This window comes from Watersipora subatra, chromosome 5, assembly GCF_963576615.1.
Source record: "Watersipora subatra chromosome 5, tzWatSuba1.1, whole genome shotgun sequence".
Lineage (NCBI taxonomy): Eukaryota > Metazoa > Bryozoa > Gymnolaemata > Cheilostomatida > Watersiporidae > Watersipora > Watersipora subatra.
The window spans coordinates 36983421-37127599 of record NC_088712.1 but is presented as its reverse complement, the minus strand read 5'-3'; the positions used below and the strand labels follow the sequence as shown (position 1 = coordinate 37127599).

General features: G+C 34.9%; 3 protein-coding genes across 3 annotated transcripts; 1 reads left to right on the top strand and 2 right to left on the bottom strand.

The window, feature by feature from the left end:
• Nucleotides 1-88161: 88161 nt before the first annotated feature.
• Nucleotides 88162-88548, bottom strand: LOC137397332 (uncharacterized). Its single transcript, XM_068083623.1, has one exon. The coding sequence runs from the start codon at nucleotides 88546-88548 to the stop codon at nucleotides 88162-88164; it is 387 nt and encodes a 128-aa protein (XP_067939724.1).
• A 6243-nt stretch (nucleotides 88549-94791) lies between these two features.
• LOC137397331 (protein mono-ADP-ribosyltransferase PARP12-like) lies at nucleotides 94792-111702 on the top strand. The gene is made up of 6 exons (XM_068083622.1): nucleotides 94792-94867; nucleotides 99771-99931; nucleotides 101315-101332; nucleotides 102367-102471; nucleotides 107696-107891; nucleotides 111428-111702. Exons 1-6 carry the CDS (start codon nucleotides 94792-94794, stop codon nucleotides 111700-111702), a joined length of 831 nt encoding a protein of 276 aa, XP_067939723.1.
• A 14154-nt stretch (nucleotides 111703-125856) lies between these two features.
• Nucleotides 125857-126399, bottom strand: LOC137397330 (piggyBac transposable element-derived protein 2-like). Its single transcript, XM_068083621.1, has one exon. The coding sequence runs from the start codon at nucleotides 126397-126399 to the stop codon at nucleotides 125857-125859; it is 543 nt and encodes a 180-aa protein (XP_067939722.1).
• Nucleotides 126400-144179: the final 17780 nt, after the last annotated feature.

Here is a 144179-nt window from a genome sequence, read left to right as displayed (position 1 = left end):
CATCTATATATAAGTCGTTTTCAGTGCTAACAATTTTATCTGATGAATATCGCATGGCAATATGAAACTATTAGTAATAAAGTTGTTTTAAACTTAACTTTAACTTTCATTTTTACCCAATTTTATATTATATATTTATATATATATAATATATATTAGGAACTGAAAACTTTTAAAACATTTTACTGCTTAAAGTTTCATGGTTCTTACCATTCATCAAGTAAAAGTAAAATGATCTAAAGCTTCATAAGCAGTCATATGAGTTTCAGATCGTTTTAATTTTACCTGATGAACGGTAAAAACCATGAAACTTTAAGTAGTAAAATGTTTTAAAAGTTTTCAGTTCTTAATATATATTATATATATATATACATATATATATATATATATATATATATATATATATAGATTTATATAGATTTATATATAGATTTATATATATATATATATATATATACATATATATATATTTATATATATATATATATGTAAATGCCAAATGGTACCATCAAAGATATAGAAGAAGGTTACAAGTACTTGGGGATTATGCAAAGCAACAGCAACCACGAAGCCAAGGTACGTTACAAAGCCATTACCGAATACAAACAACGCCTTTGGCAGGTACTCTGGAGCCAGCTCAATGCCAAGAACCGAGTCATGGCAATAAATACCTTCGCACTACCAGTAATAAGATATTCAGCAGGCATAATAAAGTGAACTGAGGAAGCCATCAAGGAAGCAGATATAGCAACTCGTAAACTGCTGACCATGCATGGAGCACTCAACCCAAAATATGATACTACTAGATTGTATCTAGATAGGAAAGATGGCTGTAGGGGACTCAAAAGTGTAAAGCAGACAGTGAAAGAGGAGGAGCAAAACATCAAACCATATGCAGCCTCCATGGCCACTTCAGATAAGTTGCTAGCTGAATTTCAATCGACTGCTCTTACAACGGACCTACGCCCTTATGATGAGAAAGATGACTGGCACACAAAACCTCTTCATGGTGCTTACCACCGACAAATATCTAAGGTTGGTGATCTTCACCAGACATATATGTGGCTGAACAAAGGAAACCTAACGGCCAATACAGAGTCGCTAATCATGGCAGCCCAGAAGCAAGTGCTCCTATCAAGGCAAATCCAAACAAAAATCTATCACACCATAGACGATCTTAGATGCAGACTGTGCTAAGATGCACCTGAGACTATCCAACACATCATCAGTGGATGCAAGCAGCTAGCAGGAAACACATACACTGAGCGGCATAATCATGTCGCAGATGTTGTGTATAGAAGTCTATGTGATGAGTATGGCCTTAATAAACCACAACACTGGTGAGAAGCTCCTGGTGAAGTCAATTAAACTGACCGCCCTAAGATCCTCTGGAATTTCTACATCCCGACTGGCAAGCATGTTCTAGCAAACCAACCAGATATAGTCTTGGTGGACAAGGAGAACAAGAGAGCTACTATAATAAAAGACATAGCAGTACCCACTGACTACAATATAGCCAGCAAAGAAAAAGAAAAGGTAGAGAAATATCTCCCTCTTGGAGAAGAAATTGAAAAATGCTGGAATGTAAGAACAACTGTAATCCCAGTAGTCATTGGGCACTGGGCGCAATAACATCGGCGCTTAAAATGTGGCTTGCCCAAATACCAACAGCAGTCAACTCAGGTGAGTCGCAGAAAAATGCGCTGTTGGAAACAGCTAAGATCTTGAGGCGAGTGCTCAAACTCCCAGGTCTCTGGTAGGAGACCTGAGTTACAGCAGAAATTACTACCCATACGGGGTATCCGGGGTAAGGAAACATTTTTATATGTATATATATATAACCTCTGCATTTGTTGCTTGTGTGTGTAGTTATCACAATAATGTTTCAGGAGCAAAACATGCAGTTTGCACTGGATGCCGACTCGGAGCCTTTAGACCCACGGGCGGACATTCTATCAATTAGAAAAAGACTTCAGCTAGCAATGCTATGGGATAGTTGTGCTCATACTTACGCATTTGCCTAAGTTTATTGTCAACTATTTAAAAAAGTATATTTTCAGTTTCAGCCAGTGCACTTTGAGATTATGACTCTTTTTTGCTGATGTTACCTTCACAGAGAGGAACACTGATCTTGTTACAGTGAATATTTATACGAACTCAAGTTAATCCAGATTGTTGGGTAAAAAACTTAACTACTTGAAAATAAATTTTGAATGCAAAGGGTTGTTTGTTACTTGAGCAGTGTTGAGCTTTCATTTAAAAAACGAACATATATAATAAGTAAAAACAGGAGGGGAAGAATGTAAAAAACTCTAAACTAAAAGTCTAAAAGATAGTTATTGGAGTAAAAAATAATAAAAAAATGTAATACGAACAAATTCAATTATCAGTAAAACAGTCTCAATTCTGTTTCATAGAATGCACTCCTCAGGCCTGTCTTGTTTAAAATGAAAATCTCTACCGAATTGCCAGAAAGTGGTTCGGTGTTTTAATCATGTGATTCAGTGCTGAGTGTAACTGAGAAAATAACTCCTAGCCCGTTTGCAGTTAGAAGACAACTCATTCCTTTAATTCAATGAGCTCATGTGTGGTTCACATACTATCAAGCATTTTTCTAGTAAATATAGTTTGCATCGTATAGCTAAACCCAAATCAGCACCCAAATGGAATATATGGACTCAAAACAACTGCAAGGCTCTACAAAGCAACTGCCGCCATTCAAAAAAGAATTGCCAGATTTTGAATAAAGATAACCGAAATGATCCAAAATATCAAATTGTAGCCATACAACAATGAGCTTCAACAAAAAATTATTTGAACGTATTAATACATTACAAGCAAGCAATTACAAAAAAAAAACAATTTGTACAAACTTAAAAGGAGTTAACACAGAAAAATGTTGCAAAGTGACGTGACTAAAACATACAAAAAGCTGACAAAACAGCAGTCAACCAAAGTACATCAAAATACAAAGAAATAGCACACAATTTAGGATTTGAGAAAATAATTGAGACACTAGCAGAGAAACAGCCATTCGTAACATTAAAATACCACAAAGATAACTAAACAAACCACCCAACATTTTGACTAATCAATCCAACAAAATCTGAAATAAGGAAAGCTAGCAAAACCTTACTCACAAATATCAACAACAAACTAACAAGAGAAACTAATGTAAAATTATGGCAGATTACGGGTGATGTACTGAAATGGTTTAGAGTAACAAAGGAACAACAACAGCAAGAATTTATTACTTTTTACATTTGCAAAGTTTACCCTTCACTAACAGAAACATTATTAAAAAGCATTAGACTTTGCAAGCAACATAACAAAAGTCATAGATTACAAAAAGGCAATCATACTACATACAGAGAAATTGCTCGTATTCCATAATGGCACAGTTAGGTGCAAGAAAGACTCCGACAGATTGTTTTGCACGCCGATGGGTAGCTATGACGAAGCTGAGCCTTGTGAATTAGTAAGGATTTACTTACTGATTCAAATACCCAAAGACCTTGCAGCATTGGATTATACAGATAGACAGACTTGCGGTTGGCAAGGAGACACCACAAGCTATATAATAGTTAAGATGTAATAGCTATATAATAAAAATTATTGGAAGGGAGTTTTGTCTAAAGCCATACTTCAGGAGGGTTGCTTTTCTGACAAAAAACTCTCTCTCAGCAGTGCTACCAATCAGCTTGCCAGAAATGACCTTGATTAGGGAAAAGGAACCATCTAAGTTAGTAAAGATTTTGGTGGGGAAGTTAGCCAGGAGAAACAACATAAAGTTTTTTTTGGGCTATATTGCCTTTTTATTCTCCAAACCATCAATGTTGGTCAAGAGAATAGGTAAGTTGCATCTTTGTTGTTATGATCGGCAACTGAAAGCTGTTATAACATAATTGGCCTAATCACTCCTTTGGATGGATTACAGCTCAGATGTTTTGTCGGGCAGCCGATTTTTTATCAGACTCAACTTGCTCTGCAGACGCTGGAAGGGGACCCTGAATGAAAAAATTTTGAGACAGATTGTTTCCTTTAGTTGCTATGGTCTATGAAGAAAGCAAGTGCGAGTGTCTGGGCTAACTTTTGTATTGGCTAAGTTCGGCAAAACTTGAAAGGATTCTATAAAAAATTTGCAATAGCGCATTCTCCTAAAACATCTAGAAGTTACCATTTTTTATTGTACTAAACCCTGAAATTTATCTACTGATTCATTAGGAATTTCTTCAAAAAGTATTCAAAAGGTTATAGCACTGAAACCAAATCGATCCAGATGCGAGTTTCTCTAACCCAATGTTTGGAATCTTTTTTTAATTTGTCAGTAGAATGGGGTGCAGACTGACATAAGTAAAGTACATGTTGAGAAACAGTGGCTGGGGACCCCGGTAATCAAAAACTACAAAAATTATGAAGCATTATTGGTTACTGTTGGCAACAAAACTCAAATGTGCTTCACTGACTAGACTGGTACACAAATTACTGACAAAAAGAAGAGTCATGCTGATGGGTCCAAAAAAAACCACAAGGCTTTAGGCATCTTAAAAGTAACACATCCATCTCACCAGTCCAACGTACAGAGATGTTCAGGTTCAGTGCCTTTTTTACACCTACATGTATGTGAGCAAATATGTCTTGAGGTTATAGTGTTCTAAAAAAATAAAGAAAATTAAGTGACCGCATACTCCTGCAAGACCCGTGCACATCTCCAGTACATCTACTGCATCACCAAAAATGAGTTATCAGTAGCAATTAAAGTCATAACGCAACTCAGGTAAATTTTGAAAAGCAATGAGCTTCATGGAAAAAAACATTTACATATGTCATTCGATGGTGGTAAATGGGGTAAAATTCCATTACGCTAGGTCAGCCAGAAACATTGAAACACAAAATTTCAGTCTCACATATACATTAAAAACTGTACAAAAGTGTATGAAAGTGAAAACTAATCAAACTGAAGAACAGAAAACCCACATGGAGGTAGTTACCAGAAGGCAACTAGGCAGTACCAAACCGCATGGACTTAGATACCCTATTAGTGGGCATCTGCCTAGAAGTGTCCAGCACTTTAAAAGTAGCAGAATTGGTTTCAGGTTTTGGTTAGGTGCTCAGTCGTGTCTTCTCTTTAGAAATAGTTATACTAATGCTGGACACTCTAAAAAGTAACTAAATCCAGTTTTTGGTGGTTCTTGCTAAGACACACACATGCAAACCAGGTTATGATCAAAATCCCCAGCCAAAATAGAAAAGTGGCATAGCCACGTATCTCAAACTGGAAGATCTTTAAAACCTATGTATCAAGTCATATACAATTGTAAAAAAGCAACTTGTAAAACCAAACAAATAGATCCAATCGCAAGGAGCTAAAAGTTTACCAGAACATGGAAGTCCCTTGTTAATTCAGCCAGATGGGCTACAAGTAGAACTGGTCGCCATTCAAAGCCATTTTAGGTTGTGTATATATGGACAATAGGCCTACAAGACCTTATGGTATGGCAAATACTGGCCTTTTTCTAGGTTTTAGGTGAGAAAATGACAAACCGTCTCGAGTTAATTTGAAATTTAACCAGCCTAACAGCAACCATCAAAGGGCTAGTAAAAAGTTACGAAATGCACAGTGCTTTGAAGCGCAGCAGAGCTAAGATGGCTAGCAAAAAATAAAGACCATGGTTATGTATTCTGATCACTTCTGGCAAAAATTCGCTAAGGGTTTAGTCAATCTGGGCTTCACCAGCACAAGCATTACTTGACTGAACTGGTCTTTACCAGCCCAACAGACAATAAACAGGTAGGTACTCACCAACCAGTTTACACGGTAGCATGATGATTTGAACTGGTGATATTTCGTTGGTGGTTTATTTGAAGCTTTTTACTTGAGTTTTTTTAATCAGCTATTCTAGTGATAGCTGTTTGATTACTAATAAACTAAGCAGCTACAACAGCCCATGTTTGATAAACAAAAAAAATATATATAAAATAGAAAAATTCCATTCAAAAACCAAACCTACTATCGGTTGCACAGAACATTTCCAACATTGTTTGTTGCTGCAGCACTAATTGTGGCTAAGACATTTGAAAAAAATAATACTTTGTTAGTCAGAACTGCTTAAATAGCTGGTAACTGATCAAATCTAGCTAATTACCAGACTCTGCTTGCACTGAGATATAAAAGTGATATCTACTAAACCAAATCAACCAAAAGTTACTAGGATGGTTGAACAAAAGCATCAGTGACTGGGAGATCTGCTTCGGGTGCTATTGCAACGCTAGAAAGGAGATGACGAGTCGTTCTGACTTACCTAACTATTAAGAGCAGTGGTTTCCAACCTGGGGGAATTCCCCCAGGGGAAAATTTGGCATTTTTAAGGGGGAATTTTAGTTTTTATAATTTCACATTTTTGAACGCGCTTTTAAACCTTAATAAAATCCTAGATGTGTTTTCTGTTCTCATTCTTTTTGTATTACATGTATATTCTGGCTGGAGTAGTAGACCAAGTACCGTTTACTTTACATTCATTGTAATACAGTCTGCATGTACTGTAAATGTAATAATCTTTGCCAACAATTCGGAAAAATTCCAATAAGCCAGCTTGACCTTAATTAATGACCTTAGTAACTAAGGTCAAACTAAGGCTTAAATTGAAATTGTGCTGCTCACAGTACACATGTACTTGACACAAGGACACACTCACATGTCAATTACTGCATCACATGTAGAAGAATAAAATCTGTAAGATTCTTTCAGAGCTGTCAACTCTCTCGGATTTTGCAGGACCCTCCCGGAATTGAGATTACCCACCAGCAAAAATACCACCTCCCGATAACCTCCCGGATTTATGTTTTGTGCTCTAGAACACAGGTGTCAATCATATGGCTTGCCGACCAGATGTGGCCCACACGTCATTCTTTTGTGGCCGGTGAGAGCTCAACTCATTCGCACCCGACGGAGTAAAGTCCCGTATTTATAACGTTGCTAGGCACCAAACGTGAGTTATCTTGCAATTGAATTTTATCTATTCCTCGTATCGTTATTTTTAAATTACAGAAGAATATTTTTTCATTAGTTAGAAAAAAGATTTCTTGCTAATCAAACAAACGTACAAATATGCGTCAATAATGTCTATGACAGAAGTTATAACTAAAATACTACACCTTTTTTGACATCTAGTTAAACCGGAAATAATCGCGGTCATTTGAAACTTTATCGTTTGCGATCAATTTTTTCAACTCCAGATGTAGCTATGCAGATTCAGAAAAGGTAAGACAGTGAAAACTGCATAAATCAAAACATTATTTTTAATGTTTTAAAGTTCATATTAACTTTTAATTCTGTCAATTTGAATTGTTATGCTCAAAAGAACATGCACTTTTTAGGCTGTCAGCCGTAGTCAGACTAAAGCTGTCATTCAATTTCGATAGTATCATTTTGATTTTTAGAGCTGCCTATGAAGTCTGGAAAGTCAAGAACAGAGTTACTGAACATATTTTTATTATTTGAAACATGTTTATGACAGTTTATTTGAGTGATATTGGCATGTAGATTTGATATGCTTTGGTGTGAAGATAATTTCATAGGAGACTACTCGTCTCTTACACCATTCAGCATTGTACCTGGTGATAATTTTACTTTATGCTAGCTGTGGCCAACCCCTTTAGCAGCCTTCATTCACATAATATTTTAATAAGCGCTGTTAAAGACAATCTTAATAAACAGTTTTATATTTAGAAAACTAGTTTATAATGTCAAAATTGCTGTTACAACATGGGCCTCATCGGGAGCCAAGTGGGCTAGATTTGCACCATTTTGACTAGTTATACTATAAAATTTCTCGGGAGAGAACCCTCCAGACCACCCCATCCCCCCACCGAGAGAGCGCTCGGCGCCCTTCTCGGACTCACCCCGCTGTACCATTTTCAAACAGGTAGATACAGCCCTGCCTTCATTGCATCAAGCACTAAGGGTAGTTTGGATGTGAGTTAAACATAATTTTAGATCTGAAATCCAATTAATAATCCTGCTTAAGTCCCCATTTAACAACTTGTCCGCTGGTGCGAGGCTTTAGACCCTAATTTCTTCCTCATTTGCATAGCACCAGGCTGACAGGTCTGGATTCTTTGTATAATTATAATTACATATATGCTCACATTATTGTTTCCTATTCTCACTCATGTTGTCTTACTTGCTTTTCTGCCAATAAGTCACATAATCATGTATCTATTATAGTAGTAGATTAAATAAAAAATATTAATACAGTCCAGATGATTATTATTGTACAAACAGATACTAGATCGTTTATAGTAATTTTTAGCCGCTGCTTTATTTTTACAACTACTAATTAGTGCAAAATATCAAAGGCAAAGAAACGAACCTACACTGAAAGTTACTTAGATTATGGGTTTTCGTATCTTATGAAAAACGGTCGTCCGCTTCCACAATGTGTGATATGCTTGAAAACTTTTTCAAATGACTCCATGAAACTCTTTCAGTTGAAGCAAAACTCGCAAAAAATTTACCCACACTAGCTGAGAACGACCGGAATTACTTTTAGTCCAAAAAGCAGCAAAAAAAGAGAAGTCGACTTGATGCAAGTGGAGATCTCTATGCTCATAGTAATGCACTTATTACAGATTCATACGCTGTTTCCTACCGTATTGCTCAGTGTAAAGTAGCACATACAATAGGAGAGACCTTGATCAAGCCATGCATGTTAGACTGAGCATCAATAGTACTTTGAAAACTAGCTGGGCAAAAATTTCAAGACATCCTACCATCCAACAACACTGTGAAGCGATGCATTGATGATATTGCACCAAGTATTGAAGAGAAATTAGTTGCTAAGATTAAAGCATCCCTCTTTTGAGCCATACAACTTGATAAGTCATCTGATGTTGCCAGTCTTTCCCAGCTAATGGTGGATGGTAGATATGTGCTTGACACATCCATTGAAGAGGAGTTTCTGTTTTGTCAGCCCTTGCCTCAAACAACTTCACCAAGAGATGTGTTAAAAATAGTTGAAAATTTTCTTGAAAAGGCCAAGTTTGGTTGGGAGAAGTTAATAAGTGTATGCACTGATGAAGCACGTGCTATGTTAGGATATAGATCAGGCTTTGTAAAACAGATCAAGCAGAAGAACCCGGATATAAAATGATTGCATTGCTTCATTCACCGTGAAGCATTGGCATCAAAAACTCTTCCACAAGCGTTGAAATCAAACTTGGATGTGAACATAACAGTTGTGAATTACATCAAAGCATCAGCACTAAATACCAGATTGTTCTCAGCACTATGTTCTGAAAGTTATGTCGTGTTTACAACTTTGTTATTTCATACTGAAGTGAGGTGGTTGTCCAAGAGAAACATGTTAGCCAGGCTCTTTGAGCTACATAGGTCTAAGGTTAAGAAATTTCTTCAAAGTAAAAGCCAGCATGAACTTTTAGCAGCCATGAAAGCTGATAACTATGCATTTGAGACTGCATACCTGGTTGATACATTTGCCTAGCTAAACAAGTTGAACTTGAAGTTACAAGGGAGCAATCATCATTTCTTTGCCTTTCATGACAGCATTGATGCTTTCAAAGCAAACTTGCACTAGGAACACGGTATCCTTTCCCACACCCACTGAATTATTGGAGCACAAAACCTGCTCTTGGTAGACTAGTGGCAACCATTACTGAACACCTGTTCAATCTCATAACAGAATTCGGATGCTACTTCCTGAGCAGCTCAGGTAAGTAGCATCCCTGAACTTGCAAAACAATTCAGTCAAAAGGTTAATTGCTTCCAACTCATTTGATAAAGTATTTGCTTGAACGATGTTTCTCAGCGGTAAATCTCAAGAATGCAACAAATGAAGTTCTATAAAACTTGCTTTCAATACTGTCAACTGCACCACGACATTAACCCTCATTACACCCGAGCTCATCAAATATCAGGGGTCGTAAAGGAATTGGTCAGCGATGAACTTTATTGTGAACTAATGTTTCTTTAGTGATTTGAGCTAGCTTATATAAATTACGTTAACTGACAAAACTCTTAAAATACCATTTTTCCATTTAGATATTACTAATATCAGTATAGATTATCCGTTTTACAGGAACTGCTTTGGAGAAAGGACCTACTTCACTAGTATGGGTGGTATTGCTAACCGTTTTGGAGAAAGGTCTAGCAGATCTACCATTATACTAGCAAAAGTGCTGACTGACAAGATGTTTCCTTGTTATATCTGCTACCTTCAGAAAAAAAGAAGATGCTCAACATCACACGAAATCCATTTCAACGCACTGTTGAAGAAATTCTAGAGGAGCTACAATAGGAGTTTGTTGAGTTGGTTAACATTTCTGCACTGAAAGATGATCTCAGATCAATGTTTATTAACCAGTTTTGGCTCTCAGCGAGAAAAAATTCTCTACTCATTGCTAAAAAGGCAATAATGATTCCGATGCCATTTAGCTGCACGTAAAAATTCTTCAGCATTGATGAAAATTCTACTCGTACTAGGATATTCATCAATGCTGCACCTTAAAAATAAGAAAAGAAATCCACTTGACCTTGAGAGCGACTTGAGATGCGCATTATAGAAACAAAGCCTGATTTGTGAAAACTTGCTCAGAGGCATCAGCAGGAGCAGTCTCGTTAAAACTCATAATCTCACCCCACACCCGTTGAGTGTACCGGAATAACAATAAGGTTGATGTGATTTATTACTATATATGCTACTCAGTTATTTAACAAATAAATACTGTATATGTATATATGCTGCTGACCTACACATATGTACCTGTGTAGCCCTTTCAGTGAATACAATATATAGTAGGCCTATAGGTTCACACTTTACTTTTTCCAGGGAAAGAAATTTGTATTTGAAAATTTTGCAAAGGGGTAAAAGCAAAAAAGGTTGGGAACCACTGATTTAGAGCATACTAAGGGTCATCAAACTCAATAAATAGAAAAGCAACAAATGGGCTTATGTTACGCAAAAGCTTTTGCTACAGGACTAGTTACCAGGTTGCTTCTTTGCCAAGGTCTTATTGATCCGATGACACTTTTTTGGCTGCAAAAAAACTGCAGCAGCGTTTAACAATCACACTGTACTCCCTTTGACATGTGCTAAAGTTCGGCACAAAATAAATAGAGTTACCGTATACGCCTCTGGCAATTGGTTTGGCTGTTCAACAAGTTTTGAAAAAGGAGTACTACCTAAAACTAAAAACAATGATAACATTTACATACATGTACTTGCACAAGCAGCAAAGCCAGTTCTTGATCTAAAATGAAAGCCAGAAGAAAAACTACCATACACATCCAAAAAGGTTACGCTCGGTACCTAGTACTATAAAGCCTAGAAGAGAACCCAACATGGTGGCTTGTTTATCTCATCTGGAAAAAAACAGCAAGGAAAACGGAAAAAAGCATGAATGATTACTCAGGCGATTGTACTCTCGAAACTGGCTGACGAAGTTCAAAATGAAGGAAAACTAGTCTATAGTGTGTCACTCTGCCAAATTATGGCAGAGTGACCCACTATAGACTAGAAAAAAACATAGATTTAACCAACCCGTTCTACAAACACTGAGCAATTTTTTGTGAACCTGCAGTTATACAAGTTTTGATAACAGATATCTGGAACTTCTGCAGCTTAGGTTTATTTAAAAGTTTACTCGCTAGTTATGTGTCAATAGGAGCTTCCTCCATCAATCTTTGCAGTCTCAACAAAAGTATCCAAACTAAAGGGTTGCTAAAGTCAACTAATCTCATCATTAGAGATGACCACAAAATTCGAAGGCGACTCGATGCTACTTAGCAAAGAAATTAGGAAAAAGCTCCCCCACACCCCAAGAAACAACAATATAGCTATTTTCATGTTTCCACAAGCAACAAAAAATCAGTCAACATTTGAAACTGCTTTATGCTTTGTTTGTTTTTTGTGTAGATGGCAGAATCTCACCGAACATAAGATACGATGACATAAGGGCAAGTACTAAGCTGAAAAATATGAGCCAACTGACTACCTGTCTGACAGTTCTGGGTTAGACCAGTTTTCAGCAAAACAATGTTGGGACACCCACACTGAATTAATTTTGCCAACTTTACATCTGATGAAAAATAATCTACTCAGAGCAAACAACAGTATAAAGTATAAGCAAGAGTTGGCTTAAACAAGAAATACTTTGAAAATTAGACAACTCCTGCTAACTCCAGACGACAGACTGATTTGGCCAAAAAGCCAGGCAGCTTAACCAAAAAAGCTAAATAGTCTAGTTTTGCTACCTTGTTCAAATTCTGAGAAATTTCTAAAGACTAGTCAGGCCCTAAAAAGCTGGTCAATTTGGTCGGGTCTGGTTTCTCAGCTAGTCCCCAGAAGAACAACATCAAAGGAAGGCCAGGCATTTAATTCAGTATTCAAGAAATGAAAGAACACTGGATAGATTGTACACAAACAGGCTGTTCAGGATTCACTTGACATTGCCGAACAATATGTGCGCTACAAGAAGTCTACCTGTTTTCAGAATAGAACTAGGGTGCACAAGGTCTGGTTCCATCTGGATACACAACTGAAGTTCTGGTTAGAGAATTATGTTCTCAGAAGGTAACAGTGTGTGTTAAAAATTGGCTTGCTATGAGTCTGGGTCATTTCTCGGGCAAGCTCGGCTTGACTTGACAAAAAAAAAACGACCAAATAACACAAGTAGTTTCAAAGCAAAAAAAATGACAAAAAGAGTGCAAATGAAACAATACACAGGAATATAATTTGTGCTTCGCTCATGTTTGTAGTTCTAAAATTCATTTAATCAAAATATGTATATGTTGACTTTAAACACTTTTGTTGTAGATCAAGATCAATATTGTTGTGATCAAGCTTTGACTAGTAATGAAAGCTTTTTTAGAGACAAACAAAAATAAATAGGAGTAAAACAAATATAATGTTTTTATAATATTTTTTTATAATGTTAATTTATACTAGTAAGATCTCTCTACACACATTGTGATGGCAGTTCTGACAGTTAACTGTTTTACTTTTCATGATTTTTAAAGAATAAAAATTCATAATTGTACCAAATTTCATCATGCATCTGAAATGCTTTCAAACTCCTAATTTGGTTAAAGAGCCTGTAAACAGTGAAACTTATGATTGATAAAAAATTTACATTATTTAATATGAGTTTACTTGTATCCATTTATATTACTTGTATCCATTTTGTTCTATTTATAACTATTTTAAACATTTCAACGAACATAATTATTATGAATAAAATAAATCCTATAAGACAAACTAGACAAGTAAATTATTTTATTTAAATTAAAAGTAAACTATTAAAGTAAATCAGGTAGACTTTCTATTTTTGACAGCTATATTTTCCCTTCATATTTACGCTTTTGTTTACAATTAGGAAAATGCTTTCTAGATAGTCAGAGTCCAAAACAGGCTTTTATGGCTACGGTATGTTTCTCAGAGAAGAAAGGTAAAAAGAGATTGTCAAGCCATTGTAGGAGGAGATGGTGGAGAATAAGAAAAAACATTATATCATGGATGTTCAGCAAATGTATCTAGCCAGATTTGTGCTACTAGATTTAATCGCTCGTTAGCCGGCAGTAAAAATAGTAAGATTATAAGTTTTCCGTTATATTTCATCAATAAACTACTAGAAATGATGTTGGTAATTAAACTAGCAAATCAAACCACACAAGAACTTTGAGTTTTATGGAAATATAGTACAGTATAATTTGTGATTTGCATTTAAATAGCCCTATTATAGTGCTATTCAATTACACATCACAAATTATATTTTACTATATTTCCATATCATTCAAGAGTTGTGGTATATCGAAGCTGGCGAACTAGGCTTTACGCATCACTTAGCTCCGTAATCAAAGAACATGGTCATTAAATTTATGCTTGCAAGAGGTTTTTCAGAATGAATGTTCTTTTTTATTCTGTCAGATAATTTTTACTTGCCAATCACATTGCAAAGTAACCAGCAAAACTTTAAAATATATTTGGTAGCCATGCTAACAATTGTGGTAGGATCTTTTAGATAGTGATTTAAAATACTGAGATTGCCTTTTTCGATGTTTAATTGTTTTCTCAATCATAAACAAAAACCTAGTTAAACCATAAGTGTCTTGTATAACTTTTATAGTATTTTCTAGGTAAATCAGACATGCTGATTCTGATTTTGCACTCACAATAAAAATTGTTCCACTAACCTTCAAAGTCATCAAGACTGTTTTAAAGCATTATAATATCTGTCTTGAAAACAACACAATCTGCATACCAAGCTCAGCCCATAAATATGTGACAAAACCTTGCTTTTTTAGGAACGGAAGTTAGGGATGTTCAGTCCAATTTAGAATATTAGAGATGGTTGTCTTAAAACCCATTATTATCAAAATCCAGCCAGTAAAATATTCTCAGTCTTTTATGAAAGGTATCTAAACGATTTAAAATTGCTTATAGCTTGTTACAGGATGTTTAAATAGGCTGAACGCCAAGAAAATTGAGCACAAAAAGTGCGATAATATCCCAGGCTAGCGTTGTTATCCCGCTTTTTTGAGCTCATTTTTAAATATGCAAGGTTAAATAGCTTATCTACTTTTCAAAAAAGACTGAAATTATATATAAGGCTGAACTTAGATAATAATGGATTTTAAAACACCCTTCTTTATTATTCTAAATCGGTCTAAACATCCCTAACTTCTGTTCCTGAAAAGCTAAGTTACATCATATATTTATGGGTGGAGCTTGTTGTGCCAATCATCTATATATGGTACCAAAAATCTAGAGTTATATGGAAATATAGTAAAACATAATTTGTGCTTTGTAATTTAATAGCACCATAATAGAAGCTGGCAAACCAAGCTTTACACATCACCTATTCCCATCATCAAAAGACGTGGTCATTAAATTTATGCTTGCAAGAGGTTTTTCGGAAAGAATGTTCTTTTTTATTTTTTTAGGTAATTTTTACTTGCCAATCACATTGCAAAGTAATCAGCAAAACGTTAAAAAATATATTTTGTAGCCCATGCTAAAAATTGTGGTGAGATATTTTACATAATCATTTCAAATACTGAGATTGCTTTTCACGATGTTTAATTGTTTTCTTGGTTATAAAAAACCCGAGTAAAACCATCACTGTCATGTATAACTTTTATCATATTTTCTAGGTAAAGCACACAAGCTGATTCTAATTTTGCACTTAAAAACAAAGATTTTTTACTAACCTTCAAAGTAATTAAGGCTTTTTTAAAGCATTTCAATATCCGCCTCGAAAACATCACAATTGGCATAACAAGCTCCGCCCATAAAAATGTGACGAAACATAACTTTTTCAGGAACGGAAGTTAGGGATGTTCAGTCCGATTTAGAAAAACTGATATGAGTGTCTTAAAACCCACTATTATCTAAATCCAGCCTGTAAAGTAATCTCATTCTTTTATGAAAATGATATAAACTATTTAAATTTGCTTGTAACTTGTTTCATAATGTTTAAATAGGTTGAACGCCGAGAAAAATGAGCTCAAAAAGCGCGATTATATCACAAGCTAGCGTTGTTATCGCGCTGTTTTCAGCTCATTTTTAAATATGCAATGCTAAACAGCTTATCTACCTTTCAGAAAAGACTGAGATTATTTTAAAGGCTGAATTTAGATGATAATGGATTTTAAAACACCCACCTCTATTATTCTAAATCAGTCTAAACATCCCTACGTAACTTCTGTTCCTAAAAAAGCTAGGTTACGTCACAGATTTATGTGTGGAGCTTGTTGCGCCAATGATATTGTTTTCGAGATCGATATTAAAACGCTGTGAAAATCCTTCATTAATCTGAAAGTTAGTGAACCAATCTTTATTTTGAGTACAAACTCGGAATCAGCGTGTTGGATTTACCTAGATAATACAATAAAAGTTGTATGTAAGTTTTGGTTTAAGGCCTTATTTCTCAACCTGTTTATGTTTGTCGACGCTTTGAATGTTTTAAAAATTGTTTCTGACCGTGAAAATACATTGAAACTTAAACAAGTTATAAGCAGCTTAACATTTTGTTTCAAAGAAAGACTTTTTAGTTAATGTCGTAGATGACATATGGTGTTTAGCCATCAATTATTGCATATGCTGTATCTTTAGTAAATGAGTAGGCTTTAACAGAGTTTATATGTCTAAGGATAAAGCTTTCAAGCATGTTGATATTTAGAAAGGATCTATCGTAAACCCATAACTGCTCCTTAATCAAAAAAACCCTTCCACAAATGGAAATTAATTGCATGTGCATATAAATGAACTAGATATAAGCAAATGAATACAATATGTACAATACATATAGCACATACTATACATATGATACATCTGATACATCCGATACATATGTTTTCTTTTCTTCAGATTGTTTAGCTTTTTTTTCAGAAATGCAACATCAAGGTTTTAGCCAGTCTTGGTTGAGGCATTTTTTCCTCAATTGGCCAACTATTTGGGCATGTCAATTATTGCTGGTCTTGGGCTCATCTGGCAACACCTACCACAGTCTTTTCTTTTTAACAAGAAGATAAGTTTATTTGATTTAGCCGAGAGAATTGCCGAGCTGGGCAAAAAGCTGGCGCTGGTTGCAAATTTAAATCCTGAAGAGCCGACGTTAGTTGTAGCCCTGATGAGGTTGTTTCCCCTACTGCAGCTGAGTAGGCTTGTACAAGAGATGTGTTGACTTTTTATTTGCTCATGGACCTGTGAGGCACTACTTCTGGCTCCCATATACATGAGCTTGTCTCCGTCATTGCAGAAAGCTGTACTGGTGGATCTTTTTAGATCTTGCTAGCCGTGGTCATAAAATGGGGCGCATTGAATTATGGAAAGGCTCCTTTGACAGCTGTGAATCTTTAAAAATTACCCCATCGAAATGGTCTACATTGTAGATTATGATTACGCATTGGCCATCTTGCAGCTCCTCTTGTGCATTATAACCTGGTTTTCTAAAACACGTGGTCACATGCAGATAATGTATACATCAAAAAAGTACATAGGTTTATGGAGAGAATTCGTAGCCAGCTGTAAATCTTTAAAAACTATGCCCAATCGTAATGGTCAACATTCTAGATTATGGCTACTGATTGCCCGATTTGCGGCACCCATTGCGCATTATAACCTGATTTTCTAGAACCTGCCGTCACATGCAGGCATACACAAAAGTATTGAAATGTTGAATAGTATGTTTTTAGCCTTTCTTGACGCTGTTCACACAGACACAGAGTTTACGCGAGTTTTTTCTTTTTTCAGTTTATCAGTTCTTTTCTCTTCTTTATTTTATTTTCAGTTCATCTACTACTTTGCTCCACGAAGCTTGTTAAATGAAATACTCTATTATCAACACTGTATTTTACCAGGTGAGTCATCTACCAGGAGAAGTTGAAGTAACAATGATTTGATATCAGCTTACCATTCAGTAATATCTGGCTTTGTATTTTGGTCTTCTCCCAGACAGGAGAGTCATGAGAGACACAGAATTTTCAGCCCTTTTCAACTTTACTAGTCGGATATAGCACTTATGATAGTTGAATGAACCAATTTTATCATAAATCAACTGACTAGAGACTCGTCCTGGTTTTTGTCTTCTGCAGAGTTCAATTGCAGCCAGTCTGAACTGAGGCTGGAGTCTGCCCACACCAAGTGTGACTCATCCTTGGCATAGTCGGCTTCACAAGCAGAAACAACCATGGCTTCAGTCTGGCCAGAGCATTTCACATCCTTGGTTTTCCCCTAGTGATGGTGCTCTGACACATGGTGATAAGCCTTTTATTTGAGTTTACAAAGGTCCTCTAGTTGCTTTTTTTGTTTTTAAAGGCTCCACCTGGCTCAAAAAGCTTTATTGTCAAAATTGTTTCTGTTATTTCTTTTTGTCCCAATCAGTTACCATTAAATAATTTTAGAAAGGCTTGCTTTTTAACAGGTGTACTGGTTAGTTCACAACTTGTTTGATCGCTCTTATATGTCACTATAAATGTAAGTCAGAAAGTCGTTGCGAGTCTAGCCCTTGCCAATTTCAGTTTATCTACCTGGTGATCAGATTTCTCCTTTTCTATGTCCAGCAGATTTCTTAGACATGTTAGACCATATTATAGGGAAGGTCTTGAAGTAGCTCGTATAGCAAACCTAGCTCAGGTTGTATGTATGTAATGGATGTCGCCTTGATTTTCTGTACAAGGTGTAAAATTCTTATTCTTTAGGTTTAGCCCTTTTGCAGGCAGAGCGACATTATTGTCGTTTTGCGATACTGATGACAACGGACACAGCGACTGTTTTGTGTTGCCACACAAACGTCGTTTTTAATTGGCTTTTAATTGGCATATTGCTTTTTCTGGTAAATTATTTTACTACTAGTATACTAAAATATATTGGTCTTTGTTCGAGACTAAAAAATAAGCCGTTTTTAGAAGAAAAAAACAATCGTTTTTGCAATACTAAGAACAAAAAATCCCGAAATAGAAACGTCTATAGATTGAATTGGTAATTTTGTTTGTAGCTTGTTTCTGCTTCTGTTTGTGCTTTTTGAATGTTTTCCCAGTGCGCGAAAACTTTCTTTGAGTGCCATGGCGCCTTCCAAACTAAATTACCCATGTCTCTAATGCTGCAACAACTAGTAATGTTAGTGTGAGCAGTAATAGGATGATATCAGCTGATTGTGATAATTTTTAGGGTTGGTAGCCAGAACTAATAGTGACAGTGAATCTAGTTCAAATTGTGGCTGGGGTGATTTTGCATCGAAATCTGAGAGTGAAAGTGATGAAGAAGCTAGCAACAGTTTTCATACTCATGGATGTGGCAGTGATGGTAGGGCCTGGACTACTATCATAAATTTATATACTAATTAGGCCTCTACAAGGGCAAATGCTTCCAAAAGTACCATAGCTAGAAAAACAGTTGTGAGAAGAATTGACTTGAAACACGTTTATTTGTATTTACCTGTATCATAAACACATTAATTACATTTACAATATCATAAATAAGAGTGTATCAGGGAATTTCAAAAAATTGATTTTTGAGAAATCAATTTACCCACGGGGCTCTCAAATAGCACAACAAAAAATGCCTGCGAAAGGGTTAACCTTTTTCCCTAAGTCAAGTACAGGAACTCCATGAAGAAGTGCTGGTGCTGGAAAAAGTTGAACCTTAATGTTCTTGATAAGGTCATACTTGGTCAATAGCTTAGAAAAACTATTTTTGTGCAAATTCGAGCACATAATGTACACATCATCTTAAAGCTCGCCTTTCTATTTGTATTACAAAATACTTTATTAGCCATTTCTGACTGATGCGAATAAAAGCCAGTAAGAAACATATGCTACCTTAAAAAAACCACAAATGACACTCAATTAGATGAGCCGGTTTCGCCAGACCTACTTGTACCTCATGCAATGTCTTGTCTGTTAAACTACCATAATAAAAGATATATTTTAAAGTTTTTCGAATTGCACTTTCTGACAAACGTGCGTTCTGGCAACCCAACTTTTACAATCGCAGAGGCCATACAAGCTACAGAACAGAAACAAGCCGACACAGAAACTAGTGTAGTGACACTAGTTTCTGTCTCCATACATGCATTTAGCATTTTGCCTACTGTCAGCCATGTTTCTGATTGTCAATTATGCAGCATGATACATGTACTTTTGCATATTTTTAAGTCAAGCTCCGTCTAGCATATTTATTGTTGCATATGTCATGTTTCAAGCATGTTCACATACATTAATATGAAAAAAAACATTTCTAAAGCTATGTGAAGCTATGATTGCTACAAAGCTCTTATAATCTGAGTATTCAGTATAGTACACAGTTGTACAGTCACACTACTCTAGCCAAAATGTTTAAAGAGCATTAGTGTGAGGCGCAGAAAAGCTTTCTTAAAAATTTATTCTTGATGACATTGCTCTCTACGCACATCTGTGCTACAGCTTGTGTTACACAGATATATTGACATATCTTAGCAAATTTTGAAAATAAGCAAATTTTCTCGTAAAATATTTATTAAGACTGGTGAGCCAGAAACTTAAAGCTCTCGATCGTTTCTTATGATTACTGCACTGTCCTGGCAAAACCAATCGCAAATTTGATTAACACTACAGTAATGCAAATTGTGTCTGACAAAATCCTAAACTTTTCAACAAGAAAAATTGCAGATTTACACCAGCTCAGAGCCTGCAGCAAGGCTAGGCCTTTTTTCTCACACCTGTGAAGGGTTTGTAGCACCTCTAGAAACAAGCAGAGATAAGTTGCGTGGTTGGGTTAACCTTACTTTCACAAGTTTTACTCTTATTCAGGTCTACCTTGCATTATCAATTATCGGTTCCACCACCTTCAACACTTGATATATCTTTTTACTTTTCTCTGAGAAGGCTAAGGAGTCATTTTATTGTGCTTCTTTTAGAACAGGTGTTCTTTTTTCTATTGCGATTACATTGGTTTTGGTGGAGAGCCAAAAGCAGAGTTTTTGGCCTCTTTTTGTGTTTTTTGACAACAATCCTTCGTTTTGGCAGCTAGTTCAAAAGTCTCTGGTTGCCGTTTCAATGGGTGAGGTAATATACTGTTTTTGTCATTAGATTGATAGCAAACAATAATAGTCACAAAAATATCTTGCAAAAGACTCAGTTGTTTTTGAGTTCTTTTAAAAAGTTCTAAGTGTTATCAACACCTCAAATTAGTTTCTTGGCCGATCGAAAGGCGTCATTAGTGCAACAAGTATTAGGCTGTTCGGCAGTGGTTCTCTATTGATTCTTTGTCCAAGACTCTTCTGACAGCAATGGTATTATTACACATGTTGTTTTGCATCCCTTGCAGTGAGTAAGGTTTATTGTTGTTAGCTCAATTTTATCTTCGACTCGAACCATCGAACAACAAACAGTGCTGCCATTGCCTGATTTTTTTTCAACTAACTTGAAAGCATATGAGTGTCGCAATTTTTTTACAGGCCAGACTTTAATGCCCACTATTTGAGATTTCCCTGCCTTAATTTGCAAACAAATATTTTTAGCTTGTATGGCCTCTGCGATTGTAAAAGTTGGGTTGCCAGAACGCACGTTTGTCCGAAAGTGCAATTCGAAAAACTTTAAAATATGTATTTTATTATGGTAGTTTAGCAGACAAGACTTTGCATGAGGGTCAAGGAGGTCTGGCAAAACCGGCTCATCTAATTGAGTGTCATTTGTGGTTTTTTTAAGGTAGCGTATGTTTCTTACTGGCTTTTATTCACATCAGTCAGAAATGGCTAATAAAGTATTTTGTAATACTAATGGAGTGGAGAGCTTTAAGATGATGTGTACATTATGCGCTCGAATTTGCACAAAAATAATTTTTCCAAGCTATTGACCAAGTATGACCTTATCAAGAACATTAAGGTTCAACTTTTTCCAGCACTAGCACTTCTTCATGGAGTTCCTGTACTTGACTTATTTCAGCCAGGTCTTACCCAATTATCTATGCTTCCTCTCAACAGCTAGTTTCAAACCATTGTAGAAAAATTCATAGTCTGTTGCTAGAGTTGATATCAGAACAAAAATCTGGAGACTCAAATGCTGCTAACAGAGTAATGGAAATGCAAATTGTAACCACTTTAATGACAGGGCTTTGAAGAAATCTTAAAGTTTAACTAATTACCTAAACTCTAATGAGGCTTTGGTAGAAACGACTGGTTTCAGCTTGTATATGTAAGACAGAAATATATTATACAAGACTAGCCAAAGGGAAAGTATGTGCCACAAGCTTAAATAGCCTTTCTCTTCGGTAGAGCTACTCTCACTTTATACCTTCTACGGTCTATTTTCACTGGCCCTTTGTGAGTTCGAATCACTTTACCTAAGTAATCTGTCAGCGGTGTTATGCCAATCGGACTGTCTCAGTCCAGTCAAGTTATTTGGCAATTGTCTAGCTGGTCTTCACCACATATTATTTTACTCACTTTTGCTAATCATAGAATTGTGTTATTAATTTTTACTTTGTCTTTGTTTCTTAAGTTTATTAGAAACCGTGTACATTTGAAACATGAGTTTGGTAACTCTATTGATATTATTTTAAAATTTAATTTTGATGGTAATAAATATAGAACTTTATAATTTCATGATGGAACAGTTTGTGTTTTCTTATCTTGCCTATTAACAATTGATAGATCTAAAGAGGCAAGAATCATACTTTCTACTATACAGCAAAAAGGGTGGGATTAATTTTCTTTGGCCGACGGAATGTCTACAAAACTTGCTTTTCAAAATTGAGTAATCTGTTTAATGATCTGATAAACATATTGAGTTTATGTCATAAACGACAATAAAATAAATGTACTATGTTTGTTATGATTCATCACCTCTGTATAGGGCAAAGATGATTCACACAAATTCTCTAACCATTATCAAAACATGAAAAAATAGTTGATTCAACTTTAGCATCTTCCCAGTCTAAACAAATAATTTACAAAAGTGGTAAAACTGAGTTTGCTCTAAAAGCCTTCTCACAAAAACAGTTCAGTCAAAAAGTTAATTGCTTCCAACTCATTTTACAAGGTATTTGATTGGTCGATTTGTCTCAGCGGTAAATCTCAAGAATGCAACAAATGAAGTTTTATAAAACTTGCTTTCAATATTGTCAACTGCACCACGACATTAACCATCATTACACCCGAGCTCATCAACTATCAGGGGTTGTAAAGGATTTGGTCAGTGATGAACTTTATTGTGAACTAATGTTTCTTTTATATAATTAGTGATTTGAGCTAGCTTATATAGATTATGTTAACTGACAATTTACTAAAAGTTCAAAAGTAGAGACTAGTTCTGAAAATACAATTTTTCCATTTAAATGTTACTAATTTTAGTATAGATTATCCATTCTACAGGAGCCGCTTTTGGAGAAGGGACCTACTTTACTAGTATGGGTAGTATTTCTTACCGTTTTGGAAAAAAGTCTGGCAGCTCTACTGTTATACGTGCAAAACTGCTGACTGGCAAAATAATCAAAGCTCATATGATGATCAAAATGATCATAATAAACTTACAGCTGTGGCGGTAAAATCTCAGAATGCGCAGAGCGGACAAAGAGGATTATCCTACAATATTTGTTGAATACAATTATGCAGCCGCATACCCTGAGTATGTTATAGACTACAAGGTTGTCAAATAAATTCATGATTATTAAAAATTCTGGTAAAATGTAGAAAGTTTTTTTAATTCAAGTACATAGTTATCAATAATAAATTAAAAACTTAATTGAATCTAAAAATTATTGTTTACATAATGTCCAGATATATTTATAAAAGCAGATACCATGAGGGAATCGATGATTAAATCACAAAATTTATTAACACTGCTGCAATGAACCAAAACTTTTAGTGTCAAGAATGACAAGAAAGATAACCACATCATATGCTTATGTACATGCAGATTAAATACCGTAAGTTAAAATTATCAACATGAACAAATAACCAATCTGACTAACACTACATATACATGTATAGCAGAAAAAATAGAAAAAATGTATGCAATTTTACTATGTTTAAATTTAGCTGAGGTGATCATCAGGTTAAGCCTATCTGTTGTTTTCATCTGAGGGTAAACTATTATGTACTTGAAACGAGTCTAGTGACTAGCTAACAGCTAAGTGTCATTGTATTCATTTTCTACACACACACATATATATATATATATTTATATAAAATTTATTCATGTAAAACCTTAGATAAAAAACAACTCCATTACTATTACACTATTTGGCAGCTTTAACACACTACATTGGAATATATATATATATATATATATATATATATATATATACTCATACTACAGACACTATTGTTTTGGCTATTGAAGCCTCATCAGTGCAGCTCAGAGCTTAGGCAAAGGAAACAAATCCCATTACCAATGAGAGTTGACTTCCTGCCATGAAACAACTAGCTTGCCTCACATTCTTTAAGAAAGTCAATGTGCTGGCACCAGAGTGCTCAACTCACAAAAGTGATGAGCTTTGCACAAAGGCTAATTGTGCCACACCTCTCACAAAGTGCTCAACCAAACCGAAGTGAGGGAGCATGTACTCATGCTACAGACAGTGCTGTTTCGGCTATTGAAGCGTCATCAGATCAGCTCAGAGCTTAGGCAAGGAATACAAATCATATACGTATACATATATATATATATATATATACATATATATATATATATATATATATGGTGTATATATACACGTTGTATATATATACATGTTGTATATATACGTATATATATTTATATATATTTACTCATGCTACAGATAGTACTGTTTCGGCTATTGAAGCCTCATCCTCATCAGTGCAGCTCAGAGCTTAGGCTAGGGACACAAATCCCATTACCAATGAGAGTTGACTAGATATATTTATATATATATATATATTTAAATTTATATATATATATATATACCTTTAGCATATATATAAATATGTAAGTATAAATAATTATTAATTGCCCCACCAACACCTAGCCAAGATGTACCTAGTAAGAAATGCAATTGTAGAAATAAAACACAATGTTCACTGAACAGGGAATACATGGCTAAAAATATCATTTACCACGCCACTGTTCAAACAATAAACTCTACAGAAACCTACATTGGTTTAACATTAACCAAGTTTAAAACCACACCGCATCTTTCTGGCACTGTGAAAAAAGGTTTGCAACCGAACTCAGCAATATATCTGGAATTTGAAAGACCAGGATACCGACTACAAAATTGATTGACGTATTATTACTAGAGCAGCAGTCACTTACAACAACTAACATATGTGTAATCTTTGTATCGTTGAAAAATACTATATTTTATGTAAACCTGAATGAGCGAGCTTAAACAAAAAACAAGGTCTTGTATGCTCATGCCGCCATTTAAGTGATTTTATGCTTTTCAAATTCAAACTATCCTAAAGTTTTAATGTTTTAATCCTTTAGCTCTTATTTTGTTGTACTGTATTCCTTTATAAAATCCGCAAGACACAAATTACCATTAGTGTCTGATGAGAGCTAAATATTGTACAATCTTTTAGCATGAAACTCTAAGTTATACAGTTGTTATCAAATTTTACACTGCTCTTTTATTATCTATTTTATAGCATACATTTGTATACATACATGTATATAGCCTAAAGCCCGTGTATTGACATGATATATATATATATATATATATAGCACACTGGGCAGGTGAAATTGCATGCACTGGCATCCCTTCTGGTTAATCTGACAATTCAAAAAGTGATAGATTCTAAGAATTGGGTCACCACTTCTTTACCATCCTGCTCGACCAAGCATGCATCGTTAAGATGCAAGTCATTGTCGATATCCGACAAACAGCCATATTATTATTATCGATGTGTGTGTGCGTGCGTGCGTGCGTGCGTGCGTGCGTGTGTGTGGCGGGTATGTGTGGTATGTGTGGTATGTGTGGTATGTGTGGTATGTGTAGTGTGTGTGGTGTGCGGTGTGTGTGGTGTGTGTGGTGTGTGTGGTGTGTGTGGTGTGTGTGGTGTGTGTGGTGCGCCTGGTGCGCGTGGTGCGCGTGGTGGGTGTGGTGCGTAGTGTGCGTGGTGTGTGCGTGTGTGCGCGTGTGCGCGTGTGCGCGCGTACGCGCGTGCGCGTGTCTGCGCGTGTGTACGTGCGTGTGTGTGCGTGTGCATGTGTATGTGTGCGTGTGTGTGCGTGTGTGTGTGTGTACTGTCATAAGAGCAAGATAGTTTACAATTAATGTTTGCTTATTATCATTATATTACGTATCAAAAGTCACTTCAGGCCTTCTAATATCAATCATTAGGATGCTGCATAAATATTTGCACCTAGTTGTAATTGCGCTGCATAGTTGTGTGCTCAATAGTCGCGCAACATAAAAAAGCAGTGAAGTGTACTGCATAGCATGCCTGCCTGCAGAAATGGTGGATACTAGTTCAACTGTAGTGAGTTAGTTTTTTGTTGGTAGATTCAAATCGCTAAAGCTAGACGAATGACAAGAAAACATGATAAACAAACACTAAGGTTTATATATAGATAAATGACAGACTAAAGCAGTTTTAGTTCTCATTCCAACTAAAAAGGTCTGGAGTTGCCAAATATACTTATTTGTTTGCCTGACTTTAACAGCCAGGTTTATTTATGACCCCCTAACCTGTAGTCGGTGTCTATTCTATGCTAAAAGCGATGTTTACTAAAGTCAGTGGAAGAGTCATGGTCAATATGTAGTGCATTTCAAGACTAATATGATGTAATGCTAGCAACTTCCTTCATCTTGCAGTAGGTTTTCCACCATCTCTAGGCAGGCTTAAAATGCTCATATTCAGGTCTTTTTGAGAAATTGTTGCTTACTATGGCAGCTACAAAAAGCTATATTCTTATGGCTTACATACTTTATGAGCACTTCCATCATTCTCTAGTAATTGTACTACAGTATAGTATCTGCAAGTATGATACTAAAGAAAGTAGATTTGCAGGAGATGTAGTGATATTAAGGAAAACAGATAAAACATGCTAACAGATAAAATAAACAAACACTTCTATCACACTAAGCAATGTGTACATGAACGGGTGTAGAAGCCTACCTTTTGAGAGTCATTACAGCTAACGCATTAGACTTGCTATTGATCAGAGTAGTGATAGCTAAGTTATGGATTGGCCAGATATGGAGCAGTTCAACAAAGTATTGTTAGCCCATGAACAGTCTGACTAATGGAAAATATCAATGCTACAAAGCTTTTTATGCATTGTAAGAGGAAGCTGCTTCAACATAGCTTAAGCGATTTTCACTGCCAAAAAGCTACTTGAACCCAAGTACCTTTTAGCAGCTTACAGCCAGACAGCTTACTGGTCTGATGGGCTAAAACTTATTAGACCAGTAAGCTGTGCTAGCTAAGGGTAACTCTGAGCCTAATTGTATGTGTGTGTGTATGTGTGTGCATGGGCCCGTGGGCCCGTGTGCACGTGCGCGCATGTGCGCGTTTGTATGTGTGTGTTTGTGCGTGTGTTTGAGCGTGTGTTTGTGCGTGTGTTTGTGCGTGTGTGTGTGCGTGTGTGTGCGTGCGTGTGTGTGTAGCTAGATTTGTTGCTAACACAGATATTAAGTAAAGCCTGACAGCCAGCTTGAAAAGTCATGTATTAAATTAGGAAACTACAGAGTATTTATTTGAGCCTTACAACTGGTAAAACAAAGTAATAATATTTTAGCTCACAAGCATTCTGCAATAAATCCAGAATTGTGATAGAACACAACTGAGTAGACAACCAAGACTACTGCCTATAGTAGTTCAGCTGCCTTAAAATATGGTATAAATATTATTAAAGAGTTTCATCTTGTTTATATTTGGATACTTTGTGATTTCATTAAAAAGCTTGACCAACATACTTTAAAAGACTGGATAAAATGGATTTCATGATTTGCTGTTGTTTTGTTATTAAAATCAACTGCCAATCATTAGGAATATGTAAACAAGTTTGAAATATGAAACCATGCATGATAAATTTCTAAGCACTCTTTTCATATATTTTGAAGCCAAACTGTTTTGTATGACCGTTCCTTCATGTTGCTTCGTGATATTAGACTGGGATGGATGTATCTACAATATGTTGCCAACCTCTTCAGGTGTTGTCATAGGTAATCAACTATACTGGTGACTGGATAACTTGCTTTACCATTAGCCAATGAGCTTGCTTGCCTTGCTTTACACATAAGCAGAAACAAAGATCAAATGATAAAACTAGTTGATAATGTTGTCCTTAGCGGATATTTCTGCTCAAACCAAAACTGCTTTCTGATTCCCATGTGTACTTAAACTCCAGCGCTATAGTTGAATTTAGCTTTGTTCTAACTTTTGAATCAAAAATTGAATTAGTGGCGTAGTTATGCCTGTCATGATAGCGCCATGCGATATTGGCTTTTGATTTTTCTGACTATGAGGAAGAGTTGCAGTTCTTTTTATATATAGTGTCTTTCTCAACAGCCAGTTATGTAACACTAACTTATTTAGGGGTGAACTTAGTTTAATCTATTTTAATCAGGTACTTTTTTACCTATGGAAGAAGATAATTTGATTTTGATGACTCACACTTGACTGTTTTTGTGAAAAATCACAAAAAATTTTTCTAAATTTGTTATTCAGATGAAAATCTGTCACGATTTTGACTTGATATTTTCATGAAGTTCATTAACTGATGCCATACAGTTTCACAAATGCAACTGCTGATCTCCATTACTATAAATGTAGAAACACAAAAAGCCTTTACGACTTTACAAATCAATTATGTTATGATAAAATGATAACCAAAAAATGTGGCTGTCCCAACATTGTTTGGCTGAAAACTGGTCTAACCCAGACCTGTCAGACAGGTAGTCAGTTGGCTCCTATTTTTCAGCATAGTACTTGCCCGGATGTCATCGTATCTTATGTTCAGTGAGATTCTGCCATCTACACAAAAACAAACAAAGCACAAAGCAGTTTCAAATGTCGACTGATTTTTTGTTGCCTGCGGCATCATGAAATTAGCTATATTGTCGTTTCTTGGGGTGTGGGGCGGCTTTTTCCTAATTTATTGGCTAAGTAGCATTGAGCCGCCTTAGAATTTTGTGGTCATCTTTAATGATAAGATTATTGACTTTAGGAAACCTTTAGTTTGGATACCTTTGTTAAGACTGCAAAGATTGATGGAGAAAGCTCATATTGACACATAACTAGCGAGTAAACTTTTAAAGAAACCAAAGCGGCAGAAGTGCGAGATATCTGTTATCAAAATATGTATAACTGCAGGTTCACAAAAAATTGCTCAGTATTTGTAAAGCGACATGGTTGAATCTTTGTTTTTTTTCTAGTCTATAGTGGGTCACTCTGCCATAATTTGACAGAGTGACACACTAATAGACTTGTTTTCCTTCATTTTGAACTTCATCAGCCAGTTTACAAAAATACAATCGCCTGAGTAATCATTCATGCTGGTTTCGTTTTCCTTGCTGATTTTTCCAGATGAGATAACCAAGCCACAATTTTGGGTTCTCCTCTAGGCTTTATAGTACTAGGTACCAAGCTTAACCTTTTCAGATGTGTATGGTAGCTTTCCTTCTGGCTTTCATTTCAGATCAAGAACTGGCATTGCTGCTTGTGCAAGTACATGTATGTAAATATTATCATTGTTTTTAGTTTTAGGTACTATTCTTTTTTCAAAAACTTGTTGAACAGCCAAACCAATTGCTAGAGGCATATAGCGTGGTGACTATTTTCTTGTTTGTGCCGAAATTTTGCACATGCCAAAGTGAGTACAGTGTGATCGTTAAACGCTGCTGCGTTTTTCTTGCCGCCAAAAAAGTGTCATCGGATCGATAAGACCTCGGCAAAGAAGCAACCTTGTAACTAGTCCTGTAGTAAAAGCTTTTGCATAACATAAGCCCATTTGTTGCTTTTCCATTTATTGAGTTTGGTGACCCTTAGCACGCTCTAAATAGTTAGGTGCCTCCTTTGTTGGGTTGCAATAGCATCTGAAACAGATATCCCAGTTGCTAATGCTTTTGTTCTACCATCCTAATGACTTTTTATTGATTTGGTTTAGAATATATCACTTTTATATTTCAGAGCAAGCAGAGTTTGGCAAGTAGCTAGATTTGATCAGTTATCAGTTAGTCAGGCAGTTCTGACTAACAAAGTTATATTTTCAAATGTCCTAGCCACAATCAGTGCTGCAGCAACAAACAATGTTGGAAATGTTCTGTGTAACCAATAGTAGGTTTGACTTTTTATGGAATTTGTCTATTTTTATATTTTCTTTGTTTGTTTATCAAACATGGGCTGTTGTGGCTGCTTAGTTTATTAGTAATCAAACAGCTATCACTAGAATAGCTGAATAAAAAAACTCAAGTAACAAGCTTCAATTAAACACCCAACAAAATAACAACAGGTCAAAGCATCATGCTACCGTGTAAACTGGTTGGTGTGCACCTACCTGTTTATTGTCTGTTAGGCTGGTAAAGAGCAGTTCAGTAAAGTAATGATTGTGCTATTGAAACCCAGATTGACTAAACCCTTAGCCAATTTTTGCAAGAAGTGATCAGAATACATAACTATGGTCTTGTTTTCTGCTGGCCATCTTGGCTCTGCTGCGCTTCAAAGCACGGTGCATTTTGTAACATTTTAATAGCCCTTTGATGGTTGCTGTTAGGCGGGTAAAATATCAAATTAACTCGAGACGGTTTGTTATTTTCTCTTACCTAGAACATAGAAGAAGACTAGTATTTGCCATACCACAAGGTCTTGCAGGCCTATTGTATTTATATACACAACCTAAAATGGCTTTGAATGGCGACCAGTTCTACTTGTAGCCTATCTGGCTGAATCAACAAGGGACTTCCATGTTCTGGTAAATTTCTAGCTCCTTGTGATTGGCTCTATTTATTTGGTTTTACAAGTTGCTTTTCTACAATTGTATATGACTTGATACATAGGTGTCATAGATCTTTTAGTTTGAGATATGTGGCTATGCCAATTTGCTATTCTGGCTGGGGATTTTGTTCATAACCTAGTTTGCATGTGTGTGTCTTAGCGAAAACCACGAAAAACTGGATTTAGTTACTTTTTAGAGTGTCCAGCATTAATATAACTATTTCTGAACAGAAGACGCGACTGAGCACTTAACCAGAGCCTGAAGCCAATTTTGCTACTTTTAAAGTGCTGAACACTTCTAGGCAGATGCCCACAAATTGCGTGTCTAAGTCCATGCAGTTTGGTACTGCCTAGTTTCCTTCTGGTCGCTACCTCCACGTGAGTTTTCTGTTTTTCAGTTTGATTAGTTTTCACTTTCATACACTTTTGTACAGTTTTTAATGTTTATGCGAGACTGAAATTTGGTGTTTCAATGTTTCTGGCTAACCTAGCGTATTGGAATTTGACCCAACTTTCAACTATCAAATGACTTATGTAGAAGTTTTTTTTCTGTGAAGCTCATTGCTTTTCAATTTTTACCTGAGTTGCATTATGACTTTAATTGCTACTAATAACTCATTTGTGGTGATGCAGTAGATGTACTCTAGATGTGCACGGGTCTTGCTGGAGTATGCAGTCACTTATTTTTTAATCTTATTTAGAACACTATAACCTCAAGACATAACTGCTCACATAGGTGTATAAAATGCACTGAACTTAAACATCTCTGTATGTTGAGACTGGTGAGATGGATGTGTTACTTGTAAGATGCCAAAAGCTTTGTGGTTTTTTTTGGACCCATCAGCATGACTCTTCTCTTTGTCAGTAACTTGTGTACTGGTCTAGTGAGTGAAGCAAATTTGAGTTTTATTGCCAACAGTAACCAACAATGCTCTATAATTCTTGTAGTTTTCGATTACAATGATTGCCAGCCACTGTTTCTCTACATCTACTTTTCTTATGTCAGTCTGCACACCATTCTACTACAAAAGTGAAAAAAGATTCCAAACTTTGGGTTGGAGAAACTTGCCTCTGGATCGATTTGTTTTTAGTGCTATAACCTTTTGAAGACATTTTGAAAAAATTCCTAATGAGACTGTAAAAATCATGATTTACTGCAATAAAAAATGATATCTTCTAGATGTTTTAGGAGGATGAACCATTGTAAATTTTGCAAGAATCCTTTCAAGTTTTTCCGAACTTAGCCAATACAAAAGTTAACCCAGATTCTCGCACTTGCTTTCTTCATAGACCATAGGAACTAAAGAAAACAAGTTGTCTCAAAAATTTTTATTCAGGGGCTCCTTCCAGCACCTGCCGACTAAATTGAGTCTGATGAAAAACCAGCTGCCAGACCAAACATCTGAGCTGACATCCATCCAAAGGAGTGATTAGGCCAACTATATTATAACAGCTTTCCGTTGCCAATCATAACAACAAAGATGCAACTTACTTATTCTCTTGACCAACATTGATGGTTCAGATAATAAAAAAGCAATATAGACCAAAACCAACTTTATGTTGTTTCTTCTGGCTATAAAATTTCATTATTTAAGAGATTACACATCATTTGCTTGGACTCCATGATCATTTTAGGCCTTTGTCCATGGAAAAGCTACCGAGCAGGCCATACCTCTATGACCAAGAGTAAATTGTCCGAAATACTTAAAGATTCTCTATTGGTTGCGTAGACAAAATAGCTTTCATGTAAACTAGCATGGTAAAATGCGCCCTGGCAAAGTTAGTGACTGCTGTATAAAAAACGGGGCCAGCAACACTAGAATACTATTAGCAAAACTGTAGTTAGGTTGCCAGAGGTTTGGGACTATAAAAAGTTAAATGTTGTTTGTGAGCAGAGCGCCCAATTACCTCGAGAGAGTTTGTCATGCACAGACACAATGCCTTGGCTATCTTTTAGACTAGAAAAGACAATGGGTGGTCCTACCTGATGTGGTGCTGGCCTGGCCTGACAGCATACATTGGTAGGTTAGAATAGAGTTGCAAAACATGCAATGCACTAAGAATGCTGAAACTGAGATGACAGGACAAACAGATGATTACTTGCCAGCTAGCTTCCTCACCAACATATCTACTAACTTAGATGGTTCCTTTTCCCTAATCAAGGTCATTTCTGGCAAGCCAATTGGTAGCATTGCTGACAGGGAGTTTTTGGTCAGAAAAGCAACCCTCCTGAAGTATGGCTTTAGAAAAAACTCCCTTCCAAGACTTTTTATAGAGTATGCTTCAACTTGGAAGAGCTAGCTAAAATCAGCTGCCTCTTTTATATAGGATGTGAATGAGTGTGTGGTAAAATTCAACGAGCAACTAGCTAAGAACAGATCAACAACATGCTCCTTGGATATGCCAACCAGTCGAGTACAAAGCAGTAGAGCGAATACCAAGAGGAGAAAATCTCTCAGTGTATATTTTGGTAACCAACTTGTTTCAAGCAGTGGTAGCAGCCCCTGAAACATATTTTCACATTTATTCGTTTGTTATACTCTATTTATTGCATAAATATAGTACGCAAAGCTTCGATCATTTATTAGTGCAAAACTAAAAAAAAGTTTGTTGATATAATAAAATATATTATTGGCTTGAGTTCATGAAAGACCAACTGGCAGACTGGTCTAAATCTAAACTTTCTTCTCTATGTGTACCGAGGAATGAGTTTTAAACATCTTTAAACTAAATCAATAACATAATATGCCCTTATAAATTAGTTGTAAGATAAAATGGCTACTAATTAAAACCTCAACGATGGGAGTGTAGACCACAAGACCAAAAGTCTAAGAATTGGTTAAGGCAGTAAATCATGGTAAAAATGATAAAATGTTTATCATCAGTGTAGCAAGCTAAACACAGAGTACATGATCATGTCCACTTGGAGGAGTAAAGTAGAATCAATAACTATTTTTTAAAAAAAAAACTAGTTTATTTGGTTGCGCCTCTCAAAATGGTTTTTTCAAAGATGCAAACCACAAATTATATCAAATTTTATAAACTTCTAAAGTTATTGAATCATATTCAGAACTTCTTTACCTGTAACCATGACCATATTTAGTGTTTTAGCCTTACAATTGCCAAAGTTCTTTTGTTGGTAAATGTTGTTTCCAATTTTTTGAAACACGCACAAAATGAGTTTTTACTGGAACTCATAGGGAAAAAAGATACTGTGACAACTTTATTTCCTTACTACTGGCATCCAAAAGCTATTTAAAATGTTTTGTGGTAAATCTCTGATAAAGTCCTCCTAAACAGTCATAAACTCGTCTGAATTACTTTCAAAAGAGGGAATCATATTTCCACTTAAAACCTGATTTACATCCCAAGCTCTTGGCACTCCAAATTGTAGATCTGTAAATTAATGTTCTAATCAGAGTAAAAATGCTCATTTGCTTTTTGCTGAAGCATATTTAAAAGCAGGTGTTAAATTGCTCTGTAACAACAAAATTTAATGGAAAATTACAGTTAAAAGATTTAAGTTTTTTCCAAATCAACAAGTTGCAAATTGCCTTAGATATGCTAGTAAAAAATATGAGAAATTTTGCTAATCCAAAAACATTTTTAAACTACAAAACTAATAAAAACCTCAAACGACTGTCATTTAGTAATAATACGTCAGATTTGATATTTTTTAAAACCTAGACCAACGCTTCATTCTTTAACGCCTTATTGTCATTTCCTCTACAAGACTATTTCAGCAAAATATCAAGGTTTTAACCGTAATATCCCTCTCAAACTTATTATTAAATATAGTTTAGCAGCTGCCACTATCACCTAGTGAGGTTTAGATACCTTCCTGTTTATACATATAAATATATGCCAAAAATGTAGGTCATCACTGTTCTGTAGAAATAATTTGTTGATTATTTTGCCAAAACTTACTAGAAAAAAGTGAGTTGCCTTTCAAATCCTAAAGTTTCGAAATTTCCATGTTCCAATTGTTCACGTCTAAATTATCAAAGTTTTGACACTGCTAACTTTTATGCTTCTGAGTTTAAACTAAACAAAATGCTAATAGAATGTAATACGTTTGAAATTTGTAACATTACCTAAAAAGTCTCAGGTGATACAAGACAGCAGTTATCTGCCTTGACAACTAAAACATTGCTGTCTATGCTACCGGAAAAAAAACCCATACAGACAATTGTACACAAAACCTCACTGTTAAAACTTCTGTGTACATAAAGTATAAACACTATGTATATACAGTATAAATTAACACCATGTATATAAAGCATAAACACCATGTATATACAGTATAAACACCATGTATATACAGTATATAACACCATGTATATACAGTATAAACACCATGTATATACAGTATAAACACCATGTATATACAGTATAAACACCATGTATATACAGTATAAACACCATGTATATACAGTATAAACACCATGTATATACAGTATAAACACCATGTATATACAGTATAAACACCATGTATATACAGTATAAACACCATGTATATACAGTATAAACACCATGTATATACAGTATAAACACCATGTATATACAGTATAAACACCATGTATATACAGTATATAACAACAAGTGCCTCAACATAAATGATAAATGTTTTTGCAGAAAAATTTATGCCATGAGTCTACAAATTATTTACACTGTAGCATATTTCCAAACACTTCAAATGGTTAAGGTTTTGCAAAACATAATTTTATAATTTTAAAGCTGTTTAATCCAATCAAAGATTAATCTGCAATAGGTTTTAACAAAAGATCTCTCAAAATATACACTGTGAAAAATATGTACATGTAGATATAAATATATGTAGATAAAACTTACGAGAGTATAACTAAAAACATTGTTTGATGTTTAAATTTCTAACGGTTTAGGTTGTGCAAAACATAATTTTAAAGCCCTCTAGTTGTTTAATCTTATTAAAAATTAAAATGCTAACTTATGTAACAAATTCCTCATTGTAGGTCGCTCAGAACATATATTAAAATATATGTAGATGGAAAACAATACAATTTATGAGAGTATAATTAGAAACATTGTTTAAACTTATTTTTCTACCGATCATTTTAAAATTGAATATACTTATCTAACTGTTTAGTTGTTGACAAGTCACATAAAGATAAACATACTACAGATCAACCTTAGCGCATATTGTTTATGATTATCTAGACACTTCTATTACCAAAACTATTTTGTCATGCGTTTCTGCATGGTAACCTATTGCACAGTTGTGCATTCATAAACTGCGCTGGACATAATGAGATGAGTGTGTCATTCTGCAAATATTTCATCCAGAAAACATTTTATGGCAGCTATTTTGTCCTATATTTGGTCTGTCCTATTTGGCCCGTTTTCAATTTTTTTAGTAAAATGGCGAACATTACTTCTTATGTTTGAAATAATATCATTATTAGTATTTGTTTCTTCTTCTTGCTTCTGAGTATTGCTATAGCTACTTCCTGCAGCCATGTTTCAAAAGGTTCAAACAATGTACTTTGGTATGACAGTTGTTGCATTAGATGTAGTGATGATGTAAGCAATTTATGCTAGTGTAAATAAATTTCTCAAGAATTCTATACAATTGATTGTAGATCAATAGTAGGTGGTGGCTAATACTGTAGATGCTGAAATAGCATAAACACTATAAACTATTATATTTTTGTATAATTTTGTATGTTACAATTATATGTTTTTTCAAAAACATTCTGCTTTAGAAACAATAAAATTTAAAAATTTTTAATTGCAGAATGGCAAATAATTGAGGCAATAAATAGAATCCAATATCCTTCTTTCTGTTGCTTAAATATGAGTAGTTCATGATTTGCTAATACATTTGTTCTTTAAACTAAATAGATGATTCAACAAATGATAACTTGTTTTAGTCGCTGTTGCATACAAAACTACAAAATAAATTTTTTTGTTATTTAATGTCATACTGAATAATTTCTTGGCATGCCTATATAGTGCTTTAAAATAAGTATGTGCTTTAGACATATTTGTGCAAGAACTAGTAATTATTTTAGGTTTGTTTCAATCGTGCTAGAGAGTCCTGAATAAAAAGAACATTGCTTGGAAGAACTGATGATTTAGTGCTTATGTTGACCGGTGTTCAAATTATCATATAAAAATGGTTGTTTAGACTACAGCTGTTTTTATTTTAGTTTGCACTAATAAGACTCATACATAACAGGCTTCTGAATTTATGGCAATTGGAACTAAATCAGTGTTAACTCTATCTAGTCCTTCAATGAGTTCTAACCAATTATATAGTCGATGTCTTTCCTTTGGTCCTCATTAGTGTTCATATAGATGTAATGTCTATATATCACAGGTAGCTCAGCTGTGATAGAGTGACTGGTTCTTTGTGTTAGTGGTCAGTAACTCGACAAAAATTAATTACAAATTTAAAGGAGACATTTCAGTGAAAGAAATTATATTTGAAGAACAATAAAATTAATTCACTCCTTATAACCTATTGTATGTGTGTGACAAGGCTACTTTTATAATATCAAAACATGTTGCTAAACACATTGGTATGGTATTCCTGTGTATTATAATCTAGCTTACTTCAGATACTTCAGAAATGAGTTATTTTTGTGGCAAACAAAACAGTGCGAAATTTTATCAAATTGACATCGTATGCTGGCATACTTTATTCTAATGATTGACTTTTGCAAACCTTTGCATATTTTTGCTTTACTTATGTAAAATATTTATTTACTTCTGTTAAAAGTTTCCAGGTTTTTCATTGTTTGTGCCTTTGTTTTTCACACAATAGTTACAGGTTTTTAACTTGTTTCAAGTTACTTGACATGAAAAAAAATGCCGACAACCACTATTAATAATTCTGAAAATATCCTAGCCAGCTGATCTTAAAGTTTCCACAGCTTACTAATACAAAGGCTTATGCTAAAGATCTTATGCATTGCTTATGGCTTACTAGTGCTAAAGATTTTTGATATCGCATCTTCATCTAACCTCATTTTCAGCTCTCTCGTTTTACACTTTTTCATCATCATATTACTAGTGATTTAGTGATTTATGTTTAAATGGTGAAACAAATGACCACTTCAAGACGATCTTTGTTGTTGCTTTCAATAGCAATAAAAATAAAACAAGCCTGCTAATAAATTTCTAGCCATTTGGTGCACCTAATGGAAAAGCCGAAAAAATTAGCTTCAGATTTCTTCAATGGGCCTAGTTCTGTTTCAAACTTCTAGCAAGTATCTGGTATTTTTATATCTCTGTAAGAGGGAAAACTTTTTGAGTGTCATACTTTATTTACACCTGAGACTTTATTGAGTGTTGTCTACTGATACTTTGAATTGATGTTGCACCAGGCTCGTATTCCTGGGCCGGCTTTGTGGCTGAGCCGCCACAACCTTTTTAGTGATTTTTGGCTGTCAAGTACTAAAAGCTGCCATCTAAGCTCTTTCATTTGGAAGCTTAAACAATTAATTAACTAGCAGCTAGCGTTCTGTATGGTGATCATGATCATTATTTAGCGTTGTTTATTTATTGACCATATCTAATGTTTCCTTCGGTAACCCTTGATACCCAGTTCTAATGAGGCTTATTTGTTCAGATGACATAAAACTAGCAAAAACTTCCCTAAATTTGCATGCACTTATTAGTGTGATGTCAACAGCTACATAGAATGGGAATGTTATCAGCAGTGATAGGCTGATTGTTATTCTCTGTAATTTGATTTAATTCATTACGATGATCGTTATTACTTTCATTATCGTTAGCAGCCACATATTGTGTAAGCAGCTGTATTTCTATGGTTTCCCTTATTATCATCGTTGTGTTACTAAACATTAGGACCTTGCTGTGTATTCATGAAATAAGTTGCGGGTCTCGTGGCTTGGTACAGAACTAATTTTTATTTATGATCAGTTCGCAGTAGGAGGCAAGCTCAACACTATTGGCTAAAAGGGGTATTAATACAAACACATAACATATCCCTTTTTTGGCAAAGGCGACATCAGTATGCAGTTACATAAGTGAGCTAAATTTTTAAAAGACAACTTATTGGAGTAGTTGCAAAACCCTCAAAAAAGTACACTAAATACTGAACAACTAAAGAATAATGCATTACTATAATCCTATCTCTACCAATGCAGCTCTAGCAACCATAGAGCGGGAAAATGAAACAAGAGTAACGTCAGGGATAAAAAGCAACTACAAGTCAAGTATTTTGTGTGGCTTCATAGAACGCCCCAGACTAGAGACTTAAGGTGATGGAAGAGCAATAGGCAACTCTGATTGAGGACTAGGGGCTACGCACTGAGAAGCATCACCTGATGAATCCACAACCTCTGGTGTACAATGTTCAACTAGTCTTTCAACTGGGAGAGCAACCAACTGCTGAGTGTTATGTCTAAATAAATGAAACCACCATTTTGGTCTGCTACTACATAATACTGTCGGGCAACTTTGTGGGCCACCTTTGCCTCACGTTAAATATATCTGATGAACACTCTGCCCCCTTCCTGCAATGGGGCTTTTCAATTTTCAACCACTCGATACCTAGCGTCATGGTTCAGCTTAGACTGGTGATGTAGCTCTTTCTCTTTCAAGGCAATGTTGCTAAGGTCCACAGGACATAGCTCAAGAACTTTAGGTAGGGCTGGAATTGTGGTCCTTAGCTTCCGTTCCATAAGGGGCTGAGACAGTGACAGACCATTCTCTTGAGGCGAATATCATGAAGCCAGCAATGCAAGATACGGATCATCCGATTTTTTAGCCTAGCCTTTATTGTTTGTACGGATCGCTCTGCAGTATCATTAGACTGGGCATGTTTGGCGGAGATGGTCACATGAAGAACGCTATATCTCTGGGCAAACTTCAAAAACAACTCAGAAAAGTACTGGGGCCATTTTTCAAAATGAGGACCTCGGGTATCCCATGCCATGCAAAAATGCTCTTCAATCACCCAACCACCCCTAGACTGGACAGCTCATTCAGCAAGGCCACCTCAACATACCTGGAAAAATAATCTTCCACCAGAAGGTACCAATGATTATCCTAAAAAAAGAGATCACTTGCAACTCTCTCCCATGGATGACTAAGAAACTCCGACCTAATCAACGGTTCTCGAACTACATTAGCAACCTTCCTACAAAAAACACAAGGTTTGACTATATCAACATTTTACTGGGACACCACAGGCCACCAGATTGTCGTTTTAGCTTTTTCCTTGCACTTTGTTATACCAAGATGTCCTTCATGTATCGATTTTAAAGAATCAAATCTGTCAATGAAGGAGATAACTATCCTGTCTCCAAAAAGTAAAACATCATCAACCGTAGTTATTTTGTCAGGTCTTTTGAAGTAAGGATGTAAAAGCACCTCATCAGCAGGGAAATATGCTGGCCAGCCAATTTTTATATATTGAACTACTTTTTTCAACCCTGCATCATCTGACTGAGTCTGTCGAAGCAACATCAACCTTACATTAGAGGTACACCTGCCCAGTAAATATCTGGCATACTCTTCAGCATCACTGATCATATTTACAACAATAGAGGAGGGCCCAACACTACAAATTCTTGACAGCCCATCAGAGAGCAAGTTGCTCTTACCCGAGATGTGCTCCACGACATATGAAAATCTTACCAGGCGCCTATGAAAATGCTGTATGTGGACTGGCAGACAATCCAGCTCAATATTACGCAATGGGAAAACCAAGGTCTTGTGGCACATTTGTACTTTAATGCCCATTCCAATGATGTAGTTGCGGAACTTCTCACACAAACATACTACTTCTAGGGCTTCCTGCTCAATGGTGGCATAATGTTTTTCTGTATCACTAAGTGCTCTGGATGCCGCAGCAACCAGCTTCAGTTTACCATTTGGCTGAGCTTGCAGCAAAGCTGTACACAGTCCAGAACAGCAAGCATAAGTTTGCAAAACTGTCTTATGTTCTGGGTCATATGGCGTGAGCAAAACAGATTTGGATAGCTCATGCTTAATTTGGTCCAAAACTCTTGACTGCGCATCGCTCAAATACCATTGTACATCAGAACGCAACAACTCTCTAAGTGGACAACTATGCTCTCCAAGTCAAGTAAAAAACTTGCTCAGCTGATTATCTGGGCCTAAGAAAACTACAAATTTCACTAACATTCTGAGGTGTTAAGAAAGATTGAAGTTCTTGAACTGCTTCAGGGCTAGCTTATATTCCTTGGGCCCACACTATGTGACCTAAAAACTTTATGGAACCATATGACAACTCACACTTGTGAGTGTAGATTGTAACACCAGCTTCTTGTATTCGCTGCAAAGCAGTTCTGACTCAAGCATCATGTTGCTCCACGGTAGCTCCAAATATACAGACATCATCCATGTGCAAAACAACACCAAGCAAACAACAAAGAGTATCAGACATGACTTTTGCATCAATTTCAGGGCTGGAAGACAACCCAGATAGGAGTCTTTTAAATGCAAACCAACCAAAAGGTAAAATAAATGTAGTCAACAGCTCGTCATCCTCTGAGAGCGGGATCTAGTAAAAGTCTGCATTGGCATCCAGTTTTGTGAAAATGGCTCCACCACTAAGCTTACCTAAGTTGGATTCTACATGGGCCATATGAGATGTTTTATGCTTTACAACTTTTTTAAGCCGTGTATAGTCCACACAGATGCGGTCTGCATCATTTGATTTAGGCACAATCACCATTGGCAAACATCAGTCTGTTGGCTGGTCGACAACAAATATGACCTCATTAGTTACCATATTTTCCAACTCTATTTTTACTCTATTCAACAATGGATAGGGGACAGAACGTGGAGTATATATAGCAAACGGCGTACTGTTAGGTTCTCATAATACCTTGGCCTTTTGTTTCGTTTTCCCTAACCAATCAAAAAGACCTGGAAACTATTTCATAAACATGCTGTCACTCTGAGCAATTTGGTCAATCTCACCACATCTATTAATTAGACCCAATTTTACACATTCGTTCCGGCTAAACAAAGCTCGGTTTTGTTCGACGAAATACAAGCGCTCAGAGTGTACAGCATTATTCACTGAGAGTTCCAAATAGAAACAGCTTAGTAGGGGTATAACTTTTTTCCTTGGGCCTTTTAACTCTGTTTTTAGAGTCTTAAGTACGACATTTTTGCAAAGACTTTTTGGTATTATGGACACATCTGCGCCTGTATCAAGTTGGAATTCTACAGGCTCAGAGAGGATAGACACCCGCACTAGCTTGCCTCACGTTTTATCAGAACCATATCCACTAGTACTATCTACAGTGCCAATAAACAGACAGTCAATTTTGGGTGACAAGTCCTTGACTTCATTTACTTGGCTCAGCTTTTTTGTTGCCAGCTCTACAAACTTTCGCGGAGGGATTTTGACCATTACATTTTTTGCAAGTACCACCTATCTCGAAAGAGCCGCCTTCAGTATAAGTCATATAGCCACACCTAGTGCATTTGCTTGACAGTTTTTGTGACTTCACTTGATAAACTGTTGGCTAATGAGGTTCAGAGACACAATATGCAGTGCACATCTCTGAACGTTTTGCAATAGAACTGAGTTCCATGATATTTTGTTCAATCTGCTCAGCCGGCCTAGCCATTGCAATTGCGGTTTCCTCAGTGAGTTGCGCAACGTCCTTCTTTTGCATTTCTCTACTCGGCTGTTTATCTAGGATCCCAACTACTATGCGATCCCTTATTTGCTCAGACCACTTGTCTCCAAACTTAGATTTATGGACAATTTTGATCAACGCCCTTACATAATCTCAACTGTCTCTCCTACATGCTGACCTTGCCCAAACTACCAGGCACGTTCATATATTATATACTTTTTGGTGCAAAATACCTAGTGAATCCAACTACAACTTCGGCATAGTCTTTTGCATTATCATTAGAAAGTCCAATACTTTTAAAAAAGCTGTTACTTGCAGGCTCCATACTGTATAACAAACTGTTTATTCAATTTGCGTTGTTTTTTTACTAGGCTTAGATATAGAATAAAACATATGCCATCTAGCGATCTACTCTTGCCAGCTCTCTGACACAAAATCAAAGTCTCCTGGATGGCTAAACTTGGCCATATTAGCGTGACGATGAGTATTGAAAGATTAGTCAGTCACTTTATTATTCTTATCCCACGACCAGATGAGCGGAGCGAGTGTTGGAGAGTTTTTATGATAAATGCATGTGCACAAAACCTACGAAAACTTTTCATCAACAACGTCGCAAACCCTTGTATCAAAATCTCATCAACAAGTTTAACCAATTTTGTAGAGTCATTAAAGTATAATAACAATACAAAACACACATACATGTGACCCTATTTAAATAATTATATTACCAAATCTTTAAAAAGTGTGGACGGTGTCTTAAAACTTACCCATCTAATCAGATTGTACATAAATAGACAGATTAATTTGGCAAAAAATCACCACAAAACGCTTGAAAAGCTTGGTTTAATAATAATTAAGACCAGCCTAAGATACGCCCAAAAAGCCATGCAACAGATAGTTGAACTATCTAGCAGTGTGCATTTCGCGAGAAAAATGAGCTCATTTCACCAGTCTATGGCATTGTTTACTTGCTAAGGTTATATAATGGCTAGGTCTAATATTTTTTGTTAGATTTAATTATAAGAATAATTAGTCGAACTTATCCGAAAGTTTCTGTGATAAACGTAAACCGGTTGAGGCGCAGACCGATTTACAAGTACAAAATTGTGGTACACAGTTTATCAGCTTATGTTTTTTGTCCAATTACTGAAGGTTTCATTAAACTATTTAGAACGTTAGCCAAAATTCTTTACAACTTATGCACAAGCTAGGGCCGAACTACAATGCCCCTTTACGGCGAGAACATTTTTTTATTTTGCTCCAATTTTCAAACTGTGTATAATACTCAGTAGCTTGCCATTTCAGTTCTAATTTTGCATTTCAAAGTTATAATAAACATATTTCCTTATTGTTGTTGTTCAATTAAATACATTACAGTAGGTTAGGCCTACAGATTTAATTAATATTTATTTAATGTTGTAAAACATAGGCTTGAGATAGTAGTAAATTAGGATTAATTTTTGTGGGTGATTAGGTGTGATTTATTGTTGTAAAACATAGGTTTGAGATAGCAGTAGATTAGGTGTGATTTTTGTGCATCATAGGTGTGATTTATTGTTGTAAAACATATGTTTGAGATAGTAGTAGATTAAGTGTGATTTTTTGTGTGATTAGGTGTGATTTATTATTGTAAAACATATTTTTTGACAACTACTTTTTCAACAACCAGCACTGCCATTTCTTTTTTCCATTATCACTTACTCCATTATCGGGTCGTGGGCTGTATGACAAGAGAATTTCTAGTTACTAGTATGATTATCCACCACCCATCCAAAATCCGAATATACATGTACATAGCTTAGGGTATAGGGGAGCCACACCGAGGTCCGCCAAGGTGGTTCCCTTGCCAGTGGTGCACTTTTAGTTCTGTTGTCACCACGTACTTGGCACCATGTTGTGTTACTAAACGCTAGCAACTTGCTGTGTATTCATGTAATAAGTTGCGGGTCTCGTGGCTTGGTCTCGAACTACTTTTTGTTTATGATCAGTACGCAGTAATAGGCAAGCTCAACACTATTGGCTAAAAGGTGTATTAGTACAAGCATATAACAATGACAACCCTCATCATCGCTTTCACTGTGATATGAGGCAGCTGACTCAAATCCTAAGTAGAAATACTCATCTAAATTGTTAGCATCAACAAGCCGTAATTATTAGTGTTTTAGCCAGACGAGTTAAAACAGCAAATATCCACACACCTGCGTGAATCCCCAATTAGAACCTATACTTATGATCTTGGGTTATGAAAAATTTCATAGCGACCACCGATATGGGTAAAGTTAAATGAAAATTCTGGATTTTTGATTGGTCAGACACAAAAATAAACAAGACCATTTGAAATAGCAGTGTACTAAAAATGCACTAAAAAGCACTGTTTACTAAAATAGTGATGGTGGGTCATATAATAGCGTATAGCATGCGTAGTGTGCTATTGTGAACAATGCAATTATTGCACGATTGTACATTCTGACTGCCGGGGTCAATTATATGAATGTATATATAATGTGAATAGTTAGAGAGTCTACATATTATTTTCTAGTTACTGTCAGTTTCTTGCTTGTGTGATTATCAGTCTGTAGACTTCCACTGAAACAAAATGGTGAATTTTCAAATTGCCCATGCTGTCATGCGATTGGTGGATTCTGTTGCGCTAGGATTGACATGCTACTGAAACTACTGAGAAAATAACTCCTACAATGAGCGCAGGATGAAGTAATGTCTGTTATTATATCCAGTGTCAACATGTTATATTTTAATGATGTAATATTTTTCTGTAAGACACAAGTTGCACGTTTTGCTCAAGCAAAAGGTGCAATTTACTGCAACTTACTGTATGATTTAGCATGTTTTAGAAAAGTCAAGTTTCGTTTGAAATCAATGTTACTGTATTTCAGTGCCCATATATGTTTACTAAACTTTGTAGTGTTTTTGGACCTATTATTTATATTAATACTGGACCTATGACTACGGTATATTTTTTCCAAACCATTTTCATAAAGTCCCACATTGGCCTTGAAAGTGTTGTTGTCTAGTCTTGTGACTTGTACTTTGTATAATACACTCTTTTAAAGCACTATGACTTTAGTTTTATGTGCGATAAATTTAAATATATATATAGACATATATAGACATATATATATCTCCCAATATATATACATATATATATTTATATATATATACATATATATCTTACATCGGATATATATACATGTATATATATATATATATATATATATATATATATATATATATATATATATATATATGTGTATATACATATATCTTACATCCAATATATATTATATTTACATATTTATATTATATATATATACATATATATCTAATGATTGCTCATTAGTATTTTTCAAATTGATTTGATTAAGTAAGCCGTGCGCTAGTTCCTCTGTTCTCTCTATTATTGGAGAAGCAGCCTCCCATAAAGTGCTAAAAAAGTGACTTATGTTATATTAGGATGGATTAGGCTGAAATAATGTTCTAGACCAAAAATTTATGCTGATTCTGAATATTTATTTTTTACATCTCTAAACTAATCACTAGACTTATTACAATGCATTACATAATACAATAAATTTATAATGTAATTTTTATAATTTACAAGTTCGACAAGTACAGAGCGGGACTGTAATACATCAAACTAGATCAAAGTTTGTAGCTAATTTCAAATATCATAGTATGAGATTTCAAAAATGCATACATTTGAGTTTATATTACATAATACCATTATTATGTAAGTTATATGCGTAACTTGAAGTATGTATTAAATATGATTGTGAATACCACCCAATTCCATTGGATTTTGGACCAGAATTTAGGGCTTATTCTGAGTATGTAATTGACAATTCTCACAACTGGTCGCAACATTTTTTTAAATGTATTATGTAATACATGAATTAAAAGATATAATTTCAAATTTTGCCAAATTATCATTTGGGGAAAGCAAAGAGGTTGCAACACATCAATCAAAATCAGAATGTGTAGTATATTTCAGATTTAATATTTATATATTTCCAAGTTGCATAGATTAGAACTTATTATATTATATTGTATATTATATAATATAATGGGTTACATAATTTGTCTGTCAGTCTAATGTAGCACCGTGGATGTGCGTTATCTCCTACACATCTACAAGAAGGAAAAATGAATCAAAAACTGTCACAGCTGTTTAAAGATTTGACCAAAATGTAGAATATTTTTTTCCTGTCTGGTATCAGGGAAAGGTATCATGAGTGGAAATATTCTGCAAGCTTTTAAAGGCATAACCTGATATTTGATGTATAATAACCTACCTTCACCAGCATTCTCACCAGAATCTGTATTCTCTTCTTTAGCACCAGTTTTGTTTCCACAGTCCTTGCACTGACACATATCTGTACATTTGAGTCCAGCCTTCTGGCACTGGCATTTATTGTATGAACATCCTGTCTTGCATCAACAAAACATGTCTTTCATCGCATCAGAGGGCACTGGGTTTTGTGTCATCCATGTGATTTTGAGATTGTCATAAGACAAGGCCCAGCAATGATTAGTGGGTAGAAGAGGGTAAACTGTTGACTGCGCAGCTCTCCGCCATATAGCTGCTTGGTAACCAGCTCTCATTACATGCAGCCTCAAAACATCTTGGGTTGGAGGAAGGTTAGCTTGGGAAATTCTTGAGGGAAAGCAACAAACCAAATATCTTGCTTCATTGACATTTTCTGTTGGCTCAATATTATAAAGCCTGCATATGAGTTTCCCTAAAGAGTGCTGAGTATCATCAACTACCTCAAGCTCCCAGCCCAAAAAGCTCAATACGTTGATGAATTCAGGGTTCTGCTTGAACAAATTCAAAACGCTTTTTATTCCTTTTGAATGAAATGCGCTGATACTATCACAACCGCTGAGTGCAGGTAGATCTAGAAGTGCCTGGCAGTAGGGCGGTGTTAGAATACCTGATACATTTCCAATGTTTTTGTATCGCATTCGTTCTTTCTTCCTACAGAATTAATACAATTGATCTGATGGAAGCTCATGTACCAAAGATATACAAATCATGAACACATCTGTATCTTGATACTTTATCATCACTGTACAGTCCGATCCTTTGTCTTCCATGATAGACTCTATGTGTGCTAACATTCTTGTGTCAGAATTTCTGCTGATCTGATGCCAAACTCACTATATTTTTATTACTAGCTTTTCCATCCATTTGAAAACTGATCTTGTGGCACTTGGAAGGAAATGCTATGTATACATCGAGATCCTGGGAGATCTGTGTACTGCTCTACTCCTTACTCAAGAAAGCCACCAAAGCTTCTTTGTTAACACCATCTGCCAAGAAGTCTGAACATTTTGGTACAATTTGATTTGGTCCAAAAATTGTCACCTTTTGACTACTTTTCAATCCACCATGCATTCATTCTATTGATTTGATGCTCGCATCAGGATAGCTGTCACAGACAAATTCTACCCGAGAACCATATGATGTAGCGATTTATGCTAGCTTTTTCAATAGGACACTAGCAACCATTTCAAATGTGGCTGAGGGTTTCAAAGCATGAATCTCAGCCATTCCATCAATGACCACAGCATCAAATTTTGAAAGGTTCTCCAATTTTGTGTAACATGTTGGATGTGGCTCTAGCTTTTTTCCAATGTTGTTTTAAGGGTAGACTTAGCTGTTTTCATCATCAATCCATTCGCATTTGCCAGGCTTCCAGCTTACATTGTCAAGAGAATAAGAAACTACTTTTCTAAACTTGATGTTCCTCTGCTGACTATTTAAAGCAGACGATCAAAGATCCATTCTGTACACTGTAGACTTTTCTTATTAAAATTTTATTAGCACTTTGGCTCAAAGCAAAACCTTTCAATTTGTTTGCCTTTATTGGCGCATTGAAATCTACTTTTTGAGTGGTCATTCATTTGGGGACAAAATCTGGAAACTACTTTTCTCCAATTTGTTTTGCATTTTGAAAATCATAGGCTATGCCATTTGAAGCCTCCAATCCACTGATGATAGCTACAAGAATTTTAGCTTTGTGTTTGAATGGGTTGATTTAAGCTAGTATAATTTTTATGATGAGACATATTGTGTCTTTGTCAGCTTACCATGCCTATTCTGACAACAGCCATTCCTTTCTGAGCTAGTGGAGTCTATTTCTAGAAGCTTCTTTATTTTAGTGTGCATGACTGTTCTTTGTGGATAATCTATGGCCCATCTTTGTGAGGCAGATCAGGCTTTGGTAGATCCAATGAGACCTCCCTAAGATTTAGAATCATGATTGACAGTCTGTTCTATTGCTATATTACAGGCAACGCTGGAGAATGGGCGGTGATGCTCATATTGAAAAGTAAAGTAACCATGATGATCTGCCATTGCTTGATAAACTAGCAGTAGTGTCTTTGCCAACTGCATCATCTCCATATAGTATACTATGCATAGTTGCAGTAGACATATGCAAGAAACCATGGCAAGAGTGGTTGTAGTTAGTTGGCATGAAGGTTCCAATCAGATTCCCTTGTGGCTCGGACAAAACTTAGCAGCTGTGTCACCATTTCAATATATTCTACCCAGAATATAAATGTGTGGTCGCCTATTGAAGAGGTGAGTATAAAATCTTGGAATGCCTGATTCATGTAGGTGAGTTCAGTTGATTAAAGTCAGTGTGATCAAAATCAGATCTACTAACGTCTAAACTAAGAGAGTCAAGGCAATAGAGGATTCAAAACTTTCAGCGAATTCATCCAACAATAGGTCATACAGTGCTTCTTTTAAGCAAAGTTTGCGTGCCATGATAGGCCTATTGTAACTATGATCATTGATCATCCCTTTCAAGCTTTTTTCAGCGATACATTGCGATTCTGTGATTATTTTGGCCCAACCAGCATCACCATACCTTTTGCCTATCACGCCAAAGAAAGCCATCACCGTGTGGAAATCTCTCAATCTAAAGACAAGTCTTGACATCAGAATTAGATTGAGGAAGCGACTAGTTGGTGGTTACGATATATTGCTTGGTCAAACACTAGGCCTACTACTGCAGTTTCTATAGCAAACTTGTCAGCTTCATCGATACTTTCCTGAAGACCCCTAACCAAGGTTTCCCCACTATTTTTTACACAATTGAAGACGCAATCTTTATCATTCACACTTCTATAACTCAAAAATGTGAAAACTTGACTCATAGTAGTAATTCCAAGCAGAAAAATGGAGATTTCCCGAAATTTTGGGAGCTGTCCTCCCTCGAAACAAACTTGTCCTAGAACTTCTAAATGTGGCCAGTTATTATATAGGTGTAGAAAATATATAATTAAATGCAGCATAAAATTTTAGCCAAGACTCTAGTATTACTTAATTCTCCATATTTATATAAATGAGAGTGAAAGATAGGTCGGTGAAGCTGCTTCACCACTATATAGCTTGTGGTGTCTCCTTGCCAACCACAATTCTGTCATGTCTGTATAATCCAATACTGCAAGGTATTTGGGTATTTGAATCACTAAGTAAATCCCTACTAATTCACAAGGCTCAACTCCGTCCTAACTACCTATATATATATGGGTAGTTAGGATGTACATATATACACACAAGTGTATATATATATATATGTATATATACATATATATATATATATATATATATATACTAATAAATTATTTAAAAGCAATACTTATCTTTTTTCTCAGCTACTGTCAGTTTCATGATATTATCATTCGTCAGGCTGTGTTGAAATAAACAAGATGGTGACTCACTATCTTGTTTATTTCAACACAGATGGAAACATATTAAACAAGATGGAGTCACCATCTTGTTTATTTCAACACAGCCTGACGAATGAGAATATCATGAAACTGACAGTAGCTGAGAAAAAAGATAAGTATTGCTTTTAAATATTTTATTAGTATATAGCTGCTCCAATATATTGTTGAGCACTCTAATTTTAGTAATACTAGCTCATAATTCTTAGGAATTTATAGTTTATATATATATATACTAGCTGCATTAACCGCCTACAGTAACAGATTTACGGGCAGCATAAGGTTTATTGAGAGTTGGCTTTCATACTGTAAAACAACTCCAAATATGCAGTTACATCTCCCTCTCTCCCCTCTCTCCTCTCTCCCCTCTCTCTCTCTCTCCCTCCCTCTTCCCTCTCTCCCTCTCCCCCTCTCTCTCCCTCTTTCTCTTCCTCTCTCTCTTCCTCCTCGCTCTCCCTCTCTCTCCCCTTCTCTCCCTCCCTCTCTCTCTCCCTCTCTCCCTCTCTCCCCCCTCTCCCTTTCTCTCCCTTTCTCACTCTCCCCCCTCTCCCCCTCGCTCTCTCCCTCGCTCTCCCCTTCTCTCCCTTCTTCTTTCTCTCCCCCTCTCTCCCCCCTCTCCCTTTCTCCCCCCCTCTCCCTCTCTCTCCCTCTCTCTTTCCCTTAGTTCAACACAACACTTGCGGATAGACAACATTTTTGGTTTTTCTGTCGGGCGTATAAAGAAACGGTTTTCGCCGTGTGCCTACTTTTGAGCAGGCGACGTATAGCTGGTCATGGCTGATGCAGGGTGACAGTAAGTCGATAGCAGCTGCTCTCTTTCTTTTCACAATAGCGTATCGCAACCCTCGGAGTACTCGTGAAAGTTCTGTAATAGTAAGTTACAGTAGGCCTACTCGTAGCTGGAAAAAAATTAGTAACTCGGCTGCTGAAGGAAATGAACACGACCCACAATCACGAACAGCGGCAAATCCAACGTTATTAAGTAGTGGAGATGTGGCAATTCATATACAATACAACATCGTATAAGAAACACTTACCTTTTTGATGTGGAAATTTAGTAAGTGAGAAATGCGTTTTTCTAGTGGCTCCAAGAAACAAGCGTTTACGTGACCTTCTCGGTATACGTTGGCAGTAAATATTAATTGCATGTAATTAACTACTCGTTAATTTATTTTTATTTAATAAATAGTACATTTGTATAGCTGTATAGACACCTTTGTATAGGCCGCAGAACTCAGGAAGGCGCTTTTTAACACGACAGAAAATTTGCTGTTTAAAAAGCGTGCTAACCAGGGATTGCGGTTAATGCGCCCGAGCGGTGAAAGAAAAACAACAGAATCGCCACACCTTTATATAAGCCGCTTGGCTCAAATCGTCAGAGAAAAGTAGCGGCTAATAGTCCATATTACGAAATTACGATATTTAGTATTCATATTAGTTCGGTTGGCTTCGTTCGACCGAATGGAAAAAGAAAGACCGCTCTATAATTTATTTACTGTTACTACACATATTAATTCAGTTCGCTTCGTACGACCGAAATTCGTACGACGATAAAAGCAAAGACCGCTCTATAAGGCGGACACTCAATCAAACAGACAGACAACGAATGCCATTCATATAGTAGATAGAGAACAGCGTTTTTCTAGTGGTTGCAAGAAACAAATGTTCACATGACCTTCCCGGTACACGTTGGCAGTAAATATTAATTAGATGTAATTTACTACTCATTAATTTATTTAAAGAGTAGTAAATTTTATTTAATTCACTACTAATATTTACTACTAATTTAATTTTACTACCTACTCGTATAAATTAAGTTTGCTTCGTACGATCAAATTGAAAAAAAAGACTGCCATATAATTTATTTATACTGCTCATATTTTGGAGTTATCGGTGACTCAATATATCGAGAAAACAACTCATACTATTAGCATATCAGTATTTATCGTCCATCCCTACGATGAATAGCGGGTTACATATTATAATAGAGGCGTGTACTAACCAGAGATTCCCGTTAATGCACCCTAGCAGTGAAAAAACCCACAGAACAGACACGCCCTTATATAAAAGTAGCGGCTAATAGTCCGAAAAGTACGGTACTCTATAAAGCGGACAGACAGATAGACAACGATTGCCGTTTATATAGTAGATATACATATATACATATATATTTATATATATATATATATTGATGAAGAAGAAGGTTGCAGTTCACTAAAAAAGGGTGCTCAATATTAAAATAGAGCATTTATATAAAACATATTAAGAACTGAAAACTTTTAAAACATTTTACTACTTAAAGTTGAATGGTTGTTACCATTCATCAGGTAAAATTAAAATGACCTAAAGCTTCATAAGCAGTCATACGAGTTTCAGATCATTTTAATTTTACCTGATGAATGGTAAGAACCATGAAATTTTAAAGAATAGAGAAAGCATATTGTTATTATGCTTTATTAGTTATCTTGAGGTGTTGACTGATGTTCTAAAAAAGAATCAAGGAGATTGACCTACTAGAAGCTGAGATATAGCCAGCCAAACACAGGTCTACCTAATAAATAATCAGAGGACAACCCTTCGAAAATCCCGAAAACTGTGACGTATGAAATCGACTTAATGTTCATGTGCCGGAGTTGCACACCCTTACCGCCATAACATGTAATGACTGTTTTGGCTACGAGTTGTGAAACGCTTCTCGCGATAGTAAATAATGTACAAACTAGCTCAGGTTGCTCAGGAAAATCAAGCAAACATTGTTTGGCAAAGGCATTTGCCCACAACCCCTCGCCATGATTTTTCAAAACAGAAGAGCAGATTCTCACTATTGTGCTTCAAATTTTAACTCGATCTCCACGAATATGCTCTGAAGATCCTCTATTCAACGAACGGCGCGTGTATAGTCTATATGCGACATCCGCCATTGCAGTTCGTTTAGAATAAGAAATGGGAATTTGAACTTTTGTCCATTCATCATTTTTCTACTGTGTATCTACTGCAGCATTCAGTTGATTTTCATGAATATCGTCACTATTAACAGACTGTAAGTTCACTACACCCATAATCTTAAAAATAATAACTTGACTGTGCTGCTCTTGCTGTAAGGAAAAAAACGATAATTTTTGATTTGATTTTTCTATTGATCTTTTATCTTATCTAGGATTATTTTTTACAATTAATATAATAATCATAATGTATATTATACAAAATAATAATATAACCGTGTATAAAATAAATGATGTAACTAATGTAATTTGTAGAAAATTCCAAATGATAACCGAGATTGATGATTGATGTAATTGATTCCATTTATTAGCTAAAAGTTAGTTAAAAAATATTGGTTTAGTTCATTGCTATTAGTTAAAAAAATCTGAACAACGCTAAAGATGAGTCTGAATAGGGAAGCTAAGTAGGAGAACCACAAAACTGAGCTGAACTAGCAAGATAGCAAAATGTTGCGAAATAATAGATGCGTGTAATTATTTTATAGGTAATGAGCAGTAAAATCAGTGTTTAGCTGTTAGCATACACTAGTCCAGTGTTTTTCAACCTTTTTTGAGTCAAGGCACATTTTTACATTGGAACAATTTTGTGGCACACCACTAACCAAAAATGTCATCGATTGACACTCTGAACACTGTATTTATTCACAATGTAAATCATCAAATTATATATATTCAGTCAGTGTATTTAGTGTGTTTATCTATACCTGGCCTGTTTAGATAAACACAAAGCCGATATCTTGACAGGAATAGAAGAAAGACACACCCAAAGCTCTTCTTCAACAGCTCTCAGTATCTCTCTGTTTTTAGTTTTTTTAGAAGTTAGGCTTGAAAAGCTCAGCTCACACAGACATGTGGTAAAAAATGGGAGCAATGTGAGAACAGGTTTGTTGGCCAGAATTTCTAACAGCCAGCCAACCAACAACCATCAGCCTTTCCAAATACTGATGCTGAGCTGTATGGGTCCCTAACCCGATCAAAGCATTCAGTGGAGGCTGAAGAGAAATAAAATGACAACTTCTGTTTGAGACGTTTCAAATGTTTACATGTTACATTACACAGTGCAGCAGTGAGACTTTGCCATTTCTCTGTGATTGGAAACATTGCCAGGTTGGCACGTAGCGCATGTTGCTGCTAGAAGTGTACCTTTAAAAGACATCCATTTACTTTATCAGTGCTTGTAAGCAGATTTTCATTTCGACCCTGCTTCTTTGTGTTCAGTTCGTTCAGATGATAAAGTGTATTAGCCAGTATGCCAGCTTTGTGCACCACTTGACAACAACCTTCAGTAATCACATTTCTCAGTTGTCTGAAACATTTTAAGTTCTTTTTGCAGCTCATACACACGGGCAACCACCTTACCCCGCGACGACTATCGGACCTCTGTATGGAGCAATGAGGCCTTATGATTCGCTCCCATTTTATCACACAGGAATGCAAATATACTGCTTTTCAAAGTTCATGTCTTTACAAAGTTCACTATGCACATCACATCATCCAACACAGGAACCAGTTCCGCTGGTAAAATTTCAGCAATGATACCCACTCGAGGCAAAAAACAGTGCGTAACAATCAGGTCTGGGGTTTTCTCTTTTGCTCTGCTCACAAAGCCTTTGCTGCACCCAACTATGGCTGCGGCTCCATCTGTGCAAACGATTGTTCAGTTTTCCTGTGTAATTCTTTCAGGGTTCAGATATTGCGATCTGACCCAAACATTTTTTTCTCCAGTTGATTTTTTTGGCAGTGCCATGCAAAATAGGAAATTTTATCTATGGAATCTTCATCCACAAGAGCTGAGAATGTCCAGTAAATATGAAAAGCCGAACCTGCTGAATGACTGAACAGACCAAATACACCGATAATCTTTGGCAGTTGCCTTCTCATGTGACTATCTATGGGTAATGGTGCACAACTCAAACTTCTGTAAATAAAGAGCTCAATGAATTCCTTAGAAACATTTTAGAGAGTGTTGTTTATTTTCGCGCCAATGAAGCATGCTGTGAATAAAAATATTACATATTCAATCAAAGTATTTTTGCTGTTGCTAGTCCAGTCAGTACTTGCCTTACCTTTGACAAATAAAAGGGAAATGCCTGGTAAAAGCAAAAGGTAAGAGTTTCATTTGTTCAGTAGTATCATTAACCATTAGTGAACTAGTAGATAAATAACTGGCCAATGTTGTTTCTTTATTCAATTGGAAATGAATATATTTATTTCTATATATGGTAATATTTATTATAATTATATGAAACAAGCAATCAATATTATTTGTAGATAACAATTGGTTTATAGATAATACAGTACCGTAGTTGTAACAATAATGTTAATAATAATTTAGTATTCTTAATGTTCAGTCTGTTTGGTCATTCAGCGCATTCGGCTTTGCGTATCCACCGTGAGAATGAATGTCCACTTATATCTGTAGACTCATCAACTTGCAACACAAATTTCCTTCTCATGTGCATCGTTTCCAAAACATGGCTTTTGATGTCTGTAGACATGTCATCAATACTTCTGGCAATTGTCTTATCAGAGAACGGTACTTTAGCTATGTCTTCAACTGGGTCGAGGCCGAGCATCTCGATGACAATGGCTATACAGGCAGGTAGTATTAATGTCTCTGCCACAGTGTGTGGTTTTTTTGATTTAGCTACGAGTTCGACTACTATGTAACTAGCTTTTGGTGTTTTCTCATTTACCTTTGTGGTTTTTCTTATAAAGGTTGCTTGTTTCTTTGTATGTACACGCAAGTGAAATAATAGTCTGTGGGCCTTTTTTGAAGCGTATAGTGTTTAGTTTGGAGATAGCGTTTAAGCTTTCTCGACACCATAACCCTGTTAAATAGCTTCTCGCCACACACCAAGCATAATGGTGTAAGTCTCATCTCATCCCCGGTGAAATTAAATCCATACGACATATAGCTTTTGCTATATTGCCTTGAGCTCACCGTCTTTGCATTTTTTTCCACCAATCATACTAGGGCCTTCATCCGGGTCAGAGTCTTGTACATAGACCAATTCACAGTTTGCAGTTGTCATTTTTAAAAACTTCTCTATGACTGTCACCACGACCTCTCATCTACATCTGTCAGTCAGCTATGTGTGCCACACGGATGAATAGTACCGTAAAACCTGTATTTGAAGGCCATCTCAATTCGAACGCCACTATAGTAAAAGGGTTAAAAGAATGGAGTGCCATCTTTTATTTGAAGGCCATCTGTATTTGAAGGTCATCTACATTTGAGAGACACTTTGACATTCATCTTGCTAGTTAGTAATCAAATGTTCCTAACTAGGCATATTGTACTAAACGACTACTCCGCTTTCGATGGACTTTGAGTCTTGTGGGCCAACATTAAATGCATTGACCATGCATCAGACACTTGACTAGATGCACCTGGATCATAGTGCCTGGAGATTTAGCCTACCACATCGAAGCCTTGGCATTCAACTACAACACTCCTACTGCATAAGTTGTCTCAAAGCCAGAAGAAACTGTATTTAAAAAGGAACATTGAATAATTTCTTACGGCACACCTGAGGATCTCTCATTGCACACTAGTGTGCCCCGGCACGGTAGTTGAAAATCACTGCCCTAGTCTAATCTCATCAGAGAATAGCATCAGAAAAATTTTCCCCGACTTGATCTAAGTTTATATATATATATATATATATATATATATATATATTCTGTGATTATGAAATTTCAAACATATTTTTTATTATATTTGTCATATTTGTAGTATTAACCTCGGCTGTTTTTTACTGGTGGGTTATTTCAACTTGAAGCGCTCGATCTCCATGTACATGATGAGTGTTTTTTGTGGTCATTCATGTCACTAAAAGTTTTGATTCAATGCAGCGTTGTGAATATATATTTTGTTTGACCACCAATCTTTCCTTGTATCTGTTTTGGTTAATATATCTAGACAAAACATGAACACTAGTTTTTAGATTTAATAATTTTTGTATTTATTATTTATAATCAGATGTTTATATTAAACAGAAAAGTTCCTAATGTTTACCAGCATGTTCTAAACTTATACATTTATTTGAAATAGTTTATAACATACTCAGGGTAGGCAGCTGCATCATGGAATGCCACAAAAACTCTAGGTTTTGCAAGGTTGTTTACTGTGCTGTGTTTGTTCATAGATTTTAGCACCCTGACAGTAGGTTGATTGAGACCTCCAATCATCAAGCCAGTCAATACTTTTGCTTGTATAACACAAACTCTGTCCCCAGCTTCTTTAGACACTTTTCCATATCTGCTTGCCATATGAGACAAATTAGTGAAGTATGTCCCTATTCCATATACAGCTCCTGTAGAACAAGTACTCTATAATACTGAAGATATAAATGTTTACATAGATAATGGTGTTATAAGAATGAGGCTCAACTTTTAAACATTTGGTGCTATGTAAGTTAACACCATTTAACATTAACTCAAATCACTAAATAAACTTACTTTACATTAAAGTCCACCTCTGACCAATTATTTTATTACCTCTAACTTTTCATGAGCTTGTCGGGAATGACACTGAATTTGAAGCTGCTGTAACATTACTAACAACAATTTTAAGACCTTTCATAAAACTTTATTAGTAGTTGCATTATTGAGATATATTGCTGAAAAATTGCTCAAGTTATCGTCTTATAAATTCAGTTAGAAGAAATGTACTTCTTGACAAAACCCTTTTTAGGGAAGGCTTTTAGAACAAGCCAGTCTTACCACTTTTGTGAAATACTTGTTTAAGAAGAAAAATTGCTAAGGTCAACACTTATATTTTCCTGTTTTAGCCATTTTTAGGGAATTTGTGTCAATCATCTGTAGCTCATACAAAAACGATGATTATTTTCAGACAACATAGTCAATTTCTTGGTTTTCATTGGTGACATACACTCCATACTTTTATCACATCATGCATACTGCACCATCTTGAGAAGCAAACTCTGTAAATATTTTGCATGCAACCAAAGTTCCTAACCTTTTCTGGTATCTAATAGCAGGTATGATTTTTTTATATTCATATCTATCAACTGTTGATAGGCAGAACAATTCAAAACAAAAAACATGAACTATAAAAAACGTATTTAAACATATAATAAATTGTTAGCAATATATAAACCAACATATGTAAACATATTTGGTAGCAGGTTGGAAACATGACATTTGTACCAAAAGGTTGTAGACAGAGCTTGAACTTAAAAAAAATTGCAAAGGTAAAGTGCTACATAGTTTACAAGTAGAAAAATGGCTGGCAGTAGGTCGGAAACTAAGTAAATGTTCATGTGTGTACATAAAAATTAGTGAAAGGGTTAATTAGGTCTAAAAGAAAAGACGTTCACACCTTGAACAGCAAAACAAGTGAAACATTTTTACATAAAACCGACATGAGCAAGATTTTCTATTCAAGATATTTCAAGATCCTCAATTTGTTATGTTTGATAAAATGTTTAAGGAATTTTTTGGAAATAGAAAAGTAGAATTATGGCCACTATTAAACTGACATTGGTGTGGTGAACACACAACATATTTTGACCAACATCTATAATGCCCAATGATAGCAGTCAAGCCAATCTTGAATCAACCAATGCACTTCTCAAAAGGCAAGCCCTTCTGAAATCGTTTGCTGGTGATAATTCAAGAGAACAAAAATAATCTGACAAAGAGATACACTCTGAAAGTCATATGCCCAAAAAGTACATGTCGTCCCGGGATGCAAGCTAAGAAAAGCAAGGTAAGCCAAGTCAGTTTAATCAAGGTGAGCTCAAAAACTCATGAAAAAAAGTTCTGAGCCAGGTGGAGCCTTTAGAGGCAGAAAAAAGAGCAACTATATGGTCTTATAGATAAAAAGCTTATCACTGCGTCTCAAAACAGAATCCGTGGGGAAGTCCGGCGATGTGAATGATGATCCCTGGCCAGGCTAATTTTATGGCTGTTTCTGCTTGTGAAGCTGACTATGCCCAGGATGAACAAAATAGATCTAGGCTAAGTCAAGCCTTAGCTTGAGCCAGACCAGACTGGTGGTCATGTCGCTCGAGTCTGCGAGAATGCAAAAATAGCTGGGCCAGCCATTGCTAGTCAACAGGCTGCCATCAATTTACTATCACTACATGCATACTATCACCACACTACTATCTTGCATGAGTAGATAAATCAGCTGCTAAAAAGACCGCGATGAGGACAGAGCATTTAAGCCTTTTACTACCAACCATGTACAAATTTGGGTATCTGCCTAGTGCCAGCCATTTTATTGAAAACCGCCGATATTGCTTCATGATATGTGTACAGTGTTTTTTTAATTTCAATCTCTGTCTAGAATATATTGGTTACATATTTTATTTTGCCAACATTTTAACTAACACTGCTATGCGAAAATTTAATGGATCTATACTTTGTGCAATGATAAAGCGATGTGAAGCTACTATCAATGCGAAGCTAAAACGATCATCCATAATGTTAATTACTCTTACAAAACTATTACTTTAACCAATATCAGAGACAGTGCAGCTACTTTAATTGTCAGTATAATCACAAAAATTTGAACCTGGATTGGCTATAAAGTAATCAACATTACCAATTACCTGTTTTCTGACTCGCACGCGGTACTCAAACACAAGTTTAAAATTGCTGTGTTGTTTTAGGCTAATTTTATAAATATATTTTTGGACAACATTGTCAATTTCATAAAAAGTCTTAAAGACCGTGGTTTATGTTGTCAATAAATTATAAAATCAGGTTACTATGCAATTGCTGGAAAAGTCACAATAATGCGTCTATTGCAGTGGACCCTAGAAAACGCATAAATGCGTTTATGGCAGCAACAGGGTTAATTTTCCAAGCATCGCAGAGAAAAGTAGTAGTTACACTAAAAGTGCCGATGAAACGAAAGCACATAACTGACATGTGTATGTATATTCAGGGGCTAATTGACTAGCATTAAGAAAAACTAAAAACGACTCATTTACTATTTCAACACTTTTGCATATGCCTGCATGTGATAGCGTCCTCCAAAAAGATCTAGTTATCCTGCACTAAGGGTGCAGAGAGATGAAATTCAGAGTCATAATATACCGTGAAGACCATTTTGACTGGATATGTTTTCTTTTTAAATTCAAAGCTGGCTTAGAGCTTCTCTATGAAACTGTGGACCCCTTCTTAACCATAATCAGCAAAATTTAAAAATATCAGCCAGTACAGCTAGTTAGGGATAGCAGAAAGAAGTTCATGATTATAAGGGCCAAAAAGTACCTCTTGGGGGTACTAAGCACCAAGCTGACCGCTTGGTGCTAAGCTTACCATTTGGTGCTAAGCTGTGAACAATTTGTTTTATTTTAAATGTATTTTAAAAACTAGAAAATGTTTTTTTACTATTCAAAAATGTTGTGAAAATTTGAAGTTTTAAAAATGAGATCTCAAACACGTTTATGTTTATGATGAAAAATAGAGGCACAAATTTAAAGAGGCCATCTTCCTATCTTTAATGACTATGTATTAAATTGCTGACATAATCGTTAGTATGCCTTTAAAATACAGTTTTAAAGGTTTGCTGATCACTTGGTGTAGTTTGCACATGAGGAGAGAACTGAAAAGATAGCCAAAACAATCATTCTAAAAAACCTTTAAACAAACATAAATTTAATGACTATGACTTTTTAGGATGAAGATAATTGATGAATAAAGCCTGATTTGAAATTTTGTATAATTGTGCCATTAAATTGCAAAGCACATTTAGTATTTTGCTATATTTCCAGATCTTTCGTGTTTATTTTTTGCGGTTAAACTTAGTAGCGCAACTCCAAACAATATTGCTGATAATTTATAGATTAAAAATATAGGAAGCTTATAATCTTACCGTTTTGAACACCAGCAAACGAGCGGTTGAATCGACTTGAGCAAATCCTGCTAGCTACGTCTTCAAGACACCCGTGATATAGTGTTTTTTCTATTTCCCCACCATCTCTTCCTAGAATTGCTTGACAATCCCTTCTCACCTTTCTTCTCTGAGCAATATATTGTAGCCATAATTGTCGGTTTTGTACTCTGATTATCTAAAAAAACCGTTTCCTAATTTTAAATGACAGCCTACAAATAAAGGGAAAACAAAAGTATCAACAATTCAGTCAACTTTTTTAAATGGTCTCACATGACTCGTTTTATTTACAATGCATTTGTGGCATTGTTTATCAAATATTACAAAAATAGAAACAAGTAAACTCATATCTTATAATGTCAATTTTTTCATTTACCATAAGTTTCCCTGTTTTTAGTTTCTTTGACAAAGTTAGGTGGTCAGAGGTTTTTTAGAAGCATGGTGAAGAGTTGTACAATCATACTCTTTCATACCTCAGCTAACCTCTACAACAACTGCTATCACAAATATGTGTGTGAAGAGATCTTACTAGTATAGATTACTAAATAAATTTGTTTATTTTACTTTAGTTTTTATTTTTGTTCGTCTTTAAAAATACTCTTTTAACAGTTAACACATCGAAACTTGTTCAACAACAAAATAATTCAAGTTCAACAAATGCATATTTTGCAACCATAAATAATAGCCGTACAAATATAAGCAACGCGCACTAGAGCTTGTTTTTCTCTTATTTTTATTCTTTTCATTACACTTTTTGGTTTGAAACTTTATGGTTCATTCCCGAGGTTTGGTCTGTTCAGATCTTATCAAGGCAACCCGAGCTGGCTCAAAATATTATTCTGACTCATGACTAGTCAGTTTTAAACACACACTATTTTTCAGGAAACTAAGTTTCACAATTTGAACTTCAATACTAGAGTCAGCTGTTGCCAGAACTTGTGTGAATGGTTTGGTGTGAACTAAATAGGTGCACAGCCTGTTGCGCTCATTTTTGTTGACAATGTCGAGAGAAGCATGGACTGTGACGTGGTGTACCATTTAGGCAGTGTCATTTTGTGTCTGGCATTTTGAATTACATGTAGCTGTCTGGTTTTCCAACTTTTTTTCTTCTTCTAATGACTAGCTAAGAGGGTACTTCTAAAAAATTGAGCAAGCATTCTTAAGCTTGAATAGTTTTTTAGAATTATTCTGGTTTTCATAATCCTGGAACTCATTTTGCAGTTTTTCCGGGTCGAGCTAACTCAATTTTTAAGCAAGTCAGCTAGTGTTGTCTGTCTGTTTGTTTGTTTGTTGTCTGTGTGTAGGCAGTGTCTTTTATGCTTAAACAAATTGGGCTTAAACACTGTTTTGTTGTCTATACCAAATTGATTCTATATCACAAAGTTAAATGTGGAAAAACTTAATCCTGTTTGAGGCTTCCAACCTTGCTTTGCTAAAACTAGTCAAACTCAATCAGGTCTGTCAGGTAGTCAGTTTGCTCCTATAATTTAGCTTAGCACTTGCTCTGCTGTTGCAGCTTCCTTAGCTTCAGTGAGATGCTGCAATATGCAAGAACAAGCAAATAAAGCAAATGCAGTAATAAATGCGGCCTACTTCTTTTGTTACTCACGGCAAAATAGCAAATGCCAAATTGTTTTTCCTGTGATCCAGGACTACTTCCATTTTTTCAAATTTCTGGGCGTAGAGGCAACCAAATTGTCTAGGTAATTCTGGGGTCATCTCTAAAGACAAGAAAAGTTGCTCTTAGATAGTCTATTAATAGTCTTGTTACCTTTGTTAAAGCTGTCCATATCAATTGAGGAAGTCCGATGTTATTCCTTGCTGGGTCTGCACAAAACAAAGATAACAGGCAAGTGTAGTTTTAATCAAATTTGAGCAGCCTTAGCATTATAAAAACTGTAGTGTATCACTCTGCCGTAATTTACCGTTGTTGGCCAAGTTACATACCTACTCTTTGTACTACGCAGACCTTTTTGTAGCTTTGACCATTTTTGGGTTATGCCGTACTGGCTCTGCTAGAACCATGATGAGCTGGTGGCTTCCATAGTTGAATAAGTCACTAGCTTATTTTTCTTCTTTGTGATCTCCATCAGACAGTTTGGTGAATACTGACTCTTGAGTAACTTTCCATGATGATTCCATTTCCTCTGCTGATTTTTCTTGATGAGGTAGCAAAGCTCCTTTTTTATGTCCTTTTCTAAACTTCAACATAGGCAATATCTAGCTTAGCCATTCCAAACAGTAGTGGTAGAGTTGCAAGCTGCTAGACACTTCGGGAAAGTTGCTCACTAATTTTGTTGCCATGTTTGTGCGTTTATGTCCTGCCTGGTTGCTTTCTGTTTACTCTTTCTGTATGGAACATCTGCTTCTTAGTTTAATTAGCTGGCACTGATGATTTTTTGTATGAATGCACACATACTTTTGTGCAATTCGATGCTTTTGGCCAGTTTAGCATTCTAGTGTGTATCAGAAGCTGGCTGAATTCTCTATCCATTGAATGACTTGCGTAAATTTTTCTTTTTTCTGTTATGTTAATTGCCATTCAGATTTGGCATGAGTTACTTAATGACTTTAATTAGTGATGAAAATTAATATTTGGTATGCAGTAAATTTTCTCCAGATTTAAACATGTGTTGCTGAAGTTTGTGATCATTTATTTTTCTCTTCTCGCATCTAAAACACTACTAACCAAGACCATGTTTTTTTGCATTTAAATATAGTATGTACCATACTTGGAGGTTTCTGTAACCTAGGAAAGGTGTGGTGGCGAAGTTACTTTTAAGATGCCTAAAGGTCAGTGGTTCTTCCTTTGATCCATCAATATGACTCAATTTTTGCCATGCAATTGTGTACGGGTCAAGTCAGTGAGGCACAAAAGACCGGGTTTATTGTCAACAGTAGCCAATAGTGTTCTATAATGCTTGGGAGTCTTTGATTACCTGGAAATCCAGCGACACTTTCTCTACATTTAATTTAGCTAGGTCAGTCAAAATTCAATTTTGCTGCTGATTCTGATATCTGCGTTAGAAAAACTTGCAGTTATATCAATTTAGTTTCATTGCTTCACACTTTTGATACATTCTAGAGCATATTTTACTTAGTAAAGTGTAGTTAAATTCCCTATTTTTGTGCAATCAAATTGGTATTGTTCAAATTTTTTAGAAGAAGCCAACAGAGCAAACTTTGCAGGAGTCTTCTCCAGGTGCTGCTGAACCTTGATGAAGCAAAAGTCAAGCCTAACAACAGCACCTGTTTTTTTGATAAAACAAAATGACTAAAAAATGATTGATTCTAAACTTTTTATTTATGACCACCTTCAGCATTTGAGTTTGATAAAATATGGATGCCAAAAAGAAACATCTACATGTAAATTGTGATTCATCCAGATGAGTAGAGTAACTGGGTAACAGCATTCAGACACTAGTCATAAATATCGAAAAGCTACTCCCCTTTTTCTCTGGACCAACACTGATATAAACTCCATAACGTTTTTGCCAACTAAATGAACCTTTTTTAGGAAGTTATGTAACTGTTGCTTGAACTCCTCCTTATTTTTAGGTACCAGTCAATGTGGAGGTTGTCAAATGAGCCACACTTCAAACAATACTTCTATGACCTGGAGTTTTTCTACTTTGAGTGAACTACACTTTTCTTTTGGCTGTATAGACAAAATACTTTTTTATTAGCTTGCGAAGTTGCGAAGACCATTGGCAAAGTTTAACAAAGTTTTGAAATACGAGGCCAGTCAGAAACATGACATTACTGATGAGCTTTAACAGCACACTTGCGTAGACTGGTCACATAACTCTTTCATATAATTAATGAATGCAAGGTCAGCCCAACTACAGCTTCCTCAAAAGAACCAGGCGGTTACGGAGACACCCTCTGGAAGAAAACAAAAGCTTCATTGAGATTTTCTAAGACCTCCCAGAAAACAGCTAAAAAATTAAGGCCAGCAACTGCCTTAAAATGACATATATAAATTTATCAGTAGATGACCAAGGTCAATTTGTGTCCTTAGGCATTGTTCAGATAATAACCCAGAATAAAAAAAGACTGGAACTGGCATGATAACAGGTACTTTGCCATAAACTTACAACTGCTGTATTCAAAACTGTCGGCAGCATCTCAATAACGCTTTTAGTATTATAACTGAGTAGCCAAATGCTTCAGACTATGTGAGCTATGCAGAGCAGCAGAAAATTTAGTATTTTTTTGAAAGCATTGGTTGCTGCTTAAAATTAACGGTGGTTTGTGGGCAGTGTGGAACGTTACCTTAAGGAGTTTGGTCATCTTAAGACAAATCCTTTGGCAATCATCTGGAGGAGAAAAGATAGCAGGCTGCCTTCACCTATGGTAATGCTGGCCTGCAGTACAACATACATGAAAAGCTAGCATATATGTAGTTGCAAGGCAAGCAAGATATTAAATATATCAGAACATAGATGGCAGGTAAAACATATGATTGCTTGTCTATCAGCGTGAGCACCAACTTCCCAGCTGACTTAGTTGTTTCCATTTCCCCAATCAAGGCCATTGCTGGCAAGTCAGAATTGGTAACACTCCTGTCAGAAAGCTGCCAACCAGAAAAGCAACCCACATAAAATATGGCATTAGATGAATTTTATGTAGAATTCTTTAACAGAAAAAAATTATTGAGAGCAGCTGACTCCTCCCAATGGTGATGAAAGAATTGATGGAAATAATTCAACAATCAATAAGCCAAAAACAGCCTAAAAATATGCCCTCTGGGTACAACGATCATTCGAGTACAAAGAGTTGGAGATAGGAAACTAGAGGGTGGAGCCTATCAGTATATACTTCGCATCCATTCTATATTTAAAATGTGGTAGCAACCCCTGAGAAATATTCACACATGTATTGTTCTGTACCACTATAATATTTATTGCATAAACATATCATACGAAGCGACGGCCATTTATTTTTTCAAAGTCACACAAAATTGGGTGCTATAATCAAGTGCTTAGATTTCAAAAAGGTCAATTCACACCGACCAGAATATAAACTTAGTTTACTAAGCGCACTAAGAACTGAACTCAAAACAGCTTCAGACCCAACCAAAAACTCTATCTATAGAGAAATTATATGGTCTTATTACTGAGTGGTGAGGCAAAGTGAAAATCACCAAGTTGACAACCCCAAAGGTTGGTTAAGACAGAAAGTTTTGGGAGAAAATGATGCTGTGTTTTTTTCTGGATAACAAGCTGAACATAAAAAATAGGATAAAGTGACACGAAACCACATGCAACTACAAGTATCTGTTGAACATAGCTTTTTTTTGGAATTTCTACTCTTAAGATGGTTGTTACAAGGTAACATATTTTTAAAAACAAATATCAATTTAATTTAAATTTTGTACACTTTTAGATTATATCTACTCTTAATTATTGGCAAAGCTGTTTTTCACTAAAAAACATGATTATTTTCAACACTTTAGCCTTGCACGGGCCAAAACTCCAGTGCTGGTGAGCCTTGTTTCGATATCTCCAAAATGTGCACTAAATAAGCTTACATTGAAACTCTTTGAAAAAAGATTATCTGTGACAGTTTTATGTACTTACTACTGGCTTGCGAATGGAAGCTATAGAACTGTGGGGCATTCCTCTCGCGTAATTCTCCCAAACATTTGCGAACTCAACAGAATTAGGTTCCAAACAGGGAAATATATCTCCACTTGAAACTTTATTTAGGTCCCAAGTTCTTGGCACTCCAAATCGCAGATCTGTAAATTCATATTCAGCAATAACTGAATGACTTGTTTTCTTTTTCAGAAGGTTATTTAAAAAAACTTTGATTAACTCTGTATGTAACAGTGAAAGGCAATATAATTTTAAACCAAAGATAAATAAATTTGAGTCTGAATCAGCAAGCTGCAAATTAAGTTTTGCTTTATATCTGTAACTGAGGTCTTATGCAAAATTGAAAGTTTTTCATTAAAAGCTTTTTCGGATACTAGACAACTAGTAAAAACCTGTTACAGCTCTTTCATTTAGAAGTAATTAATCTGATTATATATATCTAGAATCACATAAACCCCCCTCAAAGTACCGTGAATTGCCAGGGCAGGTACTAGTATGATGGTAACAATAATGATAATAGTCTAATAATAATAATGATAATAATAATGATAATAGATTCTGTGAAACCTAAATATTACTTAAAAGACTATCAGATGAGAAAATGAATTGAAAAAACAATAAAAATTGATCATTGCGCATGAAACATATATCTCAGATTCGCTACTGTTTTATTGGAAAGACTAACTTCCACTATCATTAGCAGTCTTAGATGGTAAAAAATTAGTTGGATCTTAAATCCAGACTCTAGCACTACGATTTACGACTTAATGTTATTCTCTACTCTACTTTTTTACCAGATGGTTTTAACAAAATAACAAGATTTTATGGTTAATTTCCGTCTCAAAGTTATCGATAAATTTAGTTTTTCAACTATCACCTAGAAAGTATTAGATACCTTCTTGCTCATAAATATACACCAAAAAAGTAGGTCATGTTCTGTAAAAGTATTACTTCAAGTTTTTGGCCATAATCTACTAAGAAAAGGAGATGGCTTTTAAATTCTAAAACTTTTTTACACTTGCTTTTATCCACATACTTGGAACTTTTGCACAGCTAACTTAAATACCTTTTATCTAAAAAATGAATCCTTCGTTTTTTTTGTGACATCATTTTATCGTTGACGGCCATCTTTATAGACAACTTTATCGTTAAAACCATGAAGCTTTCCATGGTTTTTTAAAAATGACGCTTTTGTTTGCAATATTTTTATTATAGTATCAAAATACGCCAGAAAGTACTAGTAAACCAAAAGAAAAACAATCGTTTTCTACAAATATGTCGGCTTTTTCATGAGCGAGTGTATGTGCAAATGACTTGACAATGTCAAAAAATACTAAGGGAATCTGATCCACAAAAAGTTTTAGCAATACCAGAGAGTTTCTAGTGATAGAACACAACAGTTATCTGTGTTGTTAACTAACAATTTTGCTGTCTATGCTACATGAGAAGAAATAAAGATTTCAACAAATAATAATACATAAAATTACATTGTTAAAACCTGTGTTTACATAAAGTGTAAATACTGATGCTAAAAAAATGATAAAAAAGTGTTTTTTGCAGATAATTTTCTGTCATGACACAAGTATAGTTGCTAGTATAGACACTAGTATGGTTGCTAGTATTTTTAACGAATAAAATTGTGCAAAACATAATTTTAATGGCTTCTAGCTCTTTAATCTTATTAAAAATTAAAATGCTAATTTATATAACATATTCCCATTGATTTTCGCTCAACACATATACCATAAAACATATTTAGACGGAAATCGGTAAAATCTATGACATTATAAGTAGACAAATTGTCTAAATTGATCTGTGCACTAATAGTTTCAAAATATGATATATGGATCTAACTGTTTAGTTGTTGACAATTTACGTGAAGGTAAACATATTACAGACCAACCCAGCTCCAATTGTTTACGATTATCTAAACACTTCCATTACCAAAGCTGTTTTTTTCAAGTTTTTCCACATGGTAACACATTGTACAGCTGTGTACTTACAAACTGCGCCTGGCCTAATGAGGTCAGTCTAGTATTGTGCAAATAGTTTTTTCAGAAATATTTTAAAATGGCTATTTTCAAATGTTCATGTTAAATGATGAATATTACCTCTAATGTTTGAGATAATGTCATTATTAGTATTTGTTTCTTTTTCTTGCTTTTGAGTATTGCGATAGCTACCTCCTGCGGCCATGTTAAAAGAGAGCAAAACAATGTCTTCTGATGTGTGACACTGGTTGCCTCATATTTAGTGATGATGTAAGCAATTTAAGCTAGTGGAAATAATTTTGTGAATACTTCCAATATGATGACAAAATGAGACTGATATTTGCAAAAATTCGAAAAGGAAATATGAGAAAAGCTCCGATGCAAAATTAAAATAAACACTATATATAAACACCTGTCTGGTCAATCATCAGGCTGCTACTAGGATGATTGACAAGAGAAGTCATTAATAGTAGTGATTTTCTGTTATTCTAATTACTAAAATAGTCTAAATGCTGTGTGATATTTTTTAGTTGTAGTTATTTGCTGTCTTCAAAAATATTTGCTTTTGAAACAGTGCTCACTCAAAAAGTTTGAAGTGAAGGATGGCAGAAAGAAGAAGTAGCTATTAGTGGTTTTTTACTATTCTTGATGATTTGATGACAAAATGAGACTGATATTTGTGAAAAATCAAAAAGGGAATATGAGCAAAGCTCCGATGCAAAATTAAGTTCAACGCTGTATATAAACACCTGTCTGGTCAATCATCAGGCTGCTACTACGATGATTGACAAGAGAAGTCATTAATAGTAGTGATTTTCTGTTATTCTAATTACTAAAATAGTCTAAATGCTGTGTGATATTTTTTAGTTGTAGTTATTTGCTGTCTTCAAAAATATTTGCTTTTGAAACAGTGCTCACTCAAAAAGTTTGAAGTGAAGGATGGCAGAAAGAAGAAGTAGCTATTAGTAGTTTTTTACTATTCTTGATGATTTGATGACAAAATGAGACTGATATTTGTGAAAAATCAAAGGGGGAATATGAGCAAAGCTCCCATGCAAAATTAAGCTAAACGCTATATATAAACACCTGTCTGGTCAATCATCAGGCTGATACTAGGATGATTGACAAGAGACCTCATAAAACTGCATGACTGCACACACTAAATGAATGCCTGGTGTTGAGCAATAGAAATAGATCAGGTATTTATATTTTTGGGTCTTATTTTTATGACTATTTTTGGGTCTTATTTTTATGACTATTTTTGGGTCTTATTTTTATATGACAATATTTACTATTCAAACTTTTAAACTTTAAATCGCATACAAAATGTTTTGTGCCATTCAAATAATTACAGGAGATATAAATTAACCACATTTGGTTTCATCTTTTTTAAACATCTGTCACTTATAAATTTCATGTCACAAAAATGTCTGTTTACTGAATTAGGAGGGAAATTGAAACAACTGTAAAGGTGTTTAGATGCACATGTGTAATAATTAGCAAATAATTGTTAAATAAAGCATGTTTTGCTGCAATTAAAATGCAAGTTTATTTGATAAATATCTACAACTATGTTATTTTAAAATGTTTTAGTGTCGACATCTTAATACAAAAATACTGCATAAAAATAGTATAAAAGCTCATAGTAATTATCTACTGGAATACAAACCCCCCGTGGTAAAAAGCATGAAAATTGTTTTTAACCAGCTGTAAATATTAGAATTAGTAATAAAACATTGTGTTAAGTTTGGTAACTATGGTCACCTATATAGCACTTTTAGTGTATTTAACAGCTCTGCCCCGCAAAAAAATGTAACATTATAATGATACAGATGAGACAAATGATGAGAAATGCCAGGCATTGCTAACTTGGTGAGTTTTTCTGCTTCTAAAAGAAAACAACTCCTGATTAGTATTACTATCCCGATTATTATTCTTTTGAGTCAGCCCAGACTGACTGCTGCATAATTTTTAATCACAAAAACCAGGACCAATAGCCATTCAAGTTTGAATAAAACAGTGGCACTTAAAACTCATAAATCCATGACCGGCTGAAAAAGGAGAAAAAAAAACAAAGCACTCTACCACGGCTCAAGACTTTCAGACCAGAAAAAAGACCCAACCGAGAAAGCAAGCCCTACTGGGCTGCAGGCTGTCATCAAGTAATCCTTACCCCATTTCACAAAAGTAGACAAATCATTTGCTAAGAAGTGATGAGAACATGTGAGAACATAGTGTTTCTTTTTCAAAGCTATGTGGAAAAAGGTAGCTGCTGCACTGAAGAACTCGCCAATATGTGTTCCTACTGTGCCTAAATTATCAGTGTCAAAAGAATCTAAGAACATATCTATTTGAAATTCACCACCTTTATGTACTCCCGCATGCGGCAGCAGGTTTCAAAAGGTCAAGCTATCTTGCACAAAAAGTTGCCTCACATTGGTCGATAGGGAGTCACAGTCTAACATGGGGAGAATGTCAATTGGTTCCATTTCTCAAAAGTTAACAGTTTTTCAGGGCCTCAATATTGTTGCACATTCGTCCCCATTTTTTGATCAGATCTTGTAGGATCTGAAAAAAAAGTTTTACATGGCCATTCATGGAGGACATGGGTGAATTAACCAACAAAAAAGGAACCAACAGCCTCCAGCCTAGCCACTGTAGGCGCCCAAATTTAAAGGATGTCAACCACAGTAAGCTCAGTTGTCTCAGTCAGCCCGCAACCAACAAGCTTTTATTAGGGGAATTGGTGATAGATGTGAGATGTTGGTAGTTGAGACCAGAGCTGGAAACGGTACACGCTCGGTTGCCTGACAAAACGACTAAAGGATGACTATGTCAAGAGACAAAAAAAATGTGAGTTATCATTTTTCAGAGGCTATAAATGGAGCTTGACAATTCTGAAGAGGCAAAAAAAACGCTTTACAAAGTCAATTAATTATACACTCACATTAAATGTATTTATTTGTAATCAATTTTTCTATTTACATCTACACAAATTATTTCCCTTATTAAAGAGGTTTGAATTGTTTTGGATAAGTAAAATCTTTACAACAGGCTGCTTTACAATATCAAAATGGTAGTTTTTTCATGGGCGTAAAACCTCTGCCAGTCTCACCTTTTCCATACAAAAATGGCATATGCAAATCTTCTTATTCAAAAATCACATATTAATTGCTCCGGCCCTGCAAAATGATTTCTACTGAAGCGAAACGGGTAGCTGTTTTGTATTTTCTAAATTTCAATTGTGTTCTCAAAATAAAAAGTTTTTTTTGAAATATTTTAAACATTCAAAATTCTGAAAATATTTAAAAATATAGTTTTAAGCAAGTTCATGTTTACAACCCAAAAAGTAACAGAATGATTTAAGACATTTTTTTTTGAATGACTGCCTAATATTTTGCTTACGCAATTTTCAGCATGATTATAAACACACTTTAAGGTTTACTGATCATCGGTGTGTTTGGCAACTGAAAAGGGACTAGAGAGAATAGCAAAAGGCTAATAGCACTTTCATGTTAATAGTAGAGATTTTTCATGCTTTCTGAAAGCTTGTTGCTTAATGGTATCCAAAGCATTTTTATACAAAGCTTTGTTTTCATTCTCAACTGTCAAGATGAATGCAGCTTATAAAGTTTTTTTCAATAAACTGAATGTTCAAACTTTATAAACAAAAAAGCATCCATTCCACAAAACTTCTTACGAAACATTAATTCATGACCACCGGAGGTGAGTGATGTGGAGTGACTGGTTTGCTAGATTTTATCATAGTACCATTAAACTACAAAGTAAACATTGTATATTACTATATTTAAGTCTTTTGCATTGGTTTTTAATGTACTGTTTTAACTTTCAGTAATATTGTAGATATAAGGAAAGGAAACTTTGTAAAGTATCATTATTGAGTAGGCAAAAAGTTGATAGAATCTATCGGAAAAAATCTTGTCAGATGCTGCTGCATCGTATTCATGAAATAGTGATTTTTCATAACCCACTGTCTTTGCCTACTTTCGTTTGACGTTCCCATTTTAGCTTTTTGCTCTAACCAACTTATTGTAGCGGTCTGTCTTGTTTTGCTTTTATAAATGTCTGTTTTGTACTCTGACCACATTAACAGATTTTTGTATTTTTAAATAACTGTGTATAAAAAAGCAAGAGTAAAACCAACATCAATTATTAGACTAACTCATTTAGTGGGTTTTATATGAATGCTATTGTTTCTATTGTTTCTGTTTTTATTATTTTTATATGAATTGTATGTTATAAAAGATTTTTTGTTTACAACAATAGTTTATAACAATTTCTAAAACTAACTCATGAATAGAAAAACAATAGACATAATATTTTTAGATTTATATATAATATATATATATATATATGTATATATATATATATATATATATATCTATATATATATATATGTAAGCCTATAGAAACCTATGTATACCTATGCAAGAACCTAATGAAATTGTTACCAGTGTTACGGCAGAGTGCTTGGACCAGAGCCATAGTGATAGGGTTCTTGGTCACCATGGTCGTAGGGCCAAGCATGCAATACACTGAAGAATGCTCAGCCACCATTGAAGCACCCAGGCTACCAAGAGAAAACCAACGGATCGAGAAAACCATGAAAGAGAAACCGAGCATAGAACAAAGAAAAAGGTGCTGAGCCTAAAACGAAAGTAAAAGTATAAACGGAATTGATTTGATCGTTTAGCCGAATAGGATACACACACTCTCTGCATGCTTTCAATGTGGTTCGTTGCTTGTCATGCATGTAAACATATGTATTTATTTAGCTTATACATACTTGATTGGCACTTAATATTCAGTGTTGTGATTAGACGCTCATGAGTGATTATTTCCCAATTCCTGATTGAAAAAAACTGATGCAAATTTTCTCTCGAAGCCCTCTCATAATAATACTCAGTGAATTTTATTTCAATAATAAGCCTGTCTGTGTCACTGCTTATTTTATAAGTAGTGTAAATGTTATCTTTACCAGCTGATGTCATTTCTCTTAATTTTAAGGTTTGCCAAAAAATTTTAGTATTATCTTGCAGGTTACCCAATACAAGCAATTGGAGATCCTGATGATAACATGAAAAACGAAAAATTGGAACATGAGTGTGAGGTCTTGATGTGTGACTAAGTGTGGTCCCATGTAAGACAATAAGAAACTATAACAAAGAGTAGATAGTTTTTTATCAGCTTTAATTTACATGTACTTACTGAACTCACCTTTCCCATTTTATTTATTAAAAACTAATTTAATTTCAAATTTTAAATAAATGAAGCGGTAATACCGGTGTAAAAATTTTAATTTTAGTTTTTAAACTAGTTCAAACCTTTTACTAAGCAGCTTTTACACTTTTTACATATTTTTGCTTAGCCTACACATCAATTTTAACATTTTTGTTTGTTTTTGCCTAATATATTTTGATTTTAATTTGCGTAAATAATAAAACCTTTATAGTTTAAAATAAGTTTTGAAATAATTCAAAACCTGTAGACTAGGGCAACAAAGGATGTCTGGTAACAACATTTTTAATGATTTATATATAATACGTGTATAAAAAAATAATCGTTTTGTAATCTTGTTTGTACATTTTGGGATGAAGAAATAATATAGGCTGTCGATTAAATGCTTTATAAAATAATTATTTGTACAGGCTTCACACTTGTGACATTTAGTTTAGTAGCCTGACAATCTGTCACCTGTCACAATCTATTATCTTACTTTAAGTTCTCATTTTGCGCGTATAGGTTGTTATCATCCCATCTATTATCTGTGTTAATCGATCGCAATTGCTGTATAATTTTAACTATGGATTTATCAGTGTATAAAGAAAACTGTCAGTTATTTTTTACATCTCCGCAAGAATCAAAACTGCTGAGTGCAACATAAAAAGACAAATATACATTTTAACAGTATATGTAAATACATGTGTTCCAGTTCATGCTCACACGACATATCAACATGCAACAGACTGCCAGCAATCTCTAATCCCACGTCTCTTTTGGCCCCCATATACAATAATTGCAACTCCTGCTTGCTCCGCCTCATCAGTGCATGGTTCTCTTTTGGTACTTGGTTGGCATTAGCTCCTATAACTTAATAAACCAAGATCTCAATGATGACTTTAAAAACCATTGAGGCTTTAGCCGAGACTAGGCCAAGTCCCTGATTACTTTTCTGGTGAGTCGAAACTTGACTCAGTATTGTTATCAACCTGGGAGTCGGCTATGCAAGTGCCCTTGCCTATACGCATCTCCAAATGGTCGGGATGGCCATCCGTTTTTCTCTGACGGCTGCATTTACCTCCGCCATTCTCTTTAGCATCTTCACTGCATTCTAATGTAAGGACCGGGCCTGCATAGTTGATTGGCTGAACTCAAGCCGGTCAAGCAAACACAGCTTTCGGTGAAGCACCAACATATTTGAAGTCTTTCTTGGTGCCTAGTGCACCATACCCCGGTACACAACTTGTCTTACTCTTTGTGACCTCATGTCAGCAGTAATGTTTACAGGGAATTGCCCAGCTGTATTTTATTGCATTCTACTACACATAATTAGCTGTCTTTCAAACTACTCTCATTGTTGGTGTAGGTCTACAGAAGCTGTGCTGTGGTAGCTAAGCCTGAGATACACTGCTGGTAATAGCTCACTGTACTCAAGAGATTTTTAGCTCCCTAAGAGGCATCACCATAAATTCAGACTCACAATGCCAGCGTTTTCTTCACACAGGTAAAATACTAAAGCGGAAAGTCTATTGTAAAATTTTGTTTTTTTGTACTAAGAGTTTGATAGTGTAAAGCTACCATGACATAGCAAACTCAGCAAAAACATTTTGTGTATTGTTGCCACCGCTTTTTAAAATTTTTTTTAAAAAATTTAGCTCACTTTTTTAAAAAATACCTCACTGTACTCAAGAGATTTTTAGCTCCCTAAGAGGCATCACCATAAATTCAGGCTCACAATGCCAGCGTTTTCTTCTTGGTCAGTTGATACATTTTTGGTGTTAACCACATGGCCTAATGCACATGTGACTGGAGTAGGTTATTCCTACAGGGTCTCAGCTTCGTGGCCATTTTTTTAGATGCTGGAACACTTCTCCCATTTGTTGCAGGTGAGTGTCAAAGTCAGGAGTGAAGACAATGATGTCAACCAGGTAGAGCAACCATGTCTACCAATGTATCCTGTGTAGCAGGCGCTTTTTAACCTTTAGAATAGGGCTTGAAAGAGGTAAGCCCAAGGGGCATGACCTTTTACTTCCAAAGGCCTGAGCCACTAGCAAACACCGATTTCTCCTGTCCATCAATGTCCAAGAAAACTTGCCAGTAGCTACTGGCCAGGTCATGTATGCTAAAGTACTCTCTGCCACGCAAGACATCAAGGCTGTCAATGTTTTTATAAAAGGTGAAGCATACTGATTGCTTATGGTATTAAATCATTCGCAGTCAATGCCGATCCGCTACTAGCCGGTTTTTTAACCAGCATCACCCGAGAAGCTCAGTACCCCCAAGCCGGCTTAATGAGTTCATTGCTCAGAAGGTTCTGAACTTCTTGCTCAGCCTTTGTCTTTTTTCTGAGTACAGCCAACATAGAGGCTGGCGAATAGGCCGAGTCTCCTCCTCTATTAGAATGCTTTACTTTGAAGGTCTGTGCTACAGCTCCCTTGCTGGTGTCGAACATACCCTAGGAGCGTGCCAGCAACAGTGCAATGGAGCAACTCATATGACAAAAAAAACACAAAATAAAGATTTAGCAAGATATTAAAATTGTATAATTTAGAGTATTTTATATCTCAACAACTAATGTCAGACCAAAGGTCTTGAAGCGTTGACTTAACTCAGCCAATGCCAAGTCCTATCACGAGTGGGGTAAGCCGAAAAGTTTCCTTATCTTCTGAGATAAACATTTCTGACAGAGTACAGATGGTTGTGTTGGTTACATTGATATTTATTGTGTTGTTACTACTGACTTTACCAATTGTCTCAGTTTATTTTGTCTGAAGTGTCAGAGGAAGAGAGAAAGACTTAGGCTTTTGACAAGTATAAAGTAGCCTTTTATCTAGGATCATTTAATTAAAAGAGATGTTAAAATTGCGGGTAGAAATGTATTCTTCAACTAATACGTCAGAATATCGGAAAGAGAAATTTAACCTATTTAAGAGTAAAAAGATGCTAGTAATGCCTATAATTGGCAATATCCTCAAACCTTTGCTAAAGAGTTTATTATGCACATCAAATATCAAACTGAGTTAAACAAGGAGTCACTTTAACTACAAGTTATTGATGGAATACTTTTAACGGTGATTTTGATGTTGTCAATTTCAAAGTTTCCGAAAAAAACACAGACTTTGAGTTAGAAAATGGGTGTAACATTTATGAGTTTTACTCACACTTTCAATGTTTTAAAATGTGAATATTTCATAAAACTGGCTGCTGTTATGTTGTTTGGTGTTCTTTAGTGGTGGTCTCACCCTTCAGGAACATCATATGTACATCTGTGCGGTGGTCTCACCATGCATTCAAATGCTTAAAAGTTTTCAGGCAAGATTGTAAACCACTTTATAAAAAATCTGGAAACATTGAATCAAATTTAGATCAGACTGACTTCGAAATAGAGTGTAGTTTGCTATGATGGATTTTTAATGTAAATAGTCACCAAATTCATGGCAGCTACTACAGCAACAACAAAATAATTAATTTAATTGATGTAATTGAGGGATAAATAGTGTCTTTTATGGGCCTTTTTGTACTGAGATTTATAGATATCTTTCTATTAGAAAATTTCAAAGATCAATGAATTTCAAAGAGAAGGGCAAACAGAGATGGGGTTCGATAAAGGGTGGCACTGTATTTTGAACCCTCTTTCAATTATAGTGACACTCTATTAAAAGCAACATTTAAAAAAGGTGGCCTCCCAAAGAGGTTTTGCAGTAACTGTAATAACCTTAGAAATTGGTAGCATGGTTGAGAAATATTAGTAGTGTGATTGCCTTGTTTAAGATTATGACCTATTATGTGTAGTTTACTTTGCATTTTTATGTGTGTGAAGTTGCACCCCTAACTGTCATGTTTTTCCTTTACTATGAAAAGGAAGTTTCTTTACTACTTCAAATTTTAAATAACACTAAGCTTTACATCGCATGAGCTGCTTGAATAAACATGGGAGACTCGTCTATGAGAATCCTGAAATTTGCTTGCATATCTCTTTTTACAGAAGCCATAAAAAACTATGAAAATCTATCTGAACTTTTTGTTGCCCATTATTTTAAAAGCCCTTTCTCCTTTTAAACTTTTGTGAGTTATTTTGCATGGTTTAGTTTAATCAGAAAACAAAAAAAGATTAAAATTTTACATTTGAACTTAGTTTAAAATTGTTAGCAATTATCTGACAGACAGTGGGTGTAATGGTTCACCATTTAGATATAAACTTTGTTAAAATATTTCTAAAAAAAGTTTTGATCTATACTAAACTATGAAAACATAAAATTTAATATAGTTGGATTTTATCTAACAATTTTTTCAAGTTGAATGCTAGGTTAATTCTATGTATTATTCAACTAACAAACTTGGAGAGTGAGAGCGAAGCTTCTTTGGCAAGTGCTGCCATATCCGCTAATGTTTATCCAAGTAATAGTTGTATGATGAGTTTTTCTTCTACTCTTATTCTATTAGTCATAAATGGAATGGTAACTGCTTAGATCTTATTGTTACAAACAGAAAATTCTAAATTTGGTAAAATTTTAAGCTTTAACCTTTTCTGAGACTTTAACCTGTATTGTAGGAAAAAGTGAATAAATTCAAAACTAAAACAGAAGGTCTATTGTACAATTTTGTTTTCTGTACTAGGAGTTTGATAGTGTAAAGCTACCATGACATAGCAAACTCAGCAAAAATATTTTGTTTATTGTTCTCACTAATTTTTTAAATCTTTTTTTTGTATATGTAGACATGAATTTCAATTACTCATTAAATGTTATAGGTGTAGGCACTCCTATTTGTAGCTCTTTTTTTGTCATACATGTATTCACAAGTCTACAATAGAATCTATAAAAGCAAGCTCGTTGATTTGCTAGTATGACAAAGTGCCACACGGCATAACAAGTTATCTGATGGCCTGTCTATTTGATAAAATATATTAGCGTCATAGAACAGTTGACACGGAACTTTGGACCTTTCTTTAAAGCTTGTTTACTCAGCCCTAAAACAGACAGTTGATTGTAATAACCAAACTAGCTATCAAATAGCGCCTAATCAATGCAGCCACTCTACAATCAAATCTTAAAGTTGCCGTATGTCTTTTCTCAGTTCATTTGCGCTTCCTGATAACTTTTTTGGGAGCAGTTTTGTGGTTTTTGTTTTGAGTTTTGTATTTATTTTCACGTAGACCTACTCATGTATGACTATCTATTAGTGTTAAGACATGACACATAAATAGACTAACTACTTTAATATGAAGATAGAATCTCTTAGATAAGAGTCATTAATATCTAAAAAAGAATTTAACACATAACTATTACTGGTGTTTCAGAGTTTTTAAAATTATGTTGTTATAAAATTAAATTTGATTGTAAAGAAAATATATTGTTAGATTTTAAAGATTTTATGTCAAATACTGTTATGATAAGTCAATCGATAGATTTGAAGAGTTCATACAGTTCATAGTTTTTTTAAGGTGAGGTTAGCACCCGCTGAGTTAAACATTACTTGATCAATATGCCAAGCTATTTGTAATCAATGGTTATGGAACCTTAGTAGTGAGTCATTGTAAACATAAGGAATTCCCCAACACTTGTTTTTAGCTACTTTCCACCAACAGACTGGCAATATGCCAAGTTAGTAGTCTACCATTTGAAAATATACACTCTTTACCCTGGCAAATCATAGCCTTATCAATATCGACTGCAGAGATTTAATAAATGGAATGGGTTATGGACTTAGTCTGACATCTACGCCTATTTTATACAAACATTTGTAAGGGTCAGGTAGTATTGATCAGATTGATATTAAACCTAGCCAATGTAAAGTGAGATACAGCTCTCGGATGATCATAATTAACAACGAGTACTATGTTACCACATACATACTAGTAGTGTAAGATGAGCTACAGTTCTCATGTCACCATTATAAACAACAGGTAGATCTCAAAAGAGTTAATAGCAAAAAATGCAGACACATGAGTAGTAGCAGGCTGTGCTCGATGAAGCTTAGCAACCAAGTTCACAATATGTTCAATATTATAATCTGTCAGAAGTGAAATTTGGTTCCCAAGACTTTACTTCTTATTGACCTCAGTTTAGGATGCATAAATTACCCAAATTTAGAGAGGCAATTAATAATAGATTCAAAAAGATTTGGTCATGTGATTATCTAGAAAATTGAGCAGATGAGTAGAAGAAGAAGATTATAAATTGTACTCAAGCAGTTGAGCTAATTCAGCACTCTCAAAATTATATACAATCAGAAAGCAGTTTTTCAATCTCAACCAGTGGTTTTATCCTACTGTTTCTCAAAGGTAGAAACATTATGATAAAACTAGGCAAAACATACATTTAGTCACTATAATTCAAAGCACATCAACTACTTTAAACTTTGCGGTTTATGTCACATACACTGTATTAAAATTTTAAATTTCACAAAGCTCGTCCTCAGATGAAACCAGCAGGTTCTCAGCAGGTAGAAACAAAATGTATGAACAATAAAACGATATTGGAAATCACATAGATACATTTAGTTTACAAAAAAGAGCCATGGAGTTGATCTACTACACGAGAAGATCATACTGCTGACAGTTGCATGGTCAACCAGGTTTTTTTGGATGTAAGGACCATTTTTGCAGTTCGATAGGCACATGATGAATCAATTTCCTCCTGCGATTCTCGGTAAGGATTTGTACGCTGTATTCCCTATATCCAGGGGTTAATAAACAGAGATTGATTGGAGAGCTCCAGCTAACAACGTACTCAATACCTTATCACTTCTCGGCACGTGAACAAGTCAAATACATCAGCTCCGATGGCTTTCAAAAGGTCGGCATCTACACTTGTTCATTTGCACATTGTTTAGGTAAATGAATGCAGATGTCTAGTGTAGTCTTTGACATATTCTACCAGTTGAGCAATGCTTCTCTATATCTCCTGCGTATCACCTTAATAGAGAAATTTATACTTTATTTAGTGTTATACTTCTAGATCATTTAATGTAGTAGAATGACTAGTGAGGACATAGGCTATCCTTAAGGCGTGAAAGACATGAGGATATAACTTTTAGTAGTCGTCATAATTAGGAACACTTTCTTAAGGAGTCCTTAATATAAAATTTTGAGCCTTACCTAATAATTGATTATACTGCAAGCTAAAGAAAGTTGCTGCCACTTGACCAGATTAACTTTGCATTGCAACATTCCTTGACAATGTATCATTTAAATGAGCTTGTTCTTAGGCTAACACAGCTGATGATGGGCTTCACAATGATGATGCGACTGTACAGACTACTCTGGTACACTCTAGGAAATGCATCAGCCGTAGAAGTAAAGGTCATAATAAACCTGGCTGCTAAAGTCAGATATCATTTAAGTGAATTTGCAATGCTAGACATTTCTAACTTGAGTGGGAACTAAAAGTACTCTACTGTCTCGTTTTTGTCAATGCAATGCGCCTGAAATGTGCAGATTTGGGTATGCGTTTGCAAGATGCACTATTGCTAGTAAGTAGGTGTTTTTTGTTTATACCTGTAATGTAGAGTAATGACAGAGCAGTGCATATTAAGGTGTGTTATGGCTGTTTACTCAGTTTTTGTATAACTGTTGTGCTAAATTCCGGTGTAGAACAATGGAACACTATCATATCATCTGAAGTTCTAGATAAAAGGAAATTAGCGAACAATGGAAAATTCAGTAGCTCTATCTCACACTTTTGCAATTTTTTACAGATATTTTGCAGAAACACTGTTGTTGTCTTTAACTGTTTTTTTTAAATTAGGTAAGATTTTAATTTTGGTTGCATTTTATGGCGTGAATTGAACCATTTTACATTCATTGGATTTGCATATTCGAACTCAAGTTAAGTTGAGGCTTGATTGAATATATAACTGTTAGCTGTTGACTAAACTCGCAATGAACAACTGTGTTATAAATATGAATTTTAGTTTTAAAATTCTGTGGCGTGTTTTGCAAAGTGATATGCATAATTTTTTTTAGTTTTTCAGGCTACTATAAATCTCAGAAACAAAGTTTTTAATAAAAACCCAATAAAGCTAGTTGACAAGTGTAAGTAGCATTGCATTACCTAACAAATTAAAAAATGAAACACACAACTGTTTTTGTAAACTTGCGAGATTAAAAGAAGGAATTTAGAAATGCTGCCAATTAGTACTTAATCAATATCTTTCAAGCATTTACCGTGTTGTATTTCAGTGGCTTAAGAAAAATTTGGAGAAACCAGCAGCTTGTCTCCACAGTTTTCAACAGGTGTATATGATTAATAAGCTATAATAATAAACTCAAGCAGACAATTGCCTTCAGTATAAATCTGTTATAACTTACACATACTTTCAGTATAGTGTGCATATATTTATACCATACACATAATCTCAGTGTCGTGTCCATCTATTTATAACATACCCTTACCTTAAGTGTACGTGTACATGTATAGTGTGAACTTACCTTTTGTTACTTATATTTATCACAAACACTTACCTTACTCTATAATTCTATTATGCAAATAAGGAATTTACTAATTATAGTAATTATTGAAGTATGATTAGTATATTAAAGGTGGCCACTGACCCCCTTGAGTAACTACTTCAATTTCAGTATCTAAAAACCAATAAACAGTTTCTCTCAAATTGCTCCTCATGAAGACTCTAAGAGTTCTATTATAATAATTAATTTGTCTGTTTCACTTCTCATATCATTAGAAATTTAAATTCCAATTTTACTAGTTGATGTCATTTGCTATAAATCGAAGGCTAGATAAGCTTTTTGATTTTGTCTTGCAAGTTATCCAATTCCAGCGATTGGGATCATGATAATAAAATGAAAAATATAAAGTTGGATAATGAGTATGAGGCGATGATATGAGATTAGGTGTGGGCAGTTGTAGGACTAACCACACAGAACTTATAAAACTTTTGTTATAGGTTTCTGTTTGACAACTGAGTTTGTTTTTCACATACATGTAGTAGACATCAAACAAAATTTGCATTTCACAATTTTATGCTTGCTTGTTTTAATAAATCTGCTAATCATGTGCTAATGAATTGCACGGTTTTGGTATGAAAAAAGGTTCACAATTTTTACTAAACAACTTTTGATATATTTTTACATCTTTAAAAATCTCAACTGATGAAATAAAAGGTTTTCTATTTGTTAATCTTTCGTTTTTTGCTATTATTTAGAAGGTCTTTATAAAATATATTATTTTTTTGTTATTCTATATGTCATCAAAGGGCTTGCTGAAACAACAGCATTTATAAATGTGTGTAAATATGTATGTACCAATAGGCTAGTTGCAATAAAATTGTTGCTGAAAATGAACTGAAACTTGCAGATTCTGAAAAATGACTTTGCTTGAAAAACGATTTTAACCTAATTATTTACCTGAACATGGCCTAAACAAACTTTAAAACAACCTACAAGCTGTTGAAAAAGGTAAAATCATTTTTCATTCTGCTTTTCACGTACTTTTTATTGTATTGTGTGCACATAGCTAAGTATACAAATTTTATTACAGACAGTTTAGCATATTGTTAAGATAATTAGTTGAGGTAATAATGGAAAAAAATTGTTTTTAAAAGCTTATATTTGTTGATATTTAAAATATTAGCTATGTTTCAATTGGTAGAAGTGATGTCGGAACTCAATAATTGTAATTTATCCGGGTACATGTATAATAGGCAAGACAGATGACTTCCATTGCCAGTAAGATTTGGCTTCTTGCGATGAAACAACCACGTTGTTAATATAAAAGTTTGAGCAGAATCTGCTAGCTCATGGTAGCTATACACTATCAACTCTGAGTACAGAATATGAGATTGTACAATAGATTTTGTGTTTTACTTTTTTCATTTGTATTTTTTCAATGTGTCTATAACACAGGTAAAATACTAAAGCGGAAAGTCTATTGTAAAATTTTGTTTTTTGTACTAAGAGTTTGATAGTGTAAAGCTACCATGACATAGCAAACTCAGCGAAAACATTTTGTGTATTGTTGCCACCGCTTTTTTAAATTTTTTTTTGTAAATGTAAACATGAATTGCAATTAATCATTAAATGGTATAGGTGTAGGCACTCCTATTTGTAGCTCTTTTTTGGCATACATGTATTCACAAGTCTACAATAGAATCTATAAAAGCAAGCTCACTGGTTTGCTATTATAAGAAGGTGCCACAATGCGTAACAGGTTATCTGGTAGCCTGTCTACAACTGTAATTGATGAAATATATTAGCATCATAGAACAGTTGACACGGAACTTTGGACACTTCCATCAATGTGTAATACTAGAGAGCACCAAGAACGATTGATCAATACTATTAAACAGGTCGGCTTTCAGAGGGTATGAGAGGGGTCCTTGGAGAAATACCTTATGAAAGATTCCTTTTTATAAAACTTGTTTACACACTCTTAAAATAGACTGCTGATTGTATAATAACCCAACTACATGTAGCTATCAAATATTGCCTAATCAATGCAGCCACTCTACAATCAAATATTTAAGTTGCCTTATGTCTTTTCTCAGTTTATTTGCGCTTATTGTTAACTTTTTTGAGAGCAGTTTTATGGTTTTTGTTTTGAGTTTTGTATTTGGTTTCATGTATACCTACCTATGTATGACTATTCATTGGTGTTAAAACATGACACCTAAATAGACTAATTACTTTAAAGAGAGAATAAAGAGAGAATATCTTAGATAAGAGTCACTCATATCTATACATTTTCTTTAACACGTAGCTATTAATAGTGTTCCAGAATTTTAAAAATTTTTATTTTATAAAATTATATTTGATTGTAAGAAAAATATATTGCCAGATTTTAGACATTTTATGTCAAATGCTGTTATGATAGGTCAATCATTAGATTCGAAGAGTTTATACAGCTCATAGTTTTTTTAAGGTGAGGTTAGCACCCGCTGAGTTAAACATTACTTGATTCCTATGCCAGGTTATTTGTAATCAATGGTTATGGAACCTTAGTAGTGAGTCATTGTAAACATAAGGAATTCACAAACACTTGGTTTTTAGCTACTTACCACCAACAGACTGGCAAAATTCCAAGTTAGTAGTCTGTCATTTGAAAATATACATTTTATACCCTGGCATAACATAGCCTTATCGAAATCGACTGCAGAGTATATCAGTTTTAATAAATGGAGTGGCTTACGGATTTAGTTTGACATCTATGTCTAATTTGTACATAACATTTTTAAAGGTCAGATAGCACTGACCGGCTTACTAGTAGTCCTACATAGTGTAAATTGAGCCACAGCTCTCATATAACAAAAATAAACGACATGAAAAGTTACTAACTTACTACTTACTAGTAGTCTAAGATGATCTACAGTTCTCATATTACCACGACTAGCAACAAGGAGGTCGCAGGAGAATTAATAGCAAAGAATGCAGAGAAGTAAGTAGTAGCAGGTCATGCTCAATGAAGCTTTATACAGACATACTTCTATGCAAGAGTTGTTATTAATAATTCAACATGTTCCGGAGTTTTATTTGGTTTTATTAGTTAGTATTATTGTATTATTACCGAATTATTAAATAATCTTTAATTCCAATTTCTTGAACCTATGAATCTCTACGATTCATAGTTGCAACCGGGTACCTTCATGTATATATATATATATATATATATATATATATATATATATAAATACATACATATATATGTATATATATACATGTATGTATAAATATATATATATATATAGATATATACAGAAATCTGAATAAGGGTAATCAAAAGCTCTTCTCAAATGATACAATAAAATCAGTTTGCTGAAAATTGCTGCCACACATATGTCTACATTAAAAGTTGGCGAAATCTTTACAATTAAACCAGTTGAAACATACCAGTTATTTCTCAGTCAGACAAGCACCATCCAAAACAAGGTTGAGCTTTCTTGGCCAATGTTGAAAGCCTCCGCAAAGCAACTGAGGCTAAAGGTTTCCCTGGGGTACACTCCTTATTTTAAAGATCAAGAAGAAAAGAATTGTGAAGGTGACTTGATGTTTTCTACCCAATGCATTGATAAAACTAAATGCTGCCCTCAACTGCAAAAAGGTTAGATATTTTGCCTTAATACAAGCAAGAAAGAGCAGTCACCATGTAATACAGAAATTGGCTTGTTGTTCGTTCGCGCCGTTAGGGCCATTTTACTGAAGCTGCAACATCAGGCAGGCGCCAAGCTCAAAAATTTGAGCTGGAAGTCTTTTTGCCAATCAAATCTGATCAATACCAGTTTGGTGCTGACCACAGTTGGGACTGCTCAACTGAACTGAGTTTCCTTACGCTGACCCTGATGACAGAGAACCAATGCACAACAAATCAAAAAAATAGTTCAAGTCAAAATTTTTTGAGCAAAGAAGAAACTGCTGTACTCGGACAAACCTTGCTAACTTGTGAAAGAGATGAACTGAGTCGATTCAAGTGCCGTGACCAAAAAACAAGAGTGTCCAGTTCCTCTAACATGACCCTCAGAACAAGAACCAAAATTAGGCCAGCATCTCAAACATTGGTCAAGTTGGTTGGTTCTGACTTTTTAGCGATTCTTTGTGACATCTTTGAGACATCATCGAAAGAAAGTGATTGTGATAGGTTGTCTGTTGCTTTGACTATATAACCTGATTGCACAAGGACATGTTTGGCTGGCTTTCCTGCTAAAGTTCTGTTTATAGAACAGTGCTTTTAATAGTTGTGGTGTACATTAGAAGCTGGCTGGCCCTGAGTCGGTGCTATTTCTCGTCATAACTTGGCTAGGCTTGACATTAACCAAACAGACTGAATAACACAAATGACCCAGAAATGAGCAAAGCAAACAACATGCCAAAAGAGTTCAAGTAAAGACAAACTCATCACTCTTGCAATTAGCTTATAACATCAATAATTTATCATATCAAAAGTATGCATATATTAATTCTGAACAATCTTGATGTAGATCTCAATTTGATCTGTTGAATAGTAAAAATGTATTTTGAAAAATCTGCCGAATTTAACAGTACAATAAAGCTAATAAATCGTCTTAAAAGTCAGTCTTTTTAAGATTCCTATTAATATAGGTGTAGTTTTCTGTCAGTTGTAGCAGTTAGCTGTTTTTTCTTCGAAGTTTTGTGAAATGTAACGAACATAATTGTACTACCTTCCATCATGTCTGTTAAATATATCGAGTGATCAAAAACATCAAGAAAACCTATAAGTAGGTAATAGTAATGAGTAATAGAAACTTTGCACTATTATATATGTGTTTAACTGATTACATGTGTGTATGATGCTTAAGCATTGTCACAAACATAATTACTGGATATAAATAATTGTACAATATAAATGAAAAAGTTGACATAATGACTGATGTAATTTCTGCTTAGCCAGACATTTAATGCTAGAAGAATAGTTTTAAGGTTCGAAAAAGTAGAAAACAGATCATTTTGGCTTTAATATTTCTCTCAGAAAAAAAGGGAAAAGTGATTGTCGAGACACATGAGGAGATGAAGGAGGAACATATAAAAATAAACTTTGCATAGTCTATGCTCGAAATTCTGATGGGCTCACTTAAATTGTCTTTAAAACAACATCATCTGACTTGCTAAAGCAGTGTGTTGTTACCAGTGTTGGGTAATTGGCCAATTTGGCGGACCAATTAGTATACCAAATACTGGAAAATATCATAACCAAATACCAAATAAAATACCAAATACCAAATGAAATACCAAATACTTGAAAACCTCAGAGCCAAATACCAAATGAAACATCAAATACTCACAATTTTGTAAATCAAATACCAAATCAAATAGTACCACTGGGAAATTTGAGAACCAACTACCAAGTGAAATTCCAAATACTGGCAATTGTTTGAACCAAATATCAAATCAAACAGTAATACGTGACAATCCCAAGACAAAATACCAAATACTGGCAATTCTTGAAACCAAATTCCAAATCAAATAGTAATACTTGGAAATCTCAGTACCAAACACCAAATCAAATAGGGATATTGGGAAATTTTATATTAAAATACCAAATAAATTACCAAACAGTGCAATTTTTCGACATCAAATAAAATACTTATATTGTGAAATTTCTGAATCAAATACCAAATAAAATACGAAATACTGGAAATTTTAAAAACCAAATATCAAATCAAATAAAAGTAGGCTACCGAAAAATTTCAGAACCAAATGATGTAAAATCTTAGAGCCGACTCCAAATTGAATAATGGGAAATTTCAATTCAATAGCAACATCATTATGCTAACTATGCTAAATATTAAATACTGGAAAATATCACGACCAAATTAAATTTATTTGCAGACTGAATTATCAAATTATTTAAAAATAACTGATCACGTTCACATCCAACAACTCTGCTCATATAAAAATGTATACATTGTTTATTACGTATTTATGTTACATTCAAATTGAATCAATATAATGTGGAAACAAAATCGTTTATGATTGTCAGTAATTTTAAAGGTGCTATATTATTCATGGTATGTTCAATTTAATAAAGATACTATTGACAGAAAATTGAAACAAATACTGGCTTATTGTGATTGCGAGTTCTAAAGAATAAAATACACTATTATATCAAGGTAATTATGTATGCTGATGCAAGTTAGTTAGGATTAGAACTAATTAGGTGACGTTACAATGTAAACTGCTGTATACATTTTTGAACATTAAATATTGCCAGACTTCTGCAAGAACGAGTTTGAGCGGATGTGCAGCTGTGCCTCAAACATATCGTCCCCCATACGCACACGCTTTGGTCTTAGGAAATGTCTGGCCGAACTAAACAGTCTTTCCACAGGGGCTGAACTAGCAAGGACAACCAAGTAACTTTTGGCGAATGTAGCTAGATGAGTATTGGAGCTGGATCGCTCCCAGTACTTCATAGGGTCAACAGCTTCACTTTCAGGCGCTGACTCTAGGTATGTTTTGACCATGGTTAGCGCAGGATCTTTTTTAGCCCGGGCTGCTTTACTCCTGCCGAGAAGCATTGTGTAAGTTCCCTCCAATTGTGGTTGCTTGTGTGGAGGGGGATTGTCAGCATCAGCAATATTCATTCAATAATTCAATATTCAAATAATTTACAGAAACAGAAAAAATATTGGCCAATTATAAACCAAATTATGATATCAAATCAAATGCCAGATACTGGACAATCTCAATTATACCGAATATTACCAAACAAATTAACAAATATTTAAAAATTCAGAACCAAATACCAAATAAAATTCTAAATACTGGGCTATCTCAGATCAAAAATATCAAATAAATTACCAAATACTAAAAATTCTCCAAACCGAATGCTAAATTAAATAATAAATACTAGGAAGTCACAGAGCCAAATATCAAATAAAATAGTAATACTGGGTAATCTCAGGACCAAATATAACATAAAACCCCAAATACTGAGGATTCTCCAAACTGAATGCTAAATCAAATAGTAAATACTAGGAAGTCACAGGAACAAATATCAAATAAAATAGTAATACTCGGAAATCTTAGGATCAAATAAAATACCAAATGCTGGAAATTCTCGAAACCAGATACCAAATCAAATAAATATAGTAATTTGTATTTGAATTTGCAAATAGATCTATTTGAAATAAAATGAATTACTCAACCCTGGTAGTTACACACTTGTTTACCAAGCTTAATTTGAGGCTGCAAAAACCAGACTGATCAGCATTTGAAGTCTTCACCTCAACTGTACTACAACTTGTAGTACAGTTGTACACAAGTAGTACATGTCTGCGCATAGTTTTAAACTATTAGGCTTATGTAGAAAGTGACAACAAAAATTCTCTAAAAGGTTTCAATAGAACTAAAGTGTCAACAAACAAGGAACTTCCTTCTTTTCTCATTGGTCTAATATTTTATTCATTCGGTGAAAATAATCATTGTCTAATGCATTGATGATTTTATACAATTGCTTTAATGAAGCCTTGGCCTCAACTCTACTTCAAAATTATGCTTTGGTACACCAGTAGTGCATGTCTGTGGAAAGGTTTAGAATATACATGTAAGGGTAATTTACAAAAACAATAAACTTCTTCCAAAGATTGAAAAAAATTAAAGAACCAATAACAAAGCACTCTCTTATTTTGGTGTTGGTCAGCTACTTTTACTTTGTGAGAAAATATTTCAGCTGAGACTTTTATGGAGTATTTTCCAAAACACTAATATAAAATATATATAATTCAAATATAAAAATGAAAAATTTTAGGTTTAAAAAGTTTTTAATATTTTGCGATTTTTAATTTTGTAAAATTCTCTCTTTTGAATTTCAATAAACTTTTTGTAATACGTGATCATATAAATTGTATAATTAGAACATATATTTCATTTAAATGTATTATACTATTTAAAAGAATTACAGTAATCTATCAATGCTACACAGCTATGATTTTGCCACTTCAGTAGTCTTTGAATTAAAAATATTTGTTAAAATTTTAAGAAAACAAACAAAAATTAAAATAAAAGTAAAATGAATCTATTTTCTATTCTGCCTTAGTGAGATCTCTCCGCAGGCTTTATTGTGATGACAGTTGTAGTGGGAAGCGGTTTTTTTGTGAACTGTACTGCATGATTGTACCACTCTTCATCATGCCTCAAAATCATCTATTGAACACAAAATAGTTTGAATAGATGATAAAAAAATTACATCATGATATATGAGTTTATTGTTTTTCTATTTAGGTGTTAGTTTTAGAAATTGTTATAAACTGTTACTGCAAACCAAGAAACTTTTATGATATATAATGCATGTAGAATCAATAAAAACAGAAAAAATAAAAACAATAGAATTCATATAACAAACTAAATGAGTTAGTCCAATAATTGGGGTTAGTTTTAAGTTGGCTCTTTTATACACAGTTATTTAAAAGTGCAAAAATATTTTCAAGGTGGTCAGAGTACAATACATAATTTTATAAGGACAAAACAAAACAGACGGCTACAATGTGTTAGTCAGAGCAAAAAGTTAAAATTGGAACGTCAAGCGATTATAGGCAGAGACGGTGGTTTATTTGAAAAAAAACACTATTTCATGAATGCGATGCAGCATCTGACAAGATTTTTTTTAATACACTCCATCAATTGTTTGCCCCCTCCATAATAATTTTTTTTTAAAGTTTCCCTTTTTATATATCTATAATATTACAGGAAGTTTAAACTATAAATTAAAAGCCATTGCAAAATATTTAAAGATAGTGATATACTATGTTTACTTTGTAATTTAAAATAATAACTATAATAAAAGCTAACCAACCAGTCTCTACACATCACTTTCCTCCGTTGTAAAAATCACGAATTAATGTTTTGTAAGTTTTGTAGAATAGATGTTTTTGTTTATAAAGTTTGAACATTCAGTTTATTGACAGAAACTTTATTAGCTGCAATCGTCTTGAAAGTTGAGAATGAAGACAAAGCTTTTTATGAAAAGGCTATGGGTACTAGTAAGCAACAGTTTTTCAGAAAGCATGAAAAAGCACTATTAATAACATGAAAGTCTTATTAGCTTTTTGTTATTCTTTCTAGTCGCTGTTCAGTTTCCAAACACACTGATGATCAGTAAACCTAAAAGTGTGTTTTGTAATCATGCTGACAATCACATCAGCAAAATATTATGCAGTCATTCAGAAAAAGACATATCCTATTTCATTCTGTGACTTTTTTAGTTGTAAACATAAACTTGTTAAAGACTATATTTTCAAATTTTTCAGACTTTAGGATGCTTTGAATATTTCAACAGTTATTTTTTATTTTGAGAACACAATTAAAAATTAAAAAATACGAAGCAGCTACCCGTTTTGCATTAGCAGAATTCAGTTAGCAGAGCCGGTACAGTTGACATGTGATTTTTGATTAAAAAGATTTGCATATGCCATCTTTCTAGTAAATAGTGAGACTGGCAGAGGTTTTACGTCTATGAAAAAACTTTACCATTTTTATAATGTAGAACAGCCTGTTGTAAAAAGTTTATTTATCCAAAACAATTCAAACCCCTGTAATACGGGGAAATAATTTGTATAGATGTATATAGATAAATTGAATACAAATAAATACATTAAATGTGAAGGTAATGTATTGGGAAGAATTTTTAGTAGGTCAAACATGGACTATGTTAATTTGTTTACTGTAATCTATTACAAAGCGTATGATCGTCACTACATTTATCGCAACTAATATCTACAATTGACGGAGCTCTCATCACCTAGCATCACTATTAAGTTAGAGGCTAGCGAGCATTCTCATTGGATAAGGACTTCATTGTGTGCAGAACTCAAGCAGACTTGTGAAGCAACGCTATGCTAAAGCATGAAGAAAAGCGCGACGTACCCACATTGTTCAATTTTAAAGTATCAAGCCTAAGTCAGTAGCTGTTGGTCAGTTTTCTTAAATAGATCGAACTCTAAAAGGACCAGTAATTTTTGTAAGTAGAAACTAATTTACTTATTTTATCTAGCTTTGGAATTTATTATAGTTATAACTGTTCTTTCAATTTACCTGTAAAGTCTACCAATTTGATTGACAGCACGATGTATTAAGATTAATAAAGAACCAGAACATATATCTTACCACCCGTTGATTTTACTGGATACGTACAAAACTTCCAATAAAGTGAAAAATTATCATGCCAGGCAGAGACAATCAGCACATCATGGACAAGCAGCTACAGAAACTCAGAGAACATCGCATCAGCTTTCTCACTCGGGTGAACCCTATTTCATCTCAAATTAAGCTAGCTATAAAGAAACATAAACCAGTCGACGCACTAGATAGCCTACTGGACAAACTGACGGAAGTGCTTGCAGAATTGTCAGCTGCAAACACTCTTTACGATATGCTGCTGAGTAATGATGTAGGATATAATTTTTCTTCATACAAATTGACTGCGGGTAAATCTGCATCTGAATTCATGCAAAGTGCTCAAACAGAATATGACAGTGCTGTAAACTCTATAGTAGATTATGAGAGGTCTATCAATTCTCAGTCAGCTGCGAACTTGAAGCTTGGTATTCATTTATTGTTAGAACGTAATGGTTTTATGCTTGAACAGCTAGATGGTATTGCTAATAAGGATGTCAATCAATCTTGGGCTGCTTTTGTTTTTGTAGAGATAGATGGTTTTATTAGTAAACTGCAAGATAGTGTGCATAGCTTAAACACATTTTACAGTGCTGAAAATAATAGTGAACTAATTTCTGATGTAAATAGGTGTATTATAAACTTAGAGCACAAGGTTGTAGTATCTAAGCAAATGCACTTTCTACTTACAAGTTCAAAGCAGGTCGTAACGCCTCAGGCTAGTCAGTCACAGTCTGAAAGTTTTGCAGATCATACTATTACACTAGTCTCACTAACAATAGCATCACCTACCACTACTTCTAACACTACCGCCACTTTTAGTGGAGACAACTCCACATTTTTCACTTCTTTATCATCAAACACTTTTACTGAACCACCCTTTACTTCAACCCAAACTTCAACTACTGGTACAAGTGTACCAACCATGTCAAACGGCACAGGTGTGCCTACAATGGCGGCTAGTACAGATGTACTGGTCGCATCAGACGTCACAGGTGTGCCGGCTGCAGCCATTGGTGCAGGTGTGACAGTCGTGTCGGGTGGCACAGGTGTGCCAATACAATCTGGTGCAGGTGCACCAGTCATAATCCAGGTAAGACAAAACAGTGTTGATGAAGGGCAAGGCAGTGGGTCAATGAGGGCACAAATTTTATTGGTGCGTAGTGGATTAGCCACAATACCAGAGTTTTCAGGCGCAGCAGGATTTAGGCCAACTAATCGTAGTTATCAAGCCAGCAAACCCTTCAACACAGAATCACAGGGAAGGCATTTGAATCTAAGTATTCCTACTGCGTATGATGAGAATGCCCAGTTTATAGGTACAAGTATTCCTAGCAACTTTTCATTGGCGAGGAGAGACAACAGTCGCTTCAAAAGGACACCACTTCCTGTTTTAGTGAAAATAGGAATGAGTGGGCTGAATGTAGGGCTGTTTGGTTGTCATATGCTCACTATGAACTAGGTTTTGAGAAAGAAAAGGCTTGGGCATTTAAACAGTGTCTGAAGGGAAAAGCTCTATCCAATGTTAGAGCCATTTTAGCAAATCAACCCAACGCACATGAAAGAATGTGGAAACGCCTTGAAGTCCTTTACTCAGATGCCAGTGTAGCTGTTAAAAGTACATTTTTGGAGCTTAAAAGACTAAAACACCTTACAGAAGGTGAAATTAAAGGTCTGGTAAGCTTCACGAACACTGTTGAACTATGTTACGGTCAGTTAGGTGAAGTTAACCAGCTTTCAGCTGTTACCCCAAATTAAGTTGATGTACAGAAATCAAAATTTTTCCCCTATAATTAAGAAAGAATGGATGAGAGTTTTTCAATACTCTCTACCAATGACAAAGTCCAACCCTTTACAAGGTTTATGAGATTTTTAGAATGCAACCTTTGCACAACCTTTGCATCAGAGATTTGGCCAAGGATGCAGCCAAACCAACCAAGCATGCAGAGAAGAACACCAAATTTGGTGCCACAGCCAAGACACACGCTTTCTCTGCTGGAAGTGCAGCAGGTCGAAAATCATCTTCTTGCCTAATACATACCCATCCAAAAGTTACACACAACACAATCAAGTGCTGGCAGTTTAAAAGCATTGAGAAGAATGATCCAAGCAGTTCGTGTTGCAAGATAAGTAAAGTATGCACAGAAACATGTTTGACAAAGACTGATGTCCAAAGAATAGATCTTTTTAACCACTCAGAAGATGTGGCAAGCAAAGTACAGTCACGATGTGGTGGTCGCAAGTGTAGAAAATGTCCAATACAAGGATACACTTATTATTTTCAAGAAGAGCAAAATTTGAAGATGATCCAGAATCTCAGGTATGATCCAGACAAAAAAATTTTGACCCCAACACACTCTTTAGATTCTACACTGCTTCCCGCCAACCAAAAATCAGTAATCGACACCCTAAAAAATACCGGGAGAACTGTGACAAAAAGAAGAAGTGACTGCACCAGAACTGATAAAAACCAAATCCAGAACATGTTAGTCAGAAAAGAGGCTCAGAAACCTCTACCAGATAAAACCCAGAACTTGAAAGGTTCAACTTTCTACATCAGTCATATGGCAGTCAAAAATCGAAGGCTGTCGACACCTCAGTTAGAACTAAATGCAGCCCTGGTTGCAAAAAGAGGGCATGAAGTCATAGAAAAGGAATTGAGGTTTTATTTTGACAGAGTTTGAAAGCATTGGCGCAGTCTTTTAGTGTCAATTATGATTATTCAAACCGATCTGGACAAGAATGGTATCATTCGGCAAGTAGATTTACAGTATCAGAACTTCAGCACAGGTAAAGATTACAAAACTTATACAAGTGTTTCTGTTGTCATGCACAAACTTGCCCTGATAGTTCCAACAGAAGACCAGTAAGTATCACATACAATAATGACATATTATCATATCTAGTTTAACTGATACTACATCTGATCACACACTGACACATACTGGTTAAATAGCATATCTGCATTTTGATTATATTAGTTTGTTTAGGTCAGACACCCGTCAGACAATCCCTTATATTCATTTGCTTGGATATTATCACCTTGTGCTTGTTAATGTTTAGTATGTTTCCATGTTTGACCAACCCCTACCCCTCCGATGTATTGGGAGGAATTTTTAGTAGGTCAAATATTGACTATGTTTATTTGTTTACTGTAATTTATTACAAAGCGTATGATCGTCACTACATTTATCGCAACTAAAATCTACAATTGACGGAGTTCTCATCACCTAGCAACACTACTGAGTTGGAGGCTAGCGAGCATTCTCATTGGATAAGGACGTCATTGTGTGCAGAACTCAAGCAGACTTGTGAAGCAACGTTATGCTAAAGCATGAAGAAAAGCGCGACGTACGCACATTGTTCAGTTTTCAAGTATCAAGCCTAAGTCAGTAGCTGTTGATCAGTTTTATTAATTAGATCAACTCTAAAAGGACCAGTAATTTTTGTAAGTAAAAACTAATTTACTTATTTTATCTAGCTTTGGAATTTATTACAGCTATAACTGTTTTGTCAATTTACATGTAAAGTCTACCAATATGATTGACAGCACGATGTGTTAAGATTAATAAAGAACCAGAACATATATCTTACCATCCGTTGATATTACTGGACACGTAAAGAGCTTCTAATACAGGTATAATCCACTGACTTTGTAAAGTTTTATCTTTTTCGCTTTAAATCAGAAGTGTCAAGCTCCATTTAGAGCCTGTAAAAATTTTTAGCTCACGTTTTTCGTCTCTTGACATAGTCATCTTTTTGTCATTTGGCTAGGCAACCGTGAGCGTGCCATTTCCAACTCTGGTTTCAACTACCAACATATAACGTCTATCATAAGTTTCCCCTAATTATAGCTTGTTGGTTGCGGGGTGGCTGAAACAACTGAGCTGACCGTAGTTGACATCCTTTGTTTTTGGGTGCCTACAGTGGCTGGGCTGGTGGTTGTTGGCTCCCTTTTTGCTGGTTAATCCACCACGTTCTCCCTGATTGGCCAAATAAAATAATTTTTTTTGATCCTGCAAGTTCTGATCAAAAAATGGAAACGAATGCGCAACAATATTGAGGCCGTGGAAACTGTTAACTTTAAAGAATTGGAACAAATTGACATTCTCCACATGTTAGACTGTGACTCCCTATCGACCACCTTGAGGCAACTCTTTGTGCAAGATAGCTTGACCTTTGGAAACTTGCTGTCGCATGCAGTAATACATAAAGGTGGTGAAATTCAAAAAGATATGTTGTTGGAAACTTTTGGCCCCTATAATTTAAGCACAGTAGGAACACATTTTGGCGAGTTTCTCAGTGCAGCTGCTACATTTTTTCCATATAGCTTTGAAAAAGAAACACTCTGTTCTCACATGTTCTTATCACTTCTTAGCAAATGATTTGTCTACTTTTGTGAATTGTGGTAAAGGTTAGTTCATGACAGCCTGCAGCCCAGTGAGGGTTAGCTTTCTCGGTTTGGTATTTTTTCTGGTCTGAAAGTCTTAAGCCGAGCAAAGTGCTTTGCTTTTTGTTTTCTCTTTTATCAAGCAGATCATGGTTTCATGAGTTCCGAGGGCCACTGTTTTATTCAAATGTAAATGGCTATTGGTCCTAGTTTTTTGTGCTTAAAAGGTATGACGGCAGTCAGTCGTCTGGGCTAACTTACAAGTATCTGAGTTTTAACCATGTGATACTAATTAAGAGTTGTTTTCCTTGAAGCAGGAACACTCACCGAGTCAGCAAAGCCCGAAAATTTCTCATCATTTTTCTCATCTGTATCATTGTAATGTTATGTTTTCTTGTGGGTCATAGCCATTAAATACTCTAGAGGTGCTATAGGTGACTATACATGTAGTAACCAAACTTAACACATTGTTTTATTACTATAATTATAATATGACAGCTGGTATAAAACAATGTTTATGATTTTTACCAAGGGGTGTTTGTATTACAGTAAATAATTACTATGAGCTTCTATACTCTTTTATGCAGTATCTTTGTATTACAATGTTGACACTAAAACAATTTGAAATAATATAATTGTAAGTATTTATCAAATAAACTTGCGTTTTAATTGCAGCAAAACATACTTTATTTAACAATTACTTTCTAATTATTACACATGTGCATTTAAACACCTTTACAGTTGTTTTAATTTTTCTCCTAATTCATTTAAACAAAACATTTTTATGACATGAAATATAAAAGTTATGGTTGTTTAAAAAAGGTGAAACCAAATACAGTTATTTTATTTTACCTGTAATTATTTGAACTGCACAAAACATTTTTCATGTGATTTAAAGTTTGAAAGTTTGGATGGTAAATATAGTCATATGTTAAATAAAATAAGACCAAAAATTTAATTACCTGATCCATTTTTATTACTCAATGCTAGACATTTATTTAGTGTATGCAGTCATGCAGCTTCATGACGTCTCCGGTCAGTCATCTTAATAGCAGCCTGATGATTGCCCAGACAGATGTTTATATATATAGTGCTTGATTTTGCATTTGAACATTGCTCATATCCCCTTTTTGATCTTTTGCAAATATCATTCTAATTTTGTCAGCATATTGGAACTATTCACAAAACTATTTACACTGGCATATATTGCTTACATCATCACTCAATATACAGCAACCGCTGTCCTATCAAAAGACATTGTTTTGCTCTCTTTAAACATGGCCGCAGGAGGTAGCTATCGCAACACTCAAAAGCAAGAACAAGAACCAAATACTAACAATGCTATTATTTCCAACATAAGAGGTAATATTCATCATTTAACTTGAACATTTGAAAATAGCCATTTTTAAATATTTTTGGGAAAAGTATTTGCACAATACTAGACTGACCTCATTAAGCCAAGCCCAGTTTGTAAGTACACAGCTGTACAATAAGTTACCATGCAGAAACACCTGAAAAATAGCTTTGGTAATGAAAGTGTCTAGATAATCATTGGAGCTGAGGTTGGTCTGTAATATGTTTACCTTCATGTAAATTGTCAACAACTAAACAGTTCGATCCATATATCATATTTTGAAACTATTAGTACACAGATCAATTTAGACAATTTTTCTAATTATAATGTCGTAGATTTTACCGATTTCCATCTACACATGTTTTATGGTATATGTTTTGAGTGATCATCAATGGGAAATATGTAATAGAAGTTAGCATTTTAGTTTTTAATAAGAATAAACAGCAAGAAAACTTTAAAATTATGTTTTGCACAACTTCATCTGTTAAAAACACCAGCAGCTATACTACTGTCTATACTATACTAGCAACTATACTAGTGTCATCACAGAAAATTTTCTGCAAAAAACTCTTTTTAATCATTTTTAGCATCAGTATTTACACTTTATGTACACACAGGTTTTAACTATGTAATTTTATGTATTGTTATTTGTTGAAATCTTTATTTTTTCTTATGTAGCATAGACAGCAAAATTGTTAGTTAACAACACAGATAACTGTTGTGTTCTATCACTAAAACTCTCTGGTATTCTTAAAATTTGTAATGGATCAGATTCTGTTAGTACCTATTTTTTGACGTCATCTAGTCATATACACATGCGCCTGCTCACGAAAAAAGCTGCCATGTTTGTAGAAAATAATCGTTTTTATTTTGTTTACTAATAATTTTTGGTGTTTTTTGATACTATAATTAAAAAATTGCAAACAAAAGCATCATATTTAAAAAATCAATGCAAAAGCTTCGTGTATTAACGATGTTAGACGATAAAATTGTCTATAAAAATGGCCAACAACGATAAAATGACATCACGAAAAAATGAAGAAACTATTTTTTGGATGAAAGGTATTTAAGTTAGCTGTGCAAAATTTTTGAGTATGTAGATATAAGCAAGTGAAAAAATGTTTTAGAGTTTGAAAACCGTCTCCTATTTTCTTAGTGGATTATGGCAAAAAATTTGAAGTAATACTTTTACAAAACATGACCTACTTTTTTGGCATATATTTACGAGCAAGAAGGCGTCTAAAACTTTCTAGGTGATATTTGAAAAACTAAATTTATCAATAACTTTGAGGCGGAAATTAATGATAAATCTTCTTATTTTGTTAAAACAAACTTGTCAAAAAGTGAAAGTAGAGAATAACATTAGGTTATAAACTGTAGTGTTAGAGTCTGGATATAAGATCCAACTAATTAGTTACAATCTAAAACTACTGATGATAGTGGAAGTTATTCTTTTTAATAAAACAGTTGCAAATCTTAGGTATATGTTTCATGCAAAATTTAATTTTTATTATTTTTTCAATTCATTTTCTCATCTGATAGTCCTTCAAGTAACATTTAGGTTGTTTCACAGAAACTATTATCATTATTATTATTGTTGTTATCATTATACTAGTACCGTGGCAATTCGCGGTACTTTGAGGAAAGGTTGTGCGATTCTAGATATATATAATCGGATTAATTACTACTAAATGAAAGAGCTGTAACAGTTTTTTAAGTTTTCCAAGTAAGCTTTTGATGAAAAACTTTCATATTCTTATAAGACCTCAGTTAAAGATATAAAGCAAATTTTAATTTGCAGCCTGCTGATTCGGATTCAAAATTAATACTTTTTGTTTTAAAATTCCATTGCCATTCACTGTTACTAACAGAGTTAATCAAAGTTTTTTTAAATACACTTCTGAAAAAGAAAACAAGCTTTTCAGTTATTGCTGAATATGAATTTCCAGATCTGCGATTTGGAGTGCCAAGAACATGGGACCTAAATAAAGTTTTAAGTGGAGATATATTTCCCTGTTTGGAGCCTAATTCTGTTGAGTTCAGAACCGTTTGGGAGAATTATGCCAGAGGCATGCCCCACAATTCTATAGCTTACATTCGCAAGCCAATAGTAAGTCCATAAAAGTGCCACAAATAGTTTTTTTTTCCAAAGAGTTTTAATTTTAGCTTATTTAGTGCACATTTTGGAGATAGTGAAACAAGTCTCACCAGTACTGGAGCTATGGCTCGTGCAAGGCTAAAGTTTAGAAAATAATCATGTTTATTAGTGAAAAACAGATTTGCCAATAATTACAGGTAGATATAATCTAAAAGTGTGCAAACCTTAATTTCAATGGATATATATATATATATATGTAAATTGTTATATACATATATATATATATATATATATATATATATCAATATTGATACATTGTTTTTAAAAATGTGTTACTTTCCAACAACCATCTTAAGAGTAGAAATTCCAAGAAAATGCTATTTTCAACAGATACCTGTAGTCGCATGTAGTTCCGCGTCACTTTTCCCATTTTTTATGTTCAGCTTGTTATCCAGAAAAACACAACATTATTTCCTCTTAAGACTTTCTGTCTTATCCAACCTTTGGGCTTGTCGACTTGGTGATTTTCATCACAGTTGTTAAGGTTTTAACCAGTAGCTACTTTGCCTCACCACTTACTTATGAGACCATAATTTTCTATTGATTTGGTCTGAAATTGTTTGAAGTTCAGTTCTTGGTGCACTTAGTAAGTTAAGTTTATATTCAGGTCAGTATGAATTGACCTTTTTTGAAATATAAGCACTCGATTATAGAACCCAATGTTGTGTGACTTTAAAAAAATAAGTGGCCGTCGCTTTGCATAATATATTTATGCAATAAATATTATAGCGGTACAGGATAGTACATGTGTGAATATTTCTCAGTAGCTACTACCACCTTTTCAAAATAGAATGGACGCAAAGTATATACCGATAGGCTCCACCCTTTAGATTCCTCCCTCTACCTCTTTGTACTCGAATGATCAACGTACTCAAAGGGCATATTTTTAGGCTGTTTTTGGCTTTTTGATTGTTGAATTATTTCCATAAACTCTCTCTGCACCATTGGGATGAGTCAGCTGCTCTCAACTAACTTTTCTCTGCTAAAGAACTCTACGTAAAAATCATCTAATGCCATACTTCATGTGGGTGGCTTTTCTGGTCGACAGCTTTCTGTCAGGAGCATTACCAATAAACCTGCCAGCAATGGCCTTGATTGGGAAATGGAAACAAATGAGTCAGCTGATTTTTTTGGTACTCACGCTGACAGACAAGCAATCATATGTTTCACCTGCAATATCCGTTCTGATATGTTTAACATCTTGCATGCCTCGCAACTACATATATGCTAGCCTCTTATGTATGTTGTACTGCCAGGCCAGCACTACATTATCATAGGTGAAAGAAGCCTGCTATCTTTTCTCCTCTAGATGATTGCCAAAACATTTGTCTTCAGCCTACCAACTCCCTCAAGGTAAGTTTCCACACTACCCACAAACCACAGTTAATTTTGAGCAGCCACCCATGCTTTTAAAAAAGACTGATTTTCTTCCTGCTCTGCATATCTTACATAGTCCCAAACATTTGGCTAAACAGCTATAATACTATACATGTAAGTGTTTTTGTGTTGCTGTCGACAGTTTCAAATACAGCTGTTGTAAGTTTATGGCAAAGTACCTGTTATCGTGCCAGTTCCAATCTTTTTGTATTCTGAGTTGTTATCTGAATAATTCTAAGGAGGACACAAATTGACTTTGGGCATTCACTGAGAAATTTATATATGTCATTTTAAGGCAGTTGATGGCCTTAATTTTTTGACTGTTTTCTTGGTGGTCTTAGAAAACCTTAATGAAGCTTTTGATTTCTTCCAGAGGGTGTCGCCGTAACCGCTTGGTTCTTTTGAGTAAGCTGTAGTTGAGCTGACCTTGCATTCATTAATTATATGAAAGAGTTATGTGACCAGTCTTTGCAAGTTTGCAGTTAAAGCTCATCAGTAATGTCATGTTTTTGACCTGCCTCGTAATTCAAAACTTTGTTAAACTTTGCCAATGGTCTTTGCAACTTTGGAAGCTGATAAACAAGTATTTTGTCTATACAGCCACGAGAAAAGTGTAGTTCACTCAAAGTACAAAAACTCCAGGTCATAAAAGTATTGTTTAAAGTGCGGCTCATTTGACAACCTCCATATTGACTGGTGCCTAAAAAAAAGAAAGAGTTCAAGCAACAGTCGCATAACCTCCTAAAAAGGGGTCATTTAGTTGACAAAAACATTATAGACTTTCTATCAGTGTTGGTCCAGAGAAAAAGGGGAGTAGCTTTTTTGATATTATGACTAGTGCCTGAATGTTACCAACATGCTGTTAGCAACATGCTGTTACCCACTCATTCATCTGGATGAATCACAAATTACATGTAGATGTTTCTTTCTGGCAGCCATATTTTATCAGACTCAAACTCTGAAGGTGGTAATAAATAAAAAAGTTTAGATTCAATAAATTTTTTTTTTAGTCACTTTGTTCTACGACAAAGGCAGGTGCTGTTGTTAGACTTGGCATTTGCTTCAGCAAAGTTCAGCAACACATGGAGAGGACTCCTGCAAAGTTTGCTCTGATGGTTTCTTTTAAAACATCTAAACGATACCAATTTGATTGCACAAAAATAGGGAACTTAACTACAATTTATTCAGTAAAATGTACTCTAGAATGTCTCAAAAGAGTGAAGCAATGAAACTAAATTGATATAAATGCAAGTTTCTTTAACGCAGAGGTCAGAATCAGCAGCAAATTGAACTTTGACAGACTTAGCTAAATTAAATGTAGAGAAATTGTGGCTGGCTCTCTAGGTAATCAAAGACTCACAAGCATTATAGAACACTATTGGCTACTGTTGACAATAAACCCTGTCTTTTGTGCCTCACTGAATTGATCGTTACACAATTGGATGGTAAAAATTCAGTCATATTGATAGATCAAAGGAAAAACCACTGACCTTCGGGCATCTTAAAAGTAACTTCGCCACCACACCTTTCCTAGGTTACAGAAACTTCCAAGTATGGTACATTCTACATATAAATGCAAAAAACATGGTCTTGGTTAGTAGTGTTCTAGATGCGAAAAGAGAAAAAGAAATGATCACAAACTTCAGCAACACATGTTTCCATCTGGAGAAATTTTACTGCATACCAAATATTAATTCTCATCACTAATTAAAGTCATTAAGTAACTCATGCCAAATCTGAATGGCAAGGAACTTGACAAAAAAAAGAAAAATTTATGCAAGTCATTCAATGGATAGAAAATCCCTTCTGAAACACACTAGAACGCTAGACTGGCCAAAAGCGTTGAATTGCGTAAGAGTATGTGTGCAGTCACACAAAAAAATCATCAATGGCAAATAATTAAACTAAGAAACAGAGGGTCTATACAGAAAGAGTACACCGAAAGCAACAAGGCAGGACATAAACACATGAACATGGAAACGAAATTAGTGAGCAGCTGTCCAGAAGTGTCTAGCAGCTTGAAAGCAGCGGGCTTAGTCTCAAGTTCTAGTTACTTGCTCGAATGTGACTCCTATTTTAAGAATGTAAAAATAATGCTGGAATACTCTAGGAAGTACCCTAATTGAATCTGCAATAGTTCTTGCTACGACACAAACCTGAACCAGGTGATAATCATAAACATTAGCTAAAACAGCAAAGTAGTTCAGCTAGAGGTTGCGAATTAAAATGGAAAGAACAGAAAGAAAGCAACTTATGCAATCAAACGATTAGAGCAGAACACAAGGAGCTAGAAGTTTACTAAAACATAGAAGTACCTTTGGTGGTTTAACCAGATTAGTTATAAGTAGCACTTTCTGGTTGTGTATAGGAAAAATAGGCTTGCGAGACTTTATGGTATGGCAAAAACTCATTTGGCCTATGCTTTCTGTTTGACAAAATGGCAAACCGTCTCAGACCGTTAGACGGCTAGTAAAGATCTATGAAAAACAACATGCCGCGGCATGCAGCTAAACCAAGATGGTTATCATAGGGCAAAATTTGTATCCTGATCAATACTGGGAAAAATTAGTCAAAAACTCAATCAACTACTCGCTATCAGTTCAACAGGTTATGACTGGGTGAGCTTAACTACCGGTTTACCCAGTAGCTTGATGCCCGAACTCTGCCATTTGTTGCAAAACCAATGATGGCCAGCACATTAGAGAAAATGATGTTTTGCTGTTTAGTGCTGCCTGACTAACTTACAACTAATCCAAGTTAGCTAATTCCCAAACTTTGCCAGATCTGACAATTGGAAAAGACAGATAAAAATCAAAATCAAAACAAAACCCAAAAGTGAGTCTCCTAATCATCGGTGGTAAAAAACCATCAATGACTAAGATACTCACTTCGACCGCTGTTGCTATCCATATAACAAGATGAGTGAATCTAAAATTTTTTCTAGCTGGTAAGAGCATACCCAGGGTCATCCAACAACTGGAGAAACCGCAAACATGCTTATGCTAGGCTAATGCTGCGAGACTAATTGGAGTGTTTCGTTTTTATCAAGTTTTTACGGAATGAACGACATACTATTCAGTTGTAGGAAAAATGGAGCGGCGTATCAAGATCACACATTTGTTGCTCTGACATGTGCATAAATCTGGCAAAAACCGTAAAGGATTCACCATTGTATCTGCTTCTGGTGGTTGGTTTGGCTACCCAACAAATTTTGAAAAAGTGAGAACTACCCAAAACTTTTGATTATACATTGATTAACGTTGATTATACTTATGTACATGAACTTTCACAAACAGCAGAGCCAATTATTTATACACGATGTAAAGTTGTGGAAACTCTACCACGCCTGTTTGGAAAGGTTAAGCTAGGTACCACTTATCTTAAAGTTTAAAAAAAGACATAAAAAAGGAGATTGGCTACCTCATTAGGAAAAAGCGGCAAAGAAAAAGAGATCAGCATGAAAAATTTCTCAAGTGGTGGTATTCAACAAGCTGTCTGATGGAGATCACAAAAAAGGAAAACAAGCTAGTAAGCTGTTGACTTATTCAACTATGGAAGCGACCAGCTCATTATAGTTCTAGCTGAGCCAGTACGGCTCAACCCAAAAACAGCCAAAGCTACAAAAAGGTCTGCTTAGTACAAAGAGTAGGTATGTAACTTGATCAACAATGGTAAATTACGGCAGAGTGACACACTACAGTTTCTATAATGCTAAGGCTGCTCAAATTTAATTAAAACTACACTTGCCTGGTATCTGTAATGTGTGCAGACCCAGCCCAGAATAACATCGAGCTTCCTCAGTTGATATGGGCAGCCTTAACAAAGGTAACAACACCATTAATAGGCTACCTTAGGGAAATTTTTCTTGTCTTTAGAGATGACCCCAGAAATACATAGACAATTTGTTTGCCTCTCTGCCCAGAAATTAGAAAAAATTGGATGCGGCACAGGAAAAATAATTTGGCATTTGCTACTTTGCCGTGAGTAACAAAAGAAGCAGGCCGCATTTAATACTGCATTTGCTTTATTGGTTTGTTCTTGTATATTGCGGCATCTCACTGAAGGTAAGGAACCTGCAACAGCCGGGCCAGTGCTGAGATAAAATATAGGAGCGAACTGACTACCTGTCAGACCTGATTGAGTTTGACTAGTTTTAGCAAAGCAAGAATGAGACCATCAAACTGAATTAAATTTTTTACATTTAACTTTGTGATATAGAATCAATTTGGTATAAACAACAAAACAGTGTTTAAGCCAAATTTTTTTAAACACAAAAGACACTGCCTACAAATAGACAACAAACAAACAACCAGACAAGACTAGCTAACTTGACAATGCGATGGGTTGACTTGCCTAAAAATTAACATAGCTCGACATGGAGATCACAAAGAAAAAAAATAAGCTACTAGGCTGTTAACTTATTCAACTATAAAAGCGACCAGCTCGTCATAGTTCTAGCTGAGCCAGTACGGCATAACCCAAAAATGGCAAATGCTACCAAAAGGTTGGCTTGGTAGAGATTAGGCCTGTAACTTGGTCAACAATGGTAAATTATGGCAGAGTGATACGCTACAGCTTCTATAATGCTAAGGGTGCTCAAATTTCAATAAAACTACACTTGCCTGTTATCTTTAATTTGCACAGACCCAGCCCAGAATAACATCGACCTTCCTCAGTTGAATGGGCAGCCTTAACAAAGGTACCAAGACTATAGGTTATCTAAGGGCAACTTTTCTTGTCTTTAGAGATGACTGCAGAAATACGAAGGCAATCTTTTTGCCTCTCAGCCAAGAAATTAGAAAAAATGGATGCGGACCTGGATTACAGGAAAAACAATCTGGCACTTGTCACTTTGTCGTGAGTAACAAAATAAGCAGGCCACATTTAACACTGCATTTCTTTATTTGCTGCATTCTTGCATTTCTTTCTAGCAGTTCTTTATTTGTTTGTTCTTGCAGATTGCGGCATTTCACTGAAGCTAAGGAAGCTGCAACAGCACGGCAAGTGCTGAGCTAAAATAGAGCAGCGAACTGACTACCTGACAGACCTGATTGAGTTTGACTAGTTTTTAGCCAAGCAAGGTTGGGACCTTCAAGCTGAATTAAGTTCTCCCCCATCAAACTTAGTGATATAGAATCAATTAAGACAAGACAATAGAATAGAGCTTAAGCAGAGTTGGTCTAAACATACATGTAGAAGAGACTGCCTACACACAGGCAACAGACAAACAATCAGACAACACTAGCTAACTTGGCAAGGCGATTGATTGGTTGAATTGCCCAAAAACTGAGCTAGCTTAACCTGGAAAACCAGCAAATTGAGTTCCATGACCATTTTCACCAGAAAAAATCTTTTAGAAAATACAGGCTTTGAAAAGCTTGCTAAATTGATTAGAACTAGCCTCTTAGCTAGTGATTAAAAGAAACAAAAGTGGGAAGACCAGACAGCTAATTTAAATTGCCAGACATAAAATGATACTGCCTAAATGGTACACCGCGTCGCTGTTCATGATTTGCCCGACATTGTCAACAAAGATGGGGCAACAGGCTGCCCACCTTTTTAGTATAGAGCGCATTCACACATGTTCTGGAAAAAAGCTGACTTTAGCACTGAAGTTTGAATTGTGAATTTTGTTTTCCAAAAACTAGTGTGTGTTTGAAGCTGGCTAGTCATGAGTCAGACTAACTTTTTGGACCAGCTCAGGTTGCCTTGACCAGAACGGAACAGACCAAACCATGACAATGTACCATAAAGTTTCCAACCAAAAAAGTATAATAAAGATAATAGGAATAAGAGAAAGACACAGCCCTATTGTGTGTTGCTTGTATTTGTACAGCTATTATTTATGGTAGCAAAATATGCATATGCTGAACTGGAACTATTTTGTTGTTGATCAAGTTTCGATGTGTTAGCTGGTAGAAAAGTATTTTTAAAAATGAACAAAAATTAAAACTAAAGTAAAATAAATAAATTTATTTAAAAATCTATACTAGTAAGATCTCTTCACACATGTTTGTGATAGCAGTTGTTGTGGCGGTTAGCTGAGGTATGAAAGAGTATGATTGTACAACTTTTCGCCATGCCTCTAAAAGTTTTTTGACCACCTAACTTGGTCAAAGGAACTAAAAACAGGGAAACTTATGGTAGATGGATAAATGACATTATAGGATATGAGTTTACTTGTTTCTATTAATGTAATGTTTTTAAACAATGCCACAAATGCATTGTAAATAAAGCGAGTCATGTGAGACAATTAAAAAAAATTGACTGAATTATTGATATTTTTGTTTTCCCTTTATATGTAGACTCTCATTTAAAATTAGGTAACGGTTTTTTTAGATAATCAGAGTACAAAACAGACAGTTATGGCTACAATATGTTGCTCAGAGAAGAAAAGTGAGAAGGGATTGTCAAGCAATTCTAGGAGGAGATGGTGGGGAAATAGAAAAAACACTATACCACGGATGTTTTGAAGACGTAGCTAGCAAGATTTGCTCAAGTCGATTCAACCGCTCATTTGCTGGTGTTCAAAATGGTAAGATTATATTCTCCCTATGTTTATTCTCTAAATTATCAGCAATATTGTTTGGAGTTGCGCTACTAAGTTAAACCGCACAAAATAAACATGAAAAATCTGGAAATATAGTAAAATACTAATTGTGCTTTGTAATTTAATAGCACAATTATAGAAACTTGCAAACCAAGCTTTGCTCATCAATTGCTTTCATCCTAAAAAGTCATTGTCATTAAATTTATGTTTTGTAAAAGGTTTTTTAGAGTGATTGTTTTGGCTATCTTTTCAGTTCTCTTCTCATGTGCAAACTACACCAAGTGATCAGCAAACCTTTAAAACTGTATTTTAAAGGCATACTAATGATTATGTCAGCAACTTAATACATAGTCATTAAAGATAGAAAGATGGCCTCTTTAAATTTGTGCTTCTATTTTCAGTCATAAACATAAACATGTTTGAAATCTCATTTTTAAAACTTCAAAATTTCACAACATTTTTAGATATTAAAAAAACATTTTTGAGTTTTTTAAAATACATAAAAAATAAAACAAATTGTAGGCAGCTCCGCACCAAATGGTAAGCTTAGCACCAAGCGGTCAGCTTGGTGCTTAGTACCCCTAAGAGGTACTTTTTGGCCCTTGTAATCATGAACTTCTATCTGCTATCCCTAACTAGCTGTACTGGCTGATATTTTTAAATTTTGCTGATTATGGTTAGGAATGGGTTTGCAGTTTCATAGAGAAGCTCTAAGCCAGCTTTGAATTTAAAAAGAAACTGGATCCAGTCGAAATTGTCTACACAGAATATTATGTCTCTGCATTCCATCTCTCTGCACCCTTGGTGCAAGATAACCAGATTTTTTTGAAAAACGCTATCACATGCAGGTATATGCAATAGTGTTGAAATAGTAAATGAGTTGTTTTTAATTTTTCTTAATGCTAGTTAATTAGCCCCTGAATATACACATGTTAGTTTTGTGCTTTCGTTTCATTGGCACTTTTAGTGTAACTACTACTTTTCTCTGCAATGCTGCGAAAATTAACCCTTTCGCTACCATAAACGCATTTATGCGTTTTCTAGGATCCACTGCCATAGATGCATTATTGCGATTTTTCCAGCAATTGCATAGTAACCTGATTTTATTATTCGTTGACATTATAAATCACAATCTTGAAGACTTTCATAAAGTTCAGTGTTTTCCAAAGATTTATTTATAAAATTAGCCTAAAGCAAAACAGCAATTTTAAACTTTTGTTTGAGTACCGCGTGCGAGTCAGAAAACAGGCAATTAGTAATGTTGATTACATTATAGCCAGTTCAGGTTCACATTTTTGTGATTATACTGACAATTAAAGTAGCCGCACTGTCTCTGATATTGGTTAAAGTAATAGTTTTGTAAGAGTAAGGCACATTGTAGGTGATCGTTTTAGCTTTGCATCGATAGTAGCTTCACATAGCTTTATCATTGCAGGAAGTATAGATCCATTGAATTTTCGCATAGCAGTGTTGGTTAAAATGTTGGCAAAATAAAATATGTAACCAAGATATTCTAGAGAGAGATTGAAATTTAAAAAAATACAGTACACATATCATGAAGCAATATCGGCGGTTTTCAATAAAATGGCTGTCACTAGGAAGATACCCAAATTTGTACATGGTTGGCAGTAAAAGGGTTAAATACTCCGCCCTCATTGCAGTCTTTTCAGCAGCTGATTTATCTACCCATGTGTGATAGTCGTGTAGTGATAGTATGCATGTAGTGATAGTAAATTGATGGCAGCCTGTTGTCTAGAAATGGCTGGCCCAGTTATTTTGGCATTCTCGCAGACTCGAGCGACATGACCACCAGTCTGGTCTGGCTCAAGCTAAGGCTTGAATTAGCCTAGATTTAAATTGTTCATCCTGGGCATAGTCAGCTTCACAATCAGAAACAGCCATAGAATTAGCCTGGCCAGGGATCATCATTCACATCACCCGACTTCTCCACGGATCCTGTTTTGAGACACAGTGATAGGCCTTTTGTCTATAAGACCTTCTAGTTGCTCTATTTTCTGCCTCTAAACGCTCCAGCTGGCTCAGAACTTTTTCTCAAGAAATGTTGAGCTCACCTTGATTGAACTGACTTGGCTTACCTCGCTTATCTTACTTTGCATCCCGGGACGACTCTTCCTTTTTGGGCATATTATTTTCAGAGTGTAACTCTTTGTCAAATTATTTTTCTTCCCATGAATTATCACCAGCAAACGATTTCAGAAGGGCTTGCCTTTTGAGAAGTGCATTGGTTGATTCAAGATTGGCTTGACTGCTATCATTGGGCATTATAGATGTTGGTCAAAATATGGTGTGTGTTTACCACACCAATGTCAGTTTAATAGTGGCCATATTTCTACTTTTTTTATGTCCAACAAATTTCTTAGACATTCTATCAAACATAACAAATTGAGGTTCTTGAAATATCTCGTATAGAAAACATTGCTCATGTAAGTTTTATGTAAAAATGTTTTGCTTTGATTTGCTGTTCAAGGTGTGAATGTATTTTCTTTTAGGTCTAATTAACCCTTTCACTAATTTCTGTGTACATACATGAACATTTACTTAGTTTTCGACCTGCTGCCAGCCATTTTTCTAATTATAAACTATGTAGCATTTTACCTTTGCAACTTTTTTTAAGTTCAAGCTTGGTCTAGAACCTTTTGGTTGCAAATGTCATGTTTCTAACATGTTACCAAATATGCTTATATATGTTAAGTTACATGTATATTTTGCTAACAATTTATAATACGTTTAAATATGTATTATGGTTTATGTTTTTTTTGTTTTGAATATTGCTGCCTATCAACAATTGATAGATATGAATAGAAAAAAATTATACACGCTACTAGATACCAAAAAATGTTAGTAATTTTAGTTGCAGACAAATTGTTTACTCTTTTACTGTTTATCTTGTTTCTCAAGATTGTGCGGTATGCATGATGTGATAAAAGTATTGAGTTTACGTCACCAATGAAAACCAAGAAATTGACTATTTTGTCTGATAATAATAATCAATTTTGCATGAGCTACAAATGATTGACACAACTTCCCTAAAAATGGCTGAAACAGGAAAATATATGTGTTGAATTTAGCAATTTTTCTGGTTAAACAAGTATTTCACAAAAGTGGTTATTCTAAAAGCCTTCCTTAAAAATAGTCTTGTCAAGAGGTTCATTTCTTCTAACTAAATTTATAAGACGATAACTTGAGCAAGTTTTCAGCGATAAATCTCAATAATGCAACTACTAATGAAGTTTTATGAAAGGTCTTAAAATTGTTTTTAGTAATGTTACAGCAGCTTCAAATTCAGTATCGTTCTCGGTAAGCTCATCAAAAGTTAGAGGTAATAAAATAATTGGTCAGAGGTGGACTTTAATGTAAAGTAAGTTTATGTAGTGATTTGAGTTAACGTTAATTTGTGTTAACTTACATAACACAAAATGTTTGAAAGTTGAGCCTCATTCTTATAACACCATTATTTATGTAAACATTTATATCTTCAGTATAGAGTACTTGTTCTGCAGGAACTGCATATGGAATAGGGACATACTTCACTAATTCGTCTCATATGGCAAGCAGATATGGAAAAGTGTCTAAAAGAGCTGGGGACAGAGTTTGTGTTATACAAGCAAAAGTATTGACTGGCTTGATGATTGGAGGTCTCAATCAACCTACTGTCAGGGTGCTAAAATCTTTGAACAAACACAGCACAATAAACAACCCTGCAAGACCTAGCGTTTTTGTGGCATTCCATGACGCAGCTGCCTACCCTGAGTATGTTATAGACTATATCAAATAAAAGTATAAGTTTAGAGCATGCTGGTAAACATTAGGAACTTTTATTTTTAATATATACCTTTGATTATAAATAACAAATACAAAAATTATTAAATCTAAAAATTAGTGTTCTTGTTTTGTCTAGATATATTAACAAAACAGATACAAGGAAAGATTGATGCCTAAACCAAAATAGATGTTCACAACGCTGCATTGAACTAAAACTTTTAGTGCCATGAATGACAACCAAGAAAACCACTCATCATATACTTATGTACATGCAGATCAAACACTTCAAGTTGAAATAACCCACCAGTAAAAAACAGCCGAGGTTAATACTACAAATATAACAAATATAATAAAAAGTGTTTGAAATTTAATTATCACAGAATATAAATACAGTCAAACATGGATAACTCGCCCACGGATGGCTCAAAAGCATGGTTAACTCAAACGGTTTCTTTGGTCCGTTCCCATGTAATGATAAATTTCTATAGATAACTCTAACTCAACACTGTTAACTCGAACTGTTTTTTGCCCAATGGCTACCGAAACGATTGTTATCGCTTTAAAAAATTACTTTATTCCAAGCCTTGGAGCTAAACCTCAACTTTTCGTAATTCATAGGCAACGTTATTACCACCATTGGCAAAAAACTTTTTGTCAACAACTTTCCTAAAGGTTTCGTGAAATTTGATTTATTCGAAACATCCGCTTAGCGATCGCCCTTCGGAAGCAAGGTAAAGTGAGGTAATCTTTGCATACACTTCAAGAAAAATTGGAAAAATTGATCGTTGGTGAAACGCTCAAAAGAAAAAAATGTCTTTTCTTTTGAGCATTTCAACAACGATCAAGTTTTGCCAATGTCAATCTAACAAACGTCCTGGCAATAGCATCACCTCAAACAACAAACCAATCTCAAGTGATAGAAAAATCTCTATACTTTTTGATAAAAACGTTTTACACTTTACATTAGAAGCATTTAATTTGAAACAAGCCATTTCTGCTTTTGATTTATATTATAGTTTGTATATGTACATGTATCTACTATTAAATAAGTAAATACATGGACTCGTGACAGTGCTCTGATAACTTGAACGCTCTGATAATTCGAACATTTTCGCCCGGTTCCATGAAGTTCAAGTTATCCATGTTTGACTGTATAAATATAGATCAGGTCAAGGAAAATTTTTCTGATGCTGTTCTCTGACGAGATTAGACCATAGCAGTGATTTTCAACTACAATGCCGCGGCACACTAGTGTGCCATGAGAGATCCTCAGGTTTTCCGTGAGAAATTATCCAATGTCCCTTTTTAAATACAGTTTCCTCTGGCTCTGAGGCAACTTATGCAGTAGGAGTGTTGTATTTGAATGCCAAGGCCTCAATGTTGTAGGCTAAATCTCCAGGCACTATGATCCAGGTGCATCTAGTCACTTGTCTGATGCATGGTCAATGCATTTAATATTGGCCCACAAAACTCAAAGTCCATCAAAAGCGGAGTGGTCGTTTAGTACAATTTGCCTAGTTAGGCACCTTCGATTACAAACTAGCGTAATGAACGGCAAAGTGTCTCTCAAATATAGGTGACCTTCAAATGCAGGTGGCCTTCAAATAAAAGATGGCACTCCATTCTTTTAACCCTTTTGCTATAGTGGCGTTCGAATTGAGATGGCCTTCAAATACAGGTTTTACGGTAATATTCATCCGTGTGGCACACGTAGCTGACTGACAGATGTACATGAGAGGTCGTGGTGACAGTCATGGAGAAGTTTTTAAAAAGGACAAATGCAAACTCCAAAATGGTCTCTGTACAAGACTCTGACCCGGATGAAGGCCCTAGTATGATTGGTGGAAAAAGAAAGCAAAGACGGTGAGCTCAAGGCAATATAGCGAAAGCTATATTTTGTATGAATTTACTTTCACCGGGGATGAGATGACACCTACACCATTATGCCTGGTGTGTGGCGAGAAGCTATCTAACAGCGCCATGGTGCCGAGCAAGCTTAAACGCTATCTCCAAATTAAACACATGTCGCTTCAAAACAAACCTACAGACTATTTTTTCGCTTGCGTGTAAATACAGAGAAACAAGCAACGTTTATAAGAAAACTACAAAGGTAAATGAGAAAACATTAAAAGCTAGTTACATAGTAGTCGAACTCGTAGCTAAATCAAAAAAAGCCACACAATGTGGCAGTGAAGTTAATACTACCTGCCTGTATAGCCATTGTCATCGAGATGCTTGGCCTCGACCCAGTTAAAGACATAGCCAAAGTACCACTCTCTGATAAGACAATTGCCAGACGTATTGATGACATGTCTACTGACATCAAAAACCATGTTTTTGAAACGAAGCACATGAGAAGGAAATTTGCGTTGCAAGTTGATGAGTCTACTGTACAGATAGAAGTGGACATTCTCACGGTAGACACAAAAAGCCGAACGCGCTGAATGACCGAACAGACAACATTAATAATAATAAATTATTTTTATCATTATTGTTACAACTATTGTCTATAAATCAATTATTATCTATAAATATTTTTGATTGCTTGTTTCAAATAATTATAATAAATATCACCATATATATAAATAAATATATTTTTTTCCAATTGAATGACGAAGCAATTTTGGCTAGTTATTTATCTACTAGTTCACCAATGGTTAACGATACTACTGAACAAATGAAACACTTACCTTTTGCTTTTACCAGGCATTTCCCTTTCAACTGTCAAAGGTAAGGCAAGTACTTACTGGACTAGCGACAGCAAAAATACTTTGATTGAATATGTAATATTTTTATTCACAGCGTGCTTCACTGGAGCAAAAATAAACAGCACTATTTAAAATGTTTCTAAGGAATTCATTGAGCTCTTTATTTACAGAAGTTTGAGTGGCGCACCCTTACTCCTAAATATTCACCTGAGAAGACAACTGCCAAAGATAATCGGTATATTCCGTCTGTTTGGTCATTCAGCCCGTTCGGCTTTTTATATTTACCGACATTCTCAGCTCTTGTGGATGAAGATGCCATTAGAGAAAACTTCCTATTTTGCAAGGCACTGCCAGAAAAAAACAACTGGAGGAGAAAATGTTTGAGTCACATCGCAATATCTGAACCCTGGAAGAATTACTCGGGAAATCTTAACAAGCGTTTGCACAGATGGAGCTGCAGCCATGGTTGGGTGCAGCAAAGGCTTTGTGAGCAGAGCAAAAGAGAAAACCTCAGACCTGATTGTTGCGCACTGTTTTTTGCATTGAGTGGCTCTCATTGCTAAATTTTTACCAGCAGAACTGGTTCCTGTGTTAGATGATGTGGTGTGCATAGTGAACTTTGTAAAGACACAAACTTTGAAAAGCAGTATATTTGCATCCCTGTGTGATGAAATCGAAGCGGAGCATAAGGCCTTATTGCTCCATACAGAGGTTCAATAGTTGTCACGCGGTAAGGTGCTGGCCCGTGAGTATGAGCTGCGAAAAAACTTAAAATGTTTCTGACAACTGAGAAATGTGATTACTCAAGTTTGTTGTCAAGTGGTGCACAAAGCTGGCATACTGGCTGGTATACTTCATCATCTGAATGAACTGAACACAAGGAATCAGGGTCAAAATGCAAATCTGCTTACAAGCACTGATAAAGTAAATGGATTTTGTTTAAAGGTCTACTTCTAGCAGCAACATTTGCTATGTGCCAACCTGGCAACGTTTCCATTCACAGAGAAGCGGTAAAGTTCTACTGCTGCACTGTGTAAGGTAATATGTGAACATTTGAAAAGTCTTGAGCAGAAGTTGTCATTTTATTTCTCTTCAGCCTCCACTGAATGCTTTGATTGGGTTAGGGACCCATACAGCTCAGCATCAGTTGTTGGAAAAGCTGATTGTTAGAAATTCTGACCAACAAACCTGTTCTCACATTGCTTCCATTTTTACCACAAGTCTGTGTAAACTGAGCTTTTTAAGCCTAGCTTCTATAAAAACTAAAAACAGACATAGACTGAAAGCTGTTGAAGAAGATCTTCGTGAATGTCTTTCTTCTATTCCTGCCAAGATATTGGCTTTTCGTTTGTCTAAACAGGCCAGGTTAAGATAAACACAAACCTGGATGTTTCCAAGTTTCACGCTGACTGAATATAAATAATTTGACGAATTATTGTGTGAATAAATGTACTGTTCAGAGTGTCATTCTATTAAATTTTTAGTTAGCGGTGTGCAGCAAATTTTTCCCAATATAAAAATGTGCCTAGACTCAAAAAAGTTTGAAAAACACTGGACTAGTGTATGCTAACAGTTAAACACTCATTATACTGCTCATTATCTATATATAAATGTATATATATGCATGTATACATATATATATAAACATATATACACTGTATATGTATATATATATGTATGTATATACATATATATACAAAATAATTGTATTTATGGTCATGTCGTCTATAAAAGTGCTCTAAGTTTCCTGAGCTGATCGAAATCTGATATATATACATGTATGTATATTTATATATATATATATATATATATATACATGTATATTTATATATATATATATATATATATATATATATATAATGACCTTCAGTATTGAGAAATGTGGAAGGCTAATTCTTAAGAAAGGCCATTCTATGCTCACAGATGGCCTAAGAATGCCAAATGGTACCATCAAAGATATAGAAGAAGGGTACAAGTACTTGGGGATTCAACTTTCAACATCAACCACGAAGCCGAGGTACGTCACAAAACCATTACCGAATACAAGAAACGCCTTTGGCAGGTCTTACGGAGTGAGCTCAATGCTGAGAACCAAGTCATAGCAATAATTACCTACGCACTGCCAGTAATAAGATATCCAGCAGGCATAATAAAGTGGACTAAGGAAGCCATCAAAGAAACAGATAAAGCAACTCGTAAACTGCTGACCATGCATGAAGCACTCCACCAAAAATCTGATACTACTAGATTGTATCTTGATAGGAAAGATGGCGGTAGGGGGACTCAAAAGTGTACGGCAGACAGTGAAAGAGGAGGAGCAAAACATTAAAGCATATGCGGCCTCCATGGCCATTTCAGATAAGTTGCTAGCTGAATTTCAATCGGCTGCACTTACAACGAACCTACGCCCTGGTGACGAGAAAATTGACTGGCACACGAAACCTCTTTATGGTGCTTACCACCAACAAATATCTAAGGTTGGCGATTTTCACCAGACATATGTGTGGCTGAACAAAGGAAACCTAACGGCCAATACAGAGTCGCTAATCCTGGCAGCCCAGGAGCAAGTGCTCCCAACAAGGCAACTCCAAACGAAAATCTATCACACTAGAGACGATCCTAGATGCAGACTGTGCAAAGATGCACCTGAGTCCATCCAACACATCATCAGTGGATGCAAGCAGCTAGCAGGAAACACATACACTGAGCGGCATAATCATGTCGCAGGTGTTGTGTATAGAAGTCTATGTGATAAGTATGGCCTTAATAAACCACAACACTGGTGGGAAGCTCCTCGTAAGGCCAATGAAAATGACCGCGCTAAGATCATCTGGGACTTCTACATTCGAACTGACAAGCATGTCCTAGCAAACCAACCAGATATAGTGGTGGTAGACAAGGAGAACAAGAAGGCTACTATAATAGATATAGCAGTACCCAATGACTACAATATAGCCAGCAAAAAAAAGAAAAGGTAGAGAAATATCTCCCTCTTGGAGAAGAGATTGAAAAATTCTGGAATGTAAGAACAACTGTAATCTCAGCAGTCATTGGGGCACTGGGCGCAATAACACCGGCGCATAAAATGTGGTTTGCCCAAATACCAACAACAATCAACTCAGGTGAGTTGCAGAAAAGTGGGAACAGCTAAGATCTTGAGGCGAGTGCTCAAACTCCCAGGTCTCTGGTAGGAGACCCGAGTTAGAGCAGAATTTACCACCCATACGGGGTATCCGAGGTGAGGAAACAACTTTATATATATATATATATATATATATATATATGTATATATATATATATATATTTATATATTAATATATAAATGTATATATATATATTATATATATACATATATATATTTATAAATAAATATATATATACATATATATATTTATAAATAAATATATATATATATTTACATATATATATATATATATACCTATATATATATAACTGTCGATATAAAGATACATGTCCTCTGCTAAATGCATGTTCGTCTAGTTGTGTCATCTATCAGGCTACAGTTATGACCAACAAACCTGATGCTACCAGACAGACATAAGTTGGCCTGACAGAGGGCTCATTTAATAAAAGATTTTACAACCATCGTAGCAGCTTCACAATCCATTAAAAAGAACTTCAACAGAGCTAAGTAATTATATATGGCAGCTTAAAGATCGATCCATCCAGTACGACATCAAGTGGAGAGTATTGAAAAAATGAGTAGTTACAATAAGACCAGTAAACGCTGTAATTTGTGTATTTGGGAGAAGTACTTCATTCTATTCAAAGATTCTATTCTATTCAAGAGATTCAAAAATGTTGACTGCATTTTCTAAAATTATTCCTTTATTTCTTAGGTTCTTGATAGTGTATAACATATTCAGGGTAAGCAGCTACATCATTATATACCACAAAAAGGCTAGGATTAGCGCAGTCATCCACTGAAGTGTGCACATTCTGAGATTTTATGTCTTTGGCAGTAGGTTGATTAACAAGGCCTGAAATCATTTTGCCAGTCAGCACCTTTGCACGTATAACTAAAACCTTTTCAGTCTCATATCCATACACGGTAGCCTCATGGGCTGACTTTGCAAAGTATGTTCCTTGTCCAAAACCAGTTCCTGTAGAACAAATACTCTCTAGTAAAATAATAACACTTTAATGAAAAGATGACATTAGTACAAGGAGTAACATTTTTAGCTCATAAATTGTGATGATTAGTAATAGACAACATAGTAAATATATTGTTATGTCATTTTTGACATAAACTCACTATATGTTTATTGAATCATTAGACATATTATATATTTCAAGAAGCAAGTTCTGTAGACATTCTGTCTGCAACCAAAAGTATTCCTAACCTTTTTGATTCATAGTAGCATATATTCCTCTTATTTTTTTAGATCTATCAATTTCTGATAGAAATATTGTTAGGCGCATGAAATAGAACACAACACATCCATAAAGAAATCATGAAATAATGTATTTATTACCAAAAGATAAATGAGACCAAAAGAAAGAAAAACAATGCAGTTATCAAACTTCAACTACAATATTCTAATAAACTTAAGAAACTAAAAAAAGAATTAGAAGAAAAAAGCCAGTCCACGAAATAATAAAGAATGGAAGTAGAAAAGCCTAATACTTGTTGCAGTAAGGCTTTCATCAATCACCAAGTGAGCAAGATACTAATTTGGGGTGTTAATGGCAATTAGACTTGTTTTAGCACAACTGAAAAACAAATGAGTCTAATATAAAAGTTTTTGTGGCTATTAGCAACTTTTATCAACTCTTTGAAAATACAGTATAGCACAGTACTAATTAAAATGACCAACCAGTGACTTTGAAATTAGTTCACAAAAAATTGAATTGGGGTCAAAGCACAAAAAAGTGTTCATAAGCTTTGCTTTTAGACCTTCTTGAAAATCAAATATAGCACACGAGAAAAAGGAACACCTGTTCTAATAGAAGTAATAACGATCCATGCACTTTTTCACCTTTTCACAAAATACGAAAATGTAAACTGTGTCTTTAAAGTGATCAATCTTATCTTGGCTTGAAAATGTAAGACAGAAATGATAAATGTCAAAAGCACGTAAAGGCAAAGTTAAGTCAACCACACAACCTGTCTCTGCATGGTTTGGTTTAGGAGATGTGACAAACCCTTAGAAGCCCAAGTAAGAGTGCACAGCCTTGTTGCAGACTCATAGCTGTCCTCATTCTACGGTATTTTTCTATTCTAAAGGTTTAGAGTTTTTTTGATAAACACAGTGTGTACTACCAAATGGTTGATCATAAAATCTTTTGATTTGTTTGTCAAGATTGGCAGCATTTGAGATTTTGACTGATGATACCTTTTTAAGAATGCTGTTTTTTTCTCACACTAATTCTCTTTTAAATATTGGCTACCACAGTGTTCCCGAGCAAGATGTATTATTCTCTGCACTAATCGGTGTGGCCATTTGTTACAAAACAAGATGCAGATATTGAGAGATTTGATGAATCTGAAATTGCATTCCAAAACTACTGCTCATTATAATGATTGAGGGAAAACAGATTGAAAACTAGCCTGAACCATCTAAAGACCCAGAAGACAATTGTTCATTAGGTGCCTCGCCCTAGTAACACTACATATCTGGGTGTAGAGGTGCAGCTGGTATATTTTGCTCAGCTTCAACCCAAAGAAGACGTTGTAGTTTCATCGGCAAGTATACAGTTAAGAAGGTGGTGACCTGAGCACATTGAACGATTGATTGAGATGGTAAAACGACAATGCCAGAAACTTGAACATGAAGAAAGACTGACAGAGCTGTTGTTTTGATGGAGAGGTTCGACATTTCATCTTTTCAGTGAATTCAATGCTGGTGATGAGATCGATGGTAAAACAGCTTATTTTAGTGAATGAATCTTCCATGGCAATCAAACACTGCCATCAAAAGCCAGTTAAAAGAGTTTTAAGCTATTTGACAATGTTGGTCTAGAACAAAGATAAATATTGGTGTCTTTCTCTTCACTGCAACATATGAATGCAGTTGCAGAAAAATATGCTTGCACTTTTTTTCAAGATGATCGATGGCCATAGTGCATTTTCTGGTAATAAATTATTCAGTATGTTGGTTTGTTAGCAGTTATTAGCAAGCTCCTTTGAACTGGAAACCGAACATAGGTTTCAGTCAGCCTAAAGGCAAAAAGTAGCCTAGTAGCCTAAGACTTGATCCAATTCACCCTAAACTGAAAAGGCTCAACAAGAAAGCAAACAAGCTGATGAAGGCCTACTACTTGTTGCTTAGAAAAGTCGCAAATATACTCATGTCAGATCGGAAACTAAACTTGTCGCACAATTTTATGCGTTTGTCCTCACTTAACTACCCATCAAACTTTCCCTCAGAAAGATCAAGTGATGAATTAAAAGATGAAAAAGTATAATGAGGCTAAAAGAAGCTTTTGTCATGGTCAGGGAAGTTCAGGTGGCAATTAGACAATGCGACAACATAAAAGCCCTTTGCACGCATTACAAATCTGGATGTGAATGGTGAACAAAGGACCGCAAAGGGTGGCAGTCTTAAGCTTCTAGTTAGCTTTGTCAAGTCTAACCAACTTTTCAAACTTTGGCAGAACGACAGTAATTTAATGAAGAAAAGGGAAAGTCAATGATACTTAGCCATGACAGATTGAAACCTATTTATGCTCACCGATGAGAACAGAACAAAATCCTTCCACAACAATATTAAAAAAGACGTGAAAAAACCAGGCTATCACAACTTGCAAAGGTGCAAATTCTACAGCAATCATCAGACGGTTAACCTGACAGCAGCTGCTCACTTGGCTGAATCAAGAAACAACAAAAAACTTTCAAATGCACAAGAAAGATTGCAGAAACTTTCAACACTAAAAATTGCATAGCTGCATGACCAACCTCTGCACCATGAGCCTCGACACCAAAACCATCCTGAGAGTATGTCTGATACAACACCAGGCTTGCCTAGACTCCAAATTAATCAGACCCGCCTAGAGAATGAATGTGCCCAATGGCAAAGCAAAACAAAGTAGCCAAGAACTACAAAAGAACCCACTTGTGATGTGAATGAAAAACCTAAGTTGACCTTAACTTATTAACTGTTCTATGCAAGTTTGTAGTAAATTTATGATTGACTACTGTGGACATTTATTGCAAAGTTTTTCTTTGGTGTGCACACATCAATTTGATTGATTTGTGACAAGATGACCAATATACAGAGAGGGTTAAATAGTCCTTCAAAAATTATATTTCTTTTGTGAAGCCAATAATAATCTTTCATCATAAAATTACAAAGGAAAAGTGTATTTCTTCTGACCCTCAAACCCTTCACTAGTCACATGGCATTTGCAAACGAAAAGTATTGCATTTGCATTTGCATAAAGTATTACATTATAGCCAATTAAAATTAAAAAAATTGGTGAATATGTGGATTATCCACTATGATCTTTGATCTATGATCACGTGCTATGATCTTTGTAGCAATCATAGCTTCACATAGCTTTAAAAGTGCATGCTGTAGCTGTATTCAAATTCATGCATACTTAATTTTGTTATTATGGTAGCAACATGAAATGGGTACCAAAAATAGGCAGAACTTTAATTTAGAATTAGGGTATACGTTGCGGACATTCTCACTAGCATGACTACAAAAAACATTTTTATATTTTGCTAATCAATGGTTGTGATTAGCAATTAGAAAATGACCTGAAAGAATAACAAAGAGCCATCCTTTTTTAAAACTTCTTGCAAAGCATAAATGTTATCACCAGAACCTTTTCGAATGGAGATAATAGATGTGTAAAGCCTGGTTTGCCAGCTTGTATCATGGTGTCATTAAACTATAAAGCGTCAAGAGTATTTTACAATACTTCCGTATTATACAATTTTTTTGTGGTTTTACTTAATAGAGTAATTATAAACAACATCACTATTAATTTTTAAATAAACATGAAAGAAAATTATAATCTTACCAATTCTTTTGCCTGCATATGCGCGATTGAATCTAGAGGCACAAATCTTTTCAGCTGATGTTGCTGAACATCCATGGTATAGTGTTTTTTCATATTCCCCACAATATCCTCCTACAGTTGCTTGACAATCTCTTTTCACCTTTCTCCTCTGAGCAATATACTGTAGCCATAAAGGTCTGTTCTGTACTCTGAACACCTTGAAAACATATTCCTGATTGAAAACAGTGGCCTACATATAAAGGGAAAGTATAAATATCATTAGATCAACTTGTTTAGGTTGCTTCATTAGAATTATTTTATTTATAATATGTTTGTTGCAATGTTTAAAACTAATACATATATGGAAACAAACCACCTCATATCTAATAGGGTTATTTTTCCATCACTCAAAAGATTCCCTGTTATTAGTTTTTTGAACAAAAGTTGAGGTGTTGGGAGCATTTGAAAGGCATGATGAAGAGGAGTAAAGTCATGCACTTTACACTTCTTGAAACTTCAAAGTAAAACAACTAACTGCAACAACTGCTATCACAATGATGTGGAAAGATCTTACTACAATAGATTTTCGAACAAAACCTATTTATTTTACTGTTTTTAGTTGTGGTTTATTTTGGAATAACTTTGTCACTAGCCAACACACCAAAACTTGATCAATAACATTTCATAGTCAAATAATGCATATTTTGATTTAATGAATTATAAAGATACAAATATAAGCAGAACACAAGAGTTATGTGTATTTTTTCTCTTTTTTATCCTTTTTTTGCTTTGAAACTTTGTGGGTCGTTTGTGTCGTTCAATAGGTTTAGTTCTTGTTGAGCCAAGCCTAGCTTGCTCAAGAGATGGCCGGGACTAATGGTCAGCCAGCTTTAAACACGCAATACTACTTTAGGGAACATATTTCCTTAATCAGAACTTCAGCGGTAGAGCCAGCTAGAGCCAGACCTTGTGCGACTGCGCTACATTTTTAAAAAGGCAGACATCCTGTAGCACACATATTGTTTTGACAATGACAAAGGAATCCTGAACATGAAGTGCTGTACAATCTAAGCTCAGCCATTTTCTTTGTGGCATACTGAACTAGCTTAATGGCCTTCCTTTGTTATTTTTTCTTCTAGATACTAGCTAAGGGCTCAAACCCATCCCACTTAATCAGTTTTCTAGAGCCTGATTAGTTTTTTAGGATTTTTTCTGGTTGCAAAGGTATTGGACTTTTCTAACAATTATTTGGCTATGCCTGAAACAAGACATACATCCGAGCACCTCATCAGCACCTGAAACCAATTGCGCTACTTTTAAAATGCTAAAAACTTTTAGGCAGCTGATCACTGACTGTGTAGCCTTGTCCAAGCGACTAGGTCTTCCCTTGTTGCCTTTTGGTAACTTCATTCTCATGGGCCTTTTGTTTGTTCAGTTTACTTAGGGTTCACTTTTGTACATTTTAATTTTGTACAGTTATGTACATTTTTAGAGCGGCTCTAAAAATGTACATAACTGTACAAAATTAAAATGTACAAAAGTACATTTGTGCCAAGGCCTCAATGTTGTAGGCTAAATCTCTAGGCACAATGATCTAGGTGCATCTAGTCACTTGTCTGATGCATGGTCAATGCATTTAATATTGGCCCACAAAACTCAAAGTCCATCAAAAGCGGAGTGGTCGTTTAGTACAATTTGCCTAGTTAGGCACCTTTGATTACAAACTAGCGTGATGAACGGCAAAGTGTCTCTCAAATATAGGTGACCTTCAAATGCAGGTGGCCTTCAAATAAAAGATGGCACTCCATTCTTTTAACCCTTTTGCTATAGTGGCGTTCGAATTGAGATGGCCTTCAAATACAGGTTTTACGGTAATATTCATCCGTGTGGCTCACGTAGCTGACTGACAGATGTACATGAGAGGTCGTGGTGACAGTCATGGAGAAGTTTTTAAAAAGGACAAATGCAAACTCCAAAATGGTCTCTGTACAAGACTCTGACCCGGATGAAGGCCTTAGTATGATTGGTGGAAAAAGAAAGCAAAGACGGTGAGCTCAATCGAAAAATAGTATCGTCTGTATATTTTAGAAAAAAGTGCCAGTGTAAACTTTGCCTGAGTCATCTCCATGTGATGCTGAGCTTAGCCAAATTGAAAGTCAACCAAAAAGCTAGCACTTGCCTTTTTCTTAGGCTATCACAAATTAAAAGCAATCTGTCTTCAACTTTTTTATTTAGGGTCACCTTCCAGCACTCAGTGGCCATGTAAAATCTGCTAAAAAGCCACTTGCCAAAAGAGCATTTAAGCGATCATCCATTTAGACAAGTGACTAAGCAATCTTTAACAACAGCTTGTATATGTTAATCATGAATTAAAAAATGCTACCTTCTCATTCTCTGAACCAACAGATTGATGGTTAACTTTATAAGCCCTAGATTATATCCCTCATTTTCAAGAAGCTACACGACTGTCGCCTATATTTTACGCTCATTACAGGCCCCAGTCAATAGGCAGGTTGTCAAATGAGTCATACCTAATGCCATGCTTCTATGACCAAAATGACCTTTCAGGTCATTTATAAATGACATATGTATGGATAAATTCACCAGCAGCTGATCAAGGCCTATTTGTGTCCTTTGGCATTGTTTGAAACCCCGCAGAACCCAGGTGGTTGAAGCCATAATAAAAAAAAGTTTTTTTTAAATTAGGTGGTTTCAGCTTCCTTTTTGCAAGGGTAAAAAGAAAAAAATTCATTATGTCTTTTTTTAATGTTTTTTGCTTTGTGACGAATATGTCACATTGGGCATTACAGTGTAAATTAAAAGCAAGAGTTGAATATTGAATGTTTTATTATAATTATAAAATTGCATTTACCAGTATCACTGAAATGACATAAATGATAGGAAAATAAGATTGTGAACTGTTACAGTTGAGCAGGACCTTTTTGAATCATGTACATGAAAACTCTTACGCATGGAAGTCCACGAAACAATTATGTCCGTCCACAAAGCACAACCGCACACCACATTTACTGCACATTGTGTTAGTGTTATTTATTTCACACAGCCTACACCTTCCTCTCTTTTCATTCTTTGCTGGCCAATGGACCACTTGATCTTTTCTCACATCAGCACATGGAATTTTCACAACCTTTTGCTTGGTTATCAGCGGGTTAGAAGATGTGTGTCGGCCACACTTCTTGTCGCTGTCAACTGATACCAGGCACTCAGCTACTATTGTTTAAAACTTGCGCTGCGGGAGTGTCTGGAAACTGCAACAAGCGGCATTTTCGCTTGTACATTAGCCAACTATTGACCAGACCCATGGAGAGAAAATGCCAAAAGAGGTAGATATACCGTCTCCTAGACCGTATTCTAAATCGGTACTTTGCCAGAAAGGGGTCGAGTATGTCAATACCATCCATGTGGTTGTTGTAATCTGCCACAATTGCAGGCATGGAAACATCAATCTTTTTCTTTGCCTTTTTTTCCTATCTTCTAGCCATGTGCAGTGGCTCTACACAGGTATGGGTCGAGAGCATTGTCACTGCTCGGTTGTCAAACCATCTAACAGCCGAAATTTTGGGAGTGTCTTTGACCCGAAAGTCAAATGACCCTCTGCTTTCCTTCTTGAGCTCTTTTTCACCTTTGATGTTACAGTTTAGAAGCTGATTCTGTCTGACAGTGCCAGTGTTCTGTAATCCCCACCCTAAAAGTTTCTCCAGGAGTGGAACGCTGGTAAATAAATTGTCTGCATAGATCTTATAGGTCGAATTTTTTTCTAGTGTAAGGACTAGCTTCATCACTACATCTCCACCTTGGTCAAGATGGCTTCGGGTGCCATCACCACCTTGATAAATGTCAAAGAGCATTCCACTGGTACCAGCTCTACCCCATACCTTGAATGCCCATGGAAGTGGTTTGCTTTTTATATACTGCCTGATTGGGTTGGTTGTTCCTCGATACTGTATCATCCTGTAACATACTGTTCTCCTGTTACTTTTAGGCACTGATCCCTCAGACTGTCTAACCATGGTCAAATTTTCCAAAGCTTGTCTTTCTTCTGTTCATCTAATATGCTGCTGTTGTAGACAAAGTGCAGTTGGGTAGTAAGATGTTGGAACCTATTCCGTGGCATTACACTACTTACTGGTACATAGTTGGTACCTTGTTCCCAGTATTGTCTCAAGCTGCTCATTCGTACAAGGCCCATATGAAAATAAATTCCCATCATCTGCTCTACTTCTTTCTTTGTGGTGCTGATGCTTTTTCCCATTTTTTGTGTGCTGTAGAGGTTGGTATTGTCAACCATGCCATCAATCATATCAGCAGTCACAAATTGTTGGAAGTGCTGATATGCTGTTTTTATATTCTGGTTAGCTGGAGCCTCCAGTTTGGCACCGGTGAATGCCAAAATTGGTGGTTGAAAGACCTTTTTCCTCCAGCGGTATGAGGGCCGGACTCTTCTTGGTACATTGCCGGCTGTAGGTGCAGTTGCCTGCACTGTGTTACATAAAGGTTATTCATCACTTGGCTCGCAATCATTCCCACCAATAGTCTACAGTAGATCAAGAAACAATGTTATAGATGGTAATTTTGTTGTCGAAGGACAGGTTTAACACCCTAAAGGAACAATTATATCGAGACCAACTGTGCTTACGCCTACATATAAAGCATTCACAACTAAATACCTGCAAGTCTGGATGCCAATCTTCATCTGAATCACTCTCCTCATAATCTTCAATTTCACTGTCGTCGCCATCAACAATTTCTAGTATATCCTCTACTTCCACGCGAGATCAAGAAGCCATGTTGGTTACCAACAAAATTCACAAATTTAATTACACTGACTACTATTTCACAGAACACATGATGCTCAACTACAAAATGTGACTAGGCTCTTCTCAAGTTCTCCTCAACTTATATACCAGTGTCAAAACAACTCACTTGGTGTAAAAAATATCCACCTTTACCTTACTTGATAATCCATTTGTATTGGTGACGACCCTCAGTTCAAACACAGAAAGAAATACATAATTAGACGACATTTCTACTTCAACAGCGCATATTATTGTTACCACATATTAGCCAATGCAGATTAGTTTTACAATGCATGTTTGTCAGCCATAATTCAACTATAAGCTAGGAAGTGCAGGAAATCAGAACAAAGGCCCACTGTTACACCGGTGTAACATGAATTAATTTTGCTTATGAAAAGAACCAAGACATCAAAGAATTTATTACATAATTATTTTGAGTAAAGTTCAGATCCTGTTAAACAATATTAAGGATGATGTTTGCAGTGGGAATGCACTTTGGACTTGAGATTATTTGAAGATTCTAGCCATTTTGTGTCAGTGGCTGGCAATGTGGAACCTGCTCTTTTTCAGGATGAGCTATGAATGCACAACCCAGTATACTAGGGAAAAATTGTCTATGTATGTAAAATATAGGACAGTTTATGTACTCTAGATAAATTGATTAAGAAAATGATAATTTTACAAGGCACCACAGCTGCTCAAATGTTACATGTATTTTACGTATGCGTCACAGGGGGCTCTGTGGGGTAAAAGTAACGACTCAAAGTGCTAAAGCAGTAAGCCATCTTAAAAGTGGTAAGATATGTACTTTCTGTGTAACAAGCTAAACACAAAGTGTATGAGCATAACCTCTTAGAGGACTCCAGTAGATTTAATGAGAACCAACTTTTCAAAAAATGTTATTGAAGTTGCACCTTTGTAAATGGTTATCTTTAAAATAAAAGTTTTTAAATACAAATAGCAACTTAATTTGAGCTTTGTAAACTTATAAAGTATATCTACTCATATGCAAAGCTTTTCTGTCTGAAACATGACTATATTTAATTTTTTAGCCCTTCACCTGCAGGACTTCATTACTGGTGAATATTGTCTTAATATGTCTGAAACACCCACTAAATGAGCCTTTAATAAAACTCCCAGTGAAAAAACATGCGGTGACAGTCTTATTTTCATACCGCTGGTCTGCAAAAAGTGGATGAAAGTCGTTCCGGTATATATTTAATAAAGTGTCCCCAAACAGCTCTGAACTCATAACAATTTGGGTCCAAAGCAGTGAATATATCTCCACTTAAAATCTTATTTAGATCCCAAGTTATTGGCACTCCGAACTGTAGATCTGCAAATTAATATTTTAATTAGAGTTATAAAGCTCTTTATTTGGATAAGCATATTTTAAAACTTGTGTTAACTTTGTATGTAACCACAGAATTAAAAGAAAGTTTAAAAGTGAAAATACTAGATTTGTTTCCAAATCAACCAACTGCTAGGCACACTTTGCGTCATATCTGTTACCGGAAAATATAAGAAGTTTTCTAATGCAAAATTGTTTTTTATACTAGAAAACTATTTAAAAACTTTTACGACTTTTTCATCTAGTTGTAATTAATCAAATTAGATTTATCTAGAGCGTAAACTGAAACTGCACAGAAACAACCTAAATATTACTTAACAGGCCATCAGATACTTAAATGATCTGAGAAAACAATAAATCTTGATCATTGCACATGACACATATACCTTAGATTCACAACTGTTTTATTAGGAACACTAATTTCTACTATCATCAGCAGTTATAGATAGTAACTAGTTAGTTGATTTGGATCTTAAGTTAGATTCTAAGTGAGACAATTAAAATCATACTCTAACACTAAAGTTTATGACCTATTGTTACAGTGTACTCTCATTTTTTTCACAAGTTATTTTAACAAAGTAACAAGGCTTTATCATTAACTTCTGTCTCAAAGTTATAGATAAATTTAGTTTTTCAAATATCACATAGAGAGTTTTAGATACTTTCCTGCCTATACGTTTATGTCAAAATATTAGAACCTAAATGTTGTGCAAAAACATTATGTTGCATCTGTTAACAAAATTTAGTAGAAAAAAATATGATATACATTTCAAATCACTAAACTTATATTAATTTTACAAATGATAGTATCTACAATATTAAAATTACAGCATAGCTAACATGAATACTTATGAGTGTAAATTTAACAAACTACTAATGAAATGAAATGCAATTAAAATTTCTAGCAATACCAGAACGTTACAGGTGTTAGACCTGCAGTGACCTGCATTAATGACTAATAGTTTTGCAGGCTAAGCTAAATGAAGAGAAATAAAAATCACAACAAACAATTATACACAAAACTTCATCGTTACAACTTGTGTTTACGTTAAAGTAGTATAGCGTATGAATAATAAACTCTTTTACTGATAATTTCATGTCCTGGCACTAGAATATTTACCAGCACTTTAAATAGGTTAAGTTGTACAAAACATAGTTTTGAAGTTTTCCAGCTGTTTACTCTTATCAAAAATCGAATCTTCAACTTCTAAAGCAAGTTTTTCATAGAAAATCTCTCAAAATATGTTCAACATTGATATGTAGAAGAAAGTAGATAAAATATACAAAGTTATAACTAGAAACATTGTTTAAACTGATTTTTGTAATAATCATTTTAAAATTGGATATTTTTATTTAATTGTTTAGTGGTTGACAAATTACATGAAAAGAAACAAATTACAGGCCAACATCAGTGAACTCTGTTTATGAGAATCTGAACACTTTCATTACCAAAGCTATTTTTCATGTGCTTTACATTATAAACTGTCGCCCTAATACATATTCATGAACTGTGCTTGATTTAATGGCATGAATTTAATATTCCTCAAATATTTTTCCCAAAAAATATTTTACGATAGCTAGTTGTTCATATTTTGTCTGAAGTGAGCATCTTTTCATATGTTCTAGTAAAATTATGAATATTACCTCTTATGTTTGAAATAATAGCATTATTGTTATTTGATTCTTCTTCTTGCTTTTGAGTATTGCTCCAGCTACCTCCTTCAGCCATTTTTTGAAAGACCACAACAATTTCTTCTGATGTAAAAGTGAATTCATTAGATTTAGTGATGATGTAAGAGGTTTATGCTAGTGTAGCAAATTTTGTGAATAATCCTATCAGCTGAAACAGATAAATAGTAGTCAGACACTTATATTGTGATTGCTGAAATAGCATAAACAATATATGACCTTTTTGGTAGTTTTAATTTTCGGCTGTTTTATAAACATTTTGCTTTTGAAACATTTGAGAAATTTGAAGTTAAGGATGACAAAAAAGAAAAATATAGCTATTAGTTGTTTTTAACCATACTGTGCAGTACAGCAACTACATGAGACTGATCTTTGCAAACACTTAAAAGAGAACATCAGGAAAGGTTATGTGCAACTACTAAAATGGATATATATATTTTTTTTTGTTAACAGTGGTTTTGCTCTCCTTGTACAGACATGTGAATTCAGGTGTTCAAAAGGTGTCAGACACATGTATACACATGTCTATACGCCCTTAACCACATGTACTGCTATTTTGTACATGTTCATACACAAGTCATGCACAAAAATACATATGTATACAAGTGTATTGGTACATGTGGTTACACATTGTGTATACATTTGTCTCAAATCAGTATACACATGGATATTCAACTTTCATGTGTATCGGTGTGTATTACAGATGTATGTGTGTGTACCGAGTGTGTACCAAGGGTGTATCCAGATGTTTCAACATGGATACATGAAGTACTAATCTTTCACTAAATCAACCTTTTATAGAGCTAATAAGCAGCTGATACAGTGTCATGACAGTGTCAGAACACTGTGCTGTACTGGTGTGTGGAATATCATGCACTGGGATGATATAAAGGAAAAACAGAAGGGTTATTGACCCGCTGTTTTGTTTAGAACTTCCTTTACAGGTAGAATTGGCCATTCTCATATTCATCATATGTGTGTCATATACATGTATGTGAACCGCCTAGGCTACATACATTACCCTTGCTGTATATAGTCATTTTGATAGTGGGACAATCAAGGAGGGATGTCACAAGACTATAATAGACTATACATTATGGTTATGTGATGGGCGACAATGAAGCAGTATTATCCATCTAATAAAATTTTTGCCATCAACTAGATACTTTTAACCAGCTTTTATTTTACAAAGAACAAATTTATATCAAAACATAATGTAATATTTTTTGCTGTATGTATAAAAAGCGCAAATTAAATGAGGTAAAGTACAAATGAAAGGTTGCAGTCAATACACTTATCCATGTAGAGCATTTAATAAAATAACAAAACGTTTTTACTAATGTTTTTACTAACTGTTTAGTAATCTATGTTGAAACATACTTTATGTACTTAGTGTTATGTATAAATGTGAAAAAAAACATCGCCTTAAAAAATTTGAATGATATTTCTAGACAAAGCTAATTTCTTGACAGTTACTTGACTCTTTTGTTTCCAACCATTCACTCCAGCAGCTTTCCCGCATTCTTAGCTTCTTCTTTCAGAGCTTCGATTATGTGGGACCTGCATCTCAATCCTAGATTGCCTAGGCTCCTCCCATCCCATTCATTGATTATCTGTCAAAATATTTCACAGAATATCAACTATCAAAAATGCGAAAAAAATTGATTGCTGTTTGATACTAATTTACAGTTTTACATAGCCATGAATATCTGAAAATCACATTGCAGTTGTAATGCAGATAAGACTCATGGCCTATTTGGTGCCATTGTGGTTAGGTCAGGTGCATAGCTTGTAGCTGACAACAATTGTCAGCTACAAGCTATTTGGTAATTACAGCTTACAAGCTGTTTGGTAATTATTACCAAACAGTTGCATTAATAAAAATTGATATTAGGCAAAGCTTAAAAGATAGTCAATGAATAAACTAACCTCACGAAACTTGTCGGCCCGTGTAACATTTAGTTGAACTATTGGCGCCACTCTTCTCAGTGAGGTAAAATCTTTATTACACTTTTTCAGAGCCTCGCTCTTTGTGGCGCCACTCTTGACTTGTTGTAACCAAACCTCATAAAACTCCTCAATCTCCTCTACGCTAGTCACTAAAAATTAGAATGCAGTATATCTTAGTTTCATGAAAACGCTAACTACAAAATGAATCACTTGAGGGAAAATAATAAGTAATAATAGATAATAATAAAACAACATGACTTTCTGTATGACCACTAATAAATAATAGCTTAACTTACATCTTGTATTTTCAAGTACAAGTGATGCACTAGGGGGAGTTGTTGTTCGTGGTTTGTTCGTATTGGTCACATGGTAAGGGGGCTGGTAAGTAAACGGCTGATAGGGATAACCTAGATATGGTTGTATGTATGGTTGTGGATATGGTTGATGCAGTTGATGGTACGGCTGTAGTTGCTGGTACAATTGCGGATGGTATGGATAGGGTTGTGGGTACGGTTGCGGATACGGTTGTGGGCACGGTTGTAGATATGGTTGTGGGTATGGTTGTGGATATGGTTGTGGGTATGGCTGCATGTATAGGTGATTGTATGGTTGTGTGGGAAAAAAGAGGTCCAGGTTGTTGCTGGTGATCTAGTTTTGGTGAATCAAGTTTTGGAAATACTAATGTAGGTACTGGTTTAGGCGGACGTGTATTACATATGGGGAGATGCTTAGTGGTCCTCTGCTGCTCTTCTTTATCTAGGACTCGATAACATAAATACAAATGGCAGCAACGTTTAACCTTGTCTGGGATTTGAGAACAACAAGTTAAGTTCCAATCATAGCATATATTGGAACTTAGCATATATAGATTTTACCACGCATCGGTTTTCCACAATATCTCACCACTTAGGCAGAGTAGGAGAGTAGGGTTAGAACAACAACATATAGTCTGCATCTTGATAAATTGTCAACAAAAGCCAATGGATGTTCCGTCAAGACTGTTTGTTCCTGTGTGTTATATCATTTTGTTAAATTATACCATAAAAAATGCAAACGACAGAGAAATACATTGTTCTTACCTTATCCTATTCCGAAGTGTGGAATGGGGTGGGAAGGGAGGGGGCGGTGTGTGGACAATACAAACAATATTTGAATCCAGCTAAAATTCATAATGGACAATGTCACCTAAAATTACATTGGCTTTCTAATTAATGCATACACTGTCCAGCAGAAACTAAGTTTTACTACATACCTTCCACTGTTCTTCCACCACGCATCTTCATCTTTTCCACCACTTTCTTCTTCACTTCAACAAGAAATTGTACATTTATGGTTATCTGTTTGATTAGCTTTCAAATATGGTAGGTATGCATGATTGACAGGCAGGTGTATGGTAAGACTCCTAAATATCTGAACTAAGTATGTAAAGCTAACATGGGCTTTCCTCAATTTACTTGTTTTCCAGAGAACTTGGTAGTAGAATATCAAAATTGTTTGGATCCAGATAGATATTGTGCAATATCAACGCCTCAATTATCTGCAGGTTTCATGTTTGTTTGTTTGTTTATTTTCATCTATAATGTAACTACAAAAAATAATATGGAGAGTGTTTCTCACAGTATAAAAGGACAAGAGAAATAGAAAAAAAATGTCGCTCCAGGGAAGGTGATGATGAGGTCCCAGTGCGCAATAGCAAGGCTAATCAAGACGTGGAACCTGAAAGTAGAGTCAGCAGAAGTCTGTTCAGTTGGTTTAGTCTAGTCTGGTTGTCTGAGGTAGCGCTTCAGTTCATTTTTGAAAGAATTAGCATTTAAAATTTTACGCACTGTAACCGGTAGTAGATTCCATAGCAATGACTCTTAATAATCAAACAAGTTAATTGCATGTGCACCATGCATATTAACTGTCTTTGATATCTGTGTGTACCATACACATATATTGAGTATTGGTACACATGTATCAAAATCAGTTTATGTGTATGGTACATGTGAAACCTGTGTACCATACACATAAAACATCTGTACCATACACGAAACCTGTGTACCATATGCATGAAACCTTTGTGGCTCATATTATCTCTAAAGCATAAGTGACAGTGCACTGGATAAGAAATTTATTGAAAGGTTGCAAGTCAATATCTCATCTAGGGAACTCGTCAACCTGAACAATTGTTGTCAAGGCTCAAGTGTACTCTCCTACATAATTATTTGATAACAAAAATCTCCCCTAGTAAAATCACCTTCAGCCTTTCTTTCCTCTTCCTGCATGCCATTTAGTTCATCTTTCCTATGTTCTTTAGCAAATGTGCTATTAAAAGTAAGACATTTTTTCATACACACCACAGCTTTGAGACGAAGGAATTAACATTCGGATGAGAACTATGTGTTTGTTGATGGTGTCTAATGCGCCTTACATTTTATCGGTGATCAAGTCAAGTTTTTCTAGACGCCTGGCTTTGTATCTAATGCGAGCAATCAGTTGATCGCCGACCAGGAGTTTTGTAAAATCTCCACACTCATCACCGTCATTTGCACTGGCACATCTCTTTCTTGTCTTCTCAGGACTAAAACAAAGAAGCATATCGACATCGATGAATAACTGTGGGTGTATTGTGTTCAAATCATTTATGAAGTGATCATCATTAAGGTTCAACTAATTAATTTATACATACACATTACTCTACTTACTTTACTGGTTGGCACTACCAGGCCTGTCATCTCTCAATCATTGAAAATGAGACTCGCGCAATCACACCAAAAAAATGAAAATGAGTGGGAAATGAATGAGATTTTGGCCTCAATTTTCACAATTTTATATATACTATCATTGATACATCAATTGCCCCAAAACCAAATCTCAAGCATTGCCCCACTCTTGGGTTGGCAGGCCTGGGTACTACCAGAATTAGAATATATTAGAATAAATAATCGATGATTTTTGTGTCTGTGTTCATACAATAATATTATTCATATACAATTGGATGATGATATATCTTAATTATGCTATTTAAATAACAATTATAATTATTTTATATGATAAAATAATTTATATCATATACATAATTTGTATGTACAGTCAAACATGAATAACTCAAACTTCACTAGATCGAGCAAAAGTGTTCAAGTTATCAGAGCGTTCACGCTATCAGAGCACTGTCCTAAGTCCATGTATTTATTAGTAGATACATGTACATATACAAACTATATATAAATCAAAATCATAAATGGCTTGTTTCAAATTAAATGCTTTTAATGTAAAGTTTAAAATTGTTTTTTTCAGAAAGTATAGAAATTTTTCTATCATTTGAGATTTGTTTGTTGTTTTAGGTGATGTGACTGCTAAGACGTTTTCAGATTAAAATTGGCGAAACTTGATCGCTGTTGAAATGCTCAGAAGAAAATACATTTTTTTTCTTTTGAGCGTTTTAACCAAGATCAATTTTGCCAATTTTTCTTTAAGTTTATCCGAAGGTTACCATGCTTTTCCTTCTTTTTGAAGGACCATTGCTAAGCAGATGTTTGTAAAGTTTTGTTTTTTGCAAAACCTTTAAAAAAAGTCGTTAACAAAAGTATTTTGCCGATGATAGTAATAACAACACCTATGAAGTAGTAAATTTTGAGGTTTATCTCTATGGCTTTGAATAAAGTGATAACAACTGTCTCGGTAGCCGTTGGGCAAAAAACTGTTCGAGGTAACAGAGTTGAGGTCGAGTTATCTAAAACAATGTATCATTGTGTGGGAGCAGACCAAACAAATCTGTTTGAGTTAACAATGTGTTCGAGCTATTCGAGTTTGACCCTATAAATATTTGAAATATAATAATTATGAAAAAAATGTTTAGTTGATCTAACCTTCTTTGCTTTAGTGATCCTTTTTCCTCTTCTGGTTTTGGGTCAATAGGGGGACATTTCCCCCTCTCCTTTACATGCGGCATTTTGCATTTTTGCAGCAGATGACAACGCAGGCATTCTTCCCCTTGGTCATCTTTGCTTTTTCTATTGCCGACTGCTAGTAGCCGCCGTTATCTTGCCGCGCTAACGATAGTCTTTCTAAAGATGTGCAGTTTTTACGTTTTAATTAAATTATTTCTAATAAAAATATAACCTAATATACCATCCATCTTTATTAAAAAATTGGATACCAATGGGATGCTGCTTGTCAACACGTAAGCACAAAATATCACAAAGTATTTTTTTGCGTACTGCCACTATGAGTAAAGTAGATCACACCTTGAGTGACCAAAGATACTTAATGAAGGTGGTCACGTGTCTTGATCTATGAGTAATAAACACTATGAGCATAGATTGTCCCACCAAGTGTGCGGACACTGACAGTGTTTCCTGTAGAGTTTTGCATCTCAATCTGTGCTGCTCCGTCTTTCTTGTTTTTTTTGTTTTTTTTTTATAATTTAATTAATAATTTTATGAGGTTTATGCTATTTCTGGCTTCTTGGTTCAGTTCACTCTAAGGATTACGGCATGGGTGAAACGATGTATTCATTTACAACTGAGTTGAGCCTTCCTCATAAAGAATTTGTGGCTTGGTTGATGTCTGTTAAGTTACTGAGCAGCACCAAATCTTATGAAAACGGCGTAGATCCAGTCCCGATGAGGCTGCTTTGCCAGACCAACTGTAAAGACTTACGCACATGTACATGTATGTGTATGGTAAGTGCTTTTAGTTATCACCTCATTGGCCAAAATAAACTCCATAATCGACAGCAGAATAAGTAAAGGTCCATGTAAATGTGTGATTTTGGTTGTTGTTATGCAGGGCAGTTGAACACAGTCGAGCCATGATCAATGTATTAAAACTTCCACTCACATTGTCACTGGCTGTACTGTTGCACACCCCTTTCCACTTACAGTTACACTACTGATATGTAATTTTTTCATAGCATATTCATGGGAATGAATGTATGACATGATAATAATAAATGGGTAGTCCAAGAAAATTTTATGATGACTTTTCTGTTCTATCCATGTTTTCAGGGACTGTCCACGCTGTAGGTCACAGGTATCTCTAAGAGACAAATCTTTCTTTGCCCTCTTCTCAGATTTTGATCTAAAGGTTATTCTAAGGTGAGTTTTGACAAGCAGGTCATTATTGTGGTCTAATTAACAAAAATGGCCAGTAACTATGCTTTTGTTAAAATGCAGACAGTATTGACCAAGGAGCCGGCGGTTAACTCACTAGCATGGGCAGTCACGTGCGTGAACAAACAACTCTACAAAAGGATGGGTCATACTTGATCGAGGTTGTTGTTCCTCTTTTCTAGGTACATCTTGGCCTGGGTGTTAAACGAACATGCATATAAGAACATAAGAGTAACTATACAGCAAAGAGACATAGATTCATACCGGAGGTTAGGGAAAGAGCTTGATAGCATTGCCATTGATTCATTCCACAGAAATTGACCCGGCATTCTTGGAGGACGGAGGCATAAACTTCCGCTTTCAAGTTGATGAGAGCTTGTTTGTAAAAAAAAGCTAAACTACATTGAGTCTGTAGAGGGTCCCGGACCTGCGCTATTATAACCACATATACAATTACATGTATTACACATATTGATATGAATATAATGAGAGCTGACTCCTATCAGTCATGTGTACCAAATTCATTCATTCATTGCATTCCATACCTATTATGAAAGCCTTTGTTAAACATGGTAAATTTGTAGGCAGGAATTGGCAGGCTTATCAAAGAAAGATGGGTGGTAGGAATTCTAGATGAGTATAACAACAGAGCAATATTCCAAGTAGTACCTGACAGAACCCATAGGACATTGAGAGCAGTTATAATGAATCATGTCTCCCCGGGCTCCACAGTGACCACTGATGGATGGCGGGCATACAATGGACTGAACTTGATCTATATTCATCACTGTGTGAGCCACAGCATCAACTTTGTGGATCCAGTGACAGGTAGTTGCACTATTTGAACAATGTGAAACACAGCTATTGGTCTTGATTCATTTGATAGGTTTGTGAAATTAAAGCCCAGTGATGCTAGATGAAAATAATGTTAAAAAAACTAGACACATCGTAGACACTGTGCGATGTTATGTAAGTACAAAGTAGCGCTCAATGAGAATTGAATCTAGATGATTTGTAACGTGTGGTTGGTAGAAATAGTGATTATATACATGTAATTATTATCATTTTTGCAGGTGCACACACTAATGGGATGGAAACTCAGTGGCGCCATGCCAAGAAGTTTGTGAAGTCAAGATGCCCTATAATAGTGCATTTGATAAGGTAAAACTTCAGGAACAGCTACATGTTTACATGTGGAACCTTTGGTTGGGGAGACCTTACCCAGGAGGAAGCTCATTACGAATAATATATGACATTTCTAAGGTTTACAAAGTTTGATGTAGTGTATAGTAAATACATTTGTAGATACATATTTTGTACAGATTTTGTACATACATATCATGTAGTAGTATTTGCCGTCAATGTATAATTGTGAAATAAAGATCAAAAATACTTTAACTGATTACCCTTTGTGCTCTCATTGAACAGGAACATGTTAATCTCCCTTACCAGTCAAACTTGCCTATAGTATGTCTTTACTCATGGTGAAGATTAATATGATTGTTTTTTAAACTTGATAGTAGAAGTACTTGCTGTAACCAAATTTATGCCAAACAGGTCGAAGGTATATATATATATATATATATATATATATATATATATATATATATATAAATATATATATATATACACACAAGAAAGTATGGGCTAAAAGTCTGCATAAAGTGATCGATACTAAAGTAGAGCTTACTATAAATTTGGTAAGAAATTTATTAAAATTTGACTAAGCAAAAAATTACTAAAAGTTTCGTATTACACAGAAGGTGTGTAACACTAATCAGATAAAATGCTTGGTGAGGACTATACACAAGATTCTGCATTAGCTGGTAAGCTTAAATAAAAGCCCAGGTATTAAAAGCTAGATGGATAAGATCTATTATGTAATGCTATTTCGTAAAAGGTGTTTCTTAGCATGTCTATATGTAGATATTAGCTCACTACGTTTGTTAAGAGTTGCCTTCTCAGGTCTGTAAATGATGAAATATTTTTCTAATGTACATAATTTGCAATTTCCGCTGCTTTTAGAGTATGGCTTGGCGTGTAATAAAATCTTCCAGGCTATGTTGTAGTCAGTGCTGCTTTCTTTGAGTTCCCATATGTGGCTGCTTAGCTCGGTAGAGTAGCGTTTAGAAATGTCCTTGAATGTGGATTTGTGAAGGTTATATTTACAAATCCACATTTAAGGACATTTCTAAACGCTACTCTACCGAGCTAAGCAGCCACATATGGGCACTCAAAGAAAGCAGCACTGACTACAACATAGCCTGGAAGATTTTATCACACGCCAAGCCATACTCTAAAAGCAGCAGAAGTTGCAAATTATGTACATTAGAAAAATATTTCATCATTTACAGACCTGAGAAGGCAACTCTTAACAAACGTAGTGAACTAATATCTACCTGTAGACATGCTAAGAAACACCTTTTATGAAGTAGCATTACATAATAGATCTTATCCATCTAGCTTTTAATACCTGAGCTTTTATTTCAGCCTACCAGCTAATGCAGAATCTTGTGTATAGTCCTCACTAAGCATTTTATCTGATGAGTGTTACACACCTTCTGTGTAATACGAAACTTTTAGTAATTTTTGCTTAGTCCAATTTTAATAAATTTCTGACCAAATTCATTTGTACATATATATATATATATATATATATACATATATATATATATATGTGAGAGGTGCGGCACTATTAGCCTTTGTGCAAAGCTCATCACTTTTGTGATTTGAGCACTCTGGTGCCAGCACATTGACTTTCTTAGTCTGTGAGGCAATCTGGTTGTTTCATGGCAGGAAGTCAACTCTCATTGGTAATGGAGTTTGTGTCCCTTGCCAAAGCTCTGAGCTGCACTGATGAGGCTTCAATAGCCGAAACAGTACTGTCTGTAGCATGAGTATATGCTCCCTCACTTCGGTTTGGTTGAGCACTCTGTGAGAGGTGCGGCACTATTAGCCTTTGTGCAAAGCTCATCACTTTTGTGATTTGAGCACTCTGGTGCCAGCACATTGACTTTCTTAAATCTGTGAGGCAACCTGGTTGTTTCATGGCAGGAAGTCAACTCTCATTGGTAATGGGGTTTGTGTCCCTTGCCAAAACTCTGAGCTGCACTGATGAGGCTTCAATAGCCGAAACAGTACTGTCTGTAGCATGAGTATATATATATATATATATATATATATATATATATATATATATATATATATATATATATATATATATATATATATATATATGTATGTATACTAGCTGTACCACCCGGCTTGCTTGGGTAATAAAAGGTATTTGGACAGAAAATTGATTTGTCCTTAATATATAACAACATTTACCATTCTATATTTCAAACTACATACATGTATCACGAGAGAAGTGTTTTCTTTATTTGAAATAAATTAGGAGAGAAAATATAAACAACTCTAAAGGTTTTCAAACATTGTCAAACTGTAACTTTCAAACTTTATATCATGAGGGAATAATTTTGGGCAGAACAGGTTCTTTTATTTGAAGGTATTAGACCATGTATAACTTCTGAGAATACATGTATTTAACAGAATAATAAAAAAATGACAGAATATGGTAGTACTTTGTGGTTGAAATTTTATTAGAACTATGTCTTTCAAAAACGGTTGAATAAAAATTAATAATAAAGGTTGGAGACTAACTAAGTAATAATAGGTAACAGTGATGAGACAATGAATAATAGTTAAACTTCAAACATATATTAAACTGAAATTATGTTTACAAAATGCAAGTTGCAATAAAAACGATAACGCAACAAACTGTAAAAACTTATATTATAAACTTCAAAAGTTATGCAAAATTTATAAATGTAATGAGAGAATGTAAATCTACCTGTATATATATTTTTCAAAGTATGTAAATGTATCGCTGTCTCAGTTCTCAAATCAGCTAACTGTGAAAACAGAAAAAATTTATATTATTGCATTATTTGCGTGTTGATAGGGTTACACATATATCGACAAAATTTCTTTGCATAGTTTTTGTTTTTCTCTGAGATCTCAGTCATACAAATCAGCTAAATGGGTTTATTCTACAATGTCGTTAGAGCTCAAACCAGTCAACTGGTTTTTTTCAATACAGACTATATGCTGGGTGTCTGTAAAGTCCTGATGAAACTTAAAAAAATCATTTCTAAGCCAGTCGAGATATGTTAATAAAATTTGTTTTGTTTTTATCAGTGATTAGGGAAGTTTTTTTGTGAGAAAGTTCTTTTTTTTGCAGTCTTGGTTTCAGACAGAAATCACATATAGTGTATTGTAAAACTGCTTCATTGCATATACGCAACTCACAACTCAACACTGCTTTGTTGCAGGAGTGGTTGCAAATAAGCATAGTGGTTGCAAATAAGAGGCAAAACCAAAATTGTATTAAAAAAGTGAAGTTTTAAACCAGATATCTATGTGAGTACGTTTTTTACATTAAACCATATTATTTTTAAAAAAACTGAACCTAAAATTTTACAGCATTTTTCTTCATCAATAATTAATCATGTTTCTGAATACCGCAAAATGTCGCTGGTATTATTTTCAGTTCTCCCTCTCTATGTATAGCATTAAATATGGTATGTTGTAGCAAACCTTGCAATGATGTTGGTACCAACACAACCAAAAGACTGTCAGGTTATTTACCACCTACTCAATATAAACCCAAACAAAAAAACATGGAAGTCACCTTTGGAAAAAACCCATCAAAATTTATAGTGAAATGACAAAAATAGGGCATTATAATCTGGTATGCTACACCAAGATGAAGAAGCTTGTTTACTGCGCAGCTAGACCTCAAAATGTTTCTTATTGTGAGCACACGAATGAGCCTAGTCTGAAATTGGATTATGTTATAAGTAAAACCCTGTCAAGAGGACCCTCATCTGAGATCAGATTAGTCAATGCTCTAGAAGACAAAAAGCGTGATAACGTTAGCTAAAGCAAAAGTGGCAGATCTCGAGTCAACGCTTTCTTTTTTGGCAGAAACAAACAAATCATACGCGAATTCGCTCTTAAAATAGACTTAGTTTACCATCATAAATTTGAGCTTCTGTACCTTAATGTTGTAAAACTACCTGGTTGTTCATGTAGAGAAAGCAAATACTAATTTTTACTTATACTACTTTTTCTATAGAACTATTTGTAAACTATTATATAGGACCTATTATGAACCAATGTAATTATATGCGCTTGTGCATCCTCAGACGCATTGTCATACATCAATGATATACCAGTTGGATGCTTCGTGCTCTAACTTCTAAACTAGTTTGTGAACAAACCAGTCAACTGGTATTATGAAATATAGTTTTAACCACAATGAATACTGATAGGATAAAAATATTTTACTTATTCATTGTCATTTTTGTCAGGATATTGTTTACTAGATTTTGAAAATTCTAACTAATATTAAAATGGAATTACAGAAGACTAAAACTTGTAATCCATTTTGTAAGTTTTGCTTTGTATCCCACATGACTGGTTTGAGAACTCAACCAGTGGTATGTAAATATAGGAGAGTGAGGAATAACTGATACTAATGATAAATCTTACAGAAAATCTTACATTAATTTTACAAATGATTGTTGAAAAATGTGAAAATAATTACGAATTACTAATTTGTTAGGTTTAGAAGAAAATATTTGTAAGCTAATAGACAAAGGAAGCTCTGATAAAAAGTCTTTTGAAATACAAAACATTCAGCTGGTGAAGAAAGGAAATATCGTTTGTTACTATACTATATTGCTGTTAAAGTAAACGCTAATTAACAAAATGAATGACGTTTAACAAAATAAAAACAACTGTAAAAATTTTCAAAATTTTTCAAACAACTGTAACTTTCAAATTCCGTATCATGAGGAAAAGGTTTTCAACCCACTTTAAATTTAAAAGTTCATAACTTTCAGCGACGTACAGCTTTAAATAAAATACAATTTAACCTAATCTAGCGGAACTGTTCTAGCGTTGCTAACCGAGTTTTTCGAGATCCGAAACAACGATTTCTCACATTAAAATAAAGATGAGTAGATTTTAATTCATTCCAAGATGAGAAAAACTTTGGTAAATTTGGAGATATACTTCAGTAAAATATTTTTTGCAACATTTTGCACCATAAGCTGTACTGCATACTGCATACTATAAACAGAAATGGGTATATATAAATAATGTTTAATTCTAATAAAATGTTTTATATTTAAGATGATAGAAAAGAAAGCAAAAGTAAACACTTTGTATGTTTGGCTTTTAAAACATTCAAAGCACTAAATTTTAAAGTACAATATTTAATGTTGCAAAAATAGATAATAAAACAGCAAAAAATGCAACAGATAGTTGCCTCAAAAATTGTAGGAAAAAGAAAATATAAACATCAATGGCCTGTTTACTTTACATCTTCACTTAACAACTGTAACTTTCAACTTCAAATCATGAGAACAAGGTTTTGTGCAGGAAAACTAAATTAAAAATAAATAAAACAACTGTAAATGTTTTCAAGCCATTGTAAATTTAAAAGCTCATTACTTTCAGCGACATACAGCTTTTAGTAACGTACAATGTAACCTCGGTTATCAAACTTAATCGTTCCAAAAGGTTGTTATTTGTTACCTGTTAAGTTACATTATGTGTTAGGTTGTTCTAGCGTTGCTAATCGAGTTTTTTCAAAATTCGAAACAATTTTTCCCACTAAAATAAAAGTATGTAGATTTTAATCCTTCCAAGATGAGGAAAAACTTGGGTAAATTCGGAGTTATACTTCGGTAAAGTATGTTTTCAACATTTTACACCATAAAATGGTATTGTATACTGCATACTATAAATAGAAACGGGTATATATAGATAGTGTTAAACTTTAATAAAAAAATTTATATTGATGATAAAAAAAAAGCAAAACTAAATATTTCGTAACT

Coding starts and splice junctions, on each gene's coding strand:
- LOC137397331 (XM_068083622.1), top strand. CDS start 94,792: ATGATTATTCAAACCGATCTGGACAAGAATGGTATCATTCGGCAAGTA. Junction 102,472..107,695: donor CTGCAAAGTTTGCTCTGATG/GTTTCTTTTAAA, acceptor CGGTTTTTTTAG/ATAATCAGAGTACAAAACAG. Junction 107,892..111,427: donor ATTTGCTGGTGTTCAAAATG/GTAAGATTATAT, acceptor CTTGTTCTGCAG/GAACTGCATATGGAATAGGG.
- LOC137397330 (XM_068083621.1), bottom strand. CDS start 126,399: ATGGTTAGACAGTCTGAGGGATCAGTGCCTAAAAGTAACAGGAGAACA.
- LOC137397332 (XM_068083623.1), bottom strand. CDS start 88,548: ATGAATATTGCTGATGCTGACAATCCCCCTCCACACAAGCAACCACAA.